Source organism: Prosopis cineraria, unplaced genomic scaffold, assembly GCF_029017545.1.
Source record: "Prosopis cineraria cultivar Desert tree isolate PC_DT_omini unplaced genomic scaffold, ASM2901754v1 PC10, whole genome shotgun sequence".
In the NCBI taxonomy this organism is placed as follows: Eukaryota; Viridiplantae; Streptophyta; class Magnoliopsida; order Fabales; family Fabaceae; genus Prosopis; species Prosopis cineraria.
The window spans coordinates 5,120,408-5,264,184 of NW_026555341.1; the positions used below are offsets into that span (position 1 = coordinate 5,120,408).

The window sequence follows — 143,777 nt, forward strand, 5'->3', positions numbered from 1 at the left end:
AAAAAATATATGATTTTGGATTCATAATTAATTTTAGCATGTATAATGGGTGTTTAGATATTTTTAAAAAAATATGATTTTCAATTATTATTAATTTTAACATATAACATGAATGTTTGAATATTTTTTCATGAAATTATGATTTTATTTTATTTTCAATTCTGCTTTTTAATTTTGATTAAAATCAATCTTATTAATTAATTTTATAAATTAATTATATATCATATAATATAATTAATTATATTCAAAATCAATTATATTAATAAGTTTTTTATAATTAATTATACACCTTTAAGTGTAGCCACAGATGCACGCTGATACTCTTTCCCTTGTTAATATAGCGTTTGTAATATGTAACTGATGGAATGTGATAAAATTATTCAAAATAAAACTTTACAACACAGATATGATGATGTCAAATGACATATATGATCGCTGTTATATTACTTACTCTCAAGACATGATACACATGATAGGCGGTTGAAAGCTATATTTCCTAATCAAGTATCTTTTTTTTAAAATTATAAACAACTTAAAAGTAACAAATATGGTAATATTTAAACTTAATGAGCACTGAATATCTTTAGTTAGTGGGAAATTGCCAAGAATATTAAACATGCAACACATAACATGTGTCCTTAACACCTTATTTATAATGCTTAAAGGACCTTTTTTAAAATAATGTAACAGGCGTCTACATTCCGCTGGTTTGTCTTGCATGGATGGCGGAAGAGATATGCCATTTTCAGAGGGAAAATTAATCTTTTTAAATTAGAGTTCCTACAAAATCATATCAGAAAAGCACATGACCATTAGAGTATAATATTATATGTGTGCCATTTAGGAGAATGTAAATTATTTGCTTAAGAATTGGGTAAAAAAAGTAAATAAATTTCATGTTGTTTTTGGATTAATGGGAATTTAGAGCCCAATCTCATTTAGATGCAAGAAAATTCGTGGAAGTAGAAATTTATCTCTTATTATATTTTTTTTATAATTTTAAATTTCTTTTATATCATAATTATTTGAAATTCAAGCAATCCTAACTCTTGTGTTCTCTTTACGTTTTTATTATAGACAATTTTGTTAGTCTTGTCGCTTTTCTCATTTCACATTTTTGTCTCTTTTCAATTGAAGAAAAGATGTAAACTCCTCACTCCTAATTCATCGTTTTCAGTTCGAATCTTAAATTTCGTTTGGCTACAAAAAATAACGAGAATAGAATGAAGTAAAATAAAAATAAAAATAAAAATAAACTAATTATTCCTTTCTTACGTGATAATCATGATAAAAGTAGTCACTCTTAATATTCTATTTTTACTTTGAATCTTAGTTTGTCTTTAACTTTTCTTTGAATTTTTTACAGCATTTAAACAAATAATTTTAAATACATAAATTTTAAATATAATTTAAAATATAAAATCCAAATCCAAATGTATTTGTAATACTATTGATAAATGAAGTAAATGCATAAAAAACTCAATAAAATATTAGGTTAAGAGACAAAAATATTTTAAAATTTTTTTTAAAGAAGCTATCAGCATGTTTACCTTTAAAAGAAGCAATATTTTTTAAATTGTTTTAAAAAGAGTACAGTTTTATCCTACCATCAGCCTTGACCGTTAATTCTATACTTTGACCAATCACTTTTTCATACGTCGTTCTCTCCTCCCTTGAGCCATTCTTCTCTCAGTCAAGGAGCCTGTCAACCCACAGAAGGAAGAACTCTTTGCCTTCTGGAAGCCATAAAGAGGCAATTGCTGTCGGCCAAGACCCCATCACCATGAGAGAGGCAGAAAACAGTGGACCTAAGCTTATAGGAATGCTCATCCTCAATGGGCCCAAAGCACTGCCGATGATTAAGAATCTGAAGCAAGTTTTCAATTTCATTTTGTGACCCATCAAACAATTTAATTTCCTTTTCTTTACAAAACAAAATTCACATTCCCAAATTTTTCTCTTAGTCTCCTGAATTTTCTTGGGAAAATCAAACCATTGGAAGTTCAAACAAGTTTCGAAATTTTCACCTTGGAGTTGAACAATCTCTTACAGTGAAGAATGACGCTTTAGATCCCATCGTATTGCAGCTGCAATGTATTGTCGCTCCTTCTCGCTGGATATCCAATCATTCTTAGTCTAGCCAACAAAAAAGTAAATAGTCAACGTGAGTTTAGATTAACAGTGGATTAGAATTGCACCTTTTTTTTTATTTTTAAGGTAAAATTGCTCCTTTTAAAATATAAAAATACTCATAGTTCATTTGAAAAAATTTTAGGGACATTTTCATCCCTTATCCCTAAAATATTTAGTTTTTTTTCCCTTTAAAAATATGAGAATGTACAGTCTGTTGATAGGAACACGCTTTGAAGAAGTGACGTCAACAACTGCAATTTCTGGTGAGGAGGCTCCAAGTGGTCGGCCACCATTAGCAATCACCTACCACCTCCTTTCCTATGCCTGCTTTACGCTTGTTCTTGGTTATTATTATTGTTCACTAAGTGGGAAAAAAATAATTTTATAACTCTTATTTTTAGATAAATATTATTAAACAATAAGAATATAATAAATAATATGTGTGTATGTATTTTATATATAATTGAAAGTATCTTTTTAAGAGATACTCCCTTCGTCCCAAATTATAAAGCACTTTTAAAACAGTTTCTCCATCTCAAAATATAAGATACTTTGAATATATTAAGTTTTTATTAAATACACCAATTTTAAATTTACCCTTTTTCTCTTTTTATAATTAATTTTTATCCCTTTTTTTTAATATATTAAATGATGTGCATTTTTGAAAGTTTATATTTTTATTTGAAAAGATAATAATGTTAAGTGTATTTAATTATGTTTATTGGTATATAAAATTTTATCTAAAATTATCTTATAATCTGATATAGAGTATTATTTTTTATCAAAATTGAATGAGAAAATCACTTAATGTGAGAATTTGCCAAGTGGTGGATTTTCCCATGTTTGAATATCATCATTACATTTAGTTCGAAGTAGAGACATTAATAAGAGGCATGATAGTCCCTCCAATTCAAAATATTTTTCATTTTAGGTTATGTATTCACATAAAGATACTCGTTTTTAATAGGCTAGATATAAAGATATTTGACAAAAATATTCTTATTTACTTTATTTTTCTGAGCAAACACTTGAATCAAAACAGAGATATTTGGCTATCAACATACCATTATTTTTAGGATGAACTAATAATGGGGAATATTTACTTATATCGATTATTACCAATTCTCCAATCAAATCTCAACACATGAATTGTTGGTGAAAGATATATATTTCGAAGCAAAATATATAAAGAGAACAGGATGAAAGTAGAGAAAAAATGACACGACGAAAGTTACAAAAGTAAGATGCGTGAGCCCGACATGGTTTTGGGTTGACAAACACCCGCATAAATATTTCCCAACTATATAGAAAAAACAAATTGGAATTTTCTTCCTACAAGTCAGTGGGGCTGAAGAGCCAATTGTATGAATTTATTAATTAGGAATTGACACGAGGAAGACCCATACATATCCTTTTTTAGATAGTGCGTTACAACCAAACGTGGCTGCTAGCCAGGATATTTATCATAGGGGTTGCAATAATAATATCTACTTGCTTATACCTTAAGCAAGCCCTTTGGCTTTGACTTTAACTTCAAATTAAACTCAACTTACACTCCAAACTACAAACACACGTCCCAGCTTCACACGCTAACAACAATTAATGGCTTTGGGCCGAGGAAGATGGTTATTCCTTTCGTTCTTACCTCTTTAACTTGTGGTTTTGACCGACAAACTTCTGATAACGACTAGTGTGTGTGTATTATTCAATAATAATGTTGCATTCAAAAGGTATCATCAAAAGTATTAACATTAATGGGTTGGTTCAAAAGTTATCCATTTCTCCTTTTCAGAATCTGATGATCAGGTAAGGAGAGGACGAGCCTGAGGTCTAATGAATTTTGAACGCATCAGCTCTGCTAATTTGTGATTTAAGATTTGAAATACTTTTTCAGGATTGATTCTTCTTGTTTACACAGTTTCCATTCTACATTGTCTGCGTATCATGGAGTTAATTATAATTATAAAAAACAAAAAAAGGGGGGAATATGATATGACAGATATAAATAAAAAGGTTTGTAATTTCACAGTTATGCTTGTAATGAAAAATAAAATCTTTGACAGGAGAGAGAGAGTAAAGGTTATAATTTCTGCCCAAGTGTACCAGGCTTACAGGTTAATTATTTGACCTTTTATTTCTATATTTTACCTAATTTTCTATCCGCTCATTCATAAATGAGTGTGTAGATATTTGATTGCATTTTGCTTAACTTTCACAGAATAAAGAACCCAACGATTACAATTTAAAGTATGTAAAGGTGATAAACTTTAGGGTATATATGCCTAACGACGCATAACTAATCAAATACTGAGCATATGATCTCTTGATGAGTGTCTTCCACCGTGCATGAACAGGTCCTACACCAATTATGAGAAGCAGAGCGTCTAACAATACCAGTATTTTATTTTCCTTTGATGAAAATATCCCCATCAGGATTTTAGACATCCTTTAAGTCGAGGGTTCATGAATATCCCCAGAAAAATGCCGAAATTGTACGAATGAAATTAGGCGATTTAGCATTATATTATAATCTCTCATCCACATGTAAGAATCAAAGACCAAATCGCGAGTATTAAAAATAGTAGATGGAGTAACTGGGCAACTTTTCTTCTTGTAACAATTAATAAAGCGATCACTTGGAATGTATATTATATATAATGGCCAAGAGAGATCAGCAAATGTTAATATTAGGGTCTATACGAATGGCAGAGAGAGGTCAATATGTTAATTAGCTAGGCCTGTTCAAAACTATATTTATTCTAATGTTAAGCTAGAGACCTAACTGTGCAATTAGAGTGTACATGCATGTACCCATCATTACTCCAATCCAATCCAGAGCCCTGAGTGGAAGGAAAAGTTGAATGCCACCTTAGTGGCCTGTGCACTACATGGCCTCTCTGCTATAAATAACACACCACATCTTTGCTTTCTAACCCATGAACACATTTCTTGTTCTCATTCTCACTTCATATACACCAAAGTTTCCTTCTTGCATTGAATTATTCTCAGTTGCTCTTCTTAGCTTAAGCCTTTGAATTTGGCTTTTAGTGATGGAACTTCATTCTAAATACCAAGTAGGCCTTGTGTGCGTGATTATGCTCTTACCTGCACTATGTACCTCCCAAGACTTCACAAGCTCCAGATCTACCTATTATGGTAGCCCAGATTGCTATGGAACTCCAAGTACGTATAACCCATGCATGGAAATCCTTTTCTTTTATTTCAATCCATGAAAGAGTTAGCCTAGTGGCTAAGATGGCCTTGTTCTGCAGCAAGCTTGCATGATTTTGGTTTGAACCATAAGGTCCATGACCCTTGACCGTGCATGCAGGCTAGGATATATTCCCATGTAAAGGGGAAAAGCTAATAGGAACTTTTAGGCAGGCACATGGCTTTTTGTTATTTTGAGAATTTTACTTTCATTTCCTCTAAAGTTAGGAGAAAATGGAGAAAAGCTAGCTCACTTTACCAATACCACTTCTAAAATAAATGGGTCCACTTTTGTAGCAACACACACACACACACACATCCATACGATTTTAATGACGAAATTAATGGTTATATGTGATTAGGGGGAGCTTGTGGATATGGCGAATATGGAAGGACTGTGAACGATGGGAGTGTTGCAGGTGTGTCTGGGCTTTGGAAGAATGGCTCCGGATGTGGTGCTTGCTACCAAGTATGTGTGTGTGTGTGTGTGTGTGTAGATCTCTCTCAAAGCACCTCCGTATATGTAAAGATATGTGATTATTGAATATTCTAAATTTTATGGAATGATGGGCTACAGGTGAGGTGTAAGAACCAACAATTGTGCGATGAATACGGGACGTACGTAGTGGTAACAGACTACGGTCAAGGAGACAGGACGGACTTCATAATGAGTCCACGTGCGTACTCCAGAATGGGACGGAATCCGGACGCATCAGACGAGCTGTTCAAATACGGCGTCGTTGACGTGGAATTTAGGAGGGCCCCATGTAAGTATGGCGGCTACAACATAGTCTTCAAGGTCCAAGAGCACAGCAGATTCCCCGACTACATCGCCATTCTCGTTCTCTACGTGGCCGGCCAAAACGACATCACCGCTGTTGAGGTGTGGCAGGTAAGTGATCATGACACGACAAATTAAAACTGCCCTACTTTGCTTCACGAGTTTATCATACTCTCTTCTCTGGAAGCCCATGCATTTCTGATATGAACCATATATACTCAGAGGAATTGCAAAGAATGGAGACCCATGAGAAGGTCCTACGGAGTAGTGTTTGATGCAGAGAACCCGCCACGTGGAGAACTGATGTTGAGGTTTCAGGTGAGTGGACGTGCAGGTGTTTACTGGGTTCAGTCCAAGAATGTTATTCCTAGCGATTGGAAGGCTGGAGCTGCATATGATTCTCAAGTTCAGCTTGATTAGATCCATCTACAGCACAAGCATGAAGGAACAGGCTATATAACTACTTATTACTGCTGGAGTTGGGGTTGCTTTGAGAATGTCAAGTTAGTTGTTTGTGAGTGAGTGCTGAGTCTATTGGGGTTCTCGTGTGTACTTTCCAGTTGAGTTGGAGCTACTGTTATTAGTGTTAGTGTTAACATATAATATATGAATAAAGAACTCATCAAATATATATATATATATATATATATATGAATAAAGCAACCCTCTTTGTTCTCATCTATATTTGGCTGCTTCCTTTCCTTGGCTTCCACTCCCGTGCCTTGAAATTGGTTGTTTGTCTGATGGCGACGCCTATGAGTGGCCGAGTATTGTACTTCCTGAGGGTTACTTTTTTTAATTAATGGAATATGCCTTCAATGAGCCAGAAAAAAAGTGTTCATTAGTTCTCACCAAACGACTCTGACATTGCCGAAACAATCATTGCAAATCCATGATCTTAATTAGTTTTTGTCCCATACGTATAAAGGATTGGCCTCTCGGTCATTGTGAAAAGATCATTGAGTTTTCCAGGGGTTGGAACATTACAAAGCCCTGTAAAAATTCGTTCAATCGATTTTCATTAGAGCGTGAATTTGAATCGTGTTGTTAATATAAATATTTTGCTGATGTGTGATTTGTAAACACTCTCTAGAGCATGAACTATGCCTTCCAGTGTTTGAGCTACCCACCAATGATGCTGAGGCTTCCATTCAAATCTCAAGGATTGACAGATTTGAACTCCAAAATATAACCTCCTCCTATATTCACTCAATATAAAAAAGATTAGCATAATTACCACATCACAAATCAGCACAATAATCAAATGTTTTATTTAAAAAACTTTGGTCAAAAACTTGTTTGTAAGACCATCCAAAATCATATCATATTAGAGAATACACAGTAGAAGCAAATCACACATTTATATAATATATAGTGGATATAACTAACTAGTATTCCTATTTCAATTACATGAATTTAAAATCACAAAATTAGGTTGGGAATTGGTTCGTGCGTCACAGCGTGTAGTATATGTGCCATGGCATGTCTGTTTGAATTTCTGCTATCATTTTGATAGCAAAATGATGAACTTTCAATATGCGTTATTTTCACATACGACATCCGATCGAAATGTGCCTATACAAAGCTTAGTTCATAAGCTAACTAATGAGATAGGTTTAGATACGATTTACTAGTTCGATCAAAATTTGAACACCTGGATGCAAAAAGCCATTTATTTTAAAAATTTCACACACTCAAACACTCAAATCGATCTTTTTCTCTCATTAGACCCCATAAGGTCTTAAATCAAGTTTAAAAAGACCTAATATACCTTATTGACCATATTATATCATAATTGTATATATATATTGAAATTTGACCTCGTTAATTTTCACATTTCACAAATTTTCACAAATTGCCATCACTTGGCATAACCTAGCCCACTTGATCTTTTTCTTATTAGAAACATATACATTATATTCATAACACATATTGTAACATTCCAATTTAAATTTTTAATAGTTAATTTGGGTTAATAGAAATTTTGGAGAATATTTAGAAGTAAGTAAATTAGTAGGAGATGATTATTAGATCTAACTGAGAATATAATTCTGAGTTAAAATTTTAAAAATTATTATTATTATTATTATTATTATTATTATTATTATTATTAGGAAAGAAGAAAGAGAAATATAATAAAGAGAGAGAATGAGAAATGGAATATAAATATACATGTGTGTGTGTAGAAATAAAAAGCAAATTAAAAAAATAGAATGGAAGGGGCGGACGTTCCGCGTGCTGTGATTACATACATATATACATTAAAAAAAAGAGAAAGGAAAGCGAAAGGAGTGGGACCCACACTTTTTTTTATAAACTCTCACACACCCTCTTTTCTCATTTTCCTTTCATTTCCTTTCTCTTTCATGTGCGAACAGAGGGTGCATCTGCAAGCACCATTTCGTCGGTGCTGGGGGCTACGTTTTTGAAGGTAAGAGTTTTTAATAAGATATTTAGGGTGTAATTTCAAACGTTTTAAGATTAAGTAAGTGTTAAATTTTTTCTTAACTATCCTTCCTCTTTGGTTTCATATTTTGTGATGGTAAAAAATCTAGAGTTTGGAAGAGAGATGAATTTATGTTGAATAAATATGATTGTTGAGGTTGTTAGTGGTATAATAAATATTCTAGATTATAAATTTATTAATGAATTTGAAATTTGAGGCTTATGGATCAAAGCCTAGGCTAAATTTTTGTTAAATCCGAAAATATATGTTGATTTATTGAGGTTTAGATGATTATTTAGGATGAAAAATGGATTATTATGGCTATAGAATGATGATTCTAGCTTGAGACTCAATTTCTAATTTTTAAGTATTTTAGGTGCGAATTTATGAAATAAAGAGGAGTTAAAAATTTTATTTAATAGTACTAACTCTAGATTTGTATTAAGATTGAGATTAAGAATTATGTTATATTCTCTAATCCTATTATTAGAGTTATTTTATTAGTTTAATAATTAAAACTAATATTTATAAATAATATGTTATTTGTAGATTGTGTTGTTGGTGAAGATTGTGGTGGAAGAAAAATTATAAGGAATAATTTATTAAAAAGTTATAAGATAACTATGCTTTTAATTTGTGCTTAGTGTTGTTTCATGTAAATTGGGTGATTATTGAGAAAATTATGAATTGTTGTTGAGAAATTACCTTGTTATATTTATGAAAAAATTGTAAAATTGTGGATTTGTATTTTGAAGTATTTTTGTCAAGTGGAATGTCATGTTGTAATATTGTTAAAAATAAAAAAATTGTGAAGATTGTAATATTGTATAATTGTACAATATTGTTATGAATTTATTTGATTAGTGTGGGAAGTGTTGGGAGACTTGTTTTTGTTGTTATATTTATATGCCACGTGGTACGCCCCTATTGGAGCCCAATAGGTGGCTTGTAAGGGCTCGGGCTAATATAATTTTGGTCGGATAATTTAGCACCGAGTCAGGATTACGGCTCGAGATTAATGAAAGGAGATAAGAATGGTTGTTTTTTATGCATTGTAATATTTCTTTTATTTTGTTAGAATTATATTACTGTTGTTTCCCCACTTAGCAAGCACACATTTAACTGTTTGTATACATATCATAATTTGACATTAGTTACTGAGACTTTTAAGTCTCATTATGTGGTTAACAATTTTCAGGAGAAGAGCCATGAGTGGTGTGTGGAGGAGTCCCTGATGCTTAATGGCATAAATCCACTGTCCTTTTGAGTATTTGATTTATGATTTTTAATGTGTTATATTGCCAATACTAGGGCTTTTCTTTATTGACAATTTATGAATGTAAAAATGTAATCATGTCTTTCAAACTATTTCTACTTTCGGTACGCTCTGGATGATTGTAACTTTGATTTATTTTGGATGGTTTGAAATGGCATGATTATGAGGCTAAATAATTGGCTTATTTTGGAATTGATTAAGTTGTTAGTTATTAGTTTATGGTTTGCACTTGTTCGGAGTATAAGGATGAAAAATGTGGTTTTAACCTAATGGCATGTGGGAAGTAAACATTTATCTGAGATGTTCTATTGTACAAGCTTAAGCCAATTATAACATGTTTTATATTGAATTTATTGATATAAAATGTCTTCGGTGGCTGTAACCTAACTATAATTGTAAATATATGTTAGTTGTATAAAATTATTTTGTATTATTTAAACAGGGGTTTAATCTTTTCTATTATAGTAGTGTTTTAAATTATAGAATTGTTTTAAAAAAAATATAGGACAAGTTGACTTCTGTTTATCATGTAGACACTTTTCTGCCATGGTTGAGTTAAATTGTTTTTGAAAAAAAAATTTAGGGTGTTACACATATACTATTCAATCTTAGCTTCAAATTACTTATTTCATCATAATTTCTCACTTGAGCTTAAGATTCACTAATATCAACAACAATTTCAACACAAACATGCTCAAATTAAAGCTCTCAATTCATTTCATCACATATACATACAATTTGGGTTAAGATTCCCATGAAATCACTACTCAAGTTATGCATGCAACCCTATAACAACTCATTTACACATATATATACAAGTTTCTTAATTCATTACACAATCTCAGAGTATACAAAGCTTCAACAATTTAAGCTGGTCTAGACTCTCTTTCGTTGCCCTGATCACTACCTTGCCTTGTAAACATGTAATTAGGGGGTGAGATAAAAATTTCAGTAACAGAATAACTCACTTCCATCGATAAAATTAAAATATATTATATCATTTAGTATAACATACAGCATATTCCATTTTCAATTTACAACCACATGTATCCATACATCACTTTTCACCACTTTCTCACTTATAGTAACATATTACATCACATAGCATTTCATAGCATGATCACTATTGACCAAACCTCTAAATCACTCCGATACGAAATCATAGGCTTGCCTTAGACTGTACGCTCTTATTGGCCCTGAGCTCACCTTTAATGGTATAATCACCTGGCTAAAGGTGTTCTATCTCACTCTTAGACTATGGTTTTCCCTAATACATACAATGGGGTATCGTTGACTCCAACACTATATCACACAAACATTAAGGAGTCTCAAATCTCCAACACCGTACCTTAATAGGCAATAAGGAGATTTTCTCCAACACCGCACCTTAAAAGGCACTAAAGAGATATTTCTCCAATGCTGCATCTCATCGGGCACTAAGAAAAATATGCCATAAGATCTTATAACCACCTCTCCACTCAGATAAACTTCCACCTTTATGATTATACTTTTCGAATTATATAAGTTCTCATTTTCACTTTACATGTTTTTCTCATATATAACACACACACACACACACACATACAACATATCATTTAAAACCACTCATTTTAATGTTTTTTTTTCTATCAAAAGCTATTTCATGCAACATTCACACAATACTATAAAAACATATTTAGCTCAAAACACTTTTATATGCTACATAGCATACTAACACACAATTATAATAAATAGTCAAACAAAGAAAGTTATTCAGTTACCTCAATCCTTTTGTCACTAGAAAGGTTACCTGTGAATTTCAACTACCACTATAGCTTATCTCAAGCTTCCTTTCTCTACTCACACGTCCAATATGCCAATCTAAACACATTTAGCATATTTTAATCATTTAATCTATTTTGATTAAAAACTCATATTTATTACTTAGGGCTATATTCATCCATAAACTCTTTTTCATTTTAAGTCTATTGTCACTCAATTACTACTTACATCACCTCAACTGATCTTATTTTACTTAGATCATATTCTCACCCCTTTCTCTCTCTAACCTAGGGCCAAATTGAGGCTACAGGTTTGAAGCTCTATTGTTCAACTCTAAACCAGTCACAAAACTCTAATTTAACTTTTGAGAACTTTTTTATTATTATTGAGCAAGAATCAAACCTCTCAAAATCTGCCAATTCAATTTTTATATGATTTATTCTTAGAGAAATTTGTATAGAATAGAAGGTAAGAGTTATACGTAACTTACCCGCTAAGTTACCAATCAGAAACACTTCCAATGACTTAAAATAGCTTGCCGTAGCTCCTCTACCCTTCTTATTCCCTCTCGTGTCTTTTCAAATTTTTCTTTCTAAAAATCACTCAAATTTCATGACTTAAGAAGTCATTTTTTAATTCATGCGCCGCGGTACAGGTAGCACAAGCCGCAGTGTGTGGCACAATGAGATTTATTCTCACTACACGCACTTGCTTCAACTCGAAATGCACTCCTTTTACCCGTACCTAGTCATATAACATTTCAATTAGCCAAATTATCAAGTAATCATTCAAATCTCTAATCCCACACTAATTATCACTTTACTTTCAATTAATAGCTAACCTTAGGACTAAGAAATTTAAAATATTACACAAGACATGAGGCCGCAAACGCAAGACGGACTCCAAAGAATAAAGTATGAGACAGACTTGGTAACCCTTCAGGGTATTTAGGTCTTTCTAAGTTTTTTTGTTCAGAAAATGTTTGACGTTGACAACCATTGAATCCGAGTTCATAAGTTGCTAAGATGGGCTTAAGATTTGAAATGTTTTTGGGCGGCTTGGGTCAAATAAAATGGGCCAATTGGTTTCGGGGGGATAAAAGGGGGTGTTATTTGGATGGAAATACTAGAAACAGCCAACCGAGTCAACGGTGCTACCAGCCCAACACTACTATAAATATCTACGCCCATATTAAGTTGAGTTTAATGGATTGAACTGTATCATCACTCATTAATTTGATGGGTTTGGTCATGGCTTCGTTTAATTCGAAATATTTTTCTTAAAAACTTATTACTTGACTCTCTTGACTTGGACAAGTAAAATAAACAAGTTATATAGATTAACTCGTTTAACGTGTACCATGATATTGAAAAAATAACCCTGATTTTAAAATCTTTGAAACCTTGCATACTATATACGTTAAATCCATTATTTCACGGTGAAAATAGATATATTAGTGTTGATGATGACACTATTACTACATAACAAGACTTAATATTATTGAAGAGTTTAATTAGAATTCTGTTGCAATCTTTATGTTGTATTCTTAAACTTTGAAGATCACTTAAATAATTCAAGACAATAGAATAGCTATTTTTATACAATACACAACACATTGAATATATATATATATATATATAGAATCATACATTTTTCTTTTTTTTAATTTTATTTTTTATGGATTAAAAAAGTAGCCCGCAAAATTAGGGATAAGAGCAATGACTCTGGTCTTTGTCATATATTGACATTGGCATCTATCTTCTCATCTTCTCCTTCCGGACAGTCTTCTCACGTTTCATGTTGCTATTATCGTACTCATATACGACCTATACGTATGAAATTTGAACCACCTAACCATGCCATCAAGTATTGATATCTAATATATCAAACAATAAACCAAACGAATGGATTAACTAACCACTGAATCAAGTAACCAATATAATAGAGTCGTTTGTAAACTACGTGTGTATTAGAATTAAAGGTAACGTAGAAGAGAAGAATTCGCAGAAAAAGTCTAAATATATTACTAATATTTGGATGCGCACGCGCGCGCATATATATATTCAACAAAGCCAGCTTCGAGTTTTCTTACAGACCCATTCAATTTTTCTGCAATATTACCAACTTCCATCCATCTCTCTTCAATACTAGGATAAGCTTATTGCATGCCACGTTAGTCTATTCTCGACCAATTTAAAAAATCGTATTCTTATTTTTAATAACTCACCTGCTCACGACCGAGTATCGATTTTATATATATACACACACATACACACACACGATGCTTGTCTTTGTTAGTCTACCCTCATTCTTTATTAAAAAAAAAATGGTACAATGTGAGCATTGATGTCCTTTAGAACTCGATGGGGCTACGTTAATTAGTTGAGCATGGCTCAAGATTTCATACACTATTCAGGATTGGTTTTCCATTGTTTTATATGATCTGTCTGCGGAGCATATCATTATCAGGTCGGATTTATATATACAGAATGAAAAAGCGATAAGGCAGATTAGATAAATAATATAAAAAAGAAAAAAAATTAGTTTCGATTAGATTGGATAAGGTAGATTAGATCATTTGATGGGATACAATATTAGATTTTTTTTTTTGGTCAAAGGGGTACAATATTAGATAGAGTACGTGCAAAGGTAGTTGTTAATTAACTAGTTCATTGTATCATCATATATCCCTTTAGCTTCCGGATTCTAAACGTCATGGGAGAGAGTAGTAAAGGAAAAACGGTACTGTAAATAAGGAACAAAACTATTCTAAAACCTTGGTAAATAAATGTATTTAGGTGGTTATTAAAAATTAAAATTGAAATTACTGAGTTAACATTCATACAAAAATTTAAGACTTATTTTGTCTTCACCAAGAATGCTTAAATCTTAAAAAGTTGAATATTGTCTTTGACTAGCTGTGATATTCAGAAGTTAGGTGTTGAATCATTGAAACTCGTAAAATTTTACACGTTAAATTTCAATTAACCCATCTCAAAACAAGAATGTCACTTACCCCATCTTATAACAAGCACACTTTAATAAGTTGCAAACCTAGCTAGAAAGGTCAATTGCAGGCTTTAGCGATTCAAGAGTAATTTAATTTAGTAATTTCTTGTCACTTAAGAATATTAAATTCTTTATCGACATTTTAGAATGTATTGATATGATTTTTATCCGGAACAAATTATCTATTTTAGGCTTTGATGACACGAAATTAATCAATCACTGCAATCTAATATAAAATTTATAAAAAGTTTCATCGGTAAATATCATAATAGTATGGTTCATTTTTAATATGCATTGTCAATTTTAAATAATAAAATATTTTTATAATATTGTTCTTTAAATTATTCATAAAATTCAAATCCATGACATTAATTAATACTTAAAACCTTATTTGATCTAAAATATAAGGCATTTGATAACTTTGATAATTATTCAAAAACTATGAATTAATTACCTATTCTATCCATCCTTATATATAAAGTATTTTTAATCGAATCACGGATATCAATAAAAATTTATTATTTAATTGAATTCACATAAAAATACAATAATTTTTCAGTTTTATCTCAAATAATATTATAATTATAATTAATATCATGGTGGTGATATAAAAAATATACAATTAATGATCTATTTTATTTTTTAAAATAAAGGTAAAACTATTTAATTACTTAAAAATATTATTGTCATCTCTTACATTTAAAAATAAAAAAATTAAAAAATATCTTTAAAGATGAAAGGAGTATGTTATACATTGTGGTTTAGATAGAATATATATACAATCCAATCATTATCTGTAGTAAGTTGTGTTAGTAGTAATACATTTCTGAAATTAATGTACTGGTTGCACACAAACACACTTCCTCGTCCGTTGATCTTCCTGTACAAAACAAAACAAAACAATGGTACCGCACTGACAGGCAATTTGTCATTATATCCATAAACAGGCGTTTTACTATTGCTTGTCATTTCAGAAGCATTTTCAGTAATGTGTAAATAACGTACTAGTTTTTTAAGATAGAGTACAAAGACCGATGTTAGTTCAATACTTATCAATATATATATATATATATATATATATCCCTTTAGCTTCGTGACTCTAAAGATTAAACGTCAGTGGGGTCGGGAGAGGCGAGAGAGCGAATACGACATTAAACGCGCCTTAGGGTGCGCTTAAGAGAAGAAAAGGAAATGACATTTTCAAACCTTGTGATGTGCATTAATTATGATGAAATATCATAAAATCTAGAAATTTCAGAGGAAGGCACGCAAAATATCAAGATGCATTTTTTCTCATTTTTTGACCACCTCAAAGATCAAGACGCTAGGGCCTGCATTCCAATCCAATCCGAATGAAGTTTGAAAAACCCCCCTTTCAATGCATGCACGAGGCCTCCATTATAACCTATAAATACCACCCACGTCTTTGCATCCCAAACCGGTGAAAACCAAGACTTCACATCTTATTATAAAGTACGCAGTTGCTCTTGTTTGAATTGGCATTTAGCAATGGAACTTCACTCTAAATACCAAGTTCCTCTTGTTTTGCTGCTGCTCTTACCTGCACTATGCCTGTCCCAAGGCTACACGTCCTCCAGAGCCACCTATTATAGTACCTCTGATGGCTATGGAACTCCAAGTACGTGAATCTCCTCTCTGATAATCACCCCCTCGTCACCTATACATCACGTTCTTTGCATTCAAAATCAAACCCATTTATAAGCAAGCCATGGCTTAGCCTAGAGACTCTCCGAGCCTTATTCTGCAGCCAGCTTGCAATATTACGAGTTCTGAGTTCATATATATAGCTAGTTTATTTTTATATAGACATGTATGATTATTGACGAAATGATATACATCTGTCTCTAGCCGGAGCTTGTGGATATGGCGATTACGGCAGAACTGTAAACTATGGGATGGTTGCTGGCGTGTCTGGGCTATGGAGAGGAGGCGCCGGCTGCGGTGCTTGCTACGAAGTAAGTGTCTTAACGGACTAATGAATGACTTAACAAACACATTAATTTCTTCCTCGAAAACATATTATAAATGGATAGATTTAATTCGTGTATACAGTTACGTTAAAATATGAAATAATACATAGGTATTAATTTCATGTAACGATGGCGTTCAGGTAAGGTGCAAGGATTCAAAATTATGCAACCAGAACGGGCCTACGATAGTGGCGACAGACTTCGGTGCAGGAGACAGAACAGACTTTATAATGAGTCTGAATGGTTTCTTGAAGCTGGGACGGGACTCGAGTGCATCGCAAGAGCTCAAGAAATATGGCGTCGTTGACGTCGAATACAAAAGAGTACCCTGCACGCATGATGGCTCCAACGTGCTGATCAAAATCCACGAGTCCAGCAAATACCCAGACTACCTCGCTATCATCATTCTCTACGTGCCTGGAATGAAGGACGTCGTCGGCGTTGAGATATATGACGTATGAAACTCTTAACCTAGTGCTTCAATTAATTCCTTGTTCTTTTTGAGGTACTAATCAACTAGTTGAATTGAAATGACAATGACACAGGATTATAGCAAAGAATGGAGGGCCATGAGAAGAGCGTTCGGAGCAGTGTTTGACATAGTCAATGCGCCACGTGGACCATTCAAGCTGAGGCTGCAATTCAGTGGGAGCAAAGACTGGGTAGAGTCATCCAAGAGTGTGATTCCCGGTGACTGGAAGATCGGAGCGTCTTATGACTCTGGAATTCATGCCTAAATTGAATCCCAGCTGCTTCAACGAGGGACTCCAGTAGTTGTACTTAACCTATCTATGTGGCTGACGGTGTGTTGTGTGTGGCTTCTAAGAAAATAAATAATTTATGTCTACGTGACGAATGAAGAATTAATAAACATTATGCTGATGATCGTGTGCTTTCCATTTGTGTTTGAATTAAAACATATATGTTTATGAATAAGAAACCTCTTTGTTTATGCAACCGGTTGATCTCTGATAGCCCCACCCCCACGTAGTGTGCTGGATGCAATGAACCAATAACGAAGGATGATCACTTTTTAATTTTAGAGAATATTAATTAGTCGTCCTTATTATCACCTCACATGAGTAATTTTTAATTAGGTCCCGATGCATAACGATGAGATTAAATATCACAAATACTTGATTAAAAATTAGGTAAAATTACAGGGATTGTAGGATTAATTTTTACTCTTGATTTCCTACTTGGTGGTTTCCATCGGGAGATATATGCCTTGATATTGACCGATACGTGCGATATAGACGCTTGACTAGATCATCAATGTTATTAAAGCAAGATTATTCCTTGAACTCGACACGCGTGGCACTCATGTATAACCAATTGATTCTATAACTCTATCATAGTCGAATTTTGACCCGACCATTTATAATTAAATTATCATATTTTTTAATTTTATGTATTAAACTAAGATATGAAAATAAAGAAATAATATACTTAACTTAGTTTTCAAATAGAAAAAATGTTAATATGCAATTATAGTCACAAGAATAAACATAATACAAAGAAATAGTGCAATAGAATATTCAATATTAAATTTTACAATGTTGATTTTCAAAAAATATTGTATTAATTGTTTCTATTAAAAACTAAATAATAAGTAATTAAAATTAAAAATGTAATAAAATATATTGCGGAGCTTTCGACCTCTTCTAATAAAAATGAAAAAGGAAGAATTTCAACTAAGAACAATGAATGTGACTTAATTATTAGTGAGTCCTAAAAAAATTTAAAATTTCAGTTCAATTCAAGAAGATTAAAGTGAAAACAATTTCAACTATAAAATGACTAAAATAACATTCACTTGTTAATTTTGTCCAACATGTAGAATCATTATTTATTAATTTTTTGCTTTATTTATTAATTTATCAATATAAATTATAAATTATATGATTTGACCTATCATTAATCATATAAGACTTGAATATCAGTTATATAATCACAAACAATAATATCAATTATTAATTTAGTAAATTAATAAATAAAATTCACAAATTAACAATTGATGATTATGTATTTCAGACAAATAATGATTTTACATCTCGAATGAAATTAATCAGTAAAGGATACTTTAATTTTTTTTACTATTGAAATTATTCTACTTCAATCCTTATAAATTGAACTAAAATTTCACTAATAATTAAGTCACAGTCTTCATCCTTAATTAAAATTTTTCCAATAAAAAAGTATATATGTGACTTGACTTGGGAGCAGGTAAAAGCAAATGCTGTGATTCTAGAATTTGTTTAGCACTCAAATAAATAGCATTGAAGATCTCGACTTGTAATGCAACCATTTATAGTTTTTTGACCAGATAACCATTTATAATTAAATTAGCATGTTAAAATATGATATAAAAATTAAATAATAATAAAATAATACATAGTTTATTACGATGAAATAAAATTATTTAAATATTCAATATTAAATTTTATAACATTAATTTTTTTAAAAAAAAAAAACTTTACTTAACACAGCATAAAGTAACATAGCGCCCGCAGATGTATAAAAAAGTAACAAAGGTTCGGCGTTTCTCCGCCCAAAAAAAAAAAATGAAGGTACGGGCGTACGGCGTTTGCCATCTCATTTGTGTCAAGCACAGACGGCGCAGAGAAGTGGTCATGACTCATGACAGTACAGGTGGACGACGGTAACAAAACAAACCAATGAAGGAGGGGCTTACATTACACGCAGGTAGAATGAATTTTTTTTATCTCGGAAAACAAAAATAGAAGTGAAATGACCAGTCTACCTTCTAAGAAAATTCATTTCCCCCTCCCCCACCGGTTGTGATCTTCAGTCTTCACCACCTACAACACAACCTGCTTAGGACAGAATTTATTGTATCCTAGCGTATGTGCTTGGGGAAAAATTGTAAGTCTCTACTGTTAATAAACCCATATTAACACAAACTCATGGTCATTAAGAATGGTCAAAGTGTAACGGACGTGATTTTTATCACAATTTTTTTTTTACAAAAGAAAAACTTCCCCCCTTTTTCTTTTATAGATAAATATTTTTTCAAAAAATATATCTGTCCAAATAAAATAACATTGAAATTAACAACCACCACTGAGCTTAAGATAGATGAAGTTCAATAAACAATTTGCAACAAGTCTAAGATTCAACAACAGTTTATAGTTATAATCAATTTTGCTAAACACAGTTTTTTTTTACTATTAATATGTACAGTTCAAAATAAATGGGCTTGATTCAATAGAAAACTATGGTCTAAATTGATATGTTTAAAAGTTATCCAACTTAAACAAAAAGATTAAGTGGTTCTAGTCAAATAACCTATGACAATTATTCAAAATAAAATTTATAAAGAATTCTTAGGTTATGGCAACTATAATTACAAAATAAACAAAAAATTACATGCCAAGCCGAGAGAAGGGAGCCCAAGCTCACTTCTTCAATGCCCTCCTTATAGCTCTACTTGATTACTTACCTAAAAAATGATAAGAAGTAACATGTAAAATTAAAATCTCAATAACAATTGATTATTCCAATATATATTGACATACTTTTTGAAACCAATTCGCAAACATATCTATGAATATACATATGTATCTCACAATCAATAAACAAAATAGGGGATGGAGTATTCACAATTATAGAATAATTTCTAAATCAATATTAAATTAAAACAACAATGATACATTTTTCAATCTCACTCTTATGACTTCTAACTCTCTTATTATCGCTAGCTGGAACCTAAAATAAGGTTATACCCAATCAAAGATATATTGTCATCAGAATAGGATTCTCCTCTTAAAAAGGAGGTGCCTATCTTTTCAAAATGTCAAAGACATTGAGAACTACAAAAAAAAAAAGGCCAATCACTATGCACATAGTGGAGGCAAACCATTGAGCATAAATATTCAATCATCAATCCCAAACAAACAATTATATTATTAGCCATCCTTAGTACTTCTTTTGTATAGCATAAAACAAATGTTACATTTCACAATAAGATCATACAAGTATTAATATATATTTAAATAAATATACAATAATAAAAACCATTATCTCAATATATGAAAGGATATTTTAATGTTACTTTTTCAAGCTATAATTAATTCAGACGTGCAGGGAACTTTTTAGTCACAATAACAGATTAATCTACATATCAAATGATGTAAATAGCATTATATGTATATATATATATATATATTTATTGTAATTTATCAATTAAATATAAAATTTAACTAAACTTCTCAAATTTACAACCATATCTTTTTAATCTAAATCCCTCCGATAAAAATTCAAAGCTAAGTTAATTAACTTGTCTTAGTCTCAAAAACACAATTTAAACAATATGAATATCCTATACATCATAGATCACAAAATTTATAGCTAAAACTTTAAATTTTGCTCTACTCATCAAAATTTTACTATTACTAGAAAGATCTAAATGAATAAAAAAATATTTATAAAAAGAGTTTTGAGAATAAAAATAGCTTTAAATATAAAATGTTACCTCAAAATCTCCTCAAATTTCTTATCCTCTGCTTCCTCTTCTCTCTATCTCTTGTGTGCATAAAATGAAATAAAGAAGCAAAGCCAACAAGATATGTATATTGGCCTCAACTCTACCGCCTCTTCTTCTTGTTCTTTTTTATTTTTATTCTTAACTTCAATATACTTCCTCATTAAGTCTACATATATATATATATATATATATATATATATTATCACTTATCATTATTATTTTCAATTTTTAAAAGCAAAACTTAACACAAAATTATATCCTAAGTTAAATAAAAAATTTTCTAATTAATTTATTTACCTTTAAACATTCTCCCTAATTTTTATTAACTTTAATTAACTCAAAAAATTTAAATTGGGATATTAAACAAGGTCCGAGAATGAAAGAGTTACACTAAGTTTAAACAAACATTTTTTAAAAATGGGATCCCAATAAAAATAATTTTTAAAACCATTGAACTCAAAAATTCACAATATCAAAGTTATTAGCAAATGAAAATAAGATGTAACCCATCAATTGGGATTACACCATGGTACAATGACAAATTAGCCCTTTCATATAACCTAAAAATTCATGCTACAAGTAATTTTCCAACTCAACAATTCAACCAAGTAATTTATGGGGATTGTATGGCACATTTCAAACCACAATTTAATCATGAACAACATCATCAAAATCACACATAAGTGTTAATCACAATTTTACTAGCCATATCACGAATTCATAATACTTGAATTAACAAAAATAACCAGACATCTAACATTCAACAATATCTCAACAAAATAATTAATCCACAATAATATTACTAACCCAAATACAAACTCTCATGAGTTTGGTTCACAAAAAGGCTAGGCAGATAATAAACACTGGTCACGTATTCAATTATAATCATAGATGCATTATATGTCCTTAAATTAGCATATATATATATATATATACACTCAATTGCACAAAGATAAAGGATATTATAAAAGATGTAATATAGCTCTAAGCCTTCAAATACTTTCTTTTGCCATGACTGAAGTGTTACCTATAAATATTAATCACGAAGTGAGATAAACATCTTGATAATCAAGAAATCATAACTTTTAACTTATACAAGTACAAGTGTGAAGAGCATGTAAAATAGGCAAAATACAATATTAAATTATAATAAAACATTTAAGTATGCGTGAAACATTAATTAATTCCCCCTTATCTCTTCCGTATTCTATTTGATTAAATTCATGTGTTATAATTTATAACAAGACCAACCTGTGTGACTGGACTAGCTCAATTCTCTATTGTTGTTAGAGGGATAACTCAATCAAAGGTTATGCTTCTTAACTTGGATCATGAACTTTTTTTATTAATTGAATTCCAATAAGGTGTTACAATTATTGCTGGTAACACATACTCATTCATAGAGTGAGTATTGTTGACTAAGTCAAAACCACACCAAATTTTATTGGAGTTGGTGTCATAGCTATCCAACATTGTCAACTATCCAAGTGTTATTCATGCCAAGTGGACTTTCAATATGATAATCTCCCAACTAAGGTAAACTCTGACTCATTCCATTTCCTAATTATGCCATCAATGTACTCAATTTACATGCATAATATTACATTATCTCTTGCCAACAAATTCATGCATCTATCATCATATTCATGATCGTAAACATATATGTATATTTCTCATCAAACTTTACATCATGCTCATAATGATCAAGGTACAAAGTTTACACAATTAACTCCAACTTTTCACAATCAAGCTCATACTCACTTTACATATTTTCTAAAATATTCAAAAAACATACATTCTCACGCACGCACACATTTCACAGTTTATAAAATGCCACAAAAAATACTTGAACAAATATATATTCTCGATTACCTCCACTCCTTAAGTTACTCAAAAATGATATCCATGAATTCAAATAAATTCCAAACTCCTAAATGCTCCAAAAGCTCAAAAGAGTTTAGTTTATATTTAGATAACTCAAAAATATCAATACAGCACTAATTTTACCACTTTCCTAATTAAATACTCATTTGTACTCAAAAATTCCAAAATTTAATTCATCAGATAACTCCTCTATTTAATAGTTTTATTAGCTTCATTAGATCCCAATGAGTCTAACTAAACCTGTTAACCACTATATAATCTTTACATTACTCATTTTTAACTTAGAGTTTGCTCAAATTGACAAAAAATTGAATAAAATACTCACTATTCTAGCAACAATAATATACTCCCAACAATCCCATTTCATCCATCTATATCAGTCAAAACTTCTCCCAAGTTAGAACAACTAAAAATTAAAAATTATATAAAATCTCAAAAATTTCACTGTAAAAAGTTTGAAAATAAATAAAAGAAATATATTCAAAAAATATTTAAAAAATTTATCTAACCTTAAAAAGCTTAATATCATATCTAAAGTACAATGACCCTACCTGCAAAAATCTTCCCCTTTCCTCCCTCTGTTTGTGACCATCTCTGCTCTCGCCACGCTCTTGTGCGTGCGCCAGGATGAAAAAAATGAGATGGGGAATGAATGAATTGCACTTACTAGTTACCATTTTTAAATGGAAGAATTTTAGCTAAGCATTAAGGATGTGATTTAATTACTAGTGAATTTAAAAAAAATTCAAAATTTTAATTCAGTTTGAAAGGATTGAAATGAAAATAATTTCAATAATAAAAAAAATCAAAGAACCCTTCACTTATTAATTTCATCATAGGTATAGAATAATTAATTATTAATTTCTTATTTCACTTGTTAATATTCAATATGAGTTATAAATTACATGAATTAACCTGTCAATAATTATACAAGACTTAAATACTAGTTGTTCAATCACAACTAACAATATCAGTTGTTAAATTATTAATTTTATTTATTAATTTATTAATATCAGTTATAAATTACTGACAGTCTTGTAATTTATAACTTATATTAGTAAATTAAAGAGTAAAATTAATAAATTAACAACTGATATTGCTGCTTGTTTGACAAACTGATATAATTTACAATTGATTCTTCATATCGGATAAAATTAACAAGTGAAAGGTATTTTAATTTTTTTACCGTTTAAATTATTGTCATTTCAATCCTCTTAAACTGAATTGAAGTTTTAAGTTTTTTGGAGACTTACTTATAATTAAGTCACATTCTTGGTCTTTAGTTAAAATTTCCCTATTTAAGTTCCCATACCCCTCTTTTTTTTTTTTAAAAAAAAAAATGACCCCCACAGTTTGCAATCCGTGACCCTTATATATATTATTTATTCTGACTTTTATTTTATATTTTATTTATATATACTACCTCCATTAAAAATATAAGGTATTTTTTGAGAAGTTGAATGTTAAAAAATATAAGATATTTTTAGTCTTTCGAGATGTAATCTTTTTTTTAAAAAGTGCCCCTGTTGATAATGACTTTATATTTATTATAGGATATTTAATAGGGGTAAATATTAAAAAATATGATTAGTTTAAAAGTAGGTAACCACTTTATTAGGGGTGAGATTCGGTTAAAAATGCCTTACATTTTTAAACAGAGGGAGTATTTATTAATTTTTATTATTTTCTCCTAAAATTTAAAGGGTTGAATCAAGTTTATATATTTTTGTTCAAATAAAATTTCATAATATTAAAATATTTATAACAAGTTAAATTGAAACAATATTTTAAATAATTAATTTAATTTTATCTGACCTCATTTATTTTTTTCCTTTTTAAAAAATATAAATTAGAATAGATTTTTTAAAGTTCAACCCAGCATTAATTTTAATTTATTTGAATGTTTTAGTGTAAATTTTTGAGATGTAAAAAAATCAAGATAGAACTCATTTTTTTAATGAATTTAGATTCATTGATTTGTGGCTCAGATTTTTTTTTTCCTTTTTATAGTAAAACCAAACACGCTTAACCCTTGGAATAGGGGTCAAGTATTACCTCTTATTTCTTTTTTTTCAGGCCAAAAAAATATGAATTTTTTTCTAAAAATGTTTTATTCTCTGACATCTAAGTTTGTTTTTATATTACTAAACTAAATGCTCATTTTTAAGTTTTTACAAATACTCATAATTGATTTTTGGGATCCTACACAAGCAAAAAGAGAGAATACAGTAATTGAAATATGATTTATTAATTAAATCAAATATAAGCTTTAAAAAAATTCAATTTGAAGCACATTTAATTAAAAAAAATACACAAACCAACAGCTATTATTCTTCACAAAGGGGACTCAATATAAAGGAAAGAGGATTCTTTATTTTTCCCAAGTGGAAAATACACAAACCCCTATTATTATTTATTCCAGCAGACATATTATTATTTATATTTTTAGTAGACAGCGCGAGACCAAACAGCTTGCATTCGGTTGGAGCCACACAGGTTACGTGGCCCCCTCGTTATGGAGGATGTAATTTAGACATGAACTTGAGAGTCGTAAGAAGCTCCAATCTTCCAATCCCCTGGAATCGCGGTGTTGCTCGACTGCACCCAACCCGATCTTCCACTGAATCGCAGCCTCAGCCTCAATGGTCCACGTGGTGCCCCAGCTATATCAAACACCGCCCCATACGCTCTTCTCATTGGCTTCCATTCATGGCGCTCATTCTGTTTCATTCTCATTCCAGGTTGATAAGCACATTAATTAAGCCCCTCAAATAATTAAAAACAAGAAGGAAATAATTAATTAGCACTAACTGAGTTGAAAGTTTCATACGTCGTATATCTCTACGGCAGTGACGTCGTTCATTCCAGGCACGTAGAGAATTACAAGAGCAAGGTAATCTGGGTAATTGCTGGACTCGTGGATCTTGATACGCACGTTGTAGCCAGCGTACGTGCAGGGTACCCTCCTGTATTCGATGTCCACGACTCCGTATTTCTTGAGCTCTGCCGATGCACTTGGGTTTCGTCCCAGTTTTGAGAAACCATTGGGACTCATTATGAAGTCCGTCCTGTCACCTGCACCGTAGTCTGTTGCCACCACCATCGTGCCGTAGTTATCGCATAATCTTGAGTTCTTGCACCTCACCTGAGCACCATCATTCCATTATAACTTCTGTGTACGGAAGACGCGTGTTTGTGTTGGGTCCTTGATTAATTAGTCTGATAAGAAGCTCACCTGGTAGCAAGCACCGCATCCAGCGCCACCTCTCCATAAACCGGCCACGCCTGCAACCCTCCCGTAGTTTACAGTTCTGCCGTAATCGCCATATCCACAAGCTCCGGCTGATAACACACGTATGTTATTGAGTCAATAAGCATACATATATACCGGCCTATATCTTAAAAGTTGCACACGCATCATCAAAAAAAAACGCTGATCAAAGTTTCAAAGATAGAATATGCCATGGGCCAAAATGTTTGCATTGGCTTCCCCATTAACAAGAGCATCCTATATAATCCTAGCCTGTAGAGTACATTCATGTGGATGTTATGGGTACAAACTAGAGTCTTAAAACTGATCATAATGCAAGCTGGTAGCAGAATAAGGCCCGGCGAGCCCCTAGGCTGAGCCAAGAATTTGCTTAGATGAGTTTGAATACAAAGAAGGTGATAGGCGGAGAGGGGTTAATGATGAGAGGAAGTTCACGTACTTGGAGTCCCATAGCCATCAGAGGTAACGTAATAGGTAGCTCTGGAGGGAGTGAAGCCTTGGGAGTAGCATAGTGCAGCGGGCAAGAGCAGCGTCACCCAGAAGAGGCCGACTTGGTATTTAGAATGAAGCTCCATTGCTAAATGCCGAATAATATTCAAACACACAGAAAGAAACTGCGTTAAATGTAAGTATTTATGTATACTCGGGTTTACTGGTTAGGGGACAAGAGGAGGGTATTTATAACAATAGCGGACGGATAGGATCCAACTTTCTTCCCTTTGGAACGCCGATTGGATTAAAATAATTACGTGGACACGTAACCCTTGTATCTAAGTTTCTGTGTGCGGATGTCCTCGAAACTATCCATCCATATAGCATTATAATGCCCGATTTCCTCTCTGTGTTCTACTACTGCAACAATTTTTATATAGGAAGATCCACGAACAGGCGAACTCGATTCAAAGACTATGGCCGGATGGAATAACTAGAAGTAGTGGCGAAGGAAAAGGAACGCGGGACATACACAGGCTGTACAAATTCTAATGGTTGACTAAAACTATTTTTTCTTATCTACGTAATTCTCTCATGCGGCCAGTTTTTTTTTTCTTTTTATTATATATTTAATTGATTAATTGAAAATATTTCAAATCTGAAGCCATGGGAGCAACTTCTGCGCGCTCGCATTTCAATGTACAACACTGTTGACGATTTCGCTCCCCTCTTCTTCTGGTTTTTCCTCCTCATCTTCTAAACTTTCTCTCACAAAAAAAAAAAAAAAAAAACTGGAGGGGGGTGTTGAGGCCGTGAGGCATCGTATATATTTGACCCGTTTGATCGGGCGAGAGTTGACGTGACAATTATGACAATAATACACTTGTTTAATTAATCGATTAATAACGCTAGTTGCAAACCTATCCTCGAGCTCGATAATGTATATAGAGAAGAAATGGGTCTACTATCTAATCCAATGCTTAGAATCTATCCCTCCGATATCAAATATAAGTATTTTTTTTAACTAATCTTAATTTAAAATATAAGCAACTTGATATATGTGAGATTTTTTTTTCCATTTTTCCTCTTGTATTTATTAATTTAGATCTTTGTATAAATGTACCTTTCATTCATGATGAAATGTACTTGTAAGTGAGACTAAAGATAAAAAAAATAATATATATTTTTACGAGAATAAAACTTTATTAATATGTAAATTTTTCATAAAAATTGCTTATATTTTAGAATATAGAGAGTATTAACTACAATTCAGCCCTTGGTGGGCTCTTGACAAGGATTAAGTGATATTGTCTGTGATTCAGACATAACGAATGATTTGCTGTTACTAAATTAACGGGTATTATTATCAAAGAGATTCTCCATTAGAGGGATGAGATTCCAATGCATGACACTAGGACAAATGTAGCATTATACGCTAATGTGCTACCTTTTCCCCCTTTTTTGTGTGGGGGTATGGGGAACGTTACCGCTTGTTGATGGGCAAATGAATAATATATATCTGACATCGTTTTTCTCTTTTAGTTAAACGCTGTATTTGTGGTGACATGAGAAGTGATGTGTTGTAATCCGTGCAACGTGGAAGAAGATGCTTATTGTCATTCGTGTCAAGTCATGGGCAAGAATCAAGGATGTTTTGTTTAGTTGTATTTGTTGAGGTCAATTGTTCACAGAAGTTTTTTTTTTTTTTTCTTGGATCCAATTCACAGAAGCTTTTTCAGTGTATACTTGCTGGAGGAAAAGCACATGGGGAGGGGAGAACTGAGAAGATTATATTGTTCGATCGATTCATTTTGTAGTCTCTCTGCCCTCGTCTTCCTTTGTTTTATTTTTCGTGTTCTTTTTAATCTCCTCGCGTGTGTTTAGTGTTGATTAAAACGGAGTTTAGACAAATGTAATTTACAATCATAATTTTGATTAGAATCAATTTTCTGAAAATTGATATTGGTAAAATGAAATATGTTTGGATAATTTTAATTAAAAGTTCTTTTAATTGTTTAAATTATTAAAAAAATATAAATTTTAGAGAGGGTTAGAAGAAAAAGAAGTCGTGTGTTTGTATAAGTGCTCTTAATCAAGGTGAAAAAAATGATTACAACTTACAAGTAAAGTAAAAACATGAATTTTACACAAGTATTTTACCTTTACAATTTTTCTTTTTTTTTTCCTTTTAAGAAAAATTAGTTCAAAGTGTATAGTTCAGGAGATCCGTTTTTTCCTCAAAAAAGAAAGTCAGCTAAATCAGTCAAATGGCCAATTTTGACTAGTTATTAATCAATTTTACTGGTTTTTTAAACTAATTTTCTTTTTTACTTGTTACCTTATGTTGGCATTGTGCAATCCACATGACATCGTACAATTCATATACATAGCCAGCTTCACCTAATAAGAACGGAAGATAGGATGAAATGAGGACAGATACTGATTTTTCATCAATTGAACTGATCAGCTCAGTTCAATTCTTGAAATAGTGAATAAAACATTATACCTCAAACTTCAATATACACTACAATCTCATCATCAATGCACTAATTAAGGCCTATATATGCAGATCACCATCAAATATACATCAATAAAGTATACGCAGGACAAGCAATGCACCGAACTTGATGCGTTATTTTTTATATATTACAGAAAGTTTAAGGAGAGTTAAATTGTTTGTGACAGGTTATTATAAATATTGCAAGTTGCTGTAATTTTATTTTTTGTGTTGTCACTGATGAATTGATTAATCAAAGAATCAAGTAGCCAATATAATTCAGAGCCATACTAAACTGCATGTTAGAATAAAAACCATCGTAGAAATAGATATACAATTAAAAGCAAAGATCCAAATATGTTATTAATAGTCGCATCTCTTCAATATTCATAGATTCAAGCATATTGAATTTGAATCTGCACACTTACATACCCATTGAACTTGAGTTTGCTTCTGCAATACCGACTCCCCCCTCCTCTTATTTCTGTCGAACTATCTATAGGATAAGCCTGCATGCCAAACTCGATCGACTGTTATATTAATCATTTTTTTTAAAAAAAACTGTATTCTTATTTTAATCGTCACCTATTCTTAGGTTGGGGGCGGTTTTTTTCTTAATTATAAATGAAAGATGTCAATCTACCTTATCTCCCGTATTTATGATGTTTTCTAAACTACCTTTATTGGTACTCTCCCTCAACAATAATAAAAATACAACAATAAGTCCAATATATTGATTATGCATTTTAGAAAAATCAATGCATTTTTTTTTTTACAAATAACTGATTAACTTATACATAGCTTTCTCAATCCTTGTGAGTTAGTTAACTATATTACAATTAAGATGAGAGAGAGTACATAGTTAATTAAAATGATTATATACTATTGTTTTACTAATGTATCATTTGAATGTGTACTAAATGTGCACGTCTTTCATTTCTTTTCCTTCGGCCACCTGTCCATCCGGCTCCCAATCTTTTAATCGCTTGCCTGTTACTTTATCTTTTGAATATAAAGAATGTTGCAATAGCACACAGATAGAGTATTTGGAATTATAACCATAAGTATATGCAAGTATACGTACAGCTTCAGGTATTAGAATATAAAATAAGTTTCAAATTTAAAGAAAAATTCTTAAGCATACTTAATATACATAATAAATCAAACATGGTATCATGAGTTGTTCAATTGGAGGCCAAACAAAAAAAACAAGAAAAAGAAAAATGAAAGAATGGAAAGATGAAAAAACAAGAGATTAAAAAAGGAAGAGACAGAGAGAAGGAGAAGGAGGAGAAGAAGAAATTAAATTAGATTTGAGGCCTCTAAAACTAAAAAAAATACAAACTCGGGCAAGAGAAAAAAAGTAATAAAGAGAATATTAGAATATAAAAAAAGTTCTACATCTAAAAATTAAAAATAAATAATAAATATGTAAGTTTAGGAAGTATCTAACTGAATGATTTAAACTATTTTGATAGAATATATTATTGTTAAACATATTTAATATATATAAAAAATCTAACATTGGGGACACACACAGAGATGTTTAGGGTTCTACGTGTGTGCACTTAATAATTAATTCCGATCCTTTCCCGTGTTTCCAGGGAAGAAAAGTTGGATCCTATCCTATTCCTATGCCCCTTGGAATAATGCACAAGGCATCCACTACAATCTATAAATACGATCCAAATCTTTGTCCTCTAACCAGTAGTATCCCAAAGTACTTACATTATTAACGTATAGTGTCTCTTGTTAATTTGTTTGTGCGTTTGAATATTTGGAATTTGGCAATGGAGCTTCATTCTAAACACCAGATCGGCCTTATCTGTGTGATGCTGTTCTTACCTGCTGCGCTATGCTATTCCCAAGGCTTCACTGCCTCTAGAGCCACCTATTATCAGACCCGGGATGGCTACGGAAATCCAAGTACGTGAAACTCCTCCATTTCCCCCTCTGCGCAAATCACCTTCTATTGTACTTTGATGATGCACGTGCATGCTACTTTAATTTTGAGATCTAGGATATCCTTCTAACTATTTTATAAACATGTAGGGGGAGCTTGTGGATATGGCTATTACGGCAAAACTGTAAACAAAGGGAAGGTTGCAGCCGTGTCTGGGCTGTGGAGAGGAGGCGCTGGATGCGGTGCTTGCTATCAAGTAAGTGTTTTAATTTCTTCCATGTAATAAGTATAACTTTGAAATTGATCAATATCAAATAATACACGATTGTTTCATGAACGATATGGTGTTCCGTACGTATTCAGGTAAGGTGTAAGAATCCAAGACTATGCGATAGCTACGGCACCATGGTAGTGGCAACAGACCACGGTGCAGGAGACAGAACGGACTTCATAATGAGTCCAAATGCTTTCACTGATCTTGCACGAAGCCCCAGAGCATCGCAAGAGCTAAAGAAATACGGCGTCGTGGACATCGAATACAGGAGGGTACCCTGCACACATGCCGGTTTCAATGTGCGTATCAAGATCCATGAGGCCAGCAAATACCCACATTACCTTGCTCTTGTAATTCTCTACGTGCCTGGAATGACCGACGTCACTGCCGTTGAGATATACGACGTACGAAACTTTCAACTTAATTAGTGCTAATTTTTGAGGTACTTTGTTGTGTTTATGATCAACTACTTGAAATGATAATGATACAGAATAATCGCCATGAATGGATTCCAATGAGGAGAGCGTAGGGGCAGTGTTTGATATAGCTGGGGCACCACAGGGACCATTGATGCTGAGGCTGAGATTCAGTGGAAGAAAAGGGTGGGTCCAGTCGACCAAGAGTGCAATTCCTGGTGATTGGAAGATTGGAGCTTCTTATGACTCTCAAGTTCATGTCTAAATCTGATCCATCATGAAGAAGAGGGCTACATGACCTGTGTGGCTCTATAGAATGCAAGCTGTTGGTGTCGTGTCTACTGAAATAAATAAATAATATGTCTACAAGAGGAATAAATAAATAAAAAATATGTCTATTGAAATGAATAATAATAAGGGTTTGTGCATTTTCCATTTATGATGGAATTTATATATGAATAAAGAAGCCTCTTCGTTTATGTATCATGGATCTCTACAATTAATTAGCTGGTTTATATACGCTAGAACAAAATAAGGGGGTTTTTTGGAGGCGATCGTGCAGAAATAATGGCTGCTAAAGATTTGTAGCGACATCTCAGCAAAACATAAAAGTTGACTTTTGGCAATGCTTATCACCGCTAAAAATAAACTTTGAAGATAACTTTGTGCTATTATCAGTGCTAAAAGTCATACTTTTGGCAATGATTAACGTTCTTCGTCACTGAGAAATACCGTCAAAAGTCATTTCTCTTGGTAGATGTATATAGAGTTGGGCTGCTGCATGCCTCGCTAGGTAGTACGATGGAAGAAGGTGATACTTATCTTTGGATTAACCTGAAACAACTTGGATTCATCGGGAATATAAGTTGGAATAAATAAATAAATTTTATATTTACCAAAATAAATAAATAACAGGGGTTCGTGTACTTTTCCATTAGTGATTGAATCAATATACGAGCAGAGAATAACCTCTTTGTTATGTGCATCTGATTTCAAAAATTGGTGCATATAATTGGGGAGGTAGATAAATTACATATATCTTGTATATAAGAGGGAGGGAGAAAAAGAAGACATCTTTCAATGTGCGAATAAATAAATAAAAGTCTGCTATGAAGGGTTAAAGAAACGAAAAATGATCCTGTTTTTATTTCCTATTAGGCTCTAGGCTCCCACGAGAAGATGCCTTGCATTGATCATTTATTAAGATTTGGATATGGAGTTGCCTAAATCTACTCACTCAATGAATGTCTTAATTATAATTATTAAATTTTATCAATATTTAAAAATTATCAATATATATTTCCTTTGTAAAATTCAAAACCATCATTGCTATTAAAACGCCCCTCACAAACGATATCTTTCCAGAAAGTTGAGATTTTGATGCCTTCTGAATATTATATAACAGCATCTCTTGTAATTGTTTAATTAAATCGACAGTTGTCATTATGTTATGTGGAATATTGAGTAAGTAAATTAGTACTAAAATCATGTCTCCAAAGGGATAGGGTAAGGACGATTTGAGTGACAAAACCGAATGGCACGCTAAAAATTGGAATCTTGATTTAATCGGCACTTCACACATTGGACTGCGGTCAATCTATGATTGAAACGATTATACTGTATAAACATTCGTTTACTTTTTTGGGGTAAGCAACATGCTTTTACTTTATATGCACATATAGATATAGATATAGATATAGATATATTTAAATATGACATAAAGACAAAGAAATGATAAAATATGTTTCAGTATAAAAAGAGATAAAATATGTTTCAACTCTGTAAAGTACTTGTGTATATATAATTAATGAAAACTGTCGTAGAAATAAAGAATTAAAAGCAAAAATCGAAATATGTTTTTAATATTTTCATTTCAATATTCATAGATTCAAGCACATTGAATTTGAATTTGCTTGCAGACCGCCCATTGAATTTTAGTTTGTTTCTGCAATACCAATTCCGTCCCATTCTTCTCCATGTATAATCTATATATCGAGCTCTGGGATAAGCTTGCATATATACCAACCTACTCTATTGTTAAATCAAATTTGAAAAAAAAATTATTCTTATTTTAATTAATTTCCACCTACTCTCTTACCAAAAGGAATATAACATGATGGTTATCTCAGATTGTCTATTCTCTCCCTCTCCTTTTAGGACGGGGAAATTTTAGAATTCCGTTGGAGGAATTAGGTAGAGGAGCAAACCGTCAACAATTTGGCATCCATTGAAATGCAATCTGTACATTAATTAGTTGCAACATTTTAAATACTCTATACTCTGCGTACCATATATCAGGTTGATAATTTTACAACATGCGAAAAAAAGAAATCTGACCAGACAAGGTAAATCAGTGTGTGTGTGTGTGTGTGTAGCTTTGCAAAAAAAAAAAAAAATTAATTAAGAAAAATGCATGTTTTGAACAATATTGGACCGTACGTGTTTCTTAAGAAAACTTGTATGTTTGATGAAGGATAAACATGTTTAAAGGAGCGAAAGTGAGAGAGGTGTCGCTATTAAAAGTAAGAATTGATAGAGACAGTTGGCATTAATTATCATTAATATATATAATACATATGAAATGGGTTTCAGACTATTATTTTAATAATGTTTCTTATTCCAGACGCATTTGAACGTGCAGCTGTGTTCGTACTACATGTGCGTGTCTTGTATTTCTCTTCCTTTGGCCGCCTCTATATTTCCATCAGGCTCCTAATCTCTGAATCAAATGACTGTTCTTCTATCTTCCTAATATAAAAATTGTTGCCATAGCAGTTGATAAATAATTGGTAGAGACGGTTGGCTATCTGGGAATGTAATCATAAATAAATAGCTTTGGATACACATAAATGAATATAGAGGCGCACACTGATTCGGGGCATGTTTGGTTCATGTCCTAATTTTTTTGTTTTTAAAGATTGTTTTGTAATACCATTTTTAGGATTGTTTTTCAAAAAAAAATAAAAATATATTTAGTTATGTTAATTTTAAAAAATTCATAATTAAAAAATAAATTGATATTAATAATTGCAGGAAATTAATGGTGGTGGTTTATTATAGAAATTAGTCAAACTAACAATATTTTCTAATAACCAAATGTAGTGTGATTTGAAAAAAAATGAAAACAATTAAATTTAAAACACTTATCTAAATGAGTTTTTTTAATTTTCTTATGTTAAAAAATAAAAAATAATTTTTGAAAGCGGAAACCAAACAAACTCTTATGCTAGGTTCTTTGTTCTTAATTATTAATTGCAATCAGTGTTCAAAGGGAAAGAAAAGTTGGACAGAATCTCCCTCGGAAATCACAAACAGGCCTCCTCTGTATAAATACCCCCAGCATCTTTGTCCCCTAACCAGTAAACCCAAGTTTGGTTACTACATAAATATCCAACGTAGTTTCTCTTCTTAATTTTGTGCGCATCTGAATATTTTACATTTAGCAATGGAACTTCATTCCAAACACCAAGTGGCCATTGTTTGGGTGATGATGTTCTTACCCGCTGCACTATGCTACTCTTACGGCTTCACTCCCTCCAGAGCTACCTATTATAGTGGCCACGGAAATCCAAGTAAGTCAAACTCCTTTGTTATAACCCCTCTCCACATGTCACCCTTGGAGGCTCGCCCAGCCTGCAGGTTATGCATTTTAAGTAGAGTTTGAACCTAACCTCCATGTGTTTATGTCCTAGAATTAGGATACACTTGTTACTGGCCAAGCAATTTTTATACTCTTCAAACTAGCTAGTGTCGTTTTCTAGAAAATGACGCCACATTTTAGCCCTAAATCTCAACTTAAATTTATGAGTTCTTTCACTCTATTATATATTACTTATTAAGCATGATTTTATATGACGTGAGGTTTCTCGTATCAACTCACATCAATTCACACAATTGGAGCTAGAAAATATTACTTTTGACAGTGTATGTGCAACTTTTAAGATATAGAATGTTCTTCTAACTAGCTAGTATATATATATATATATATAGGGGGAGCTTGTGGATATGGCTATTACGGCATAACTGCAAACAATGGGAGGGTTGCAGCCGTGTCCAGTAGTCTATGGAGAGGAGGCGCTGGATGCGGTGCTTGCTACCAAGTAAGTGTCTCAACGGACTAATGACTCAACAAATTACTCATCTCTTCTATATAATTTGATCAATTTTGGTTAAATTTCAATGTCGAATAATACGTTGTTGTTTCATGAAACGATGGTGTTCAGGTAAGGTGTAAGAATCCAAGATTATGCAACAGCTACGGCACGACGGTAGTGGCAGCAGACTACGGTGAAGGAGACAGAACAGACTTGATACTGAGTCCAAGTGCTTGGGCAGATCTGGGACGAAATCCAGGAGCATCGCAAGAGCTCAAGAAATACGGAGTCGTTGACATCGAATACAGGAGGGTGCCCTGCAGATTTGCTGGATATAACGTCCGTATCAAGATCCACGAGTCAAGCAGATACCCAGACTATCTCGCTCTTGTGATTCAATACGTGCCTGGAATGAGCGACGTCACTGCTGTTGAAATATATCAGGTTTCAAGCAATTGCTTTTTTGTATTATCATTTTTGGGGCAATCGCATGCCCTTGCAAATTGAGGGCGTGTATATTTTTGAACTGAAACGATTATAATGATGCACAGAATGATCGTAGAGAATGGAGGCCCATGAGAAGAGCGTATGGGGCAGTGTTTGATATAGTTGGGGCCCCACATGGACCATTGATGCTGAGGCTGCAATTCAGTGGCAGAACAGGTTGGGTGCAGTCGACCAAGAGTGCGATTCCTGGTGATTGGAAGATCGGAGCGTCCTATGATTCTCAGGTTCATGTCTAAGTAAGATCCAGCACGATGAAGAGGGGCCACGTAACCTGTGTGGCTCTGAAGAATGCAAGCTGTTGGTTTCGTGCGTGTCTTCTAATATACATATATACATATATATATATATATATATATATATATATATAATATGTCTACAAGAGGGAATAAGTTAAAAAAAAAAAAAAGGTCTGTTGGAATGAATGAATAATAGGGGTTTGTGTATTTTCCATTTATGATGGAATTTATCAATGATAAAGCAACCTCTTTGTTTATGCATCATGGTTATCTATGATTAGTGCATGCATATGATTTTCAGAGAACTAGTTATTATATATCGTAACAAAAAAAAAAGCCTGACTTTTATTTTAATTGTAACCGACTCCCGACTAGCTAAACAGATATATATGATGCAGAATATAAAAAACATAATATTATATGATGCAAAATGTGAATCTCTGACCTGCGTTAAAATTCAAGCTGTTAATTGATTTGTTAACATGGCTTAGATTTGAAATAATTTTCCGATTTTTTTTTCTTGTTTTATGTGATGGATGGACCTGACCTTAACGTGGGTTGGACCATGGAGCAATTTATGTCAAGGGGCCAGATTGAACGCAGAAGGGTAAGGGTTTTGATCGAATAAAAGTAAGTAACAACAATTATACTGTTTTTATCCCAAAAAAAAATTATATGTTGGATAAAGAAAGAAAAATATTGTTTAACTTGTAAAAAGAAATTTCTTTTTTTTCCAACAAAAAAAAAGTTTACAAAAGCGATCGAAGATGAGAAAGATGAGAAAGAGTCGTCACTTCCATTATAAGCTTAAAGTTAATGCAGTGCTTGGTTCATTGGCGAAAATAGGGATAAGAGAAAATGTGTAGAGAGAAAGTGAAGAGAAGAAAAAAAGTTGAAGATCTAATTTTCGCTCCCTATGTTTAGCTGAGCGAAAGAAAATGGGTGAAAGGAAAAATTATTAATTTCATATTAACAATAAAAATTAACCTTATTATTTATAATAAAATTTAATATTTTAACCTATTATTTATATAATTTTTATTATATATTACTGATTAAATAAAAATATGATTTTAAATTCTTTTATCCAATGCTAATAAAAAAAATATTTTGTCTAACCTAATTTTTAATTTCTTAAATTATTAAATATATAATAATCTAAATTCTAAAGTGAACAGAAAATTATGATGAAAATGGAGAGAGGCAACCGACAAGAAAAGAAAAGATTCGTAGATTAATTTAAAAATTGAGTTTTCTCTCCAAAATATTTACATATTTGACAAAATAAAGTTGAAGGTAAAAATATTTGAATCCCATTTATTATTATCTTCCCAGTTTCTTCATTTCATTTTTCTCTTCTTAGCCAAGCAAAAAAAAAAATGTCATTTTCTTTCTATTTTTCTCTCTCACTTTTTCCTTCTCCCTGCTTGTCTCTCTTACCAAGCATAGCGTAACAGTAAGGGATTCAAATCATCTAAAGTTCATATCTGTGAATTTTAGTGAAGTTAAATCAATATATTAATAATCAATAAATTAATTAAATGAAATTAAATTAAGTATATTATACTCTTCTGCCATTGTCATCAGAAGCATATATTTGAATGCAGGTGCACATGGGATTTTACAAGTTCGTTAAAACAGGGTATAAATATATTATTTTTATTTTTTTGGTAAAGAATCAATGTATTTATTAGTTTATTGCATAATTTCCTTAAGCACCTGATAATTCTAAGATTAAACTTTACAATGGGCTCCGAGTACGGACGACGCAAAACTAATTCACGCCTGCCATCATTAGAGACGCGCGGATGGAGGTCCGTTTCGGACCCAGTCAGTCAAGGAATTCAGGCGATTTGTATTGACATTTTAGTTTAGAGTCATAATTACTCTTGACCGAGTCTTGTTCATCATCACGACTAGAATTTAATTCGGGTTATGTACGCCTGTAGAAAATGATTTTTTTTATTATCTGAGTCCCCTCATTAATTCAAGAAATTACTACAGTATCTGGCATACTATAGTTAAATATATTTTTTATTTTTCTAAAATAAAAATAAAAAATTTTAAAACTATCCTTCATTTAATACTTTATTTATGAAAAAAATCAAAAGAAAGAATATAATGAAAATAAAAATATTAAAAATTAATAATAAAATTTTATTTTTATCAAATTATTTTATATTTTAAAACATCTCATCAAATGTGTCTTATAAATTGAGATTGGAGAAATATAACACTAGATACATACGTTGACTGTATACTGGCGAATTTGGATGTTCACAGCGATCCAAAGCATAGGCTTACATAACCTTTATTGGGATATTCATTATACCAGAAGGCAAGGATAGTCAAGAAGCAATTAGTACTTTTGATCTAGGATCATGTATATAATTGGTGTTTTACCCCATGCAGATGAGCCAATTACATAAACTACATGCATGCTATTAGAACAATGACAACTAATTGTATAAAAAAATAATGACAACTAACGTAGAGATCACAGAGAATTAATAAAACACATCCAAACATGTTTTTGACATATAATTTATATGCATCCAATCCTAGATTCAAGCTTTGAAACGCGCACACATTGAATTTAAGCTTGTTGCCAACGTACTCTCGTTCCTTTCTATATAAAATCCCTCGAACTCTAGGACAAGCTCGCATGCCAGACAACTCGATATTATTAATCAAATTAAGAAAAAAAATTCTTATTTTAATTGTCACCAACTCACAACCAAAACGGTTCGGATCAAACACGATGCTTATCTTTGTCAGCAGCCTACCTTTGTTCCCCCTTTACGACAAAAGAAAGTTTGGAATTCGCGGTAAAGAAAGTAAAGGGGGCAAGGCAAACCGCCAACAGTGGCGTCCATTGTAATGTGAGCCGTACATTAGAGATATATAAAGAAAAATGAGTTTACTTAGTCAAACTTTACATATATAGCTTTGCAAAAACAATACATTTTAAGGAAAATGCAAGTTTTGATCTTGAACGTACTACGGACAATTAGATGTTTGATAGAGAATAAAAATCTCGATACGACCGAAAGCGTGCCCCCAGCTCTTCTCTAAGTACTTGAAACTTTCTTAAAAGCAAGATTTGAGATTGTAGGTGTCATAATCATTATCAATATATTATAAATAATTAAAATAATTTTCTACTATCCTTTTTCTAATGTTTCATAATATTTCAGAAGTTTTTGAATGTGCACTACCTGTGCACGTCCTTTTCCTTTGGCTTTAGCCGCCTCCGGCCCCTAATCTTTGAATCAAATTTGCCAAAATTCCTCTTGTTCATATATATATATATAATGGTGCAACAGTACACAGATAGGCAATTTGGCATCATAATCATAAATGGATATAGCTTCGGATATATATATATATATATATATATATTATATAGAGAGACACTCGTGGAGATTTCGATGCTAGGGATGGTTTTAATTATTCCAACATACAATTCCGTGTTCCATAAGGGGAAGAAAAGTTGGAACCTCTCTCCCTTTGAATGCACAAGGCCTCCCCTGTCATCTATAAATACCCTTCTCATCGTTGCCTCGATCATAACCAGTAAGCCCAACAATATTTACATTTAACGAATTGTTCTTCTTGTGCGTTTGAATTTGGCATTTAGCAATGGAACTTCATTCTAAATACCAAGTCGGCCTTGCTTGCGTGCTGCTACTCTTGCCTGCACTATGTTCATCCCAGGGCTTCACAGACTCCAGAGCCACGTACTACAGTACCTCTGATGGCTATGGAACTCCAAGTACGTGAATCGATCTCCTCAAATCATTATTTGTATTCAAACCCATGCATTTAAGGAAATCCATGGCTTAGCATAGAGTCTCGCCAGACTTTTATTCAGAAGCCCCAGCTTGCTGTTATGAGCTTTTAGGTTTATGGTTGGCAAGACTTCCATGTGAACGCGCATACTAGGATATATTTGGATATACCCTTGTTATGAGGGAAGCAAATCTAAACACATTTTTGGTCCTTGGCAATACCTGTTCTCTTTGAAACTTTTATATTATTTTGAGTAGTTCATTTTGATGATGCCTGTCCAACTTTTAAGATTTAGGGTATATATGTATGATTATTGACTTAATATACCCGTGTTATCAGCCGGAGCTTGTGGATATGGCGATTACGGCAGAACTGTAAACTACGGGAGGGTTGCAGGCGTGGCCGGCTTATGGAGAGGTGGAGCTGGATGCGGTGCTTGCTACCAGGTGAGCTTCTTATCGGACTAATTAATCAATGACCCAACACAAACACGTGTGTTCCGTACACAGAAGTTATAATGGAACGATGGTGCTCAGGTGAGGTGCAAGAACTCAAGATTATGCGATAACTACGGCACGATGGTGGTGGCAACAGACTACGGTGCAGGTGACAGGACGGACTTCATAATGAGTCCCAATGGTTTCTCAAAACTGGGACGAAACCCAAGTGCATCGGCAGAGCTGAAGAAATACGGCACCGTAGACATCGAATACAGGAGGGTACCCTGCACGTACGCTGGCTACAACGTGCGTATCAAGATCCACGAGTCCAGCAATTACCCAGACTACCTTGCTCTTGTTATTCTCTACGTGCCTGGAATGAACGACGTCACTGCCGTTGAGATATACGACGTATGAAACTTTCAACTCAATTAGTGCTAATTAATTATTTCCTTCTTGTTTTTAATTATTTGAAGCGCTTAATTAATGTGCTTATCAACCTGAAATGAGAATGAAACAGAATGAGCGCCATGAATGGAAGCCAATGAGAAGAGCGTATGGGGCGGTGTTTGATATAGCTGGGGCACCACGTGGACCATTGAGGCTGAGGCTGCGATTCAGTGGAAGATCGGGTTGGGTGCAGTCGAGCAACACCGCGATTCCAGGGGATTGGAAGATTGGAGCTTCTTACGACTCTCAAGTTCATGTCTAAATTACATCCTCCATAACGAGGGGGCCACGTATGACGTAACCTGTGTGGCTTCAACTGAATGCAAGCTGTTTGGTCTCGTACTGTCAACTAAACATATAAATAATAATGTGTCTGCTGGAATAAAATGAATAATAGGGGTTTGTGTATTTTTCATTTGGGACGGAATTAATAAATGAATAAGGAAACCTCTTTGTTTATGAATCACGTGTCTCTAAAATTAGTGCATTTGTGCGCGCGCGCGTTTTTTTATATATAGAGTGAGAGAGTCCGCCCCATGCTGCATAAGAAGAACATGATCATCATCATCCTTGCTTTAACCAACTTGGCTTCTTTACATATATGGCTTGGTCTCAACGAATCACATTACTTCGACTTCGAAGGGTTTCCTTAACGGAACTGCTTATTAGAACAACCAAGAACAAGTTTTCATTATTGGTTTCATACATAATGAATTTTTTTTTTTTTTTGTGGACATCGACGACGACACCTGCTGAGCCTTTGAGCGAAACAGAAATAGGACACACACATAATGTTACCTTACAAAAAAAAAATGTTTTTGTCTTCCGTCGTACGACCAAACGTGGTATAATAGATATCATTAGACCCCAGAAAAAGGAAACAACTAAATTGACATACAGAGCTTGAAAAGGAAGAAATAACACTAGAAAAATAGGTAAAAGCGAGATGATCATGTGATGGTTATCGTAAGCGGATCGAATTGACTGAGTGTGAGTGTCATTACTCGAGTTAATCGTTCTGGCAAGACCGCCATCTTACAAACCTGTCCTGGTGGTCACAACAGCTATTGCAATCACACTCAAAATATTCGAAGAAAAGTCACAGCCGAAGCTTACAATTATGTATACACAATGAACTGGCTACGAACAACAGATAATTCTTAACTTGTAAGAGGAAGAAGAGTATTCAAAACTCATATTATCCACAAGCCAATCCACTTACAAAACCATGCTCCTGATCTTAATTTGGACAGGAGGTTGTCTACGGCATCCATTGACGCATTAATTTTGTCCCACACACAAGTGCCAATGTGACTTGTGTAACACCCTATCTAATTTTATATATAATTAATTAATATTTGATTAATATATAGAAATTAAAACTAAAAATTTAATCTCGAAGTGAGAGAGAGGCACAAAACTTTTCTCTCTATTTTATGAATATTACAAAATATAAGAAAAAAAGTCTCATTAAATATTTCATATATTATCACTAAATTTGATAAAAATTTTACAATTACTTTCTTCAATAATTAAACTCTTGATGTAACTATCCTTGTATGGTATACACATGATCCAACAAATCTTGAATGCGAGCATAACTTGTATTACTCCTTGACAAGCTATGTTATTCATAATATACTCAATAACCAATAACTAGACATATTCGATAGAAAAACAAAGTGAGAATTACAAAATTTTTTAGTAAGATATATTAAGTTTGAACTAATGATGGTCCAGTTGCCTTATGTAATATCTCAAAATTTAACCCAAAATTAATTAAGTTAATCAAGGGTAAATAAATAATTTTAAAGAAATACTTAGAGATAAATAGTTTTACTTAAGAGATTATTATTCGGATCTAATTTAGATAAAATCTTAACTTATAAATTTTTTATAAAATAAAATATTAATAATATTAAAAGAAAAGAAGAAAAGAGATATAAATTAATAAAAGAAAAAAGAAATATGAAAAAAAAAGAGGGGCGGATGAAATCTGTTTGGCGTGAGTGTTTGGTGTAAGTTAGAGAGAGAGAGAGAGAAGAAGAAATAGATGTTATGGGGCCCACAATCAATTTAAAACACCACACACCTATTTGCTTTTCATTTCCCACCCCTTTTTCGTTTCGGCGTGCGTGAGCAGAGAGAGCAAAAGTGAGCGAGTTCGCCAGCGATGGGAGCTGAATTAAAAGATGGGGCTTCATGATATAATATCTTGAATGAAATTTTAAGTATTTTAAAATTATTTAAGTATTTTAAATATTTTTTAATTATTTTTATTCTTTAGTTTCTGATGTTGAGATTTTGAAAAATCTAGAGTTTGAAAGAAAAATGAATTTTTTATAGATGATTATGATTATTGAAGTTGTTAGTAGCATAATAAATATTTTAAAATATTATTTTATTGATGAAATTTAAATTTGAGACTTTTGAGTTAAACTCTAAATCTTTATAGGTAGATTTTTGGTTAAATTTGAAAAATATAAATTAATTTGTTAATATTTAGATAATTATTTGAGATAAGAAATAGATTATTATGGTTATCAAATGATGATTTTAGGCTTGAGACTAAGTTTATAATTTTTAGTTATTTTGGTGTGAATTTATGCAATAAAAAAAGAAATTTTGACATTAAAAAATTGTTTGAAGGATGATTTTAACTAAATTTTAATGAAACTATTGTGAAGAAAGTTATTGAACTAAGTGAATGGATTCAAATATATGAAATTAAATTTTAAAATTCAAGAAGCTAAGACTAAGGTTTTAAAAACACACACACACAGATGTTGGAATATAAGTAAAAATTGTGTTAATAATATTATTGATGTATTAGGATATGATTAATAACAATTAATTTTTATTTGACACCATTCAAGTTTTAGAAAGCTTTGAAGGTAACTGAAGAAAATCTATTTTATGCATTTATATGTTAATTAATTATTTATATTTATTTATGAAACAAACAATATACATATACATATACATATATATATATATATATATATATTCAAATCTTGAAATTATTGTTTGTAATGCATATGTGGCCTTGTTGAAATCCTATAATTTGTGACAAAGTTAATTGTGACACATGTAAAGAATTTGAATGTGATGGCTGTATGTGAAGAAAAAGAAATAAATGGGAAAGTTTGCTTGTAATGTGGAATGTTAATATGAATTTATACTTTCATGGGATAATGTAACATGATTTGAGTAATGAGATTAAGGGTTAATGATGTATAAATTCTTGATTATATAAATTGTGAATTATACATAGTGATGAATTATGTATGAACATGTTGAGTTTTCATATAATGCTAATGTGATTTATGTGATAACATAAAAATTGATGTATGAGGCATGATTGAGATATGATGATTCTTGATGCTTCTTGAGCATGAAAATTGAGGAATATGTGAGATAATTGTGAATTACAAATATGAGAGTTATTGAAATGTATTGTCTCATGAGCATGATCATATGGTGGGAGTTTATTTTAGTAAAGGACCTAGTGGTTGTGCAAAATCTATATGGTTATAGTCGTTACTTACTTTGTAAGGTACTATAGCATTGTTCATATTAAGGGACTTAATCTTACTAGCTTACTTGGAGTTTTAGATAGAGTCAGTCTTTGGTATGACATTGTATAGTGTGTGATTTGGGAGAAACAATATTCATAAATGAGTAAGGTAACTTTGACCTGATAATCCCTCACAATATAATTAAGACCTTGGTAGTCTTACCACATGGATGACTCCTTTCAATTGTTGACCCATAGATTTCATGTCAAAGGAAATAAGGGGGGATGTAAGAAAAAAATTAATCATGCATTTCATTATTATTTTTTCATTTTAGTGATTGATAGCTATGTTTAAGACTATGATTATAATTGTGAAAATAAAAATATGTGGTAAATATCTGAAAAATATATATGTAGGCACCTGTGCCCATTTTATACGAACATTCAATACTTGTGGACTATCGTGCCAATTTTGTACTTGATTTTATTGAGATTATTTACATGAGTTAAATGATAATGTGATTAACATAATTTTGATATGATTGTTTACGTGGTTATCTTGATAAAATTATTAGCCACTTGCATTCATGGTTAATTATCATACATTTATATAACTTAAATATACCTTAATTACTGAATGGTTGTACTCACTCCCTTTTTTTAACATATTATAGGAGTAACTCATCTAGGAAGAATAGAGGAAAGAAGCATCAAGCCAAATGATAATAATCACTTTTGTAAACCTTTCTCTTTTTATTTTGATATGTGCATTCAGTTTATAATATTGTCAATTAAGATAATATATTCTTGATCTACTTATTTTATGAGTTTTGTGTTGGGAGGAAGTGTATTTTAAACCTTTGGAAATGTGGTTTGGTACTTATGTTTGTATTAGTAGGATAAAATACTTGTGCAAGTGAAAATAGTTATTATATACATGATTTGAAAATTTAAATATTATTATGATCTCCTTCTTAGGTTTTTTATGTCCAAAGGTGAGTAGTTAATATTATCTATATATGAATGCAAAGGAAAATTCATGCATGTAACAGCTATTAATGATTAGATAATATATAGAGTATGATTACTAGATGATAATCATTATAATAAATGTGATTGAGATTCTGGCTCCCTATTACCAATTATGAAAGGGTTTCAGTAGTGCCTAAATGTTATGTTGGTATCTATATGTAGTACGTGGAGTAGAGCATAGCAATGAAATAAGAGAATTTTTCTTCCATCTTGAAATGTGTTTTTTAATGCTTAATCAATCTCATGCTTATGCACAAGTTTGATTAAATCATGTGAGTTTTTAAAATATTTTAAAAACTTCAAATCCCTTTATTTTAAATAAGTTGTAAAAATACATGTTAAGAGTTTGTTTAGGTTAATCTCTATATGATAACCCTTTTGGTTAACTATGGATTAACTATAGTTAGTGTGATGATTTAAGTTATAATTTAAGGCACCTTTCACACCTCGTGTGTGAAAAATAATTTTCTCACTTTTAATTTTGTCTATTTCAAAATTTACATAAAGATATACAAGTAGTTATAATAGGCATTTAAAAAAATTAATAAAAGATTTTATAATATTTTAGTAAATCAAACCATCTTCCCTTAATAATTATATGTGATTATGCATTTGAAAATTATAACCAAAATATAACACTAAGCATAACCAAGGTGTCTCTCAATGTGGATCCTCATAAATAAATCTCACCCCATCTTCACTTAGATCGGGGTTATCTCAAAAATGCTAACACACAATAATATAATTTTATTTTGTATATTATTCTCATATAATTTGTTAAACCTGAATCTTTTGAATGCAAATATTTATGAAAAAAACTTCAAACATTTGGAAAGATACTTCTCGTCGAAAACATTCTTAAATTATATGTTGAAAGATCATAAATTTAAATAAATAGGATGCGTTTTTCAATAAATAAAAACTTAGATAAAAGTCAATAACTTGTTTATGTGTGAAATCAAGAGATTAAAATGAAATAAAGTTTAAGATTAATAGACAAGACTATAAAATATGAAAGTATTGGACTACTAAAATAAGATAAATTCCAAAAGTAATATCTTTTAAAAAACTTAATGATTTATACAAAAGATAGCATTCAAATATTACGGAACTGAAAAGCCTAATGATAAAATCTTTAAAATAAATTAACTATAAACAACAGGAGAAAACATTTATAATTAAATAAAATTGTAAATATTAGTAAAATAAGGATCTTATCTCATATCAAATTTTATATTTGATGATATTGACCTTCGTTAATATTTATACTACCTTTCTTTCTTCTTCATCATTTTTTCTTTTATTTCTAGCATGTTTTCTGTCAATTTCTATCATCTCTTTTTATCCATTATCATACTTTTTTTTTATATTTTATCTCTTAATATTATCTCTCTTATCATTTTCTTCTTCCTCTCTATCTTCTTCTCCATCATCTAATCTCTCTCTCACATTCTTTCTCTCCACCTCTCTCTCTTGCCTCCCATTCCTTTCTATTCATGTACTTACACTACAAGTGAGGGTACATATAGTGTTGTTGGCTCGAGAAAAGTATTAAAAATTCTCAAGGGGCAAGTCACTCAGGTGGCATTCTTGTCAAAATTCATTTAAGTAATTGGGCTTAGCTTCTCCCAAAATAAACTACAATTAGTGTCACACAAGTGCCACATGGTGGCTTTTTCTTAAAAAAATGCTCATCTTTATGACTATTCATACAAATTTTTTTATAGTTATTTATTATTTTTTATAAAACTTAGTTATTATTATTGATTGCTAAGAACTGCATAAAAATATCATATATATTTTAGTATTGTTAATTTTATTGAAATATTCTAGTATATTCTAATATTCGATTCTCTTTAAATAAATATATCTACTTAAATTTAAACAAGATATAAAAGACACATAATATTATCACACAATTTAAAAGTATAAGAGAGATCTGTAATTGAAAATAATAAATTAATTACTAAAAATTAAAATTTTAAACTTGTAATTTATTTATATAATTATATGTATTATTTCAATTATTTTAAATTTTTTCGAATGTTACATGACTCACCCGAGAGATATGATATGCAAAATGTGAATAGCTGACATCTCCGTTAGAAACTCAAGCTGTATAATTAATTAGTTGTCACACGGCCTAGATTTGAGATGCTTGTCAGGATATTTTTTTTCTTTTTTATATTCTATGGACAGTTGGTTCGAAACTTTATGTTAACGATCACAAAATTGGCTAACAGTTGGGAAAACAGACAGCCAAAGTTATACACTAGCTTAATTAAACGGTTCGAACTTTTAAAGTTTTTGTTAGTAGTAGAAAAAAACTTCGTTTTTCAAGATAAGTTGGTTTTTCTTTCCATATCCGGCATATTTTTGTATATAACTAGAGAGAACGATAATTAGTTTCCAAAATACTGAATCAATGACAATTAAATTGTCAATAATTTTTTTTAAAAAAGTTAGAAATATCAATGTAAATAATTATAAATCTAGGTATTTTAATTATAAATAAGTATTTAAGTATTAAATATAATTATTAAATTATAAGAAATTTTTTTATTTACAACTGTTTGAATTAATATCTACAATTTATTTCTTTTTAAATTTTTTCGGGAATTAATTGAAACTAATTCAATCTATTTTAACCTAATAATCATTCTCTTATATAACTATCAATAGTTACAGATTTTGTTGTACCCAAAAATTTAGGTGATGCCCACGGCCAGCCTAGACCATGAAAAAACTCACGTCTTTTAAGTCTCAAATACACAACATTTCTCTTGCATGGCTGTAGACATATATGATATATCTCTTGTAAAGAAAAGTCGCAGGTCTTCTGTAAAAATTTCACCAAAACCTACTGAGACCTCGCTCCCAATAGTTCGATAATAGCAATTAATAACAATTTAACATAAAGGAGCTCTGCTCGACATATCAATAGGTACACAAGTTAATATTTAAGAAAGGAAAGGATGATCCTACTTATAGTCTACAAAGAGTACTTTGAGCCGGATTTACAAAATACAATACATAAGATCAAATTTTATATAAGATGAGTTTTAATCAAATCAATACTTCAACTTCAATTCAGCAATAAGGCTAGCTCCTTAAGTTAAGGAGGTATACAAGGTCACTTGAAGGACGGCTGCACATCAATTAGATCAGACCGGGTTTATGATCATCCCGAGGCTTGGTTTGATTATGCTTTGGGCTACACTTTTTAGTCCACATACTGGTCTAGTCTGAAAGAACCTGACAAATATGAGATTGGACTGGGTTTGTCTCTAGGCTAAAAACCGGGTTATCAAACCAATTCTTTCTTTTCAAGGTTGATTATTTAAGAATGTGGAAGATGGGGAGGCTTATATGGTTCCAGAAAAAGCAATGCATCATCGTTCAATACTGATTAGCAAAAGAAATTGTAACTACAAACCAATAACAATATCCCCTCTGACAAATCGACCTTACCCACCACTCTACAAATCAATTTTTACATTGATGAAATAAAAGCTAAAAAGCACAACCATTTTTTGAGGCAAATCAACAGCATCTTCAACACAAACTGACGGTGAATCAATGGCAAGGAAGGATGAAGCAGCAAACCTCTACATACTAGATCGACCTTATGGGGAGAAGAAACTTTGATCGACAGCAAGAAGGAAGAAGAATCACATATCAACAAGGAGGAAGAAGCATCACAAATCGCTCGCAATAAGGAATAAACATACCAAATTTGACAATGTGAAGGTAGATCGATGATGGCTTCTTTTGTCATCAACAATGACGACGCTTGAGAAGAAGGATAGGGAGGAGAAAGTTGGAAAGAGGCAGATCGACGATGATGATGCTCTTTTTCTTTGGGTCTATATGATGCCTTCACAATGATAGAGAATATTACATGAGAGGGAGGAAGTGGATTTTGTTAATTATATGAAGCACCGGTTATACCATACCATCTGGTTAAGGGAGTTAGTGTGGTGTTTGGTCTGACCCGCAGATATAACCCAATCTGGTCAACCCAATCTTTCATCGGGTTTAATTTTTTTGCACAGGACTGGACCAAGTTCAGTCGATCGGGTCATACCGGCTTCATGAACACTCCTCTTATAGTACCATTCCATATCAAAACCATTTACAAGTAAATCACGTCCTAATTATATAAATTAATAAAATAACGAAAAAATAAATAAATAGCTTCATGTTTAAGCTTAGAAACAGTTTAACGTGTGGCCTAGCACTTACTTTATAAACCGACCTTCCTTGCAATGCTTTAGTGTACATATCTAAAGGTGGAGATAGGGAGACTACTACTGGACTAATAGGGGCCATGCCCCCCTAACTTTTTACTTTTTTAATAAAATATAGAAGTTATTTATTTTTCAGTTCTCTAAATTGCTACAGTATAAAAGTTTTTTAAGATAATAAATAAAATTTTTATTCCAATTCTATAATAATCTTTTATGCATGTATGGTTCAACTGTTTCAATAACTTAAAGATAGAATTGATAATATTATAGTTGCTGTTAAAACATTAATGTCATTTGATTTTACTTTTATTTTATATTTGATGAAATAAATTATAAAAATTGCTACTAACAAACTTTGTTAAGCATTATAATAAATCCTAAGGTATAGATTATGGTTAATATATGTTCTTCTAGAAAAAAATTACTTTGTTATGTAATAACCAAACCATTAAAATTTATTATATGAATAGTTTTTACTATGATATACTTAAATCCCATTGACATAGAGAATTTGTGACAATTAAACATCATTATTGTGTTGATATATTTATTTACTATAATTATTAATTGAATAGTAATTAATAAATTCAAAAGGCAAGTAATAGAATATTTTAGATTGAACAGAACTTTAAATTTTAAGGATACATTTAAATTATTCAATGCTTATGGAAAAGATGAAATCCTAACCTATTTAATGATAGTTTATATTGAAAGGAAAATTGCTAAAATTTTTATTATAGGTATGATAATTAATTATTTTTATGCCACAAAAAATAGATGAGCAAAACTTAAGAAATGAAAGTATGTATTTATTTTTATTATATGTATGTAAAATTGAATATATATGCATTGATATATATATATATATATATATATATATAATTTTCTTTTAGTTATTATATATGCTTTTTTATTTCCACCTCTAGTAAAATTTTTTGACTCTGCCCTTGTATGTATATGTATATATATAGCTAGTGACATGATAATTATATGTTCAAATGCTAAAAGCTTCAACAATGGCAACCAATGTAACGCCGAGCCGCATTTTGCTAACAAGGCTTCGGATTTGAGATACTTCTCAAGATTGCTTTCCCCCCTTACTCTGTGTTTTGCGTACACCATCAAGTTGGAATTATAAAAGCTGGCCGTATAAGGTAAATTAGATATATAATATAAGAAAAAGAAAAATGAGTTAGTCAACCTACATGTTGCTTTGCAGAAACAATAATTTTTAAGGAAAATGCAAGTTTTGATCTTGAACGTAAGGACAATTAGATTTTTGTTAAAATAAAAATGCTGATACAATTAAGCAAATTAAAGTGGGAAAAAGGAGTCACACACTCACACCCAGCTCTCTCTAAATGATAGTACTCCCTTCGTTTTCATTTATTAGAGAAATTATTACTTTTAGGCTCTTTTTATATATAAACAAAATCACATTTCTTAACGGGTATTTATTGTAAATTTTTTAAATTATGCCTCATAATTTAATGAAGAAACAATTAATGAAAACTTAATTGACACAATTAATAAAGGGTATTGTAGTTCAATTCTTTTATTTTCAAACATAATTAATATAGTTAACTAATTTTCTTAAACTATGTGACATTTTTTTCTCCTATAAATAAAAAAAAAAGAGAGTACTTGCTTAAAAGTCTGAATTGAATTACTCCTTCCGTCCTTATATATAAGATGTTTTTAATCGAATCACATAAATCAATAAAACTTGATTATCTAATTAAAGTACAATGACATTCCAATTTTGCCATTAATTATTATAAATAAAAGATGAATCTATTTTTTTTAAAGTAAGTTAACGAGAATTATTTATCTTTTTTTTTAATTTAATAAGGATATAATGATCCATTTATTAAAAAAATGTCGATAATCTCTTAGATTTAGGAAAAAAAATTTAAAAAATTTTTTTATGCAGAGGGACGAAGGGAGTAAGACGGAAGGTATTGTAACCATCATCAATATATTTTATATTAGTAAAATAATTTTATACGATCCTTTTGCTACCGTTTTCTTATCTGTGAAGCATTTGAATGGGTCCTACATGTGTTCCTTTTCCCTTGGCCGCCTCTTTTTCCTTCCGGCCCCCTAATCTTCGAATCAAATTTGTCTACTGATCTCTATCTTCAATGTATATCAATATTTATTATAAAAAAATTACAATCACACACAGATATAGCTAATTTGGCATCATAAACATAAATATATAGGTAGCTTCGTGATATATATTTATACATAAGGAGACACACAGATTTCGATTCTAGGTCTACATATGTGCGCTTAATTACTCCAATATCCGATCCCGTGTTCCAAGGGGAAGAAAGTTGGACCCTATCTCCCCTGAATAATCTATAAATACCTTCCACACATCTTTGCCTCCTAACCAGTAAACCCAAGAATTTCCATACAACGTAGTTGTTCTTCTTTGCGCGTTTGAATTTGGCATTTAGCAATGGAACTTCATTCTAAATACCAAGTGGTCCTTGTTTGCGTGATGCTGCTCTTACCTGCTCTATGCTTATCCCAAGGCTTCACAGATTCCAGAGCCACCTTTTACAGTACCTCTGATGGCTATGGAACTTCAAGTACGTGAAACTCTTCTATAATATAATGATCACCCCTCTCCCCACACACCCCCCCACCCCCCGATCCATGGCTCAGCCGAGAGGGCTTACCGGGCCTTTTGTTGCAGCCAGCTTACGCTATGAGTTTTAAGGCTCTAGTACCCATGACATCCATGTGAATGTACTCTACAGCTAGGATTATAGGATACTATAGTTACGGGGGAAGCAGATGCAAACATTTTGGCCCATGACATATTCTTTCTTTGAAACTTCAATATTCTTTTGATTAGTTTACTTTTGATGATGCAAATACAACTTTAATTTTTAAGATATAGGGTACCCTTCTAAATATTATATATGTAGGATTATTGACTTAATGACATGACATGCATATGTTATCAGCCGGAGCTTGTGGATATGGCGATTACGGCAGAACTGTAAACCACGGGAGGGTTGCAGGCGTGGCCGGCTTATGGAGAGGTGGCGCTGGATGCGGTGCTTGCTACCAGGTGAGCTTCTTATCGGAAAATTAATCAATGACCCAACACAAACACGTGTCTTCCGTACACAGAAGTTATAATGGAACGATGGTGCTCAGGTGAGGTGCAAGAACTCAAGATTATGCGATAACTACGGCACGATGGTGGTGGCAACAGACTACGGAGCAGGTGATAGGACGGACTTCATAATGAGTCCCAATGGCTTCTCAAAACTGGGACGAAACCCAAGTGCATCGGCAGAGCTCAAGAAATACGGCGTCGTGGACGTCGAATACAGGAGGGTACCCTGCACATATGCTGGCTACAACGTGCGTATCAAGATCCACGAGTCCAGCAGATACCCAGACTACCTTGCTCTTGTAATTCTCTACGTGCCTGGAATGAACGACGTCACTGCCGTTGAGATATACGACGTATGAAACTTTCAACTTAATTAGTGCAAATTAGTTTCCTTTTTTTTTTTTTGAGGTACTTAGTTGTGTTTGATCATGAAACAGAATGATCGCAATGAATGGATGCCAATGAGAAGAGTGTACGGGGCGGTGTTTGACATAGTGGGTGCACCAAGTGGACCACTGAGTCTGAGGCTGCAACTCAGTGGAAGAACAGGTTGGGTGCGGTCGAGCAAGAGTGCCATTCCTGGGGATTGGAAGATTGGAGCTTCTTACGACTCTCTAGTTAAGGTCTAAAACTTGGATCCTGAATAACGAGGGGAACACGTAACTTGTGTGGCTCCAAGAACGCAAGCTGTCTGTTGTCGTGTCCGCTAAAAATTAAATGATATGGCTGCTGGAATAAATGAATAATAGGGGTTTGTGTATTTTCCATTTGTGACGGAATTATTAATACGTGAACAAAGAAACCTCTTTCGTTAATTGAATCCCCTTGTGCAGTATCAAAAGTAATCATTGCGTACGTTATCTTTGTGATAAACAACTTTGGCTTCTGGGAGAAGATGAGCCTTGATTTAATTAAAAAGGGCAGTCCCAAAACAATGAATGGACTTGCTAGGGTGTCCATAATGAAATGCCTTAGAATAACCAAGAACAAGTTTTCATGATTGGTTCCTGCGCAATGATTGCGCCTTCGACTCTTGGTGTTGCCGAAACGCATAGGAGAACAAAAGAAAATGCATAACGTTACTTCCTTTTCTTTATATATAAAAAATCTTTTAAAACATTTTTGTATTCTAAATATAAGATGTTATTAGTATTTTTTTAATAAATAAATTATTATACCCTTATTAAATTAAAAAAAAAGATAAGTACTCTCATTAATTTATTTTAAAAAAAGAGATTCATTTTTTATTTATAATAATTAGGAGCAAAATTAAAATGTTATTATACTTTTAATTAGATAATTAGTTTTTATTGATTTATGTGATTTAATTAAAAATATTTTATATATAGTACGGAATGAGTAGCTTGCAAAATTATTACTACTACCTACTATCTTTCTTTTCCTCATTCAATGAAACGTGCTGTAATCGATATCATGAGGCCCCAAACAAAAGGCGAAAAAGAACAGACTTGAAACGGAAGATAAAAACAAGGTGGATGTATTATGTATAATTACGTACGTGACTAGCAACATTAATCATGTGTGTGTGTGTGTGTGTCAAACAGCTATTTTCTTTTTTTTTTAATATAGACTAGACAGCTAATCTTTTATATATATATTTTGAAAAACCTTACTTTTATTTAAGGGAAAAATATAACTATTGTTTTCATAATTTTTTTTTTGTTACTCTTGGTCTCACTAGTTTATTCTGTTTCTAACATTAATTCTTCTATTTTTCAATATGCCCAGAAAGGTGATGAGATAACAATAACGGTGTTAAACATGCTGAATTGTAACTAACACTGTTAATCTGTGCTAAGACGAAATCATGTTTGGCATATTAATAATGTTGTCCACCCCATTCAATTTCATGTTTCATGTTTCAATAAGTTGAATCAAAATTTCACGTTAGATAAACAGTGTTAGTCATAGGTTAGCATATTTAATATCGTTAGTGTCACATTATTATTCTTTTAAATATATTCAAGAATAGAGGGTCTAACTTGGCAAATGGAGCAAACTAGATAGACATGGAGCGTAAAAAGCTATAGAAACTTATACCAAAATACATTAAAACTACAAGAACTAGTAGTTATATTTTCCCTTTATTTAAGAAATTGTAACCAACTCACGAGTCAACGGAATATGATGGAAAAAGTGAATGTGAATCACTGACGTAGTCCGTTCAAATTCAAGCGGTGCATTATTAATTGTTAATTATTAAAATGTCTTAAGATTTCAAATGCTTAAATTTTCAAAATTGCTTTCCCCCCCCCCTTTTTTTATATATATTCTATCTGCATACCATCATGTTGAAATTATATTAAAAAATTAGTGAAAAGGTAGATTAGATAAAGCAGAATAACATATACTGCACCGAAGTTTTGATCACGAATTTAATTACTATAAGACAATGAGTGTGTGTGTGCAAAAGGAAAACAATATAACTATATAAGAAAAATAAAATTTAATTTTACTTTAGTCAACTAACATATATTGCCCAAACATTTCGAAAGAAAATGAAAGAAAGTTTTCGATCTTGATTATTAGTACATGTTTGACGAAGAATAAAAGTTGGTTCACCTAATCAAAAGAGTAAAGAAGATTAAAAGGTTGACACAAGCGAAAGAGAGTGAGTCACCATTTCCGTCTAAAACATACTGGGCTTAAAAGTAAGAATTTATCAAATCAATGCATTAACCATTAAAAAAATTATATAAAATTAAATTGAGTTTATATAACTCTTTCGCTAATGCTATCTGCAGAGAAGCATATATTTGAATGCAGATGAAGGAATTTTAAATAGATAATAAATCAGATAAAAGAATCAGTTAGAATCTTACTAAATCTGAGCATTCCATAATCTACTCAACTACCAACACAAGTTTAGATTAGTAGAGTCTAAATTAAAATGCATAGTAGATGCACCAAAGAGAGAAAAGAGAAGGGGAGAAAGAACGAATAATGAGAGAGAGAACTGTTCATTTTGGGGTGAGTTCTTCCTTTGGCTATCTTTCTCTATTTACAGTGAAGGAGAGGCCATGATAGAAAAAGAAGATCTAATTAACATTATTTCACCTCATTATAGAGGGAATATTATTGTGGATGAATAATCAGTTACTATTAATTTTACATTCCAGTCCGCTCATTATTACCGAAATAATTCGGATCCACTGATTGCTCCATTGTAATGATTTGAGTCCCATCAAGGGCGAACCCGTAATTGCGACAGCAGGCCTACACGGGATTTTACCAGTTCATTATATGTATGTATGTATATATATATATATATATATTTTCCTTTAGCTTATTCCGATTTCTAAGATTAAACTTTTACAATGGGCTCTGGTGGCGCAGAAGAACTAATTAATGTATGTTTTCATTAGAGACACTGAGAAAGATTTGTTTAGGACCAAGTCAGTAAAAGAATTCAAGCGATTTGACATTTTAGGTTTGAGTCTAACTCTTGACCGAGTCTTGTTCATAACCATGCGCGACTAGTTTTTGGGTACATAGAAAACAATTTTTAATCTCTTGCGTCGTCCCTCATAAATTCAAGAAATTACTATCTGCTGTAATCTTGCAAATAAATATAGTACTAGATATATAGAAATATAGGAGAATGACACATTAAAGGCTCACGGCACTATTATTGGGTATTTTGATAGTACCAAAAAGTCCAATATTTTTGCCCAATGTAGTTCTCTTCAACGTCTGTGTATAGAGGAAAATTAACGGGTTTTAGCCTATGGGGTTATATATATAATTAGGATTTCCCCCCATGCACATGCATGAGACAATCACAATTTCGCAATCAAATAAAATATAATGACTTGAACAAGCTGATTCTTTAACATATAAAAGCTGTTCTGATTTTTTTTTTTTAATATGCATGCTGGTATCAGTTGGTAAGTGTTTAGTCTACCACACCGTCCAACAAATATTTTAGGACAACCTGCTGTCGTGTATCCCTCTTCTATTTCCATCAGGCCTCTAACATTTGAATCAAGTTTTGTCTGTTCGTATATAGAAAATGTTGCAATGATGAACGGAAGACAGTTTGCTGCTTGTAATTAATGAACACAAAACCTTGGATACATAGACACGCGCGCAGAGTCCAAGAAGCTAGGGTCTTCAATTTGCTCTTCTTTGTCCAATAATCCAATCCTGTGTCCGGATCAATGGGAAGGAAAATTCGAGACTCTCTACAATACACAAGGCCTCTAGCCCTCCATTATAATCTATAAACACCACTCCACATATATCTTTGCTTCCAAACCAGTAAATCCAAATTTCCATTTTATAACTTAGTTGATCTTTTTTTTTCTTTTTATGAATTTGATATTTAGAAATGGAACTTTGTTCTAAATACCAAGTGGGCCTTGTTTATGTGATGCTGCTTATGCTTGTCATGCCTCGCAAATATGAGAGTGACCAGCAGAGAATATGCGTATATAAACACATATTCCTTGAGCTTCATTTAAAAAATTTTTTATTTTTAAAAGTACTTTTTATTTAAATGATGTTTTAATATTTTTGTAAAAATTTCGCCAAAATCTCTCCTATAAATAGGATTTTCCAAAATTCTACTATACAAGTTTTCAAACAATATTATAACAACCAGGAACTCCACTCCTTCTAGCTAGCAGACAAAGTATTTAACAAAATAAATACCCTAACCATAGCATATATGAAGCACCTATAACATTATTTATAAAGTACAGTATATAAATTAAAATTTATATCAAAAATAGAAATTAACCAAAATGATGTCTTAACTTTAATCCAGTAACAAAATTTCTTGAATGATCTGACCGAAGCACAGGCTATTTGAGATTAAAAATATTTTTCAATAAATAACATCTCAATCATATTTGCAAAATTAAATGGATAATTTACAACAGTCATGAAAATTAGAGAAAGCAACTCTATAATAAAATTAATAAACTTAACATAAAATTTCTATATAACTTTAATATTATAAGCATTTAAATCTTTAATAACGAAACAACTTTAGCACTTAATCTTAATGAGTCAAATAGATTAAATAATTAATAAAAATAGCATTCACTAAATAAAAACCATTAGAATATGAAGTCATCAATTAATTAAAAATTCATATTAGTTAGAAATTTATCAAAACAATTCACAAACATGGACACACAGTTCATAGAATAATAATTACTAAATGCAGCTTGAGTTATGAAACAAACGTAAGTATGAGACTCATAAATAACATAAAAACAAAGGTCACAAAAACCAAACTAACTAGTCAATGATCATGATGCGCCAAAGGCTAATGAAACTGTCGTTGGCAATTAGTGTTCAGTATAAAATCTTCTCCAAATTCATTTTTAAATATGCAAAAAATTATCACTATAAAAATACAGTTTTTATTTCCAAAGTCAAACTTGCATGGATAGTTTTAAATATTAAAAACTTGCCAAAATAAGGTTTCATGACCAATGTCTATGTTTGGCATTTATTGAGCAACCCAAAAATAATTAGATTTGATAAAAATAATCTCATCTATTTTAAAAGTATCCATCATAAAGAAAAACACATACACATGCTATTATTCAAATATCCATCAACATCTCTTTATAATTTCTCAAGATAAAAATTATTTAATTAACAAAATATTAAATACAAATATAATTGTTAATAAATGATCTATATAAAAAAAATATTTTAAAAAATTAATAATAAATCATTTAGTATACTAGCCACGTACCTCTTACAATATGTTCAAGTACGAATTCATTTTTTAAGACTTCAATCAACTCTTCCTTGTTATTTTAATCGAGGTTTCTTTTCTCCAGATCCCCTGAGCCAGCAATGACCCCAGCAGAGAAGAAGAAAAAGAAGAGGTTTGCGACTCAAATCAATAACGACAGGAGCCGGAAGAGGGAGATGATGCTGTTTGAATCAGGAAGACGAAGATGAACATTACAAGCAACGTGCGAAGCAGAGAAGACGGAGGAGAAGACCGATGATAGCGACCTCGACAGCAGCACACCAACAGAAGAGAAGCAGGGGACGATGAATGGATCTCGTATCAGAAAATAAATGACAGACCAACGGCGAAACATCACCAGATTCTCACCGGCGACGGTCTGAACTACGAAGGAAGATCGGACGAGTGAACAGCGAGGCTACTGATCAATGTGCTCTCTCACTCAATCTCTCCCCCTTGTCTGACTAGACCAAAATGGGGAAGGAAAGCAAAGAAGAGAGGCTGAGGGCAGCGGTGGACAGATAAGGATGAAGGGGAAGGGAGAAGAAATTCTGAACACCTACAACTACACAGCCAGGAGATCCACAGTCAACGCCAACGCTCTCATTCAAAGAAGGAAGAAGCCTGAAGGTGATGCGTATAGAAGATTCAGGGCGACGATTGCAGCACCGACGTAGGCAATGGCGGAGGAGGGCAGAGGCTATAGTTGGGAGCTCTCCCCCACCTCCCCTTACTCTAGAACCTTTGAATTTGAAGAAGGAAGAGGTAAAAGGAAAGACAAATGCGTGTGTTTTTGCTTTCCATTGCTTCTATGTCTATATTTTATTCTATTATTATTATATTACTTTTTTTTTCAATGGCAAAATGGTAATTTTGATCAGACAAGGCCAAAATAAAACTATTCCTTTAGATACTTCTAGGATTTGAACACCAAACCTCATAAGCAAGATTTAAGATGAATTCTACTAATCCAGCAACATCTTTTTTGTTATATTTGTCAAAAAATTAATAAAGACACATGTAAAATGTCTTATCATAAATTTTAATTTCAATTTTGGGTCATTACAATGCTTCTCCCAAGGCTTCACAACTTCTAGAGCTACCTTTTACTCACCTCGGATGGCTATGGAACTCCAAGTACGTGAAACTCCTCTACTTACCTCTCTCCGCCATGTTTACCACTTTCTTTGTATTCAAACCAGTACTTTAGCAAATCCATGATCTAGCGTAGCGGCTAGCCGAGCTTTATTCTGCAGCCGGCCTACGTTGAAGCTTCTAATTTGAACCCATAACCTTTATGTCTGTCTACATTATGCAGGCTATAGCTAGAATTCGATTAGGAATACTCTTGCTGTATATTGGGGAAGAAAATCTAAACATTTTGCACATTGGCATGTTGATACTTTGAAACTTTTATGCATTTAAGATTTATTATATATCTGATTATTGACAAAGCGATTACATATACACGTTGTAAGCTGGAGCTTGTGGATATGGCGATTATGGCAGAACAGTGACGATAGGATAGCTGCTGGCGTGTCTGGGCTATGGAAAGGAGGCGCTGGATGTGGTGCTTGCCACCAAGTAACTTTCTTTTTATCAAACACTTTTTTCCATGTAGAGATATTATAATTGAACCGATTTTAATTACCTGTAACAAAAGATGACTTTGAGTTAGAATTTCAATATCAAATAAGACAGACTGCTTCATGAAACGATGGGGTTCGTTCAGGTGATATGCAAGGATCCAAATTTATGCCATAAGTATACGGCTCATTGGTAGTGGCAACAGACTACGGTGCAGGAGACAGAACAAACTTTGTAATGAGAGTACGTGGTTTCTCAAAAATGGGACGAAATGAAAATGCATCGGAAGAGCTCATTAAATGTGGCGTCGTCGACGTCAACTATAGGAGAGTACCCTGCGCACATGCCGGCTCTAACGTGCTTATCAAAATCCGCTAGTCCAATAGCTACCCCGACTGCCTTGCTATTGTCATCCTGCCAAGGTATATAAAACTGGACCGGTCATTGAACTGGTCATAGCACTGGGTCACGGGTTCATGGTTCAATTAGGGTTGAAACGGTAGTTGAACCGGTGGCAAACTGGTCATGATTAAAATAATATAATTTAAATAAAAAGACATTAATTATAAAAATATTCAACCAAATCCAACTACTCAAAAGTTTAATAGTAATAAAATACAACACTTTAAATATCTATAATTACAATTACAACTTTTCAATTTCAAAAGTCTAGAGAAGAGATCGAGATAGAGCTGAAAAAGAGATGAAGATTGAGCTGAAAAAGAGATGGAGAGTCAAGACTAAGCTGGAGAAGAAATAGATGTAGCAGAGACAAAGATAGAGCTGGAGAAGAGACGGAGATAGAGCTGGAGTCTGGAGAAGAGACGGAGGTTGAGCTAGAGAAGAGACGTTGATTAGGTTAGGGCGAGAGAGGAGAGACACAGATGAAAGGCCGAACTAAATACTGTCTGAAAATCTGGATTGCACTTAGCATGCTCTACCTCTAATTTTTATTTTTTGACTTTAGTTTCACTTTTTTTTATTATTTTATTTCTGAATTCAACACTTTAAAAAATTAAAAATGAAAAAAAAAATCCCCCAAAACAACGTCGTTTAAGAGGTTTTGTCTGAAAAAATAATAACCCGGTTAACCCAGTCAACCCACCGGGTTAACTGAGTTATAACGGATTGAACCCAGGTTGATCGGGTTACACCGGTTCATTCTTTCACCGGTTTAGGAGTAAACCCAGACCGGACAAGAGACTGGGTCACCGGTTTTCAGGTTGACCCAACCGGTCCGGTTCGGGTTTCAATATCATATATTCTGTATGTGCCTGGAAAGCACGATGTCATACTGCTATTGAGATATATGATGTGTGAAAAATGTCTTTTTATTATCACACAATCTTCTGCTATACAGTATTTTTTGCCACTAAAAATGCATTTATTGCCGTTGAGATATATGATGTGTGAATCTTTTAGCTTTGTGCTTTGATTTTTTTTGAGATACTTCAATTAATTTTATGCTTATTAACTCAAGGGCCGGCGTGCATTTAACTTGAAATGATACTGAAACTGCAGAATGATTGCAGCGAGCGGAAGCCAATGAGAAGAGTGTATAAAGCAGTGTTTGACATAGTTGGGGCACCACATCCACATGGACCATTAATGCTAAGGCTTCAATTCAGTGGACGAACAGGTTGGGTTCAATCCTCCAAGATGTTATTCCTGGATACTGGAAGATTGGAGCGTCTTATGACTCTCAAGTTCATCTCTAAATTACAAGAATATAATGCAAGCTGTTGCATACAGTGCAGGAGTAGCAGATTAATAATATGAGTTTAAGGGTCAAAAACATCATTGAAGTATACAAAAAAAGTTATAAATAATTCTAAATTCAACTATGAGTTATTTACATCTCTAAACTTTAAAATTTTTTCATTCTATTACCCTGGAGTTTTGTTCATTTATTTTTCTATGGGACCATGATTAAATTTTTTAATACTTTCCTTCTCTCCTTCCTTTCTCTCTCCTCCCCTACTCTCCCCCTCTCTCACTCTCTGATTTCTCCACCCCTTCCTTCCTTCACTCTCTTCTGCCCAGCTTCATCGTCATGCATGTCCACAATGCGTCATCATCTCTCCTCGCACTCTCATTTCCACCACGATAAGGCTGTGCTTCAAGCTCAAGGTTGTCAATCTGTGTAAAATATGGCCGCCATGCCCACCACATGTTGCACGCGGATGGAAGTTTTTTGCACCCCTAAACTATTTACTATTTATATAAGGAAACTACATGTACGCGAATGGAAGAGAGAGAGGAAATGAAGGAGAGAGAGGGAATGGAGAAACCTGTATCAAGTCCGACAAGGATGAGGGAGATGGCACGCATTTCCTCTCTCCTCCACTCCTCATTGAACCAGTTCTCTCTCTCTCTCTCTCTCGCATTCGCGATCACACTCCCTGTTCATGCACACACACTCTATGCATGGGGTGGCAATGGAGATGCTAGTGGCGAGGTGCATGAGGTTCGAGAAGGCGAATACAGCCACAAGGGAGAGAGAGGGAGAGGAAGGGGGGAGAGACGAAGAGTGTGAGAAACGTAGTGCATGCGTGTATGTTCAACCTGACCAAGGAAGCTAGCGACAGTGCAAGCGAGCGTGCATGGATTCAACCCGACCAAGGAGGCATCCATGCTCATCCTGTCCAGCCCATCCACAGCAGTCGCCAGAGCTGTCATGGCATTGGTGAGGATGAGGACCAGAGAGAGGAGGGAGAGGACGAGAAGAGGGGGAGAGAGAGAGGAGAGAGAGGAAGACGGGGAGTGAGATACGAGAAGGCCAAGAGGGAGGGAATGATGGAATGGATTGCAGAGAGAGGGAGAGGGAGAGAGGAGAGGTAAGGAGAATTTTAAAAAATAATGTGGGACCCACAAATAATATTTTACAATAAAAAAGATGAAAAAATTCATACGTAAACCCCCTAACAGAAAAAATAAACGGATAAAACTAAGGATAACAGAACAAAAAAATTTAAAATTAAAGGATATAAATAATTTATAGTTGAGTTTAAAATTATTTGTAAGCCTTTGAATGTATTTCAAAGATATTTTCGACCCTTAATTCAATAATATGTCTATTGAATAAATACATAAATAAATAATAGGGGTTTGTGCACTTTCCATTTGTGATGGAATTAACATATGAATGAAACCTCTTTGTTTGGATCATTGGTGCATTGATGAGAGTTCTGCTCATGCAGTATCTGAAGGCGGGGACCCGAGTCAGCATAATTAAGGCACTCTGATTCGAAGGTTTTATGCCTTAACGACCAAGAGCAAGTTAATTTTCATTGGTTCAAAACATCACGATTGTGACACAATCGACATTTGTTCAAACGCTGAGGAGAAATGAAATAGGACACATACTTGATGTGAGCTTACAAAAAGAAAATTATCATCGTCTATCTTTTCCCTCGTGCAACCTAACGTGCCATTGTTAGACCCAAACAAAAGGAAACAAGACTTTAATCCGAAGAAATAAAACATGAAGAATAGGTAGATAGATACATATAACACATGGATACGTACGTTACAATCCATTAGATTCTGTGTCATTTCTCAAGTTAATCTGTGCAGACTGCCAATAAAAAAAAAAACAAAAAACCCCCCATGGCGGTCTCATCCCGTACACCAAAAGATAGATAACCCATTAACTCCTCATATATATATATATATATATATAGAGAGAGAGAGAGTATATTTCAATAAAATATTCATCGCATTGAAATTTTATCACAAGTCAATTCGAAGCTAAGGAAGCATAACCATTAACCTCTGAATAATCAATACAGCCTTTTTTTGCCAGAACAATACAACCATATCTATTTTAAAAGTACCAATAAGAATCACTCAAGAATTATCTGATCAAATTCTAGCAATGCATCCACAACAACACGTACGAGATCAATATCACTCACACAAAAACTTCACCAATAGTCTGTGCAGACTCCCGTCAAATATCAAATATTAATTGACGAAGTGTACACACACCAGTTTCGCTAATACAACAAGTCAACAATAAATGGAATCAAGTAACCAATATGACACAGATCAAAGATAGATCTATCATGACCCCAACGGATCAGATATATAATGTTTATATATCTTTGTTAGACTACAATTTCATGAGAGAAAGAAGTAGAGGGGGGACAAAATGTTCACATTCGCTGCTAACCCGACTGAAGAGTTCGATCAAATATTTTTCAGGATTTTTTTTTCCTTGTTTTATATATTATACGTGCGTACCATCAAGCTAAGCTGGAATATAATATTAAAAAAAAAACAAAGGGAGGAAAACTTGGGCTAAGGTAGATTAATTGGATAATATATAACAAAAAGAAAATTTAATCTTATTATTCAACCTAGAGTTTTGATTCTGAATGTGATTAAGAACAATTATATATTTGATAAAGAACAAGAAGGTTGAATAAAAGCGAAAATGAGAAAAATATAGCACCCTTTCTCTAAACAGTAATAGGCTTTAAAAGTAAGAAACTAAGAATTGAGATGGTAGTAATAATTAACTTTATTTTATCAAATCAATATATCAATAATCAATACCTTGTGTAAAAATAAAATAATTTTATACTGTTATATTTTACTAATGTTTCTTATGCAGGAGGGATTTGAATACACTACAGGTGCATTACATGGGATTTTACCACTTTTTTTAAATAGTATAAACTATGACCATATTGAGATTTAAATACCCCAAATCCGCCCCATATTTGGATTCTAAAATATGCCTCATTTGAGCATGCAGGAATCTTGTGTAGAATATTTAAACTCTCAAATCATGTTAGCAGCTATAATGATCAAATATAAAATTGATCTACCATTTTGGATTGACATGTCAAAATGACCTATTAGATTTTTTCTTCATGCAGATGAGCCAATCCCTATTTCATAATCAAATTAAAATAAGTGACTTGAACCGGATTAAATTTTATATGTAAAAACCCTTCTCTTGGTAAAGTGTGTAGATTTTTATCTTAGGATTAACTATATTATGTTCTCTTTGGCTACATATATCAGGCTCCCAATCTTTGAATCAAACTAAGTCTGCCGGTTTGTGGATCTTCGTAGGGGAAAATGCCGCAGAAATACATGTTATGCAATTTGGTATTGTAATTAATGATAAATAGATAACTTTGGATATGTAGATAGATACCTACCCGCAGAGTTCTAAATGCTAGGAGTGTGATGCATTTAACTATTCAAATCCAATCCTGAGATCCAAGGGAAAGAAAAGTTGGAAAAACTATTTCACTTTCTATACCTAAGGCCTGCATTATAATCTATAAATACCTCTGGTCACATCACATCTTTGCTTCCTTCAACTACATCACATGTGCTCTTCCATCTAACTTGGTTTGCTGTTGTTAATTTGAGGCAATGAAACTTAATTGTAAATACCACGTAGGCCTTATTTGTGTGATGCTGCTCGTATCTGCATTATGTACCTCCCAAGGCTTTACATCCTCCAGAGCTACCATTTATGGGATCCCAGGATCAGAATGCCGCTATATAAACCCAAGTACGTGACCCTACGTACCCCTCTCCACATATCACATTGTTTGATTCCTTAAAAAAATTATTTTTTGTGCAAGCACATGGTCGAGGCTTGTTAAAAACACTTCAAAATGTTTGATTAACAAAAAAGAAGAAAAAGTCAATACAGTTTAGAATGAAAAGAGTTGTTGCCTGGTTGTAACATGTTTTATAGTAAGAATTGAGATCATAGTTAATGACTCAAACCAAAAAACCAAATCAGAGGGATTGTAGTTGCCCTGTTTTGACAAATTTGATCAAAAAGAGAATAGAGATATTGCTATATCATTGCTCATGGATTGTAAGATTAAATAAATGTTATGATGAAACAAAACTAATTGCGCAAATATAAAACCATTTCCGAATCCAAGGATGCGTATGTGCTGGCAAGTGAGTGCCAACGTTGATTACTTGTCCTTTTGCTGCACCTATACATTTTCATGATGCCTCTAATCCCTCGGTCAAGTTTGCCGGTTTGTGGATCTTCATTCTTCCTGCAACAACAATGTCCAGTGGCAACAAGTTAGGTAATCTGGCATTGTATTCGTAAATAGATGACTTGACCTCGTCGATATCCATATAAAATTGTACCCCCAACTTGCTAGGGTCTACTAGTGCCCTCCATTATTCCTCTACAGGGCACTTCATTATTCCAATCCAATCCGGAGCTCCAAATGTGGAAGAAAAGTTAGATGCATCTCATCGTCTATAAGGCACGAGGCCTCCTCTGTCATCTATAAAAACCACTCTATCCTCTGCTTTCTAACCAGTGAACCCATTCCAGGGTCCAAGCCTAATTACCTCATCTATAGTTTCTTTCTTGCATTGAACTCTGGTGCGTACGAACTTGAGGCATTTAGAAATGGAACTTCATTCTAAATACCAAGCCGTTCTTGTTTGTGTGATGCTGCTCTTCCCTGTGCTGTGCATCTCTCAAGACTTCACAACCTCCAGAGCTACCTACTATGGTAGTCCTGATAGCTATGGAAATCCAAGTACGTGAAACTCGTTGCATTTTTTGCATTCAAATCAAACCCATAGCTATATATATATACACATATATGATTTCTGACAGAATGATAAATATGTGATTAGGGGGAGCTTGTGGGTATGGCGAATATGGAAGGACTGTGAATGATGGGAGCGTAGCAGGCGTATCTGGACTTTGGAAGAAAGGCTCTGGATGTGGTGCTTGCTACCGAGTATGTCTCTTAACACAAAAACGACGCCCTGTTTTCAAGATATTATAACTCAATCCGATTTTAGTTGCTTACGTGCTAAAAGCCTAAAATAAAGGATAACTATGATTTGGAGGTTCAACATGGTGTGATATAAAATAATAATTGTACGGAATGATTGGGGTTCAGGTAAGGTGTAGGGATGCACAATACTGCGATGAATACGGATCGCTGGTAGTGGCAACAGACTACGGTGAAGGAGACAGAACTGACTTCGTGATGAGTCCACGCGGTTACTCGAGATTAGGACGAAATCCAGAATCATCGGCGGAACTGTTCAAATACGGCGTCGTAGCGGTGGAATACACGAGGGTCACCTGCACATTTGCTGGCGCCAACCCGCTCATCAGAATCCACGAGTCCAGCAAATACCCAGACTACCTTGCTCTCGTCGTTCTCTACATGCCCGGCCAATTCGATATCGTCTCCATGGAGATATATCAGGTTTGAAATTTCAACCGAGTGATCTTGTTTTCCTCTTTGGGGGGTAATTGCTGCAAGTATCAAACGAAATGATGACGACGCAGGTTGACCGAAATGAATGGAGGACGATGAGGAGAGCGTTTGGAGCGGTGTTTGACATAATTGACGCACCACATCAAGCAATTATCGTGAGGCTGCAGCTCGTTGGGACGGCAGGGCGCTACTGGGCAGAGTCCAAGAGGGCTATTCCAAGTGATTGGAAGATTGGAGCTTCTTATGACACCCAACTAAACATAGATTAATTCCTGGAAGGCTCAAGAATGCAAGCTATTAGTGCTTTGTTCGCTGGAATACAATTGCAGGGATTCCTGAGAGAGAAGTAATATTAATATAATGAATAAAGAAACCTGTTGGTCCCAATGTGCTAATGGAAGATGATCACTATCCTTTTCTTTTCTTTTGTTTGTTCCTCGCCTAGCTAATTGGCTGCAGGTGCAAGAGGGACAATAGAAATACTGTAGTACTTTAAAGGGTCCTTGATGGAAAGCCTTGAAACAACCAAGATCAAGTTTCCATTGGCTCGTCCTAACAATTCTGACATCGATACTTAGACAGACAGGAAAAAATACAACTCAACTCATAACGTTAGTTAGCACTAGTTTTGGTAGCAACCAATCGTGTAGTGGCTTCTCCCGGGTTGTCTTATTCACTTAAGAAATTAACTGATAAAAGACAGGGTAACCTAATGATGTCTCTCTGTCATGTAATTTTAAGAACGCTGGCCACAGATGTTTGACAGACAATCCAACCCCTTAAATCTAGGATAACAAATCCAAATACACACAATAGTTAGGTGTAAATGTAACGTCAAATGAAATATATGACAAATGTCTCGTGTCCCAATATAAAAAATCATCAACAAATATTATTATTCAATAATAATAAAATAAAAAAATTACCTCTATCTTTCTCTTCCCTCATGCAGCAAAATGTACCATAGTAGGTATCATAAAGACCCAGATAGAAATAAAAGGAAACAACTAACAGACTTGAAACGGAAGAAATACTGAAATAACAGTTGAAGAATAGTTTGAGGCCAAATAGACAACGACGTGACAATCAACATTATCATATCATGGTCATTGTAAGCGACTAAGTCTCATTTCTCGAGTTGATCTGTCGGCGTGTTACCAGAAATGAAAGAGGCAATGAAGAGCATCCAGAATCTCCAGACTTCATAGTCTGTATGCACAACTTCTCTTATTAAATTTCGAACACTTTCTTGAAGAAATTCACCAAAGCAGCAAGCCAACTTGTAACAAGGATTTAAGTCATTCTGTTTAACCTAAGAAAAGACACAATAAGTGGGTGAACAAGGTCGGTGCAGGCTGCCATCAAATAAACCCAAGGCAGTCTCATCCATCCAGTGCACCAAATGATAGACAACCCTAATAACTCTAATTTTCTATCAAATAACTCTTTAGAATTTAAACAAACTCTTGCAAACAGGTGGCATTATCGAGGGACTGATATAGGTACTCCAAGAATGTTGCCTCCCTCCCCAGAGAGATGTTGCACGGAAATTAGGGGTAGTTTGGGAATTAATCTAAGGAGTAACAGGGAATTAGTATTAAGAGCAGTTAGGCCGTTTTGTCTATGCATCTATTTTAAACAGGTGAGGATGTGCTGTATTTTGGTGTGAATGAATTAAGTATCCTGTGATTCGGTTTATTGTTACCATGCATTAAATGGTATCACAACTTGGTTGAATACCTGGCAAGAGAGGTTCTTGTAAGAGAGATTCTTACAAGAGAGTTAGAGCTTCAGGAGAAGCTTAACAATCCACGCAATGGTGGAAGGAATTCCACACACACTTGACCACAATGTGGGGGGTGGAGGAGGAAATTGGCCTTGGCGAGAATCTAGAGCTCACCCCTACAGATGACAAGATGAAGAGTGAGGACGAGCCAGAACTTACTGAGGAGAAAGATGAGCAAGACAACAACAATAACGAAGCATAAACAGACAAAACAGAAGGTGCATGTCAAGACAACAGAGAACCAAATCACATAATTCATTCACACCTAAATACAGCATATCCTCCCCCATTTTATAATTTAAGTATAGACAAAATACCCAAGCTGTCTGTCCTTAATACTAATTCCATAATTACTCGTAAGATTAATTCCCAAACTACCCCTAGTTCCCATGTAACAGGAGAAAGGAAAAGCATGTCCCTCCCCTAATTCCTTCTCTGTTTATTGTTGTACAAACCTTAAGCAACATTCAACCAAAAAACATGCATGCCCAGAACAAGTCTCCAACAGATTGAGACTAGATGGAAAAGCAATTGTTTCAATACATATGCAGTGCTGTAGCTAATATATGTGGAGTAAATCCTAGTTAAAATTTCAGTACTCTGATGGATGCCACCTACCACCTTTCTAAAGGAGCAAGAGTCATCAATGAAAAGGCAACGACTAAACAAGCCAAACACCATCAGAAAGAAAATAATCATAATCATTGTTCATGACTAAGATTCGATGAGAAAAAAGAAATTACCCTGTGCAAGCCTCAATACATCCTACCAGTACACTCTGCGGAACCACAAAAGCAAGCCTTCCTCTTTATATTGCCATCAGAATCATAAACTTGATCTATCATGTAATTATAATCATAACACAACTCTTGCAGAGGAGGAATATTTTCAGCAGCAAAAAGCATAATATGAGGTATTCTCTTGTCATCATGATCATAAAGAACATTTTGAGCATAAAGATTAGGGGAGCAACTATGGTTGATAAATCTCCCAACATTGCCATACTGGGCAGCATCAATGGTGAAGCCACTATTTTCCACAATTTCACAAGAACTTGACTGTGCCTCAGGTATTAGGCTTGAAAGTCCATCCCAAAGAGTATTGTTGATGAGATTCCCGATATCAAACAGATATTCATCATTACCAGTTCTTTGTTCTGCTTCCTTCTCTTCAAGAAGCTCTCCTATATATTCACAGATAAAACTTCCTGAAGGGATGGAATTTAGCGATCTCACACCCCACCCTCTTGTCTTGGTTTTAAAAATTTCGAGTTGAAATTTTATGCCATGTTGGCTGACTCTGTTATGACATGTTGAAGGACACTTGCAAGAAGCACTACACTCATAAACAAGAGGCTTTGCTTCTACAATGGCCCCATTATGATTGTATGGGATCTCTCCCCCATTTTTGACCGCACAAGAACATTTGTCAGAGTCAGAGCATTCATTTGTACAACTACATCCCTCTGGAGGAATGGGATTGCACCAATTAGGGTATATCATTCTAGTTGTGTATTCAAATGGTGGGGGTTTCTCATCATCTATCGTGTTCACAACACATATTGGAATTGACTCCTTCCCATTAGAAATGTCCTCAACACATAGACCCCCCCTTTTTTTGAATTTTTTGCATTCTTTCACTTCTTTCCAAGCAAGTTCTGGTTGACCTGGGATTCTTCGCATCCGAAACCTATAAACCAACTTACCATGTGGCCCCATATCCTGCCAATATGCCTCAACTTCATATAGCCCATCATAAACATATCTCCTACATTTTCCATCTGTTGATACACAGCCACGTATTACCCTGACAGGATTCTTTTCTGTGACACTGTTCTTCAAAGCAAGATTGCCCCTCTTAAGCTTCTGATCTTCAGGTTCTTTACCATTCTTTGACATACTTCCCCCCTGCCCGGTATAAGTCAAGACATCTGAACTGCCCAACTCATCAGCATAGCCTTTAGATGAAACCACACTAGTTGCAAGGATCTTACCATTATGCACTACAGAATCTATGCCTCCCTGAGACTGGCGATGAAGACCGATCATATTAAGCTCCACCCAGTACTGAAATTCATCACCAACTTCAACCCCAGGGACAGGTCCCAAGATTGGCTTCCCCGTGTTAACATATTTCCCTTTCTCCTTAAGGATCTGAGATGCTATTGTATCAATCCTCCTATGAGCGTTCCCTTTGTTTTTTGAATGTGCTTCATCCTCCTGTAATAGCTTTCTAGTAACTGCTTGGAAAAGGCGCAATGTCTCCCTCACTTTATTTCGAGTCACATTTGAGTCTCTGTCATTACCACTCAGATTTCCATGACCAAAAGGAGGAACATAAACATCAAAACCTTGGGATCTTGGGACAACACTTGTCTCTTCAATATTTTTATCTGAGTCAAGAGTATCTTTATTCTCCCAAACTACTAGTTGACCCATACCTTCAGCAGCACGACTTCCTTTTTTCTTTATTACAGGCTTCTTCCCAAGACAATTTGGTGAGTCTTTAGACTTGGCAGCAACCTTAGACCTATCAAACCGTGCAAAAAAATCAGTTTTCTTTCGCTTTCCTCCAATTTTACCACCCAACATACCAGATTTGGAAGAACCTAGATTATTCCTCCAAGGACATGTCGATTCAGACATCAAGCCTAGGACAACCATCCTGCTAGATGGAGCTTGCAATTCATTGAAATCTCGTTTTGGCTTATGATGGCAAGAAGATGTATCAAGAGGCTCTGCCACAAGGCTTTGGGCTCCTGAATAAACTACTATCTCCTTTCCTAGTGTTTCCTCAAGCTGTATAGCATCTCTACTTTCTTCTTCAACTACAGTTGGGGTACTTGTTAATACTTGATTGTGATTGCTATCATCAGGAAGTGCAACGTGCTTATCTCCTGAATCTTCTGGTAGCAATTTCATGTCAGAAGATGCTCCAAGTTCATCTAACTTATTCACTCTCCACATAAAATTCCCTTCAAAATCACCTTGTACTATATTCACTAGATTGCAAGCATCTCCACATTCAACGTTCTTTTCCTTTTCTTTCACATTAGAGGCGACAACCTTTTTCACTTCCTTGTCATCTACAACCAAGTCCAGTTGACCCTTGATTTTTTTATCTTGAGAAGAGATCTCCTCTAAACACCCATCCTTACCAAGGCGTGGAGCATTTCGTCCACATAAAGGAGGAAAGTCTCTAGTGGCTGAAACTTTTCTTTGGGGAAAATGCCTTCTTGTTACACTCTTACCCAAACAATCAATAGAATCAGCCAAGCTTACATTTGGTGACAAGAATTTACTATTTAATAGAACCACCTCACCTACCAAAGAAGAAGGGCCATTTTTATGCAAGTCTTTTGACGTTTTAGAAGAATCACATTTTACCCCTTCTGCAGTTCCTAATTCCAAGTCTTCCAAACCAACCAACCCCATTTTTACAGTTTCATCATTCGTCAAAGGAGGCTCATCCACAATTTTTGATGAGACCATTGACATTTCCTTCTTCCGACTATAGACATTGGATTGTCGGAGAGTCTGAGTAGGAAACATAGCATGTTGGGACTCATCCTCAAGCTTGGAAGTTCTAGCTAATCCATCCTTTAAATCTTCACCACTCTTATCCTCATCTACTATACCTTCATCAACACCAAAGTTAGTAGTATTTACATTTGGTGTTAAATCAATTCTAGGCACAAACCGTCCACAACCTTCAGGAAAATCCCGAATGGCAGACACTTTTCGACGCTTAAAATTGAGCTGGGTAAGAACAATGCAATGCCCATTTTCCATTGATGGTTTCCCAAATCTTTCATCGTTATTGCTGTTATTGGTTGATGTAACCATGGTTAATGACTTTGAATGCAGCATATTCTCCATAACCCCCATCACCAATTGAAAAGCATAAGAACCGATGCACACTACTGAAGCTTTGACAACCAATATTCTTATCTGTATGAAAATCGAACCATTCAACAGCAAAGTAAAAATTACAGACTTGATATATCATCAAAAATTAGAAGAATTAGGAGCACTTTGATATATGGGTATAAGTCTAGGGTGTTACATTCATACATTGCGAAAAGACAATCGATAGAACCTCATTTGTGAAAAGTACAATCAAAATAAAAATATTACAAGCCCCATGACAAAACATTCATCATTTACGCACAAAAAGGAAAATTATACCCCTAAGGGGGAAAGGAAACATATACACCGATACTTTTGGGCAGCCAAAACACCTTTCACAAAACCAAACTTTGCAGAGAAATGGTGCAACACATAACAAGGTAATATAAAAATCACAAGAATTTAAAACTTAATCAAATAGAAGGGTCACCTAATAACCATGAATTCAACCCCTAAACCTAATGGCCAATATAAATTGGTGAGTTCGGCGAAAAAACAGCTACATTGAAGCATGGTTATTGAGGCCAAGCCACCCTGAATTTTAATCGAGTGAGCTATCAATATCCGGGTTCTCACTTCAAAGACAGAATACAGAGGAAAGATGAGTTACCTAGAAACAAACGCAAGTACTTAAATAACAACAACAAAACACTAGTTTTCACCAAAATAAGAAATATTCTAGGAAAATTACAAATAGGTCCCATATAAGGAACTTATACATAAATAAGCCCCACAAATTTACTAAAATACAAGCAAGTCCTTTGGGACCCAATTGTAATTTAATTTCACTATAAAAAGACCACCCTGCCCTTAAGAATAAAAAGAGAAGTTGGACGCTAAAACCATACACTTTCCTTTCTTCTCCCCATGCCCTAAATGCTAAATCACGTCTTCATGAAGAACAATAGAAGCCATAAACTTGATTGCTAATCTTAGTGCCCTCTCACATCTTTGGTGAAGAACCACAAAAGCTTTGCCTCCACACCCATCAAGGCTGTCATCTCTTGAACCCAAAAAGAACCATCCTTTAGGAACATGACAGAGAATAGTGCACAAGAAGAATGATGAAACCACCTAACCATGATGAAGCATTATTTTGCCACAATCTCCTAGCTTGAGATGAGTTGAATGCTACTTGTTTGGTTGCTGATAAAGTTACCAATTGCTGAATGCTTTCTCATGTTTCTCACCTTTTTGTCTATGAATTCTGTTGACAATTTTCCTCATATCTGATATCGAATTATAAAAGCAATCAATGTTGTTCCTATAATTATGGATTGGCCTGGATTTTGCATGGTGAGTAAGTTATTGCATGAATTGAACCTTTCTTGTTGATAACAACGAATTCCTCGTTGGGTCGGTGATAAGATTTTGTTTTTTGGTGGGTTTTGATGACAAAAAATAACTGAATTGATTGACATCTACTTGTTTGACATTTACTAAATTGAGATGATTAACAAGTGATTATGGGGTATTTACAAGTAATCTGCTAGTGATTTACACTTGGTTTGGCTTAAATGTTTGTCATGTTTGAAGGACACATATTTGCATTGTGAAAATAGCACACCCTCATTAAGTGCAATGTGATTTTGAAGTTAGAAGTTTGTGGTAGTTGTTTCTCTGAACAAGTTATAGGTGCTCTTCTATGATTTTGTACTGAACCTCATGTCATTTATAATTTGTTCATTTGTATTTTAGATTGAAGTCTGATTGTGTTAGCAATATATGTAGTTATAGGTAATACTAATTACAAGTACATCTATAATTTAAAAGTTATCTTCTGTATTTTACATGTTATATTGTTTGATCTGAATACTTGATCAACATAGGCAAAAACAACTTGAATTCTACAAGTAAAACTGATTACAAGTGTTTATCTCTAATTTACAAGTATAAATTTGTGATTTACAAGTCGTCTTCTATTCTTTACTTGTGACACAATTTGATTTAAACGTACAGTACTCTATTGTTTACAATTAAGTCTCACAAATTTACAACTGGAATTTCCTAATTTGAAGTATCTACAAATAATTTGTTGATGACTTACAACTATTTTGGTTTAAATGTCAATTATGCTGACTGTGTGTTTTTGCAAATCAACATAGGGTGCAATGAATCAATTGTGCATTGATATGGCATGGGACTTGGTCTATGACTCGAACAACATATAAAGGGAAGATGTAATGGGCTTTCTTGAAACATGACAAGCCAAAGAGAAAGAGGGATAAGAAAGCGTTTGACACTTGCTCTGGTGGCTTTGTTGTTATTAATGTGTACTGGCCTCAATTTGGGGTTTGTTATGCATTAATTGTGGGAATTTTATTATGCATTAAAAAATGTTTTCTATTTTTTGTCATTTACTACTATAACTTCAGAATTGACAGCTAGATTTCCATTATTCACAACTCTATCTTAGTTATTTCTAATTGGAGTTAAAGTTGAATGTGTTCATGCTCATTGGGCAAAGAACCACTCATGATCTTTTGTGGTTATTAACAAGTGGTCATCTTAGATTTACAAGTTAAAATTCTCAATTTACATATGTAAATTCATTATTTACAACTAGCATGGTGTGTTTAATGGGATGAATGTTCATGACTTTTTTTGGTCATTAACAAATGGTCATCTTGAATTTACAAATGAGAATTCATGATTTACACATGAAAATTTATTATTTACAACTGGTGTGGCAGGTGTAAATGGGGTGAATGTTATGATGTCTTCGACCTTTTTTGGTCATTAAAAACTAGTCATCTAGGTAACTCATGATGGAGAAACACCAGAATCAAAGACCAAGCTTCTAATTTATTCTCAAAGGAACACAAAGTACCTACCAACTTGAAATTACAGCAATTCCAACTTACTGGAAACTACAATATTGAATGACCCAGGTTCTAAAACAATCTTTAATTTCAATATGTATGTAGCCTATTAAAAACCAAGTTTAGGATCATCCTATAATCACCCTGAAAATTTGAGAACAAAGACATAGCCCATTAAAATGCTTTTGGGGAGTTCACTCCAGTAGATATATTTCTTCCTGACAAAAACTAAACATGGTGAAGAAGATAAGCGCTTGATCAAAGATAAAATAAAGAGGAGATGTTAATAAGAATTTTAAGGGGCTCAATAAAGTCAAATTGATTAAATATGGATTAAGGGGCCCAATAAGAATTTTAACCAGTAATGAAACTGTCCATGTATTCTGCAGGGAATACTTCCTCGCCGTTTCCTTCTCCTTCTAATCTTATTTTGTAGCAGAAAAACACTGAAGATGGGGAATCAGATACATAGAATTGTGTTCAAGAAATTAAAGATTCTATGGATGATAGAAAGCTTTATATATATATAAAGAGACAAGAATCTGATTTCAAAATCAATGGAATCATGCAAAGACATTAGAGAGGAGCCTGCAGATGGATGGAAGGGGTGGTTGCGATCGAAAGAATGAAGAAGGCTAACTTACCGTGGATGGAGGCCGAAACGCTGAAGACGACAGAGGAAGATGAGAGCAGTAGAGCCTCCTTTCCCTGGTTCTTCTTTCTCAATCGCTCTAGTTCAGGTTTAGGTGCCGTCGCCCCACTCTCTTCGTCGCCAATAGTTCTTGCTCTAGCAAGGTTCGAGTTCAGGTTCGCGGGTTAACCATATGACAAGGCTAGTGCTCCAGCAACGATGCACCAGAAGGTTAGGGTTGAGTCTGACATCGAGAGAATTGTTTTAGGAATTCCTTTTTGGACAAATTGATGAAAAGGAAATAAGGAATGGTTAAAAGAGAAATTGTGCTCAAAAATGCCCCTCCATTTAAATATATAAAATTAAAAAAAATATAGTTTATTCAAACATACACCCCAAATTAAAAGTATTGTATCTCAAATCAAAAGCCTTACGTTCAAGTCAAAAATCTTGTATCTCAACCAAAAGCCTTACATTCAAGCAAAAATGAATTATCTACTTTAGATGAGCGAATTATCTAATTTTTTTGCTTTTTGGGTATGTATCTTTTTTGTTTACCAAATATATGAGTGATCGAAGCCTTTTGAGCAAAATAATTTATTACATCAAATTCTGGTATGGTAGTATCAATAGAAGTATAGCTCATCCTGACCTGTGAGCGATCTTAGAAAAAGGTCTTTTACACTTCGGTGATGACATAAGGTTTGACGAGCATTCTCAGGTGGTGGAATAATACAAGGCTTGTGGCTTGGGATGCAAGGCTTTTAATTTGGGTATAAAAAATCTTTCACGGGTGAAAGACTTCTGGCCTCGGGTGCAATGCGTGTGGCCTAGCCTAAGGTGCAAAGCTTGTAGCCTAGGATATAAAGCTCATGGTTTGAGGTGCATGTGTTGAACATGCAGTCTTTTTTTTTTTTCAATTTCATTTGTTTAAATTAAGGGACATTTTAGTCATTTGATCATATTTTTTAATAAATAAAATATTTAATTTAGTCCTTAAATTCAACTTGATCTTTAGACACAATTCATCTTTTAAGTAGTTCATTTTCACCAATTTTTCCTTCCATTTTTTTTTTGTCAAAGGTAATTTGAAGATTTTAGGCAACAGATTTATGTTGTTTAAAATAAAAAAATTATTTGTTAATGTTTTTTAGATAACATTTTAGAGAACAAAAAAATTAAATATTATTTTAAAGAATAGAAAGAAAAAAACATCTTTTAAATATTTTAAAATTATTGTTCTAAAGAATAAAGGAAAATAAAAAATATATGTTTTGATCTTTTTATTTTCAAAACAAATTCTATAAAACATCAATTCTCATGATAATAAAATAAAAATAATTTCAAACAAGTCTTTTTGTTAAAGGTGCTTTTGTCTGTACATACCTACTAGATTTTACTATTAGTGCAATATAGATCATTCATTAAAAGTTATTAAAATTGATAATAATTCCATATTCAATGTTGCCATATAACACAATATGCTTTTCAAACTATGCTTCAAACTCTCTCTGGATTTGTCCAAGTTAAATGTATTTATCATACTTTTCAATGAATGACAAATTTCATCATGTAACACCATATCATACAAATTCATTAACTAAATAATCATCCAACATCTTCTACACTGAAATTAAGAGTACAACATGGATTGTCTTTTCTTTTCTTTTCTTATGTTGGACAATATGACATAGATTGTCTTGATTATCAAGTAAATTTCTAAACAACTCTCTATAAACAACATTGATAGCAGTAATAACTTCTTTCCCTTCATTGTGAGGCAACAATATCTTCAATTCATCTACTATCCTCACTCAAGATAAAGCAACATATAATTGGCCATATGTGAAGACTAGTTTCAATAAGTATAGCTCAACATATTTTAATAATTGACCTTGACTTTTGCTTATAGTCATGGCAAAAGAATGATTAGGAACTAAATAATGCATCAATTGACTTGCATAAGGAGTCACAACTTAAGTACTCAACAAATTCACCAAGAAGTAAAGAGCACATATAATCTTTACTTGATTAACACTTCTAATTATTGGCCTTAGAATTGCCCTGCCATTAAAGTACTGAGTGCCAAATATATTATCCAATATATTAGGATAAGTAGACATCACAATTTCTTCAATAAGATCTTTGTATCCGTTTGGGCTAAATATGAAACATTACTCAAATAGGTCACAAGGCTAGTTAGGCTGAGTAATTAAAGCGTTAGACCCAATATAAACGAAAGAAGTCAGCCCCAAAGCTTAATAAGAACCATAATAAGTAAACATGCTGAAATCCTATCAGTTGCAAATGTTAGATCGTTAGCACAAATACATGATCTTAAATAATACCAAACATGGCACAGTCTTTATTTAATGCTCTTCGTTTTGGTAACTAGCCCATTTCATAGAGATACTTGGGCGTAGATTTTGACATTACTTAAGATCATGTCTTCGTGCCAATGGTCTAATATTTGTAACTGATGAGATTTCAACATGTTTACTGTGCCATGAGCTTCACGAGATTCCTGATTCTTCGGCAAAAGTGCTAGGTTTCAAGGAAGAGGCTACCGCTACTCTGACACTATAAATAAAAGAAAAAAATATAAAAGAAACTAGTCAACACTCAATCAAAAACTCACAAATTTTACATTCGTTAACCCTTTTTAGATTTCAATTTTAGGTCTGTAATCTTTTCACATTTCAATAACAATCGAACACTTGTTCTACCAAACTCTATCTTTTTACATTCGAGTAAACTGTGGTAAGGAAGCTCGAGACCTTTTTGTTATTAATTGAGACTCAGCATCTTTGATACGCCTGGTATTTGTTGTTCACATATGAACAATATCCAATTATCAACAAATGCCTTGGAATTTCAATATCAGTTGCTCCATCAGCTGCTTGGCCTAATTTTTTTTATCACCAACATCCAACAATCATTTTGAAAATTTTTCCAACAAATCATTATCTTTGGTTGAAGAAGATGAACATGACCACATATTTTTTTATCAAATTGAATATCGTGAAATGATCCCAAAGGGGCGAAGAGCTTATTAAATTATGAAAAAAATTATTTCTTGTAAAAGTTATTTAAAAGGAAGATTTCAATGACAATGAAACCAAAATTTTCTACATAAAAACCAACAAAAAATTTGTAAGAGGCTTAAGCATAGCAACAACTAAGTGCATGACAAATAATAATATTATTGGTAAATGCAATTAAGACTTCTGAAGTAAATATATTTAGGCTACTTAAGAATAAACTCCCAACCAAAAAAAAACAAAAAGGCTTGGCTAAAAAGTGTCTGTTTGATTAGGTTGTAGAGTTAGAATATTAAATTCTAAAACTATAAATTTAGCATTTATCCATTGAGATTTATGTTAATTCAATGGAAAAAAAATGAATACATCTTGCATGATGATCTATTGTTTGATCCTTATCCTAGGAAGTGACAGATCCATAGGACACAAAAAAAAAGTTATTTTTTACTTGTCAAAAATATTAGAATTAAATTTGGCCCCCTAGCTTTCACATAAGCTTTTGGCTCCCATGAATGTTTTTCTACATAAGTCCCTAATCATGTATAGCTCATCAACTCTAACTTCAATGGGGTCTAGTCTATATAAAGTGGTTGCCATGTCATTGATTATCAGTAAAAAAAAACTGATCATCAGTATTTAATCTATATCAATACATATTTGCTTATAAAAAAATCAAAACCCTATATTTGCTTTTTATATATAAAATTGGTGCCTGCTGCCAATGAGTCTTACGACATCACCAATAGATTGAAATGGATGAATTTGTGAGTAATCAAAATGGGACTTCACGATGAGATGAAAATTTTCTACTTTTTCAAGAGTGATTAAAATTGATGTGCACAATAATAAACTTCACTTGTATGTACTCTTAGAAAGAGTGGGACTTCACTCAAAAAATTTCTATGAAAGTTACTTAACGAGTAGATTGTAAGATCTTTATTTTGACATAAACAATCTAGTCAAGTTTATATTGTCAAAAAGATTAGATACACTTCTGAGCTCGTAAAATCACTTGAGTTTGTTGTGTCTAGGATAAAAATTCTATACCCTCTTCAATTGGGTGCTCCTTTATTTGATGCTAGCCATGCTTTTGGAATAATGGCTGTTTTAAGTCTCATTAATTAAGGTATTGTCATGTCATACTTATATTATGTATATGCTTTGCATATAGAAATTCATTGGTGGTTGGTGATAAAGAAAAGTAATCTTTTATTTGACAAGGCATACAAAGCTATGTCACATCTATCACGTCTAGATAATTTCACTTATGTATGCCTTCAAACAAAGCAAACTGAAACTATATTTCATAAAATTGGTATTGTCATATAAACCAATAAAATAAACATATAAGAAGTCATCTTTCTTACATGAAGCAAAAGATGACAAGTAAATTAGGATAATAGAAATAGTTTTTTAGGATATAAAAAAGCCACTATCAAAAGCTAAAATGATATAACACAAAAATGACAATGGTTGAGAGGAAAGAAAGCACGCATTAATACTTTAGGTAAAACTTGAAACTATAACCAAGTCACATGCATTAGTATAGGGAAAAAAATTATAGGATGCAGATCGCTAATGGTAACTTTGAATAAAACATTCCACATCAAAAATTAGAATAAAATATTTATTTTTAACTACGGAGATACTAAGGTGTGTGCTTACCTTTTCTAACTTAGTACATAAAGATTAAGACATTTATATTCGAGTGTGTTTTAAATCTAACAAAAGGTGAGAAGACTGAGTAAGAGAATTTAGTTTGGGAGGTATCACATCACTATAAACAAAATTCAATGCAAAGCTCCTTCCTATAAAAACCAAAAACCCATTCTCTATCTTTTTTCCAAATAGTTATACCATAGTTTCCCTTTTGTTTTAAATTGATAGATAAATTTAGTCACCAGTTGTCACAGATAGATTATTTTAAAAGGCAAGGTTTTTTTGTAATAAAACAAACCATTTAATTTCATCACAGTGGAAACTAGAGTTTGCCAAAACTCTTACATTAAAAACAAAAAATAATAGAAATTACATAGAAAGAAAAGTTAGTCTTTTCTTTTTTTAATGAACTACTTTTCATGCCAAATTTTTGAATGGAAATTTATTATTTAAATTTCTTTATATCTCCAATCAAACTTGCATGCTCTCCTATTTTGAAATGTCACTTTCTTTGCTTCTGAACCTTTGAGCTAAAGTACATTAAGAAAGAAAGCCAATTAACTTTTAATGAACAAAGTGCAACAATTTAATTTGGAAAACACACTAGTGTATATATAACACAACAAACTTTTAAAAGATTTCATTTCATTTTGGTGCATAAATATTAATACTTTCAAAATTTATCCATATTGTTAATCACAATAGCAATGGAATCAATTTGATATGTGTTCATTGATGCTATAAACTAACTCTCAAAAGAAAACATATTTGACTTATACCTATACCTCAGCGAGCATGAAGAAAAACTAAGCATACTATGTAGTTTAAAACAGGCTAGCTGTTATTATTTTTCTAGTCAACTTTAAGCCAAATTCTGCATTATGATTACTATCAACACTGATTTGATAACTTGTGTGAACTTTCAAGCCCTTGCCCCCTATTTAGTTTAACGTCACAAAAAGAATTAGTTCCACATATAGTCACTTTGACAATATTCGTTAGTTATTATCTACATTGATTCCTTTAGTATAAACATCTAAACATTTATTTTATCAACTTTAAATCATATACATATATAATGAAGAATAAGGATGGACTTATTTACTAGAAAATTGAGGATGGTGGGTTAACCTAGTACTTTAATAATGCCAAGTCATAACCATATGTCGCAGCTTCTTCATCATGATATACCCCTATGAAACCTAAATTTTAAAGCCATTTATTAATTCCCCATCCAATTCTACCACCTTGGAATGAATTCTCATATTAACTTCTCAAATATGAAGGTAAAAATGATAAGATAGTATATTACTTTAAAAATGAAAACTAAAGACAAGCTCATTAAAAACGAAGACCTAAGATATCTTTACTTGATATCTTTCATGGCAATTTAGTGAGACAAACAATTAGACTTTACTAAGCTATAATATCAAGTAAACTGTGATTAATCATTCTCCACTTGCCCTTTAAACCTTTCTTCCCCACACTAATCATAAATTGCTTTCTTCTGGGGTTACCTAAAACCTACACAAGATCAATTTAAAAAGTAAGACCCTACATCAATCTATGTGTTTGATCAAGGATAACATAAAATTTCAAATATGTGAAACTGATAAAGCAGATTGAGTAAAAAAGGAGTCTAAAATAGTGGAGAACTAATGAGCAAAGGTCAAAGCTTTTTAAGCTCACCTCAACACAAGTAAAAAATATATAACACCAATGATTTTTGAAATGCAATTCTAATGTCTTCTTCCATGAACTCTAATGCATTCCATCAAAATGGTGCCCTTTTCTTTCATCTACAATCCCTTCTTATACTCATTCCCTTATCTTACTTCCTTTGTTTTGATTTTTTTGAAACTCAAAGAGAAAGAGAGAGAGAAAATTAAGCTTTCACACTAAAAATTAAGCTTTTGGTAGACAATACCTTAAATAAGAGTTTTAAGTGACTTCTTACTTTTGAGTTGCTTTTGAAAGAGCTAACTAGCTTTAGACGCCATAAATAAATAGGGATGGGATCAAAGAGCTCTGGCAAACTAAAATTTAAAGTAGAGGAGCAAGAATTCTAAGGTTTTGAAGGAATGGGAGAAATCAATAGGAATTAGAAAGCTCTTACTTCAATCAATAGCTCTACACCCAATCGAAGGTCTTTGCTACCAAACATATATCGAATTAGTATGAACCTATTAGCAGCCTTATCATATATATATTTAAAGCCTTCTTGAATCAAGCATTCAATTTCAAAAATCCTCTCTTTGATTTCCCCCCATCTCTAAGTTCTTAACCTCTCCCTGAAATAGGAGATGAAGAAGAAGGAAAGAAGGTTCTCCACTCTAGAAATTATAATAAAAAACAATAAGAATAAAGGCATGATTTTTGGCAACGACACAATGAAGATTAAGACTAAGAAGCTTGGGTTCTAGGAATTTCTCTCTTTTCCCATTGTGAAAATTTTTTCCCGCATTTGAGGTGGTGAATATGGAAACTAAAACATTTAATCTTAAAGATTCAACAACAGTGATAAAGAAGGGAGGGAGAGATGGAACTTTAGATACTAGGAAGAAGAAAGAGGGAAAGGAAAGGGAGGAAATGAAATGCAAAGCAATGCTCGTCAAGTTGAATCATTGAAGAAAACATAATAGGTTAATAGTTATGTAAGCTAGGAAAAGGAAAATGTGTTTAGTTAATGGACCAACATTTTTTAAGCCTGCAATTAACAAGACAAATCGTCCAAAAAAGACAAATGATCAGCATGGTTTATGGAAAGATAAGAATGCTCGTTTCCTTTTTATTGAAAGAAAGCTTGGTTCAAAAAAGGACAAAATTTAATCTTTTCATGAAATAGGCTTCTTGGACTCTTTTTAACCTGCTTCGTAAAGGAAATGTCCATGCCAACACATTTCACTAGAAATTATGCAATTCATTTTAAATTGTTACAAGGATGCAAGACCAAGTAGGAAAAAAAAATCAAATGGGCTTATCGGACTCTCTCTATCTAGTCTATTTGAAATACGTTTGAAAATGTCTAAAGACAATTGTACAAGTGGCATGTTCTATGAGAAAAGGACAAAATAAGGAAAAGACATGAGTTGCTATTGCTAAGGATCCTTAGGGGAGAGATATATTGATATTGATGATCACAGATTGCAATTAGATGCCAAAGGATTCATTATGATTTCTAGAATTTATAAACGTCACTTTTCTTTTAATTGTTGGAAAGAAATAGAATGAAATGATTTAAAAATAAGATAATCAAAATATGGGATAGATGAACCATATTCATAAAAGAAAAGGACATTTTTAGAAGTCCTAATTCACGAGATTTTTTAAGAGTTTGATGATTCATACATTTTTTATATTTAAAATTGAGTTTATCATATTTATCATGAAAAAAATAATGATTTAATTCATTTTTATTTCACATTTTTTCAATCAAATGGGATCTCATTTGTAGATAAATTCCTTATATGGAATCTATTCGTGATTTTTCCAATATTCTATTATTATGGCACTTAATATAAATTCACTTTTTTTGCCTTCATTTTTCTGTATGAAAAAAGTGAGGTCTCTCATCCAAAATCACATCTCAACAAAAGATGCAATTAGTTCGTCCCAATCACAATATTTGCCTTTGTTTAATTTTGATGAACAACTCCCTAACCAAAAACAAAAAACAGTAAGGTTGTCCTTTTTTTAATTGAAGATCAACAACAATCAAATATTGCAAATATCCTAGCTAAAAAACTAAAGAGAGATTATTGCAAACAAGATTAACCCCATTATTTATTGGGCCCAGGTAGCATTTTGGAAGAGGAGAGAACATAGCTAAGCCATTCAACAGTTCTAAGAAGACACATATAAGTGAGTATGACATAACTTCTTAATGCTTAAGGCATTTAATTGATGAGTCTTTTTCACTTATATACCTCTTATCTGACATAATTCTAACTAATGCCTCTTCTCTAATTCAACTTTATTCATCTAGGACTTTTTTTCCGATACCATGTCAAGCCAACTCACACTTCACATCTTGACAATAAAATACAAATAGAAGCAACTTGGATTGAATCTCAATAGGTCATGGCAAAAAGGCCACCTTGTCACTTACAATACCCAATTGTGTGTTTAATTGTATGTAAAGGATTTTACTCATTACTTGATGGAAATTTCTTTAAGGTGTCTCTTACAATTCATCTACAATAAAGGTATCGTCGATGACATATGCTTCTCGAGGACAAGAAGGGAGCACTGCCCTACCTTCAATTCTCAATTCATAGTATAAATAAAATAATGTTAAAAGTAGTGATGTTTCATTTTTGTGATTTTCAACACCCACTTATCTTATATCTTTCAAGTCATTTCACAAAGTTAGACTAAAGTGAAGCTCAACAAGATCTTCTTTCCTATTGATTCTATCAAACCCGTGGGCCCTGTTTGGTACAAAAATATGAATTTTAAGGGATTAGGATTAAGGTCAAGGTTAGGATTGGGACTTTAAAAATATGTTTGGTATGAAATAATATTTGGAGGGAATACTTACATTAATTTTTTTAATTCATCATAAATGAGAAAAATACCATAATGCCCCTTATTATTAATAAAAAAAATATAGTCATGAAGATAAACAGCATATAGTTCGAGGGAAGATACGGCAGATCTAGAGCTCTACACTTTAGATCTGGAGCTTCTCAAAGGTGGATGTAGGGGAGCTAGAGGAGAAGGCAGCAAGTGAGAAGGGAGGAAGAAGATGACTCGAACACAAGTCTAACACCAAATCAGATCTGAAAATGTATATATCTACACAGTTAAGCTAGGAAGAAGACGATCCCATCATAACCCTTTATCGTTATTGCTTCTGTTCTTGCTCGCCTATTATCAGATCTAAAAATGTATTGATCTCACACATCACCCAATCTAAAACAAGAACATGGATCTTGCTCGCCTATCATCATTGCTTTTGTTATCTGCTTTACAATGCTGACAAAGGAAGATGTCATCTACGACAAGAGGAAGTTGTCAACGGCAAGAGGAAGTCATCATCAGAATCATCCCAAAAATTCCATGAAGAACGAGAAAGGTTAAATCTGGGCATCTCTGAAGAGGGCATGTTGGTCATGATAATTCCAATCCTAGGATTAATTTTGCAATACCAGAAGGGTGGTAGGTTTGAATGTTCTCACCTAAGTGGGACTGAACAATCCCAAGGATTAGTGAGTGATTCATACAAAACATGTTAAATGTGGGATTACTCAAACCTAATCCTTATCCCGACCCTCCAATGCTGCATACCAAATAAGGCCATATTCTCTTAATTGTGGTTTCGTTTGATACTAAACAGGGATAGTGAGAATCTCATTAATCCATTCATGCACGTCCTAACATTATTGGCATTAAAAGAAATTCACTCCCCCTCAAGGACCCAATTTCTTGGAGGGACTTCTAACTAGTTCCATCTAAATAGTAGACAAAGATTCTTGATATCATGCCAAATGACCTTGAAGAAATGCGGCTTGCTTGCTCCGTCCAAGATGAATCATGATAACAATGAATCTATCTTTAATAACAAATCAAAATATCCTAACTTTTAAAATAAAAATAATTATCAAGTTTAATAAAATTGCAGGCTTTCATTTTCATTTAATGGCAATTTTAGACCAAGTAAGAAAATTTTACGACACTTTAGAACCCAAAATCGTAAAATATCAATCAGAAATTTGGTAATATATTGACATTTAAAGCATTCAATTGATACAAAATACTCTTCTCCATGCACAAGTTACAAATATTGGAGGCCTTAATTAGGAATCTTGTAAGCATTAGTTGGTATCGTTTTTAGTTAAATATTTCTTTCAAATTCATTCTTCAATTTTTAAAATTCCAAAAGTTAAATAAAAATAGTGTGATAAGTTGAAAATACTTAAAAAAATGAATATTAAGATCTTTCTTGATTGAAAATGATTCTAACCGAGGCTTCCATGATTTTGACTGGAAGTATTTAAGGAAAATTATATGTAGGTTTCATAGAGTAAATTTATTTATAAATAAATCTCGTAAAATTTAAAAATTACAACTAAGTCTCTTAGGACGTGAATGTAATTTGAAATTAGAGTTCAGAGAAAAAAATGCCCATATTAAAAATATATTGTATTAATTAAATAATTTACAACTACTTCATTAATAATTTATAATTATAATTTCAACTGTTTGCATCAAATATTCAAACATTTTTAATTATTGGATGTGTGAAGTTACAATCATAAAATATTGAAGTGATAATTATAAATTAGTAATGAAGTAATTATAAACAATTGGTGTTAAAATTTAGTAGTAATATATAATCAGTTTAATTATTAGATATGTAAAGTTACAATTATAAAAAGTTAAAGTGATAGTTATAAATTAATGGGAAAGCAGTTGTAAACAATTAGTGTTAAATTTTTTTTTAATAATGAATAATCAATTTAATTATTAAATATGTGAAGTTATTGTTGTAAAAAGTTAAAGTGATAGTTATAAATTACTCATAAAATAATTGTAAATTATTTGATTAATATAATATATTTTTACAAGGGGCATTGTTATCTTTTGACTCCAATTTCAAATTATATTCAGGTTCTAATGGATTAAACTGTAACTTCTGAATTTTGTGAAATTTATTTATTAATAAGTTTGCTCCACGAAATCTATGCCTAAGGTTTCCAAGTATTTTTGTCAACTAATTTTTTTAAATGTCAATAAAGGACCAAGGCTAAGTGGCATTTTGAAATTATGGGATTCAAAAATATTGTTCTTTCTCTCGTCTAGTCTCAAAGCCCCATTTCTCCATTTATTTTCCTAAAAATCATCAATAGGAGAAAAGCCTTATCATGGTTTCTTAAGTGTCTCAAGTTTAACTTTAGTTTTTTAATAAGCAAAGTTTTCTTAACTCCCAAGTCAATAAATAAACTTCCATTATGTGATTCGTAACTTGAGAAGAAATTTCCTACTCATTGTCTCCAAATCATCACACCCTTGAATACAAGGGGGCTAGTTTCCGTCATATAACTAGGTATAGTTACAATGACATGGTAACATATAGCTTCATACAAGGGATAAGGTATCAACTCTCTATCTCTCATGTGTAACTGAACACCAAAGATATTTCAAGGTTGGAGGTTAGCATTAAACACAACTCTTTGCTTAGATCATCTTGATAAATGACTGCTTATTTCGAATGGATGCAACTTGAGCAACCAACCGTTGCAAATAATATAAAAAGAGAAAAAATGCAAATAAGTCTCGTATAAGAGACTAATCAACAAATAGATCATGTGTAATTAGAAAAATACAACCAAATTCCTTGAAACCTAAGTTTAACTGGAATTTTAAGTGAAAAATCATATTTACCCTCAAATTTCATTGGAGTAATCTCCCATCTTCGAAATTGGAGTTTATGGGATTTCGAAATTGGAGGTAAATGCTTAAGGGTTTTTGATGGAATAATTTTGAGCGGATATCTTAGTCTACTATTTCTAGGGTTACCAGCCATGGCCTCCATATTATGTTTGGAGGAACAGGCAAAAGAACCCTAAAGCAAAGCTCGAAACTTTAAATTAACGAGTATTATAGAGTAAGTGCGTGTATTGAAGCAAGAACCAAAGCTATAGAAAGCTAGAACATTTGAATCGTGCAAAGAATCTAAGAAACAAAATTAATGAAATCCTGGAAGAGAAGAATTACTTTGGAAAAGACAAGGAGCTTTTCTTTCAAATTTTCTCAAAACTGAATGCATATGGTGAAAGGGAGGACTGAGAACGCAGAGAGCAAGAGATTCAACTGTATCATATATTCATAAATCATATATAATTCTACTCGCTGTCCCTTCAGATTCAAAACCATCAACAAGATCAATTAAGTCGAACTCCATAGAGCAAAACACGGGAAGAAAAAAGCGAATTGAGGGATGGGGTAAAAACAAGGAACCAATCAAAACCTAACATCAATAATGGAAATATTTGGCTGGTGTCGGGGGATGAGAGAGAGAAGCTAAGAATCAATGAGATAAGAGATGCTGATAGCCACCTCAATCCATCAATTAAGATGGGATTGGAATGCAACATCAAAAGGAAAGGTGGAGGAAGAGGGTAGGGGACAACCACAACAAAGGAGGTAGTGGGTGTTGATAGAGGAGAACATGGTTCTACTGATATGGAAGGTGTTGGTGGAGGAGAGGATGAAGGTGGTTTAATAGATCAAAGAAGATGGGAGGGCAAATATGACTTTTCACTTCAAATTTTAATTACATTAAAATCCCAAGAAATCTGACTATATTTTTCAAATTTTGCAAAACCTATTTGTCCGTAAGTCTTATACAGGATTTATTTTTCTATATAACTAAGCCACTGGCAGGAACCCAAATGGGCAGTCATGTACCAGGATCACCGATCACCCCACTTCCTCATACATAGGCATAAGGAATAAGGATCAAGTCCCATAAGAGGTATCGAGATTATTCACAAAAGCATAAACTACAATTTCATACAAAACTCTGCGAATGGTGACTCCGCATTTCATGCTATATGTTACAATCTGTAGTTACCAACCTATACAAAAAGGCCCTCCCATATTTTATCCCTTCTTTGCCATTCCAAGCACAAAATGGCAACAAATGGCAACCACCATATCTCTTGTCCAAAACATGCAGACCCTAATCATTACAGAAGACTCGGGCCATAGCCATAACTTGGTAATATTTCTCAAGGATGGACAATATGAGGGTATACTGAGCTGCTACTGGCGCAAGCTTGAGCACCAAAGCTCAAAGTTGGATGCAGGAGTTCTGCCTCTGGGAAAGAACCGTTGGATGGCACCTCTAGCAGCAAATCCTGATCAGCACTCTCCTCAACAAAATTGAAAGAATCCAGCATGGGGGCTTCGCCATCAGAAGGCAAAGCAAATAGGCTCTTTGGACTGAAACAAGAACCATATTCTTCAGCTTCCTTGCCCTCACAGCCAACCTTCATCACCCTTTTAGGACTCCTCATTGTTATCTTCAATTCTAAAATTTGCAAGATCAAAGTTTAAAAGTTAAATATTTATATAAAGTCAGACCATTAATTACTGAGGGCATTTATTAATGCTTTGTTATTCCTCGTATGAGTCCTTTTAAGTATTTGCAAGGTCTTAGTATAGAACTTACTCCCTCCAATCTATAGGACACTTTCAACTATTTCATGCATTTTAAGAAAGTTAATTTTTTTCTTGATAAAAAAAAAATGATATGAACTTTTATTTTTACTCTTGTCTTTAAATTATAATACAACTACATTAAATACCTTCAAGAAAGGATAAAATTGAAAAATGTTGTTTAATTATTACAAGCTATCCTACATTTTGAATTAAAAATTATTTCTAGAAAGTATCCTACAAATAGGATTGGAGGGAGTATTTCTTAGATTTGAAAGCAGACGGACAACAATTGAAGCTAACCTGATAAAGTTTTTCTTTGGCTGTCATGATATCTCTTGACATTTGCAACATTACAAGATGCAGTGCCAGAAGAAACCAAAGCAACAGATTTTCCAGCTCTGTTCTTATGTTTCTGCATCATAGAAGGATCTGATGGCCGATAAGCATCTATAATAACAATCCATTAACAAAATGAATGGTTCCAAATAGAATAAAATAAAAAACTTGTAAGAACCTTCAGTAAGTTATAATGTTCCACCCATTTTGATTTTGACAGATTGAATAAAGCAAGCCTTTTCAAAGTCTTGCAGTCTTCAGGCTTTGTCCCTGATAAAGAGATGTCAAAGACACCTTCTGCAAGAAGCTGCTGAAAATAAATCAAGTTCTCCTTGAACTGAGAGCTACTAAACATGCTTTTCAGGCTGCACAAACAAAAATACAGATATCAATTTGGATTCAGTCTCAACTTTATATATTCCCAAAGAAGTCATATCTGACACATTGTAAAAAGCGTGTAAAGATAAACAAATTTGAAATATGGAATCTTTACATGACATGATATCTAATTTAAACATGGATCTTATCGTAAATTCTGATGCACTGATGTATTGAATGAAATGGCATAATTCTCTGAGAAGCCAGGAGAGCATTTATAGCGATGTTGCATTCTGACTAGCTATTTACGCCAAAGGTTTGAAGCGTTTGTGAAAGGAGTTTGACTTACAAACAACGTTAAAACAATTTGATCAAAACATATAAAATTTATATCAAATATAGATGAAAAAGATTCTAACCTATCAGGAAGTCTAGTAGTATCAACTGCATTGAGACACTGGAGTAACTGTTGCTGCTCTTCATTGTTCAAGGTTCTCATAAATTCATCATAGTTAATGACATCCTGTATCAAACGTAAATAGCAATTGCATTACAATTGGATGGATATGATCATCTATGAACAATATATATAATTGGACAATTTAAAGCCTATCGGTGTATAGAAGAAGACAAGAGTGAAGATTTGCCAACATGACTAGATGAGTGAATTATACATGAAAAATGGAACAGTGGCTATTCTCCAATGGAATTTGGCATCACAAATGCAAGTTCTGTCCTGAAAGTTGCTGCAGTAAATGTATAAATGAAGAAACTAATAAAAGTGCATAAAATGCTTACACATCAAGCGTGTGTGCGTGTCAAAACATTACAGCAAACTTTCACAGATCAAGAAATTTAGTTGAATTGAAATGATTGATTGTATAAACATATTCTGTCTAAATACATGCCTAACGGCAAAATTTATCTCAATCAGGCTTTTCATAGGGCAATGAAGAGATAGAAAGGAATGGGACTTACATTTAAATCTATAGAACACAGTGGTGACTTAATTCCAAGGATTTGAGCCTTATCATGTTTTGTCTTGTCCCTGAAATTCCATAATACACAAATAATAAGATAAAACACATAATATTCTTTGTCGCTGGAATAAATTACCACAGTACTAGGCCATTTGGTTTTTTTTTTTTTTTTTGGGGGGGGGGAGAATTATTGCTAACAAAATGAATCGACTGTTTAGCGGAGGAACGGATAAATTAAATTTTCTCTCAAGGTAAATAATTATACTCGTGTATGACTGACTATAAATTATGGAAGGACGTAAACTAGCGTCCAAAGAACTTACCTCTTAAGTTGCTCTTGCAGCATTCCTTGGCCAGCAGAGCTCCTGATCTTTTGAACTCCCTGAGATGGAAAATTGAAACCGCCATAACCATTACGCACATGAGCGGTACCAGAACATGAATATGCCTCACTGGTTGGGCACTGTTTGTTATCAACTGAAAGAGAGCTGGCCTCAGACTCTTCTTCACGTGCTATAGAGCTTGGGTGCCTAATAAGAACGCTTCCATGCCCTATCTCAACAGAGACCATTGGTGTTTCACTTTCAAAAAGAAGATCCTCTTGAGAAGATGCAGAAAAATAAGACTGTTGTTCATGAAGAATAGTGAACAGATCTTTTGTAAGCTTCTCAACAGAAGATTGCTTTGGACGACCCACACACGTCCTCTTCTTTGAAGGCACCATGGCATCCCAGACCATTGACTGAGCAGGACCTAAAATAACACCATAAATGCCATGCATATCAGAATTACATCTTCTAATTCAAGGAAAAATGTAATTATATGGAAGCCACTGACACTGATGTGAACTTAAATTAATATTGTACCATTTTTAAATTTGTACAGGATGAGCCTCTCATTAACCCCAGTGTTGGAAAAAAGCTTAAATCTTGAATATCATGCTCACAAAATTTAGATTAATCTAATATTGTTTTCCACTCCATCAATGTCTTATAACCATCATGAATTATACTATTTAAACATACTTGAGTACATATTTATCATCATCATAATTTTCTAAAATTCAGTCTAAAAGTTCAATACTATGAATTCTTATGACCAACATCTGGACTAACAAAAATTACACCCTATAACAAAATATTGAAAAGAGTAAGTGCATCTAGTATTACACTAGTGTCAAATAATTCTACCTCCAGAATATACAGATAATAGACAATCCATATCAAAGTGAATATGAACTATATCGAGAAAATTAGAGTTTGATAATAGAAATATACTGAATCACCTCTCGGAACCTTTTTATCAATGGAAAAAATACTTATAAATTTGAAGCAGATTCGACACATCTTCTTACATGTTAACCATGGCATCTTAAGTACAGAAAATCTGGCAATTCCCCCCCCCCACAAACCTCCTCTTTTCTTTGTCATTATCCACTTCTTGATGATGCCCATAAATATCTGGACTGGCAATTTTATTATTTATACTCTCTTCAATTGAATGCCTAGTGCTACTACAATCAATGGCAAAGAAATAATCTTCCGATAAAATAAGTGCATAGTAAAAATCCAACCTGTCAAATCACTAGCATCAGTGCCACCAAATTGAGCGCAGCTCTCTGAGTTAGAGATAGCTGATCCTGAACTTGATCTATTGCTTGTATCTTCATCTGTAGCCTTTCGGAACCCTTGGTTGTAATCAAGGCCAGCCACTCCAGTTAATAAATTATCTTCGTTCTGCTTTCGTTTAGACAACTTCACTTCTTTGTTCCTATTTAGTGATATGCTCTTTACCCTTGGAAACTTTTGATCCTCAAAATCATCAGTTTCTGTCCGAGCATGTAATGGAGTATAATTTGCAAGTGTTCCCTTTGTCCTCCATCGAGAACCACATGCATTGCATAATACTGGTTTCTCTGGTGGGCCATTGCGCCAAAGTGGCGTGCCTGTTATAATTCCAAATTGTAAGAAATATATACAGATTGACAACTTTATACAAACAATATTAGACATGCATCTTGGATTGCTTGGGTAATTTACAAAGAGCCATAGATTCACTTATGCCTGATGATCCCGTTGTGATGCATAGAATAAAATATAGAGGGAGTTTTCCCATAGGCAAGCCAAAGCTTAAACCTTTTAGAGTAGAACAGTTCAGATTTGCTGGCCAGCGACAAATAAAATAATGGTTAAGTGGAAACTTGTTAAATTAAAACTTTTATCTTTTATTGGTCCAAACTTTGATACTGCAGCAATAACAGAAACAAGCTACTTAACAATTCAAGCCTGACAATGTTGATCCCTACATGACTCTCAGAACATGGTATCCAATTATTGTAGAATTAACAGGCTATCATAAGAAAACTGAGACAAAGCAGAATTTAAAAGCGCTCCATATCATTTTCTCTTCTTCTATTTCTTTTAGTTTTTACTTCTTTCATGCTTCTCAGGATCAATTGTTTTTCCAGAATCAAATTTCTTTCAGCAGCCCACTTAAGTAAGCTAACGATGAGGTATTGACAGTAGACTAATCCACTTTATGACGACATTATCAGAAGAAAAGAAAGTTATATCATAGATCCTTCATACAAGTTCCTAAAACAAACAAGGAGTAATCAGAGAAATGACGCTACTCCAAACAAACAAGGAGTAATCATCTTTGATATACAAGGAAGCTGAACTCAACAAACAACTTTAAGGTTGAGCTAACATCATCTTTCAGCATTCATTAGATTAGGAACTAGCAATGCCTGTTTGAAGTGTTCAATATGCTATAGCTATTGAGTGATGTGCTCAAATGATTAAGATAACCAAAGGCAGCATCCTTTTTGTCAGGAAAACAAGGCAAACGGTCCATAGACCTCAAGCTGATACAGAATGCTTGCAATTTAACTGAAATGAATGGCAATTAAATATTGAGACTATGTCGAGGAATAAAAGCTAAGGGAATCAAAATGAAACGATAACTCAGCCTTTTAGGGGATTGCAGAACCATACTCGATGTGATTACAACGGCACTACAGTTTTTGACAATACACATTAGCAATTACTTCAGCAGTTGAAAATGTTTCAAAATTCTAGAAGATAAATATTCCTACTAGGAAAAACAATTCCCAGGATTATTTTTATTGTGAGCAAAAACAATAGTTTCAGGATGAGAAAGGTTTGATGATATAATAATGGAGAGGCATCAATGATGGTTTTCTCTTCAATCAATTAAGAAGAGAACTTTGACAAGCATGGAGGATATAAACAATGCTTGGACAGAGACCCTCTGATACAATGAGAAATGAGAAAGTGCTCACACAGGAAGCATCGAGAACTTTGTGAATGTGAATGCCTTTCAAAATACAGAACAGGATTTAACAATGGTTATTTTTTAGAGAATAAGTGTCTTTCTCTTCTTTTTTTTCTTCATTTTCAATTTCACATGATCCAGACGAGAACAAGAGAACAATGGCTGGACTAATTTTGATAAACACCTTAACAGCAATGTTTTGTCTATCAAGTAGTCAGTCCCATTTGACAGGATCAGAGCTCAAATTTGCTTTAGTTACGTTTGCTCATACTTCAAACAGAGTTCAGGAAAAATTAAAACCGGAAAAAGAAGTAAGTTCACATAGCGGAAAGCCATAAAAGGAGGAAATGAATAATAATTACCAGAAATTTCAAGTCCAAGAATTCTAAGCAACAAGAAGACTTGAATCCCAGAAAGATTACATCCAGAATACAACGAAGAGTACGCTTTTTTTATATTATTATTCAATTATATTGGCCAGCATAAAATTCCTTTTGAGACACAAGTCTCTTTTATCAAAATTACTGAGTGAGGAAATAGTTGCAGAATAGTCCATGTTTGAATAGAGGGAAAACAATAAGGTCAAAGCTCGAAAAGAAAATTAGGGGGAAAAATATGTGTGTGCATACTGGAGAAACAAGAACTCACTTGTAACTCCACAGTGGTAGCAAGGACCTTGCTTGCCCATGTCTCAATGTTTTCCTCAAGTGAAGAAAAAGAAATAGGAAGAAAATTTACAGAAAGGGGCAAATAATTTATTTTAAAAAAAAAAAAGAACGGAAAATTTTCTGAAAATATCCGTAGTTGTTCTCTTCAAGCCTTTTGCGGCGAATAGTATTGGGTATTGAAGGCTTTTTCTGCAGCAAACCCAGAATGATAGTTTGCAGAAGAAAGCAGAAGCCTAGAGACCCAGAAGAGTTTTGTTCTATGGTGTTTAAAAGAATTCACATAAATAGCCACAAATCAACTGGAATTGAAGATATTGATGAGCGTATTTTAGCCAGGAATCTGTACAATCCAATGGAAGAGAAAAGGCCATTGGAGGAATCTCATAAATGGCTGTGAAAAGAGGAAAGGAAGGTGGAATGGAATGGAGAGAGAGAGAGAGAGGGAGAGAAGGTCTGTGTATGTGACCTCTTGTTGTGCTGTATGTGAAGTAAATGTCCAGCTTTTTCCTTTTTCTTTGTGGTTTTTCCCTCTCCTCCCCTCCCTGTTGTAATTATAGATGTTAATCCGAAAATTTCAATTTTGCTCTGTCAAAATTAAAATTTTAAAACCCTTCCTCCGAAAAAGAAGAATTAAGAAGTTTCATTGTGTTTACCCAATGAGGGTAACGAGGGGCAGGGGAATATTATTGCACATATCCTGTTGACTATGGACTTTTCTGCCACGCTCACAAATAAAAATCCAAAAGCATTCATCCTCACCGTCCATTTTGGGTCCAAATCCAAGCCATTTTCGCTTTTAATATAATTTATAAAATCACCAAGTCAATTATAGTGAAAAATTTTAGTCGAGGAAGGAAAACGGAAATCCACATTTCAGGCACAAGGGGGGGAAAAGAAGGGAGATAGGAAAAAAAGTAAATATACGTCTCATGAATCAAATTTATTTATAAATAAATTTTATAAATTTTATAAATTATAAAAACTTAAATGTAATTTAAAATTAAAGTGCACCGACATAATGTTTCTATTAAAAATACATTACATCAATAATTTATAACTATATCAATAATTTATAACTATCCCTTTAACTTTTTACAATTACAACTTTACATGTTTAATAATTAAATTGATCATATTTTACAACTTACAAGTATATTATCGGTAATTTATAATTATGACTTTAACATTTTATAACTATAACTTTACGTATTTAATAATTAAATTGATCATGTATTATTAACAAAACTTAATACTTATTATTTATAACTAACTCATCAATAATTTATAACTATCACTTTAAAATTTTATAACTATAACTCTATATATTTAATAATTAAACTAAATATACATTATTGACAAAGTTTAATATTAATTGTCTACAATAACTTTACGAGTAATTTACAACTATCATTTAAATTTTTTATAATTATAACTTCATATATTTAGTGGTTGTAAATTATTTTATTTTTAATAGGAGTATTAATATATTTACATTTTGATTTTAAGTTATACTTAAAACTTAAGAAATTTGGATGTAATTTGTAAATTTTACAAAATTAATCGGTAAATAAATTTGCTCCAATGACCTATACATGATTCCAATAAACAATGCAAGTCCTTTGGACTTTCCCATATCTTGTGATTTCTCTTGTTATCATTTTCTTATGCTTTATGCTAAGGATGCCAAATTTCGCAATACTATATTCTCATGTGTCTGCCTGTGCCGATATGAATAATGAATATTTTAGGGCTGCAATGGCGTCACAGACTCGGTAATCACCGTTGGATTAGGTCGTGGGGTTGATGGTGGTGGACCCACCAATACTGATTGGCTTCTTTGCATCGTTTTACTTGCACCTTAATTCAATTTTCAATGGCGACCAAAGGAGGTTGTGACTCGGCCACATGAATCTCGCAGGTAATCACTCAAAGCAAGCCCCTGGCATGCCTGCCCGGTTTCCTTTTCAAAGAAAAAAAAATATTGTAATAAAAAACATTTATATTTATAATTATGAGGGAAAAGTATTTATTCTACAGATGAAGAATAAATTAAATATGAGTGATAAGAGTGCAGAGTGGGAAAACAAGGGGAGAACAGTGTGGCTATGATGCGCAGTGAGTATCTGGTGAATTTGACTAATTTGGTGCCTAGCGATTTTGGCCTGCTCTCTAATTTCTCTTTGTTTTTTCGATTTTTTTTTTTTGGCGGCCAACCAAAAAGAAAATAAATAATTAATCGGCGTTGCTTTTAGCGGGAAAAAAAAAATCTGTAACTATTTAAAAGATGAAATTTTAAGTTTAGATTCATGAAAATGCAGAGAGCACTTTGAAAATAACTACTTCTAATTAAAGCTGATAATATTTGAATTTAATTCAATCAAATAATTATATTAAAAAAAAAGAACGAAAGAAGTGGCTGAGGAGGAGGCTAGTGTGGAGAGTGAAGAGTGTTACTTTGCGCAAAGAAAGATAGAAAATGGTCCAACTCAGCCCACGCACAGACCATCATGTAATGTAACGATGCGGAAGGAGAAGCACAGCGTAACATAAGGTCAGCATCAACGTGTGGCATTGGGTCGTTGATTTGGAGCCGTTGGATTAGTCTCCACCTGCTTTCATCCACAGAGGCCGACCTCCCTCCTTCGCAATCATCGTTCCTAAAAGTTGTTCCAAGGAACATGTCCTGAATTATTATTATCATTTTGTTTATTTTGTTTGTTTGAGATATATTATTAAATTGCATTCTGGAGGCGTAACTATGGCTTTTAGGATTAGAAATTAATTAATTAATAATAATCACCAACCAATCAGATCTAGCGTCGCCACCATTCCTTTCCCCTGCTCCAATATAAGTGCCAACCCACATCTCTCTTTGTTTTCCTCTTCAAACCGTCATTTCATCTCCCACGTTCTATTGCTTTTTTATTGCTTACTGTAATATATTAATGTTGCTCCTAACTATCATTCATCCAAATTTAACCGGGGTTATTTCTAACATCTAATAAATGCAGAGAGAATTGTTTTCTTTTTAATCCCCGTGGCACGCCTAATTAAATAACACTAATCACGCCTTTCTTGAAAGCAAAAAAGAAAACTCAAGTCTTAGGAGCTGCTTACTTTTTCCTCAATTACAATCAATGGTTTTGTTAATTCTACATGCTACATTGATCCGTCGCAAATTATTATAATATTATTTTCTTTTGAGGGGTTAAGACTTGAGCCATAGGAATCGGTCTCTACGTTGAGTCATTGTCAAAAACTGATAATGTCTTCCAGCAGGTTGTTTTTTTTTAAAAAAATAATAATAATAATAATAATAATAACAATATAAAAATGGGAAATTAAGACACATAGTCAGGTTCATACGTGGGCCCTATTAAAACTCATAAATCATAACTGCTTGTTCTAGATCTCCCTCCACTTATTGGCCTGTCTCTTCCCTTTGTAAGGCAATGATCGCAGGTGACTGATCCCACCGTAAGGCCTTTATTCACCATTCCAATTAATTTTTATCAAAGCTGGATATTATTAAAGGTTAATATATAATTTAAATATTAAATTATAGATTTATGGGTAATTTAAATTTTAAACTTTTTAAAGATATATTTTAAATTTTAAATAATTAAAATTGGGGTAATTTCGCTCGCAACGTTAGATTTAAATTATCGTTCATTAAAATGAGGTATAATGTGTGATTTTTACCAAATGTGGGTGGGAAAGAGAGGGTGAGTGAAATTTGGTGAAAATCATGAATTAGGCCCCAATTTTTGAAAAAAAAACCAATTGACGTTTGTTGAAATTTAAAAGTAGAGGCAAAATTGCTTCAATTTTAATTATTTAAAATTTAAAATATATCTTTTAAAAGTTTAAGATTCTTAGTTAAAAAAAAAGTTTAAGATTTAAATTATCCTTAAACTTATAATTTAATGTTCAAATTATATATCAACTCCATTATTAATTACATCAACTCCATTATTAATTACATTAGAGTAGATTTTTAATGCGAAAGGAAATCACGTTAAAATAAAATTGTATCATCTAGAACTGGCACATATATTTTGATCTAAATTTTAATTTTTTAATTATATAATTTATATGATTAAAAGTACTTCTGAAGTTAAACTCATTTATAAAAAATAAAATATGATATGGATAAATAATATTCTAATGGTTGGATGCACCTAAGCGTATTATAAGAAGGGCTGAGGTGCGTATGGAAATATTCCATTTTCTCAAACCACTCTGTGAAGACGTAGAAAGTTCTGCGTCGTTTTATTCAATGGCATTGAAGAGGGCGGCAACATATAGTGGGAGAATTATTATTATATTTTCACTCATCGCATGATTGTTATTATTTTTAATTAAAAAAATGAATAAATTATTTAAGATATACCCTAACATGCTAGTTCTAGTAGATTGTAAAACTTGCACATTTTATGTCATTCTATTATTTTATACATCACGAAATACTGCACTAAATGGGTTTGTATGATTATGCTTTGCGTGGAATATGTGAACCTGACTCTTTGTCTATTAGGTGCTGGAGTTGCTTCTTTCAAACTTGGGAGGGGTTTGAGGTAAGGGGATCCACTCTCTCCTTATTTGTTCATTTTGATTTTTGAGGTATTATCTAGTACGATTGAGAAGGTTCATGTTTCGGGGCAAACTGAAAGGGGTTAAAATGAGTACTCAATGTCCTATTGTTACTCATACTTTCTTTGCAAATAATGTCTTATTCTTCATGAACATAGACAAGTCTGATTGCAAAAGTCTGACAAGGATTCTAGAGATTTACTGTGATGCTTTTAAACAAGTGGCAAATTTTGACAAGTCTTCTACATACTTCTCTAAGAATACTCCCATTTTTGTTAGGAATTTTGTTTGGACAATTATAGGAATTAATACAGTTGATGACCCTAGGAGGTACCTTGGCATTCCAAGTATATGGGACAAAATGAAGTACCAAGCATTTTCTTATGTCAAGGCAGAGTCAATACAAAAGTGAATGGGTAGAGTAGGAAATACTTATCATATACTGATTGTGAAATGTTAATTAAGGTGATGGTCAATGCTATTCCAACCTTTCTTATGTTGTGTTTCAAGTTCCTTGTGAAAGCTTGTAAAGAAATTGATAGCTTGATTTCTAATTTCTAGTGGGATGGAAATTCAATTGGAAGTAAAATTCATTGGATAACTTGGCACAAAATGACTAAGCCCAAGAATGAGGGAGGTAAAAGACTTTGTCAATTATAATCTTGCATTATTAGCCAAAAATGCATAGCAATTGCTTCAGAACCTTAATGATTTATGGGTTAGAATTTTAAAAGGGTTTTATTTTCCTGATAAGCACTTCCTTGATGTTAAAAAAGGTTCGCATGCCTCTTGGTGTTGGTCAAGTTTGCTAGATGGTAGATATTTTCTAAAATCACATTTGTGTTGGCAAATTGGCGATGGACTAACAGCTCAAATTTGGAAGGATAATTAGATACCATCCCTATCTAATCATCATCTAGTTATAGAAGATACAGAGCTAGCCAAGTTTAATACTGTAGTGGCCACAGTTATAGAAAATCTCCAATTGAAACTGGCAGGTTTGTCTTACTTACTTGATGATAAAACCTTATGTGCCATTCAGCAAATTCCTCTTTCTACTTGTGCATCAAATGATAAGCTATTTTAAAGCCCTGCAGACTCTGGCATTTATTATGTGAAACAGGGCTATGTTAAGGCAATGGAAGATAAAAGTAAAGTGCAATATATAGCGAGCACATCGACTACTATCACTAAAGACATTTGGAAAAAGTTATGGAAGATTAAAGTTACACCCCTTGTTGCCTACTTTTTGTGGCAAGGTTTGTCTAATGCACTTGTTACAAACGAAGCTTTAATTTTTCAACATAGAGGTTTCGCTTATCTTTGCCCTATTTGCATGCATGGGATTGAAACAATTGAACACTTATTCTTTCAATGCCCTAGGACTCGTTGTATTTGGTTTGGGTGTGGGCTTTCTTTAAAATTTGATCCAAATTGTATTGTGAAATTTAGTAGTTGGTAGGCAAATATTATCTCTAGTGAAGCATGTTTCACCGATTATGATATTGCCCTCATTAGTTGGGTTTTATGGTTTATTTGGAAGGCTCACGATGACAAACTTTTTCATTAGATGGAGTCCAACCCATATTGGTTATTGAATCTGCTCAAAGGGCTGTTAATGAATATTGGAAGAGCTATGTTTTGGTTTGGAATGACGTTCTTGAGACACTGAGAATCAAATTGCCCTGCCATTAGAGTTTACCATCTAAGGGCTTTATTAAAGTTAACTGTGATGGATCTTTTGTGGAAGACCGAAGTGAAGCATCCATTAGTATAATTTGTAAGGGTGAATTTGGTAAATTTATATGGAGATTTGCTAACAAAATCAAGTCAATCTTGCATTCATGCCTAAAGCTCTTGCTTTAAAAACAACACTCTTGTTGGTTCTTGATTTAAACTGTGATAATGTTATATTCAAATTTGACTATCTTGGCCTTATACCATGTATTTAGAAACACCAACCTATTATAGGTGATTGAAGATGTAGAGGGATATTAGAAGATATTGCGAACCTTATAGCAATCAAAGCTGGGTTTTCTCTTGCCTTTGTTCCGCAAGAAGGCAATGTTGTAGCTTATTTCATAGCAGCTCTTGCTCTTAAGGAGGTGATTCCAATTGGATGGGTGTTCTCACCATCACCTTCTTTATCTCTTTTACTAGCTAAGGATGTGATGGCCAATTCATATCTTTTAATAATGTCTCATCTCCTAATGTGAGGAATGGTGTTGGCTGATTTTGTTTTGTTTAGCTGTTGTTTGTTTTTGTTAGCTATGGTGTTTCATGTTTTTTATTTATTATTTGTCCCCTTCAATCGTATTATACTTTGTTATTGAGTAATATGTTAGCTTTTGGCCCAAAAAAAGCATTGCAAAATATTTTATATGTCATTCTATTTGTATACCATACTGAAAATTGGGTGATAATCCCTTTCTTTATTTCAATTTCCCTCTACTTACTCCATCTCAACTATTCATATTATTTTGTTAAATAATTTTCTAAAATTATAAAATTAATGAATAGTTAAGATGAAGAAAGTGAAGGGAAATGGAGATAAAGAATTGGAGAGATCATTCCCTCGACCCTAGATAGTATTAGGCTATTCAAGTTCACCGTTACAAAAATAGATTTATATAACATTTATTTTTGTTAATATTAAATAATTATGAACCACTAAATAGTGTGGTGCTGAATATTTCTGAAACCTCTATTCAACAGTATTAATTGTTTAATATTCTTAATTTATTAAATAGTTTTTATCTAAAGTATATAAGCAAACAATTTTTTAGGCCTAAGGCGGTATAATATTTTTTGTTGAACATTAATGTTAATTACAAATTTTCAATAGGAATTTATTGCTTGCTTATACTTTATACCCTATATAGAATATCATTGACTGTTTTGTTCACAAAAAAAATATAGAATATTATTGACAATATCAATAATAGTTGCCACTGCTAAAAGAAATTTTTTGAAATTAAAAATGAGTAAATATTATTTAAGATCAATATTATCTACTCAAAGTAAAATATTAGAATTACTTGATTATAAAATTTTAATATCTAATTTTCTAGCTCAAAAGCTAGAAGAATGACAATGCATCATGCCTCTTAAATAATTTTATCTTAAATTCCAAAACTGTTTCACACGGTACTGGGTATACTAGAGGAAGTAATAGAATATGAGACTCGAGCGTATGATTTAATATACTGTAAAATTCATGTCATATTGTTCACAAGTTATTAAAACGCGACATGTCGTTGGGACATTATGTAACATGTAAAAAATATAGGGCCTGTTTGAATATCCATTTAGAATCAATTTTGGGTTCAAAATCATGGTTTTGAAAATTTTTATCCAAACACCCCAATTTTTCCAAACTCCATTTGGTTTCCAAAACTCCATTTGGAATAAGCTAAAATTTGTTCCATTTTGAAAAATCAATATCATAATCAATTTTTAAAAATTTATCCAAACACCATCACATTCTAATAATCAATTTTTTTCTTAATCAATTTTTTTCAATTAAAATCCAAACACACCCATACTGCAATGGTGTGGCACCTTTAAGAATCTATTGCGGTGTTACAATAATATATTGCCTTGGCTCTTTTATTGAAATCCCTTCCCTTGGTCACCTATACATCCGCGTTAATTAACGGCGTTCGCCATTTGTTTGTATTGTTGATAACAGACCTAACATTATTGGCATAAAAAACCAGAAGGACTGAAGGAGACCACATATATTAATTTTTGTTTAGTCCGTTCTACATAATTGGATTAGTAGGGACGAGCATGCGTGAGGATGAATGGTGAGCGAGACAGATTATAGTATAATAGAAGATAGGGATTCAATTAAAGGAAGGAATCTGATAGGGCTTTGGTTGAGATTTCTTTAGCACAAGCGAATGCTTTGTGGTTAATTAAGAAGCATTGGTTAAAGCTTCAAATCACGTCAGTGCTATGAAATTGAGAAGTGGGAACATTAGAAGGAAAGAAACAACCAAATCATTATTCTTATTTGTATGTGTTGACTCTACGGAGATTTGAAATTAAATTAAATTCTTGGTTCATAAATCAGCTTCAAGGGTTTTGATTAGACGCATACCTTTATTATTTAAGAGATATATATACATATAGCCAACTGTAGTCATTAATTTAGTTGATGAGACTTGGCATCAAGTATATAAATGGGGTTGATTTTTTTCAATGTGTGTGCGTGTAATGAAGGTTCAGGTTACATCTCTATGTGTACCATATGTCATGTTTGGGTTGGGAATAATATTAATTAGATAGAGACAATGCCTCAAGGATGAGATTGCAATGTTCCAAACATGTTTAGTGCGCACGTGAATGATGAAATTATGTTTCTTGATTATGTAACAACACATTAAATTACGAGTCACAAGAATCTTTACCACGGTAAATCTTTATTTAATTTGTTGTAAGGATAATTTTGATGAAAAATGACAGATTTAAATTAAGAAATAAAACCTACGATACCATACAATTTCATGAAGACACCTACTCCATTAAGGAGTTGGATGTTTAAAAATATAATGTATTTTTAATCTTTCGAAGTGTAATTATTATTTTTTTTAAAGGTGCTCCTATTATTGAATGATTTTATATTTGTTGTAGGGTGTTTAATAGGGATGAATATAAAAAAATAAGGTTAGTTTGTAAATATGTAAATACTTTATTGGGGTAAAATTTGATTAAAAATGCCTTACATTTTTTAACAAAAATAATATGTCTTTTTGCAAAGAATGCAAAAGCTGCAGTGTCTTATTAAGTTCAGCTATGAACTTAATATAAGATAATTTATATAGACAAAGGCTTATAATAGTATTAAAACTAATTTAAAAATCAAATTGTTCTTGTAGAAAAATAAAAGTGTTCTAAAGACACCCCATTTAAAGTAGGAGTTTCCCAATTCTTCTTAAGGAATGTCCCTAAAAGTAAATCACTGATCCATTTCAAAAATTTTTTATTTATATAGATCTTTGAAATCCTGACTTTATGAATTGGTTTTCGAAAGCCAATCTTGTTGATGTCCATCCAAAAATGAATATTCATCCATTGTCTGAATTTAATGTTGTAGCCAATCTTGTGAACATGATCTACCTTATACAAGATTATTGGTAAATTTAGCTACTCTTGATGTTACTTGGTTGATGACATCTTGAGGGGTAAAAGATTTACTTGCAAAACACATCTAACGTTGAAAAAAAAAACAAATAGTGTCTAATATATAAAAAAGGTAAAATATGAGACACATATGGGTTCTTTTTATAAGTAAGAAAATTATGTAACTAGACTTTCAACCATTTGAGTAAATCTCAAGAGGGTTGAGAATCAATTCTAAAATTTAAAAGACTACCAAACCAACAAGCTTTAGAAAAACTACAACGTACAAAAAGTGATCCAAACTTTCATCATTTTGATTACAAAAAACACAAACTTTATCAACTGAAATGTGATGAGAATTTAAAAAAGATGAAGTTGTAAGACATTTTCAAGCAGTTTTTCAAATAAAAATCTTGATTCTCGATTGAGTTTTCAAAGACCAAATAAGAGATTAGTCTGCTAAAAGGGGTAGATTAGACATAACAGATTGATGACAAATCTTATAACCATATTTAACAGAGTAATCATCTAATTTTTTTGTCTATTTAATACCATCAATGAGATTATTAAAAGAAATTAAAATCTTTAAAATGGATAAAACAGTAGTAGAAGAGTGAAAGAAAAAAGTGTAATTTTGAAGTTAATGTATTAACTGACTATACAAGTTCTTTGGTTTTTTTTTTATGTCTATTAACATCATAGAAATTTAAATCCCCACACAAGAAATGGTGCTAACTCTTTCAAACTTTGAAGGCATGTGCTCTTTCAATTCTCTTTATAAGCTATTTCTACCAATTTTATCAATATCAATGTAAAAAAAGTATAAGAAAAAAATTATGTAGAATTTTAAACATGCTCCTATATAACAAATTTAAAAATTAGTATTATGTTATTTTTTCTCTCTTATAAAGGTATTTTTAAAAATATTTTTCAAAGGAGAATGGCAATTAGATTCCAAAAGAATAAATTAATGATAGCTAAGTTCTCAATAAAATTTTCTACAAAATGAGTTATAAATATTAATTCAAACAGTTATAAATAAAAATTTGTATTATAATTTAAAAATTATATTTAATATTTAAATACTTATTTATAATTGAAACTCTTGAATTTGTAATATTTGGATCGATATTTTTAACTTATTTTTTTAAAAAAATTAAAAATTTAACTGATATTAATTTAATATTTTGGGACCTAATTACTATTCTTTCTTTGAATATTATTTAAAAAGCTATATCATGATTTATAAATAAGACTAAATAAATTTTTTAAAATGTGACTTATAAATAAAATTGAAGGGAGTGTAAGGCATCAAAAGGTCACAAGTTGTAATTTCTTTTCACAATAAAGTTATAAATAGATTGGTGCTTCACGTTTTGGTTCAAATTGAATTTATTTTAGGGCTAAGATAAATCATAATTTTGTCCTATGAGTAATAGGTTTACAAATATTTTAAATTATAAATTTATGTTTAGTACATTAATGTTTTCTTTTAACATTTAAAAACCGTACAATATTATCATTATTATTAATAAATATTAACTTTGATAATCAATTGACTAAAAATTATAGATAAGGATCTCAAATACTATAGAAAAGTATATAAAAGTAAAAAAAAATATGATTTTTATATGAGATTTATTTTATAATTTTATGATTAATCAACAATCAAAGTTAATTTTTATTAACAGTATAAAAATAACATTGTACTGTTTTTAAATATTAAAAAGGAACGTTATACAAAAAATAAATTTAAGATCCAAAACACCAGCCTATAGTTTAAAAGTAAAATTATTTTAGAATCATTTATTTTATATAAAGGAAAAAACTTTTATACTTAAATTTTTGTATTTTCAATTAAATAAAAAAACGTGAACTTTTTATAAATAATTTATTTTATAACAAATTCTTGGTATTAATATTATTAACATATTAATAAAATCCAATTATTTTTATTTAATTAAATAAAAATATATTAAATATATAATATTAAGTGTATAAATCATGCCTTTACACGCGCGCGCGAGCACAAAGCAGCCTAAACACCATACAGGTCTCACTTTTATCGTGCTTATTGAATTATTGGTGAACGGTGCTATTTTAAAGTGGATTCCCATGTGCATGTTGTATCTTTCTGTTTAAATTAATCTCATAAGAGGAGGAGCTTCAATATATTTCTACCCCAAACATTACCCAAACAGAAAAAGATATTAAAAATAATACTAAGATGAATTATTAAGTAAATATATTATCTGGAAACAAATTAATTATATAATAACCATATAAGTTTGTGTAAGAAAAATATTTAATTTTTACGATTATAGAAGAAATGAGCTCGTGGTTCAGGTTTTTGAAAAGTGAAAAAATACTTTTAAGAAACCAGCTTTCGTAAAATGTTGTTTGGGTAATTTTATTCTCATTTCAGAAAATCTATTCACATTGTTTCTGAAAATCCATTTGTCAAGCAAATGTATGAATGATATAGGCGATCACTGTCCAAAAATTATTTTTAGCTTTTGAATAATTTTTAATTACTTTTCAATTATCTAATAGTTGGTTTGGATTACTCTTCAAACAATTTCCAGTACGTCAAACTGATTTTTTAAAAATATATTCAAATAACTAAATTTTTTTTTTATCAAATTTTAACTAGTGAGTTTTTAATAAATAAACATATGATTAACCGAAAATCAAACATGTGCACCCACCCAGATGAGCACTGGCTCAGCTTGCAGGTCAGAAGTCCAAAGAGGTTCATGAACAATAAATGATCCAACAGGGAGGTGACACGTGGTAGAAATGCATTGGCTGGGAGGCCGAAGGATCAACCCAAGTCGGCCCAATTACAAGACTTGTCAGCCACAAATCACCACACCATCCATCTTCACCACTAATTTACTGCAAGTCCAATGCTAACACCATAACACCTCCCAAGCGAATCTTGATCTGATAATCAGTTAATCAAAGATGCGAAGCCAATTGTGGAAAATTTAATTCAATATAATAATGACGACTAGATCCAAGAATTTTTAAATAACTCACCCACCTTCCCATCACATTAGCCAGAACAAATGGGATGAATTTCAAATGGATTGAAAATCTATTGAGTTAGAAAAATCTAATCTAAATCTAAATCTTTAACTATTCCATCGAAGTTTTTAAGTTTATATACAACAATATAATTTTGTTTATTGGATTGCCCGTCAAATTTCCATCATGCACATATATTAATTTTATGATCACGGACAATCCTGGAAAAAGAAACTAACGCTACAATCATATGATTATATTTACACCACCAGTTAATTTAGATTCGAGTAATGTCAAGCTCAAAATTCGAATAGGATAATTCATGTGATTAGAAAAAAGATAGTTCCAATAGCATGAAATTGTATCCTTTTAAGAAACGAATGCTATTCCTGTTTGTTCGTGTTGTAATTAATTTTTGGTAGTTTTGAAAATCATGCTTGTTCAAATTTGTAATCCATGAATTTGAAGATTTAGGAGTAATCAATTATTAATATAGTGAAATGAAATGGTAATTAATCACAATTGAGAGGCAGATTAAAGTTGAAAGGGAATCACGGAAGCAGTGTTGAAAAATGAGAAGAGGTGCTTCTCAATTCTCACCCATCAATTAAATTGCAACTTGCAAAGAGGAAGAGAACGAGAAAGCACTCTCCAAAAAAGTCTCAGTCATTTGGAATTTGTGAGTGGTTGGATGTGATTTTCATCTTTTGTTTTTTTAACCCTCTCCTTTGCTTCTGCTTTTAATATACTTTGCTTAACAATCTCCTTTTCATGTGAGCACATCCAACAAGTTATTTTAATTTAATATTACATCTTTTTTATTTCACTCGTATTTACACCGACTCCACTTAAAGAATAAAATGTTGAATTTTTTTTAATGTCAAAAATTGTTTCTAAATATTAATAGGACTGCACATAGGTAAGTTAGACTAAGCATCATCTTTGCCCGATGCTTGACCCGATGTGCATTTTAGGTTGAGTTTGACTTGATTGTCTCAAAAAAATTTATAAATATTCTTTTTTGAAGAATGGAAACATTTTCCTTGAAAAAAAATTATTATTATTATTTAAAATATATTATTTATAAAACTAATATTAGAATGAAAAGTAAATTTTTAAGATCATATATGATCAACAACCATCAATTATTTTCACATAATATTATGTTTAAAATAAATTTTAAAATTTTAAATATATTAAAAAATTGTAATGATGAGAAATGTTCAAAAAGATTATAAAAATAATGTAATTCATAATAATTCTTAACAAAACATAATACCATAACATTAATATTATTCACAAAGCAGTTTTAAAAACAAAAAACAAAAATGACATATGTCGAGTCAGGCCAGGTTTAACCCTACTTGAGCTTGGCTTAAAGGTCAAAGCTTAATCTAATGTGCTCGAATGACTCAAGCAAGTCAGGCTAGTTAGGATTTTGGTCAATATGGACAGCCCTGATCAATTTTAATCAACGGTTCCAAAATTGTTGTTGTTGTTGTCACACCAATAACAAATCAAAAAATGAGTTGCTTCGGGTAAGAGAGAGGTAAGTTATATATTTTAATATTGAATACATGAAAAGACATCAGATGCTCCCAAATTAACATTGTAGAGATAAGTTTGCAAATTAGAATATTTATGGTGTAAATAGAAAATTCTCTAACCTAGTTGATTTCATTAGCAACGCGGCTTTTCATTGTCATGTGATCGCATGGCCACAAAAATGATGTGAAAATAAAATACAATATCATCAACAGAATGAGTGAAAAATATAGAGTTAAAGTAATCATCAATCAACTTATCTTAATTAATACTGTCAAACACCAACTTAACATGTAAGTTTTGTTGGGTTGTAAGAAATTGCTCCTTTTCATCGTTCTTCTTATATTATATCCTATTTACTTGTAATGATTGTACGAGTAATAAATGCATTTTAAGCATTTAAAATAAAAGAACTTTAGTTTGGCACGTAGGTGGATTTGCACTGTGTCATACAATTAATAGAGGTCACTTCGCCAAATTAAAAAGAAAGGGTATTAGGTTTGGGTGAAGCTAGGAACTGTGATATATATCCAATAAGGTAAAGCCATTTTGATTTGTGAAAACAATATCTTCTAATTGCAAAGGACAAAAGGAAGTGCAACCACTCCTTTTAACTCCATGGCACTTTGATTTGGTCACAAATGGAAATGGCTTTTCCTACCCAAAATTATGCCTCAAGAGCGTCTTTTTTTGGTGCTTTGATTACTTGATTTAAAAATAATATTAATATTGATATTGATTAGGAATAATTTTCATTTGAGTGTGTAAAGATAATAAAAAATATTTTTTAAAAAATAATTTGATATCTCATTTTATAATTATTACCTTTTATGTGGGTTATCAAATATTATACAAGTTTGTGGGGATTATGGAATCATATAAAGATGTAGCTGGGGATCTAAATTTGCAAGTGATGAAAAACACGTCCCTTAAAAATGGAGCCGTGAGAATATATGTTAGGACCAATATGATTTAACTTCCTATTTTCAAGATAATGGAATATTCCAATTATGTCCTTTTTGCATTGCTTTGGGGCAAAACATAGATAAATAAAAAATCACCGAAAGTTATATTATCAGAAAATGAGAGCCTATTTATTTTCTGCTTTTAATTTTACTTTTAAAAATAGAAAAATTTAAAAACTTGTTTGGATAAGTATTTTTCATTTAATTTCTATCAAAAAATTTTTATTTTTAAAAACTAAAAAATAGAAACAACTGCAAATTGTTTTTTTTTATTTTCTTATTTTTAAAATATATTACATTTTATTATTGAAAATTACAGTTTAATTCTAATTTTTTTAATTGATATAATCAAATGAATTTTTATTTTATTTTATTTTATTTTGAAAAAAATTTCAAAAACTGTATTACAAAACAATTTAAAAAAATAAAAAATGATGACAAAAATCAAACATGCTCTTAATATTGTGAATTGTTTTTTTTTTTAAATACCATCACCCCAACTACAAACTACACCTTCCTCTTTTAGTTGTCCATTTTACCTTGTTAGTTTTCTCTACCATAATTATTACCGTACAACATTCTTTACTTTTTTTTTTTTTGAGAAAAAACTTTGTTTACTAATTTCGCCAATTTTCAAGGCAATGTTTAGTTACTCTTCTAGAAACAATTATGGAGTTCAAAAATCATGATTTTGGAAAAAGTCATCCAAATACTCTCAATTTTCTTAAACTCTATTTGATCCCTGAAACTTCATTTTGCAAAAGTTAATTTTTCTTTCAAATCATTTTTTAAAAAAATATTATCTAAACATCATCACATTTTGTTAATCAATATTTTTATAATTAATTTTTTTTAATTGAAATTCAAATGTGCCCTTAAGCTTAGGGCTTTATTACACTTACTATCATGACCGTAATAGAAAATGTATAATCTACATTGACGGTACAAAAAAACTGAAACTTTCTTTTAATAAAATACTTACTTGTTGGCAATTTGACCACGATGCTAAGAAAAAAATTTATTTACTAATATATTACACTTTTAAAAATATTTTTTTAAATATTATAAATTTAAAACTCAGTTTGGATCAAACCATGTTTTAAATTTTTTAAACATAAAAGTACAGAATTCAGTCTTAATCCAATTGAGTTTAATATTTATCCTTTTTAAAAAACAAAAACTTGATGTGACAAGCATGACAAGCTATGCCCATTTCTACCACTGGCTCACCCTAATAGATGATTGCATTCTATAATCTTTAAAGTTGAAAAATGAGTGAGTCTAGCTTATATGACTCGACCTTAAAAGACTTAAACTCATAAGTTCAATTATCTTAAAATCTATCATTTTTTGAAATCTAACTATTAATCAAAGGGCTTATAGTTGGGGCCCTGTAAGTCACGTTTTTAATTTTTTAATTTTTAAAATTAAAATTTTTTATTTTAATATTTCATATTTTTTTAAATATAAGTTGTAATGTTTATCAAAATAAAATGGGCTTAAAAAAGTTGTCCTAATCCTATTGCATTTTTTAGGGCTTATAAGGCCTAGATTTCAAAACTTAGTTTTCCTAAAAAAATACAATTTTTCAAGTCTAAACCTTTATAAAAATGGATTTAAATGGTGGGTTACCAAACTCGACTTTTATTCTAGACTATAATAGCTTTCTTTCCCTTCATTTTGAAGGGTACTCATTCAGCGCAAGAAGAGGGGGAGGACCAACTCACAGTGAAGAAAAGGAAAACTATTAGAGTCAGGAATAAGGGTTTAGTTTGAACGGGCCGCTATTTAAATCAATTTTTATAAGGATTTAAACTTGAAAAATTACATTTAAAGCAACTGGGTTTTGAAGCCTAGGCCTGAAAAGTTCTAAAAAAGAGCTAGGGCTAGGGTGGCCTTTTTAGGCCTCATTTTATTTTGGTGAATATTATAACTTGTATTTTTAAAAACTATGAAATATTATAATTAAAAATCTTAATTTTTAAAAATTAAAAATGATAAAAGCAGGCTTGTGAACTTGGCTTTGAGCCCTTTGAATAAGGATTGAATTTTAGAAAATGATAAATTTTGGGGTAACTGAGCTTATGGGCTTGAGCCTTTTAGGGTAGGATAGTGGTATGCTATATGAGCCAAACTTACCCATTTCTCATATTTAAAAATTATGGAATACAATCATCTGTTAGGGTAGGATAGTGGTATGCTATATGCCCAGCTTATTATGCTTGTCACATTAATTTTTTTAAGTACAAGTATTGAACTTGGTCTAGCAGAGATTGGGTTCTGTACTTTTATGTTTAAAAAAATTTGAAACTCGATATGCTTCAAATTGAGTTTTAAATTTATAGTATTTAAGAAAATATTTTTAAAAGTGTAACATATTGATAAATAATTTTTTTTTTGTGGTACCGTGGTCAAGTTGCCTTACTTGGTTATTAATAAATAAAATTAGCTCCAATGGCATTTTTATAGATGAATTCGTTTACTAAAAGATGCTTTAAAAGGTACGTGCAAAAAGAGGTTAAAAGAGGAAAAATCTCAAACTGGACAAATCTGGGAACTGGTCTTTCATTTTAACCTAGCCCAATGCCAAGGGCCTTGGTGTAATTAGAGTCAAGATACCTTCAAGATAAAGCGGTGGAATGCCAATAACAAAAATGACAAGAAATATTAAAGCCGAGTTCTCTCTCTCAAACCCTCTTCTTTTGATATTAGAGTGCTGATTTGAGACTTTTGATGCTTCCTCTTTAGTTTCAGATGCTTTGATGTCTTGGGATTAAAACGGGAGAAAACTGGGGGGATCACACCCTAGGAGGAGGCTAGACCTATAACTTGCACCTAAACTTCTACCGAGTGATGAAGTGACCCAGCAATGAGGGAATTGGAGTTATGCCCTTTCTTCAGAAAGGAGGGAACCCAGAAGGAAATCATCTGAAAACAACGCCCTCAACTTTTATTGATAATTGTTTGATAAAAGCCTTTTAACGATGAATTTGTCCTATGAGTTATAGGTAGAAACGTGGGCTGTCTTAAAAACAATAACAAAGTATGACTATTGCTTTCAATTGAAATGGAAAATTAATTGTATTGAGGGAGGCTTTAATTCTCTGCTGCAGCGGCATGATTATGTATTTCTCTTCTTTACAGCTGATGCACCTCCTGTGTCTATCCCTCTTCTTAAAGTACAGTGACAATAACAAAGAAATATATAACCACAGAGAGAGCATTCTAGTGATAATGTTGCGTTCAACATAACGTGGAACTTTACAGTGAAGAGGGTAAGCTGTGCGGGCAAACATCCCAACAAAATCAGCCTGCAGAAGCCTAGGACAAGGAAAGTTTCAAAAGCAAGCCAAGCAAAGTTCCAATAAGACCCACGAAAATGGCAAAGCCGAAGGAAAAGCCCTGATCACTTCCACGAATTTTTCGCCTTTTCATCATGTCCTGCACATCAACAAAACAGATGGATTGGTTAAATTTGCACCGGCCAACTACACAGTATATTATGCATCTTGGGTTTCAAACTACAGGCGTAAACTAAACATGGACAACAACAAATTATAGTAAAGAAAAAATATCCAGCACCCCAACTAGAACTGAACATTTCTCATTCAATCAGTTTCTCTTTAAAGTTTAAACCATAAACCTGATCAATAAGCCCCTCTATCTGCACCGTTTCCTAGCAAACTTTCCTGTCATGCCTTTATATCTCCCTAAATGTCAATACATTTTCATTCTACCAGCATACAGGAAACGAGGACATGTTTTTACGATGAGAAATTAAACTGTCTACAATGGTCAAAAGCAACCTGGGTCCTCTGTGCCGTTGTTGTAATAAAAGATCCGGATCTTCCAGCATTCGATTCGAAGGGTCCAAATATTCTAGAGCCGAGTATTATGAAGGATTGATGAAGTAAGAAATGAGGGAATAGGAAGGAATTCCTTGTTAATTTATGAAACCAATATCTGACTTCATAAATCAACTAAGTCATGGGGAATCTCTGAAGGAAGTTTCTAAATAATTCATCACACTTCATAACATATTGCACTTACTTATGCTTCCATTTCAACCAGGATAATCTGCACACAAGCTACTAACTACCTTCTAGGTATTAGACACCTATTCTAAAATAAATAAATACTTGAGACTTGGATAATAAATCAACAATTACTTGACATCTAGACAGATTTCATAACTATCTAATCCATAACTACTATTTGAAAACTATTTCCAAAGACCGATTCTTCACATATCCCCTTCTCCTGGTACGTTTGTGCCTCCTAGGGTATGAATGAATGATAGGAGGAACTCTTTCAGTATTCCTCTGTTCTTCTTTTCCTTTTTCTTGCATTTTTCTCAAGGGAGGAGAGCACAAATGATACTTGAAGTTGTAAATTATATTCATAACTAGATGTTCAGTCATGTCAGACAAATATTGGAACTTCGAAGTATATTTCTAAATCTAAGCTAAACCAAAACCCCCTTGACAAAGGAGTAACGTGAGATAACAAGTTCATAATTACCAGTTCCTGTCGCAGTTGCATCGTTTGTCTATTAGCAGCATCTCTTTCTTCTTTCAGGCGCTGTAAAGCCTGACTCTTCATTCAAAGAAAATTGAATCGTAAAAAATAGCTTAAGAAAATAATTGGCTAACGTACAACAATGATAAGCCTGCCTTGAATTTGATCATGGAGGCATTATATACCATAATGCAGGCAAGAGTTTACTATAATTCCCACCATTTTATGACAAGTGACTACAAACTTAAATAGCATAATTTGGTAGTGATTCGTTGTGATTAAAAACTGGAACACAAAAAAAAAAAACAAAGAAAGAAAGAAAGATCGAAAGTAAATAAAAGATAGAGGAACCACTGGTAGCCTGATTCTAGTTCTACCCTGATAGGGGAAGAAATACAACAGAGGCAGATGTAGTTTTGCTGTGAAAAATTTCGCAGTGGGAAATTCCTCACAGATTTTACTGCCCCCACACTATGGCTTTTCTTTTCCCTTTCTATTCAACATGCGTAGTCAAATCCTATAATGCAACTTCTGCATTAGTGGTCTATGCATTCATATGATGGAACAAAAGTCCTCACAAAACTCAAGAATTGAATGTGACGTCCAAACTGATTTAATTATTTGCTGCTCTTTGGTCAAGTCATCAATAGAAATCTGCATATTCTCATTTCCCTGGCTTAAGTCATTGGAAATTTGAATTTGTTTTGCCTTTCTAAAGGGCGACCAGCCTAAGTGCATTCCGGTTTGATAAATGAGATTGAGATGCAACATCCGGGTAAATGCAAGGAATGACCAAATAAATGAAGCATAAAACGGCAATGAAGGTTTCAGAAAGGAGGGAAGAAAAAATATAAGACTCACAGAATCAGAATCAAGATCTTGTATGGACCTCTTCAATGCTTCATCTTCCAAATTTCCTTGAGCTGAGTTAGGGCAGAGAAATACAACTCTTAGTCTGCATTCCTCTATTGTTGACTTTCCACTATCCTTATTAAACTGCATGCCAAACTAAAGCGTTGGTGATAGAGTTCTCCTTTAGGAAACTGATCTTTTGAGACAAAGACAGTGTTGGCTTTCTTACAATATCTGACGAAAGCTCATCAACCTTAGTATTAGGATTCACTACTGTACTCTGTAAGAGAAACTTGTCTTTCCGTTGCACCTCGGTAGGATATTCATGCTGGACATGGAGTGTGACTGTAAAACCCCAACAAAAAATAAAAAATAAAAAATGATAGATGCTAATACCGCAGCATGATAAGAATTCAAAAGCAAATTGTATACAAGATATTTTTTAAGCCAAACTGAAACAAAAGGAGAGAATTGTAAGAAAATAATACACCGAAGGCCAACTCGGGGGGAATATCAAAGGTTTGTTCTTTGAAGCCTACAAGTAATGAGCCAAAAAACAGGTCTTTTGGGACCCTCAAGACCACAAATAGAGTATTACATTCTCCAAAATAAGCTTCTATTTACAGATTCCTCTCAGCGATGTGGAAGATAAACGTTCACTTTCCATGCCTTATATGGAACAGATTATGTCTAAATGCATGTCAAACCAAACAGCACTTTGTTTAGATGTATATCTGGATTCACCTCTGATGATACATGAGTCCTCCGGTTGCACAATGCCAGTGTTTGGCCGTACGAAGTACTTCTTAGGTGAAGTGGTTTTGACCTAGAATTTGATCAGAATGCACTGAGAATCAGCTAAAGAGAAGTGTATCAAGCAACGAGAAGTATGCTCACGCTTATTCAGTTAACGAGTACCTTAAAAGCAACGTGGTGTCCTGTGTTGTTCGAAACTTTAATTTCACAAAATGATGGCTTCTCCAGCTCAACTGATTACATGAATTTCGTAGGAATAACTGAATCAGAACTCAGACATCTAAATTAAGGAAACAATAGAGGGAAAAGATTCAGATTTCAAGGTAACCCTAATAGCTTTTCACATGCAAAACCTTCTATGCATTCCAATCATAGCTCAAGACATCTCTACCAAATCAAAATATTCTGCTTTCCGGATTCCTATAACCTAACTAGCATGCAATCTTGAAAACAGAAATAGTAATGCTTGAATTTCTAACTGATAAATGCCAAATAGAACAGCCAACCAGATTGGTCCACATAGTCATGGGATCAAATCCCATTCGATGTGAGTACCTTTGAAAGCGTTTTAAGTCTGAAGATATATGCCTTGGCTTTGGTGAGTCACCAGACTCAACTCATCTAAACTTTCTTTCACAAAAAAATGCCAAATAGAACCGTGACAATATCCGACTGATTTTCAATATGTTAATATGGCAGGGGAAAGGCAGAATAAACCCAGCAGGTTTGTCATTTGAAAGTCATGCGCACTTCAATCACTTCAAAGTCCTTGTTTTGGTTCCCAAGAAGCGAAGGAAACGAATTACATGTCAATTTCATGTGTGATTTAACAACGGCCGGTGACATTTCATTTCAAGCAAAATATACAACCTCCACATATTCCGTTCTTTCACCCAAAGGTTTCTCGGGTATGACGTTAAAAAATTCTGGTTCAGATTTTGATTGTCAGTCTCTTAAATTTCTCATTATCATCAACGTTACTTCCCAAAAAAAAAAAAGGACAAGAAACTTATTGTCATCACGATCCCAGAAGAATGACGCGCAGGCACGGATAAAAACGCGATGGATGCAGAAATATCCATCGCGAAGCCATCGATTAATAAACGAAAATAAGAAATAAAGTAATGGATAGAAAGGAGGAGGGGGTGAGGGGAGGAATGTGAAGGGTACAGTACATACACTGAAATCTGAGCTCATCGGGAGTAACAGAAATGAGTGAATTTCCAACAGCAGCAGCAGAACTCATGACGAAGCCTAGACACAAAATGAGAGTTTCCAGAATCGCCAACTGATTAAAGCAACAGAGGGAAGCATCGGAGGGAAGGGGGAGGGGGGGACAAATTTCCGAAAGAAGCGGGAGAGAGTGGGATGAAATAAGAAGAGATGGTAGAGAAAAGGAATGACGGTTACGATATGGAGGTGGAACGAGGAGCATGGGCCACCGATTGGGAGCACGACTCAGGAGTTAGCCCACCCTCCGATGTGTGCGGCAAAACTAACTGTCAACGCTTCCTGGCAGGGAAGGGCACAATCGTCACTCTATGTTGCGTCCAATGGAGCCAACGCCCTCCTCGACACTGTGGAGGGAAAGGGAGGAAAAAAAAGGGAGAGACCCTGGTCCTTTACTATTCAACAGCGCTAACATTGGATGCCACGTCTCTGTTTCTTCAACTAATTATCGCCCTTCTTTTCCTGAATAAATTTATTCACAAGCTAAGAACGTGCTTTTACTTTTTACTGTTTGTCATGCTACATGTGTACATGCACGCCCACTAATTTATGCTTTTACTTTTATTATTATTATTATCATCATCATCATCATTATCAGAAGCTGTAAATGGAGCCGTGAAAACAGGCCGAACTCATTTGGCCTACCCATTTAAATAGAAGGCTGATCTTGAGTGTTGGGTGCTTCAATGAATAGTCAAGCCAGTCTGAATGGGTTTTAAAAAAAACGAGTTGCCCCTTTCAGGTCATGAGACAGCCCGTTTAAATTCATGCATGTATGTGTGTGTAATTGTTAATATTTAATAAAATGTGGAGAGAGAACCCAAATATTAAAAAGAGTAAACATATTTAAAAAAACCCTTAACAAAATCTTGATATTTTTGTCATGCCAGCATCAGGACGATATTGTTTTATTGATATTTTAAAGAACACTATTTGATTTATTAAGCTTTTGTTTGGTTTGGTTTTAAGAATTTGAGCAATTCGACATTTTAATTGGCTAATTTTATTTATAATTTAATTTTTTTTATTTTCATATATTTATTTTCAAAAAAATTGAAAAAATAAACATTAGAAGAACCAAAAAAACCTTAAGGCTAGCCCAGCCCTGACCCAGCGAAATTTGGGTCAAATTTTACAAATAATAAAGTTTTTTAAACCCAACACCATCAAAGGCAGGCCCATTTTCCCACCCCTACCTGTAAAACATAAACTATAGATCCGATCATTTAGCTCGGGTTCAAACCACTGACGGAATCGGGTCAAAGATGTAGCATTACGATGCCAACATTTTCTTCGTCTTTTCAATAACTGATGAGATTCATTAACCTGATGATGGGGTTTGCGTAAATAAGTGCATTAGAACTAAAACAAGGGAACAAAATGATTACATCGTACCTCGTTATGACTACTCGGATAATTAATTATGGAAAAGAAATACGACAGAAATGTCCGTTCCAAAAAAGAAATAAAAATATGACAGAAATTTTCTTACCAAAGAAAAAATGGCATAATTTACTTTACAGCCAACCAATCGAACTAATCGAAATGCTTATTCCAATTCAGCACACCCCATTTTGAAGACGAAACAAGAGGGGAAGTGAAAAGCCACACGGGATCACTTGAAAGTGGATAGTCTGGGAAGCTTGTCTCTCAGATAATACAATCTGGCCCTCCTCACCTTTCGGTGGCTTACTACTTTGATTTCTTTGATATTTGGCGAGTACCTGTGACAAGAAACATGAACAACGATATCAGACAGAATATCACAATGACAATCTGGAATGACCTTCGGAATAAATGCTACGGAGATGAAAAGTTACATTGAACATGAGCATCATTTGGCAACCTCAATTTGAACATTTAGCTACGTTGTTTGGATAACTTATTTGAGATTGTAAAGTGGGGATTTAACAAAGCTCACCCAGACTCATTTTTCATTAGTTATGAGGAGTGCTCTGTATAAACAAGCCAAAAGAAAATGCCACGGCCAGAGCATACAAATTAAACATAAATTACAGCATGTTTTAATCAATTAATAGTAAACATGAATCTAGCAGTTAAAAGCCCAATTCCTTTTTTTTTTTTTTTTTCGGGATAAAATGTTCAACCATAGATATGAATGCCCCATCTCCCGTCATTCTTCCTACAGGGAAGAGATGGGACGGCGCTTTTGGGCTGACTTCTATTACAAGCAACATTTTTGAAGGAAGTCATAATTGACTTTTTATAGTTTTCTAGGTTTCTTATATTTATGTGTGTATGCATGTAGATAGAGAAAGAAAGAAAGATCTAGATAGATACATAGATATACAAGTTGGGAAATAACACAGAACAAGATGCCTTAATAAGAGTTTACAACCCTCCCAATGCATAAAGATGGGATGAACTAGGCCTCTCCAACGCTAAAATCAATTCCACAACAACGTCAACCAGTTCCATATCAATTGTCTAACAGCCCTCATTTTAACAACCTACATAATTACCTAGGAGACCAGTGTGGATGATGCATGTGTCACTTTAATGCAATATACGTTCTCAGCAATTTCAATTTAATATTTTAGTCATTCAATGCATTTCAGAAGAATTTCCCCTTTCAGCAGGAAGATTTTATATCCTCGTCAAAACAACAATTAACACAAGGTGTTCTGGCACAATGAGCAACAAGATTATCCACCAATGCAAATGATGATAATAGTCCATTAATGTAAGGGAAGACACTTACACTGGGAAAACTATCTCAACCCCCACTCCGGCAATAATTCTTCGGATTCGAATTGTTGTGTGAATGCCAGCATTTTGTTTTGATATAACAATACCTTTATAAACAGACAACCTACGCCTGTTTTCAGGAACCTCCTGAAAATAGGATAAAGAAGACCGCAATAAATTTCCTTTCAACTCAGGAATCTTAAACAAATAAAAGATAGAAACAAATTACCAATTTAATTTCCACAATATCACCAGTCCTTAGGTCCGGAGTTGGCCTCTCCTTATCAGAAGCCTCAATTGCTCTCTGATTCAATATCTACAAGAACAACAGAAACGCATCTCTTGACTTTGTTTCACAGTTTACTATGTCCTTAGGGGTTCAAATCACACACAAAGAACCAAATGCCAAATGAAAGGTGATGGCATCCAAAAATTTAAAATTGAAAGGTATCTTGTTAGAGATCATACTTCCAAATAAATTACATTATGCATTTCAACAACACAACGGACAAGATTTTTGCATTGAAGGATTATTTAAAAATACGGATATCTTTATCTCACAAATGCTTTTTGCTGGGCTTTAAAATGCTTCAGCAAAAGATGTACGCGGCAGCAAGCTCAAAATCAAGTAGCAAGCCGTTATGGAGGAAGAACTATACCCGTCAAAATCCTCGTCTATCACGCCTGTAAACATTTCAAGTTTGGAGAGCAATACTACCTGCTCAGTTTGACCATATTAAACAACTCTACGTGTCCTTACAAATAGCAACGGACACAACAACCATACATTACATTAAGATCCACCTAATCTCCTTACCTATTTCCACAAATTTCTGATAACTAAAGTGCTCCTCTAAAAATTAAACAAATCATGAAGACGGGTTAAATTACAAAAGGGAATTGCTAGATTACCCCCATAATATCTCCGAGCCTAACTCGAGGCTTTCTGGGAGGCTTGGGTTCATCTACTTTAGGATCAGAGTCCAACTCTTCCGCTTCAGCTTCCTGAACTTCTTCAACAATGGCCGACTCAATCTCTTCAACATTATCAGTACCTTCACCGCCGCTTTCGGAATTCGACTCAGCTCTCACAGCAAACGTAGACTTAATTGGTTGGGCAACGAGAGGACTGCAACTCCATGAAATTGAGTTCGAAGTAACTCTAGAAAACAACGGAAGGCTACAAGAACCAAGCGCGGAGGGGCAGCAAAACACCATAGTAGGTATACCCAACTTTGGGGGGAAACATTGATTGGGGTTTTGTGGCATGGCACACAGCGCCTGTAAACTCCAAACCATTAGCAAAACGGGAAGCATGCATCAAAATGCTGGCATAAAGGTACAGAAAGGAACGAAAGTGATAACCTGATTAAGAATTTGGGGCGCCATGTTCAAAAGAAAAACTAGGGTTTTGACAGAAATGGAGAAAACGGTCACTGCGTGAAGGGCATGAGAGCCCCAACTGCTCTTGAACTGTGAGCGAGAGGTCAGCAGGAAGGAATAAGAAGGCCTTATCTAATTTTATCTCTCCCTCAGTCCTCCCCGGTTAACGGATTGCGCTCCCTTCCCTCATGCGAAATAAATAAAATTAAACTACGCGAGGTGGTCTTGTCCATACAAAATGTAATGGAAAACTCGCTCCTTCTTTCAATTAGAACGGAGGCACCTGCCATAATATGAGGGTTTTGCGAACTCTTTAACAAAGATCTTTGATTTTTTATGATATAGATTTCTTAATTTCTTATTTTACTTTTGTTTGATTTGTTATTAATATATTTAGATTTTCTCATTTAGACTTAATTTAAAGCCATATATTTTTATAAATTTTTTTTTGGCTTTTTAATATATTTGATCCTTTTATCAAGAAAAATTAGAGGGGAGGCACTAAAAGGTGAAAGTTGACATTACGAGCACTAACCATTCATAAACTTTAACTTACATCGGAGCAGTATGTTACTAGGCTATAAGATTATTGGATCGAAACAAACCCACTCTAGGAAACCTCTTATAAGCCTATTTTATATGGGCTCATGCAATCCTGGTTTCTATACGTTTGATCATTTTCTGAATTCAAAATGCATTAGGTTAGGCCTAGTAACCCTTTTTTTTTAAAAAAAAAATCAACATCAGAACATCACAAATTAATTAAATTATTCTGAAAAAACAAAACAAACAAAACAAATCTTGATCCTCAATTATATCATGATCATAAGTAAATCTTGTATTTGCTAATTACTCAAGGTATACATGCATAAATTGTATATAGATAAGATAAGAGAAGATGACCAGTTTCAATTTTCAAATTATCAAGACAGTCCTTTATATAAAAAATCATCATCATTTTGCAAAAGATATTAATGTTAGAAAAGTTTCAAAAATTTTAAAAAGAAATATCACATTTCGTGAGATTTCATTGTCATTTGTATATTTCAGAAGAATTATTTTTTCATTATTTTTCCTAGAATGAGGCTCTAAAATTACATATAAATCACTTGTAATCTCAATTTTTTGCTATCAATATATAGATAAATTATTTAAAAAATTAAGTAAATATGCTTGAAATTATTTGTTATGTTAGTAGAGAATTTAAGAGAATCAATTGTGAATTATATAACGTCTTAATTTTAAAGTTGAAATTTAATTATATAAATTATATGTTAATTGAGGATTTAAATTAAGATTGTGATTATTTTAAGGTTTAATTGAGAATATATGTGCTTTGGGAATTCAATTTTGATTTTACTGTGAATTTGAGGTTTTAATTAGGAATTATATGTGGTTAAAGTTTATGGATAGTAATTAATGATTTAGACACTTAATCATAGACTAAATTAGGCCAAGAATCATATAAGAGTGTCAATTGGGATCCAAAATAGGTTTTAGGCTGCGTTGGATCTAAAATGGTGGACTTTGCCCGTTCTACCATTGTCCACTCACAGACAAGCATTCACTAGCTTGATCGCACATGGACATTAACAAAGGTGAAAGGCATATTGAAAATGGATTCTCCAAGCACAAACATAAATAGCCTAGTCACAACTGCGCGAGCGAGCTATTTTATATCATCATTTGTTTCATCAAACATATCAGTTTTCGCAAGAGGGAGGAAGGAAAAAGAGAGAGAGGGTGTGATGGAACTCTGCAAGGGCAAGGATATTTTAGGCTTTAGAAGTGTTTTTGAGCTTGGAGGGCATTTAGGGTAAGTTCATAACTTCCTTTTCTCCCTTTTTACTCTAATTTATTGGAAGTGGTTGATTTAAGAATAAATGTTATTGTTGAAGTTATTGGTGGTTAAATAAATGCTTTATTACTAGTACTATTTTGTTAATGAAATGTGAATTTGAGGCTTATAAGTTAAATCTTAGACTTCTATAAATAGATTTTTATTTAATCTGAAAGAATAAGAGGATTTTTGTGATGTTTGAATTTTTATTTGGAATTAAAAACATGTTTTTTAAGGTTTTAGAATAATGATTCTAAACTTGAGACTCACTTTGTAATTTTTACATATTTTTGATGCATATTTATGGGATTGAAAAGAGAAAAATTATGGTGTTAAAAATGTTTTACAAGAGTGATTGTGGCCTATTAAGGGGGGTGATTACGTTAGTAGGGTAGTTAGAACTTGGATTGGTCATGCTAACCTTAGAATTAGTATAAATAATGAAATGCAAGGTGTGAGCCATGTCCTCTAACTATATGATTATAGTTGTCTTATTATAAATATTATATCATGTGTAAATTATATTGTTGACGAAGATTGTGGTGAAAGATAAGTTATAAGAGGTAAATTATTGTTAGAACTATAAGGTATCATGCTTTAATTTGTTATTAATGTTGTCTATTGTTATTTGTGTGATTACTGAGAAGACATATTGAAATAGTTATTAATAGATTATATTGCTATGTGTATTGAGAAATTGTTAGAATTGTGAATATGTAGTTTGAATTATTGTTCTCATGTAGGATGTTAAGTTGTATTGTTGTAGATGAGAAAACTACAAAGACTGTGATGTTGTATAATTATCCATTGTTAACGTTAATTGCTTGACTGTTGTGGGAAATGTTAGGAGACTTGTTATTATTGTTGTTGTTGTATTTTGTGCCATGTGTTACACCTTTATTGGAAGCCTAATAAGTGGCTTGTAAAAACTCAAGCTAGTCTATATTTGGATGGATGACCAAGCATTGAGTAAGAGTTACGGCTTGAGATTAATGGAGGAAGATAAAAGTGGTTATTTGTCATGTAATATAATATCACTTGTATGTGTTTTAAATTTATTATTGTTAATTATTTTCTCACTTAGCAAGCTCACATATAACTGTTTGCATGCATTATTATAAACTGGCATTGGTTACTAGGACTTTTAAATTTTATTATTGTGGTTAACAATTTTGAGGAGAAAAGTCTATTGTGGCGTACGGAGGAGTTCCTGAGGCTTAGTAGTGTGATTCCGATACCTTTTTAGGTATTTTGGTTTTATGATTTTTAGTAATTTTGTTATTGATAATTATATAAATTTGTTGTATGATCATGCTTTTCAAATTGTTACTAATTGTGGCATTTTGCTGGATAGTTGTAAAATGTGAATATTGATTTATTTTAAATGATTTAAAATGGCATGATTGTAGGGGTATATATTTGGCTTATTTTGAAAGTAATTGCATTGCTTATTTTGGATCGTTGGGTTATGGTTTGCACTTATCGGGAACATAAGGTTGAAAAAAATATAATTTTAACCTAATGGCATGTGATAGGTTAAAATTTATATGGAATGTTGCATTGTACAAACCCAAACCAAATATTAGATGCCTTTATATTAGTCTCCTTGATATAATTTGCGTTGAATGACTATAATCTAACTATGGCTTATTTTGTGTTGGAATGACAAAACTAATGAATACGCATACTGTTTAAAGTGTTGCAAAGTGTTTACAAGTTTTTGACATGCATACTAGTTTCTAAATCTCTAATTTATCTTTATTTGCCATGTGTTTAACTCTTGTGAAATCATTTGGGCATTTTACACTTATTTTTGTTTATAAATATTCGGGATCTCAAAATTTAAAAATAGTTGTTTTAATAAGCTAAATTTTATCTACCATGTAGTCCTTTTTAAAAAGTAAATTATTTTTATAAATTATATTTTATTATTTTCTACCATGATAGTTCCTTTTCACTATGACAGTATGTTTTAAAAGATATTAGTTATCCTTTATTTATCATGATAAACTCCTTTCTATCATGGCTAAACTAAATAATTTGAAAAAAATTTTAGAGCGTTACAAATCGAAAGCCAAATACTTAATGCTTTTTTGTCAATATATAGATAAATCACTTGAAAAATTTATTAAATGTGCATAGAATTTTTTGTAACGTTAATTAAGAATTTACGAGAGTCAATTGTGAATTACAAGCTAAACACTTGTAATTTTTTACTATCACTTAAAAATCAATAAAAAGATAATTAATAATCTTTGTAGCATAAATTGAGAATTTATTATAATTTATCGTAAATATCAAGTCGATAAAAAATAATTTATTACAAATAAAAACCATAATGTTGTTAAAATTTTAATAATTTAGGATGTGTTATTCTCATTAATATTCTTATAAAATCCTGAATTATCATTTTTTTCATTTATATTAATAGCTTAGTGCCATTTTTTTCTATCAATGTATTTTATTATTAATAATTTAATTGAAATAAAATACACACAATTTATCAAGGGGGCATAGAGTTTAGGGTGCAACTGGTTGAGTCGTTAAATTAACTTATCATGCATCTCACAATCAATTAATTTATTGAAGTATAATTTAATTAATAGTGTTTGTATTTTTCTAGTGGAGGGAGTAACCTCTAAAAGATTAAATTAATTAAATTTCAATTCAAAAATAAAGATTGCATGCTACTAATTAGGGCTGCACAAAGAACAGGATGGCACTGAATTTTACCCTAACCCAAAATTTGGTCTCTTTTATGGAAAGGACTGGGTTAGACAACCCGTAGTTCAGTCTTATCCAGTGATAACCCGAAGATTAACAGGATTGGACTTGATCCATAGGACTAGGAGATCGGTCCTATCAGTCCAGTACTCGCTTATTGTTTTTTTCTTCTATGACAGGCAATAATCTATTTCAACCTAATAAACTCAATTAAGATAGTAAAAATACCTATAATAATAATAATACTAATTTTTAACAATAAAAAAAATATTTCTGGTATAGTCCATATAATTTAAATTTATAACTTTAACAAAAGCAGTACTTAACAAAATTTAACAACACTACATTACAACAATAATTTATAAATAAACTTAACAAATCTTTATACAATCATCTCCTTCACATCAATTACACTTGAAGTATTTGTTAAAAATAAATTAATTATAATTATAATAAAAAAATTAATAAGACTGAACTAGACTAAGTGGTTTGAATGTCTAGTCCCTTATTTAATCCAACTTAAAAAAATAATTTAATTTTCTTTATTTTTTTAATTTATAAATATCAGTATTTATATAAGGGATCATCTTGAGTTGGATTGACCCAAATAAGACCGAAGGCAAAGTCCTACTACTGATAACTAGTCACGCCCGATCCGCAAGAAAAATGCCAGGTGTAGCTGCCGAAAGACTATGCGGACCTCAACCGTCGCGAAAAGCCCACTCCGTCACTCACTACATTCCCGCCCTCACACGTGTCGCCAACCACGTCATCCATGCGGTTCAACACTTCATAGTGACTGCCACGTGCCCCACCTCCTCCAGTCCTCCCCCTCACTCTAGTCTTCACCACGCCTGCCTTACTGCGCCCGACTAATAGAAACTGGCGAGTTTGGAGATGAATTGAAAAGTACGAAAAGATGGGTGCATTGTGAGGATGATTTTGTGATGAAAAGGATCCTCTAAAGTTCAGGCATGTTACCATCCCCTTTACGTATCGCTCACGCTTCGTGAAAATTCAACCTTCGCAAATTATATTACACCGCAGTGCGCAGATGATTCCTTGCTTCATCTCAATGATGTGTCAGCGTTCTGGAACAACCGGGGGAACCCCACCCTGGATTCTTCTCATGAGAAGCGTCAGAGGCAAGGATTGGCGCCTCAAAACCTACAGATATATAGTTCTGATGATCACATTCATAGCATATGCTTGCTACCACGGCATCGTCAAGAGCGTATTGCATCCTCACGCTTATCCTAAGCTCACCCACGATCCTAAGTTTATGGGTAAAGGGTAGGCCCCCTTTGAAGGACCCGATGGCACTTCGAAATTGGGAGAGATTGATGTTTGCGTTCCTAGCTTGTTACTCTCTGGGAATGTATGTTGCCGGCCATTTGGGGGATACTCTAGACCTTCGATTGTTCTTAACCACGGGGATGGTTGGGAGTGGAATTTTTGTTGGGCTCTTTGGGATGGGGTACTTCTCGAATGTTCACTCTTTCTGGTTCTATCTTGTAATGCAAATGATGGCAGCGTTATTTCAGGCAACGGGTTGGCCTTGCGTTGTTGCTGTGGTTAGAAACTGGTTTGGGAAGGGGAAGAGGGGATTGAATGATTGATAATGGGTATCTGTAATGCTCACATTTCTTTTGGTAACATAAGTGGCTCACTTCTCGCTGCTAGTGTTTTCGACTTTGGGTGGGGTTGGTCTTTCATTGCTCCAGCATCATTAATGGTACTTGGAGGAGGATTGATTGTTTACTTGTTCTTGCCGGCTTATCCAGAGGAGGTGCATTATGGTGAAGAGGCTCAGCCTCAGATTATTACATCAGAAGGGGAGGCAGATTTGGCTTCTGTAGAAGGCTCTGTGAGTAGAAAGAGTGTTGGGATTATTGAAGCATGTAGGATCCCGGGAGTAATAACCTTTGCGCTCTGCCTTTTCTTCGCCAAGCTTGTTGCCTACACGTTTCTGTAGTGGGGGCCGTATTACTTAAGTCGGACAGGTGAACATGAATCTACTTTCGTTTTAGTCGTAACATTTTTTTCAGTTGGTTATTTATTGGCTGAGTTAGATTTTAGAGATGTTGATAGTTGGAGGACAAAAGAGCAATTAGTGATCACCTGTGGAGACACGTGGGTCCGCTGAAGAGAATGTACTTGATCACATTTAGGAGACTTTTTCAGTTCTTCACTAATGATTGCTTCTACAAATGTTCACTGCTAGAAATTCATCAATTTCGTTGTGAACTTGTGATGTCATGTCAATGTGTGTATTGAAAACTGACCAAATTCTCCTGCTTACAATTTTTTAACCTGGCAAATCAATTTCGGGATTTGATAACTCTGATAAAGGAAAACCATTCCAACTGACAGTGAGTAACCCCATGCAATTGGAGGTCTCTTAAAAGTCTAGTTTTTGGTTCAGACTACTCAGAATTATAAACTACACAAAATTTGCATATGATGATGCAGCCAACTTTATCCATACTACCCAATCAATATGCATCTGACAGTACACAACCCCATGCAAGTGGAGGTCCCTAATAATTTGCTCTGTTTTCTTTTTTTCTTTTTTCTTGTAACAACAACAACAACAAGCCTTTATCCCACTAGGTGGGGTCGGCTACATGAATTGCAAGACGTCATTGTGTTCTATCATTTATTAAGCTTTTAGAAATATTATTAATTAAGAGATCACGTTCAACAACTTCCAAGAGTGTTCTCTTAGGCCTTCCTCTACCTCTCTTAATCGGACTCAAGGTTATATGTTCCACTCTTCTCACTGGTGCCTCCCTTGGTCTTCTTTGTACATGCCCAAACCATCTCAACCGATTTTCTACCATTTTTTCCTCAATAGGTGCCACCCTCACTTTTTCACGTATGTGCTCATTTCGAATTTTATCTTTACGTGTATGTCCGCACATCCATCGTAACATTCTCATCTCTGCTACTCCAACTTTATGCTCTTGCTGTCCCGTTAGAGCCCAGCATTCACTACTATATAACATTGCCGGTCTGATAGCAGTACGATAAAACTTTCCTTTAAGTTTATTAGGCACCTTACGGTCACAAATAACTCCTTTAGCTTTTCTCCAATTAAACCACCCAACTTGAATTCTATGTGAAATATCTCCACTGATTTCGCCATCATTTTGAATAATGGCTCCCAAATATCTAAACTTTTCCACTTGAGATATAATTTGATCTCCCAATTTCACTTCCAAATTATTTTCGAATAGTCCTTTACCAAATTTACAATATAAATATTCCGTCTTACTTCTACTCAGACGAAAACCTTTCGACTCCAATGTCCTCCTCCATAACTCAAGTTTGCAATTAACCTCTTCTCTTGTCTCTGCTATAAGAACTATATCATCCGCGAAGAGCATACATTTCGGGATTTCCTCTTGAATATGTTCCGTCAAAACATTTAAAATCAAGTTGAATAAATAAGGACTCAGAGATGATCCCTGATGTAGTCCAATCTTTATAGGAAAATCCTTTGTTTGACCACTAGGCGTTCTTATACTAGTTTTTACCCCCTATACATATCTTGTATGGCTTTAATATAAGCAATCCGTACTCCCTTTTTTTCCAACGCTTTCCAAAGCACTTCTCTTGGTATACGGTCATAAGCTTTTTCCAAATCAATAAAAACCATGTGTAGATCTTTATCTTTACAACGATACTTTTCCATTAATTCCCTTAGTAGATAAATTGCCTCTGTAGTTGATCTACCTGGCATAAAACCAAATTGATTTTCAGAAATACTTGTCTCCAATCTCAACCTGTGCTCAATTACTTTCTCCCACAATTTCATTGTGTGGCTCATGAGTTTAATCCCTCTATAGTTAGTACAATTCTGAATATCTCCTTTATTTTTATAAATAGGAATTAATGTACTTCTCTCCACTCATCAGGCATTTTCTTGGACCGTAAAATCACATTAAATAACTTAGTTAACCATCTCACCCCTTCTTCACCTAAACATTTTCACGCTTCGATAGATATACAATCAGGTCCGTTAGTTCTACCATTTGCCATTTTCTTTTTTCTTGTAACGTAACACTGAAATTAGCATCTACTGCAACAGTTAATCATCCTATTCTTTTTTATGATGTTACAGAAATTGGTGGGGAGTATATCTCCGTGAAATCTGCCGGCAATCTTTCTGCTTTATTGGATGTAGGGGGGATTTTTGGAGGCATTCTTGCTGGCTATATATCTGACAGACTGCGTGCCCGTGCTATTACAGCAGCTAGCTTCATGTATGCTGTATTCTTTCTATGCTTCTGTACCGATCATATGGGAATCTTTCTATGAACCTCAACATTGCACTTATGGTGGTGACTGGACTATTTGTAAATGGTCCGTATGCGCTCATCACCACTGCGGTTTCTGCAGACCTGGGTACGCACAGGTGATTCTCGTGCTCTAGCTACTGTGACTGCCATAATGGATGGCACGGGATCGGTTGGGGCGGCTATTGGCCCTCTTATTACTGGCTTCATTTCAAGAAAAGGTTGGGATGAAGTTTTTATTATGCTCATGTTGAGTGCTTTTGTTTCTGGGCTCCTTTTATCGCGTTTGGTGATAGCTGAAATTGCTGAGAAAACTGGCAAATCAATACCTCTCTCTCGTGCAAGCCATAGCCCTCGAGGTAATATGTCCCAACTTTAAATCTTCTCATTGAATGGATTTGTGGTTTGCGGAAATTGTGGTACAGACTCAGTTCTGGGCACATGATGTTAAGGTCGTCTAGCAACGTCTGTGTAAGTGAATGTTACCAAATTGAAAATATAGTTTCGCTTGAATTGAGTAGTCATTGAACTGATTTCAGTGTTTAATTGAAGGAAAATTTTTTAAGGAGTTATGACATGATTCCTGATTCACTGACTTTTTTCCTGCTTCTTTCTTTGCATTTTTCAATATAGTACAGTGCTTATCGTGCAACATCTATCCCATGGATAAGTTAGTTCTGGTGTGAGACTACAAAAGCATTGTCAACCAACATGTACTTTGTTGAAATTCTGAATAAAGGAACCAAATTATCCTTGGTTAGATGTAACCCTTCTCCATTGAAGTTGCATGGTATTATGTGAGGTTTTTTTCCAGATTTATACCCTTGTTTATACAGCCACACCCTTCTGTGAAACAATTAACAACCAAAGAAGTAGCACTCCCAATTTCTCACTGATCACACAGTTGTTTCTGCATATGTCAAACTCAATATTTGATTATTTGTCCATATGTTCATCGTTATAATGTTTCTGATGTGCTTGGACTTACTGGTGATCTTTTTGCAGCCGCTGCATCTCGGCCCCTTCTTGATGAGGAAAACTGATGCACAGGTTTGACCTCAAACTTTCAAGATCTAATTAACACTCCATTTTAATAAGAAAAACAAATCGCAAGACATGGTTAGTGGTTCTGACAGTAGCTTATAATATGGATCCTCACTTTTTGTGATATAACGTTATGATATACAAGTGGTAAAAGATGAGACATTGATATTGCTCATCTGACAAGTGAAATATATGTTGTACAGATACAAAAGGGGAGGAGCTATGGCGGTGATTGTGTAAGTCAGAAGGCAGGAGGCGGAATGAAAGTTAAATTTTGTGTGGGGTGTCCCTGCTGGAGGTGCCAAAAGTAAGGGCCATCCAAGAATCCCAGGTTTTGAGTGAAGACAAGAAGAAATAAGACATGGCTTGGCAAGTTAGATGAAGAGAGCAGTAAATTATAGTAGTAGGCTCTTTTTTCTTTTTTTAACAAGGGGAAGTGCTAATGAAGCAGTAGTCCTACAAGTCCAGTATAATACAGAGAATGTGGAGTTTCTGCGAGAAACTTGCAAAAAGACAAGGGGAAAGAAGTTGATGGGCACAACACAGGCTGTGACAGGCTGGTATGATGATTTATGCTGACGATGAAGGGGATATATGGAATGAGTAATGACGCCGTACTGGGTTCTACGAAAGACCGGGCTGTTTACTACAAGTGTTGTGAGAAACATGTAGAGATGGACCTGTCTATTTGGAAAGCACCGTTTCATCAATGCGCAGACTCTCACCACCATCTAATAATTGAGGGATTATTTGGCCATTGGCGAAAAAAGAAGAGACTTGGGGTGTGAGGTATGAAATTTCTTGGGCTGATCCGATGCTAATATGGTTAGGAGGGGCAGGAGCTGCGTTGGTCTCAAGAAATTTCTCCAACGCCACCCCAGCTCACATATTGAGACTCGGATCAACCGACCATTCAACTCAATTAATTGCATCTTGTTTGTTTCCACTCAAGTCTCGTTGACCCCCAATGTTAGTTTTGCCATCTGGCACATGAAAACGGACAAAGCTGAAAAATCAACACAGTTGACTGACCCATCACCCCATGAAAAAAGCCACTTGACTGACTTTTGGTTGTGGTCCATGCCACGTTTAACAATCAACAAACCCAACATCAAACAGTTACCAGACCCCGAATACAAGTAATGAATTTAGCACAACTAAGGAGGAGGAAGAAAAAGAAATGTCCGTCGCCTTACCTTGAGCATTAATTTCGAAATAGTCTGTTTGGAATTCCTAACCCATTCCTATGCCTATTCTGCTCATCTTGTCCCTTCTCAAGTCAGGCCATCCCTTATCATCAACATCACTTTTTTTTTGAAAAGAAAGAAAAAAGAGAGAGAGAGACGTGAGAGTGAGGTCAGATAATTGGAGTGTAGTCTAAGAATAGAGAGAAGGTTTGGGGATGGGATTGCGAGTAGGCTGCAATACTATTTAGTATTTACTTCACAGTGTGATCAATCGTGGTGGGTGACAACCTGGCCTGCCCATCACTCTCTTTTGTTCCCAGTCCCACACAATCCTCTTCGATGCTGTTGGAGAATGAATGAATCTCTCCTTTTTCTGTGGATTTGGGTTTGAGGCTGCTATGTCCTCCCCATCACTTTACCTCTTCGTATCAATCATTCATCATCATATCACTGCTTCATTTCCTGTTCTCATTACTAATTCCACGTTAAAATGAAAAATAAATGAGTAAATGACGATAATATATATTATAAATGAAGACAATTACCATTACATCCTTCCTTGGTGGCTGCTTCTTTTGTCTATAGTCATTGGCTTTTGTTAAAGTGCCCTTTTCCCCCTTTGCGGACGCCCGGATCCTTCCTGCTTTTTCCCCCTTTATAATCAACTCAGGAAATAATAACCTCACCTTTTCTTTACCAAAATAAATAAACAAATACATAATAGACCCCTTTTTCTATTGCTTCTTAATCTTATGCTCTTCATTTTTTCTTTTCAATATCAGTCAAACTTGTATTAAGATAAAAAGATTAGTGTATAAAAATTTAAGATATCTAAAGTCTCCATAAAAAAAAAAACAGCAGATAAATCAAAATACAGATATAAACCAACATCAATATTCGACCAACACCATCTTATGCTCTTTATCTTTATTCGTTTGTCTTACAAATCAAATTTTGATTTTTTTATAACTCTAAAATCATGTATTTAAAGTGAATGAAGATTATAAAAGTAACATGTATAACTTCTTGTTAAGTATCTAGTGACCAATGCTATGATATCATGTTACATATTTACATATGATTCAATTATCATTGATGTGTAGATCATTTAACGTACTGTTTTTTTTATTTTATTTTTGTTATATTATATACTTCCTACGTTAAAAAATGTAAGATATTTTTTGAGAAATTAGATGTTTAAAAATGTAAGACATTTTTAATTTTTTAAAGTATAATCATTATTATTTTTTTAAATATTCCTATTAATAAATGACTTTATATTTATTGTAGGGTATTTAATATGAATAAATATAAAAAAATAAAATTAATTTAAAAATAAGTAATTATTTTATTAAAAATAAAATTTAATTAAAAATATTTTATATTTTTTAAGAGTTGAAATAAATGATAGTAAAAATGGTAATTTACCATGTTAGATTGATGTTAGGGATTTGGACAAGATGCCCCTCCTGGTCAAGTTCTTCTCTTTTTGCACGTGTCAACTTGGATTGATAGCATGGACTATTGGTGCATCTTGGTGTGACACAAGTGGAGATTGATCTCTTGCTATATATCAATCTCAGGACGCCGTTGCTTTGTTCTTCACAGAGAGCCAATTCCTCAGCCTCTTTCTTCCCCTTGCTTCCTCTGCGACTCCCAAGTTCTCTCTTTTCCCCCGGCCATGGCGCTTACACATGCCATGTTTGCGATAGCCGTGTCCTTGGCTCTCCTCTCATTGTCCATTGCTCAGGCTCCCTCCCCTGCACCCAGAGGATCTGCCAAGCCACCAACAACCGCTGCAACACCTTCTCCGAGCATGTCAACCCCTCCCACCGCCCCATCTCGGCCTCCGACCTCTTCTACCTCGCCTTCTCCAACGTCTTCTTCCCCAGCTCCGTCACTCTCACCAAGTGCCGGAGGCCCTGGCCCATCAGCAAGCTCACCACCTTCACCTCCTCCTCCTCCGCCCCAGCCGTCGCCGTCGCCGTCAACCTCACCACAACCTAGTCCACCGCCTTCCCCAACGAGCACATCTGGACCTTCGCCGCCACTGTCAGCGCCGCCACCGGGAACACCGAATTCCAACAACACCGCTGCTGTTCATGGAAGCAGTCTGGCCTTGGCAGCCTTGTGTGGAGGAGCTGCTCTGCTTCTTGCTTAAATTCACAGCGTCTTTGCTTGAATTACATGTAGATTGACATATGTATCTGGGTAGTTATTCCACACCCCCCCCGGGGGTTCTGTTCTGTTCACTTAGATTTCGTGGATGATTCTTGAGGTGATCCTCTAGTGATTTGTTTGGGAGGTTGTGACTATCTTAGAGAGAGGTATATTACATCATTTGTCACATTGTACCGTTGTGTAGCTAAAATAAGAGAGATTTGCTGATTTCTTTTCTGGTTCCATTCCTGGTGTGACAGAGCACCTACTTGCTTCACAACTTTTTTCTGGAAATGCAAAGTCCAATTGTTGGCTCTGTTTCTAACTCCGCTAGTAACTTCAAGTTTTGACAAGAATTTTAAGGTTAGCTTAACCTATGCGAAATCAAGTAAACAAGGCCTGATTCTGAAACCCGTGAATGATGGAGGCACGGGTCCCTGATACTTAAATAGGGTTATTGGGAAAGCTCTGGTGAGCCTGAGGAAAGAAAGAAAGTGAGATTGCTTAATGGGTAATGGGATGATGAGCAACTACAAGTGTGGTGGTGGTGGAAAGATGAAAAAGGAAAGGCGGTGATTTGTTTAGACATTGGAGTGGAAAAATGTGGGAGCCAGTGTTCAAGAAGCCGTGTTTCCTCGCCACCTTGGAATTTTGTTGATGAACAAGAACAAACCCAAGGGGCACAAACAAAAGCAAAACACCACAACTCGGTTGGCCCAGCAACATCAAGTTTATTTTTAGTGGGAGTCTGCGAGTTTGATCCTGTAACTTTAATTTCAGTGTCTTCTCCTTCAACTAAAAATAAAAATAAAAAAAGAGAGTACCATGTCCATGTTATTGTATTTTCTGACCTCAATCAATGCCTCTTCGTTTTATAATCGTAACACATCTTACAAGCTGTTAATTATCCCTTTTCCCTGGCTCATCAAGGAAAGAGAGAAAATTATCCTTTTATGATAGATGAATAAATGTTCTATGATAAAAAAAAAGTTCTTTTAAGTTTTAACGAATCAGAGAATTAGAGTAGTTTTCTTTCTCGTAAAAAAAAAAAAAAAGAGAATCATGTGATCCTTTTATAATATTAGTTTTCAACATCTGGTTCGAAGACTTGGAGTCAACTTCCAAGTAAGTGTGACGGCAAAAGAAGAGAGAGAAATTGCAAGTCAGTATATGTGTGGCTGTGGTTTATTGTATTGAAATGGGAGTAGTGGGGAGGAGAAGAGTCTAGAAAGGGTGAGCACTTGAGCATAAAATCGGAACAAAAGCGTTTCTTTTCCAAAGATCCTTCAATTTATTCCAGCAGGTATTGATTCATTCTGTGATTATAATCATTTATAGAATTTACAACAACATTGAAAACGATTAAAAAGGCATTAGATTCCACTTCAAAGAGTGTTATGACGTGAAACTTGTCATGCACTAACTTCCAATTTCAACCCCAACATTACTCGCCCCTCACTGTGTGGTCCGTGACCTGTACTGGACTCGTGAATTACCAACCCATTAAATATTGTAAGCATAATTAACTGTACTAATAGAAATAGAAACTCCACGTTGTATTGCATCACCAAACTTTTCTCAATGCGAAGTTTCAATCACAGGTTAGCCACGTGGATTAAGCGACCTCATTTTTTGTCTTCCATACGCTGGAGTTCAAATAGAAGCACCCACATGTTTAATAAGTTTTGCAGAGATTTTTCCCCCATTAAATTTGAGTTTTATTCTTTTTACTCTCGGCATCGAATTGCGTTTTCCTTCCTTATTTATTCAGCTTTTATTTTTGTCGTTCCCAATTTTTTTTATTTTACAAGTTTCTAAATCTCAAGTTAAAAATAATCATTACATACTTTGGAAAACATTCTAGTTTGAATTATTCATGTAAATATGCTAGAATTTTTTTTAATTATTAACTTCAGCAATTACTAAATATGCAAATTGTAAAAAAGAAGTTGTAATTGTGTACTTCATTCTGATTATCATACAACAACAACAACAATAACTAGCCTTTATCCCACTAGGTGGAGTCGACTATATGGATTGCAAGACGCCATTGTGCTCTATCATTTATCAAGCTTTTAGAAATATTATTAATTAAGAGATTGCGTTCAATAACTTCCAAGAGTGTTCTCTTAAGCCTTCCTCTACCTCTCTTAATTGGACTCAAAGTTATATGTTCCACTCTTCTCACTGGTGCCTCCCTTGATCTTCTTTGTACATACTCAAACCATCTCAACCGATATTCTGGTTATCATAACAAAAAAAAAAAGAAATAATCATTGCTTAAAATAAAGTATTCACTGATATTTATTTTTAAATTAAAATACATTTTTATACTTATATTTTCCTTTAAAGAGCTCTTGGAATGAAGGGAGATTTTTACTCCTCTAAAATATTATTTAGTAGGAAAAATGCCCCATCTATTAATATATGGTATTTAATGCTTATCACAGGAAAGTATGGAAACAAAAATGCATTTTCATCCAAAATTATAAAAGTAGGCCAGTAATATCTTAAGCATGAAGAAAAGAAACTAATAGAGAGAGAAAGTATTCTCTTTTAAAACCATAGAGGGATCAACAGAAAATGCCAGACTCAGACGGAATAACTTGAACGCAGGCAGGCACACAAATATGAGACACGGTAACTTGAACAAATAGCGTGCCTTGTGCAAGAATATAGTCAAAACCACAATTCGACGGATCATTGATAAGTTGTTGATCTTTAACAAAGAAATTGGCCTCTCCTGCCGCCTTTGTTGGTAAAGTCTGTCACACATATAAAAGTTCTCTCGTTGCCTCCTTGAGTTTTTGCGTGCTGTGTGCAGACCTAATGATCACTTCCCACAATGTACTTGGTTGGACCACAGAAAATTATTTGTTCAATGGCCAAAAAAAAAAATTCTATTTTTGTTCTCGTGAAGAATGGCCGGCAATGGTAGCTTGTACTGATACAGTATCATGTAAGTTGTAACGAATAAACAATGAACAATGATGAGAAACCCTTACATGGGCGTTGGGGACTACAAAGCACACACTACAGAGCAAGGCAAAAACATGAAAGGCTGTCACGAGGAATGGTTGGTAAGGTAAGCACTTTTAATGAGCTCATCGTTTCTTCTTATACTTTAACCTACGTTTTTCTTTGCTTTCTTCGGCACTCAATACAATCAATACAGGGCAACTTATCTCTAACTGAAGAACTTGCATGGAGCTTGTTAGATGGTATTTTCAGGTCTTCCAACAGTATCTGGCGAAGCTTCTCGTTTTCCTCCACCAGTTCTTCAATAATTTTCTGGTGCTTCAAGACCTGAATCGCCCACCAACTTCAATAAATTTAATCTTTCAAAGCTTTAACAACAAAGCAAATAGCACAATGAACATGGTAAGAATGAAAAATTACCATCTTAAGTATGTCATTCTCCGATTGCAATCGCCTGGCCTGCAATATACCCTTGGATTAGGACACATAATATTGGATCAACCCAGGGGAACGACTAAAAAGAAGGAAGTAAAAAGAACATTCCATCAGACAAATTCACTAATCAAAAGTTAACTGATACCAACTTTATCTGCTTCAGATTTCGCGTTTGACAAAATGAATTCAGATATTAATGCAAGACTCACATGAGAACCACAAAAAACCATCAAACCTATATTCAAAAGCGTAAACTTTCAAAAACTTCATCACCTCATCCTCATTTGTTGCTCCAAAATTTTTTAGACTATCATGTAATTCCACAGGCCCCCATTTTAATAGGGAAATAAACTGATGGGGCATACATGCACAAGGGCATAAAAACTAAAATAGAGTAGCATTAATCAATAGAGATTGATATTCATCACTCCCAATTGGCAACCAATTATTTCCGGCCTCAACAACAATTCTGACCAGGAAGTTGCTATTAGCCTATTCCTTAAGTCCAATCAATCACCAGAACAGTTCTGATCAAGAGAAAAATTCCATCATCAATGCCACTATTCTGTAAGTATCCTCTTGAAAGAGTTGTTTAAACATCAAGAAAGCAATCTCTTCCATTTTATTAATCCTGAAAAAAAACTGAAAAATGTTTACCCAAAAAGAAAGCAAGGAAAGTTGGTGCACTTTAGTAGATGGAAGAAAAGGCATACATCTAATTATAATATTTGGTGGATTACTCCTATAGTTTTCCTTTGTTCTATCATCAAGAAAGATAGCAAACATGTAAACACCGAGCATTGATTGCATTGTGCATACCCCTTCATCATTTGCATCTCCCTCACCCTTCAGCAATGGATTTTGCATAAAGTCATTGAGAACCTTCTCAGTTCGACTGCCAAAAGCAGAGTCAACTGCTATGCCTTTTAATGGTGCATTTTCAGAAACTGAACCAATTTGCATAGGTTGAGACCCTGTTTGGCCTTGAGATGTTTGGTCTAGTGCTTTTGTTGCCAGCTGCATCATGTTTCCCATAGATGTTTGGTTTGATGCTGCATTGATCATGCCAATGCTACTTTGCAAGGATGATGGCAAGGCACCCCGACCAAAGGGCAGTTTGGGGGCAATTCCAAGCTTTATCATCATCTTCATCATTGCTATCTGACAAATTGAATATTAAAATTTGTCATACATAAAAAATACCAGATAATAAAAGAAACTCTTGAGATTAGAGAAAATTTAACATACTATAAGATTAGTTTGAATTTGATGCAACACGCCGGGTTTCACAGCAAGGCCTATCATAGAAGGAAAAAACTTGCTATTAACAAAATTTTTTTATAAAACATTAAATACCGCCTTCAAGTAAAGTGGCCAGATGAATATTACCCAAGTCTTGGAGCAAAGAGACATAAAACGACAACAATAAACCTTATCCTGCTAGGTGGAGTTGGCTACAAGAAGTAAAGAGAAATAAACCAGGAAAATATGATTTATTCCCTGACAAGCTCAAGGTTTCAGTTTAATGTGTACTCTAGAGGTCTAGAAAAATAGTGTCAAATCAGACCATTCACATTTTTATGCCTCAATGTACGGTGCACACAGAAACATAAAGTTTATGGTTTAGCTTCTAAATTACCTTCCATCTCCTGCACTTACTGTGATAAATTACAGTTCATGGTTAACTAATGTATATTTATTTATATGATAAAACACAGTTATATAAACCATGGAATACTTGAAAGCTGCCCTCCTAGGAGCATTTTCAAGAACCATTCATATCACACTAAAACTGAAATGCTTCTATGGATACGGAGCCTACAGCAATTGTAACATCAAAACATTAACTTATGGAAATAGTGATATGAATATCCAGTTTATAGGATGAATTCACATCATGCGTTGCAAGATCAACCAAGAAAAGAAATATATGGTTTTAATATTTCAATACAAAAAATTGTAAAAGAAACGTTAGTCTATTTTCTAGAGAACAGAGAAAAGGATACTCCCAAAATTAGTGCATAAGAATCTTCAAAACTTCAAAGAGATATTAGAAAGTGAATGCTCTTGACATACCAACTCCAAAGCCATGACCAAAACCAACTCCACATCCAATGCCCACTTCAACTTTCTTAGCTCCTAACTTCCTCAACTGAATAAAATATGAGAAACAAAAATTGATTAAAATCTTATTTATTAAGAAATTATAGAAGTAAAAAAGGAATCGAAGTTATACAGGAACCCCAGCTTTAAATATAGAAGACGAATTTTTACTCACAGAACTGTTTACATGTCTGCTAACACCAGAAAATGCATCAGTTGCTCCCCTGGTGGCACTCATTACTTGATTCAGCATGGGTATAGCACCTACATGGAATTAATTTGTCCTAGACTTAGACTGGTCAAATTTTAATTAAAAAAAAAAGGTACGCCTAAAACCATACTAAAGAAGGAAAATAATGAAAAAGCAAATCAATAATAATTCAACGGATATTTAGTTAAAAATTAAAACAAATAAAATATACAATGCCGAGAGACAAACATAAGAAATACAAAATGCATGATAATCATCTAAAGTAATTCCCCTTTGGGCTGCAGCTGCTACTTAAAAGAAATTCCCTCGCTTCGCATTCCACATTAGCTCCTTTTCTAGTATTGATTAAACAAGGTTAACGTCCAAATTTCAAACGACTAGCATATGAAACAAAATAGATACATGATTTGTTAGAAGAAGTTTGTGAATCAGTGTCCCCTTTTTTTGGTTTGAAAAAGCCACCCAAATCCATCACTGCCTGCAACAATTCAAAGAAACAAAGTGGGTGAAAAAATGAAAGGGTTGAAGAAAGTACCTAAATTTATAGGGCGGCCAACACCGATTCCTGCACCACAGCCGATGCCAAAACCTGTAAATACTTGTCCCACTTTGAAAGTAAATGGATTCCCTATTCGCATTGCCTGAAAAGCCTTTCCCTCATTGCTATCTATGCTATTAATACCACTAACACTACTCCCACTCTCCATTCCTCCACAAGCCTCCTAGACTTTCTCCCCAGCTCTATATTCCAACTAAAGTAGGAAGACTCTATCTCTTAATTGCTGAGATTTTACCCTTCGAATTCCAAAACCAAAAGCCCTTTCTTTCTTCCTCAAGATTTCCCGCATAACTTCCCTCTATCTTACCTCTTAACTGAAACATAAAATTACAGAGGCAATGGCCAAGTCAGGCACCAGCGCGTTGTTGAAAGCAAGAAGGAAAGGTCAAGCTTGGGTATTAACAAACTAAGACAAACATATCTTGAGCTTGCTTCTGTAAACGTGCCAACATGGTTCTCGCGAAATTTCACCACCGAGCCAAGAGAACAAAATTACTTCCGAATTCTTATATCTCCCCAGGGAGGGACAAAATTATGTTGCTAGTGATCCAGTTGCTTTGAGCCGAGAAGCTGCACCTAAGTTCTGATCGGCTATCTGATCGTCAAACTTGGGGTGTTCCCGTACATAAATCCGTGTTTGTTTTTTGGGGGGTAAACACATCATTTTTTATGCTTATATTATTAAGCCCGAAAAGAATTTATAGGATGGGCTTTGTACTTAAGGCCCATATAAGAATAAGGGTAAAGCCTATCCCACATGATTGGCCCAAAGGATGAGACTCTTCTCGACCGGAGAAGGATTGTTGAGCGTCAAAAGATCAACGGACTTAGTTGTTATAGAACATAATAACAGATTACAAATAATTCTTTAGGCCATGTAAACTGCAGTCTGTAGTCTAAAACATACAATTATATATAGAGTAATATCATCTATTGCAACTCCTTCATTTGGTCAAGTGTAGATTATATGGATTTTAGACATTAATTTTAACTAATTCTTAATGTTTAAAATCTATAATTCAAAATTAATAAAGTTTTATATTATATAATTTTAATTATTTAAATTGAAATTATGAAGGTAGGCATGGTCTCTCAA

The 143,777-nt window shown here is 33.2% G+C and overlaps 14 protein-coding genes, 1 long non-coding RNA gene and 2 pseudogenes across 31 annotated transcripts; 10 read left to right on the forward strand and 7 right to left on the reverse strand.

The window, feature by feature from the left end:
* Positions 1-5,062: 5,062 nt before the first annotated feature.
* LOC129322766 (expansin-like B1) lies at positions 5,063-6,806 on the forward strand. Its single transcript, XM_054969138.1, has 4 exons — positions 5,063-5,316; positions 5,706-5,812; positions 5,921-6,235; positions 6,347-6,806. Exons 1-4 carry the CDS (start codon positions 5,184-5,186, stop codon positions 6,542-6,544), a joined length of 753 nt encoding a protein of 250 aa, XP_054825113.1. The 5' UTR covers positions 5,063-5,183; the 3' UTR covers positions 6,545-6,806.
* A 9,232-nt stretch (positions 6,807-16,038) lies between these two features.
* LOC129323105 (expansin-like B1) lies at positions 16,039-17,490 on the forward strand. The gene is made up of 4 exons (XM_054969673.1): positions 16,039-16,255; positions 16,486-16,592; positions 16,748-17,062; positions 17,153-17,490. Exons 1-4 carry the CDS (start codon positions 16,126-16,128, stop codon positions 17,342-17,344), a joined length of 744 nt encoding a protein of 247 aa, XP_054825648.1. The 5' UTR covers positions 16,039-16,125; the 3' UTR covers positions 17,345-17,490.
* A 7,861-nt stretch (positions 17,491-25,351) lies between these two features.
* Positions 25,352-26,929, reverse strand: LOC129284525 (expansin-like B1). Its single transcript, XM_054920038.1, has 4 exons — positions 26,709-26,929; positions 26,234-26,340; positions 25,829-26,143; positions 25,352-25,719 (listed from the first exon to the last, which is right to left on the reverse strand). Exons 1-4 carry the CDS (start codon positions 26,842-26,844, stop codon positions 25,528-25,530), a joined length of 750 nt encoding a protein of 249 aa, XP_054776013.1. The 5' UTR covers positions 26,845-26,929; the 3' UTR covers positions 25,352-25,527.
* Positions 26,930-30,910: 3,981 nt separating this feature from the next.
* On the forward strand, positions 30,911-32,274 carry LOC129284527 (expansin-like B1; annotated as a pseudogene).
* A 2,892-nt stretch (positions 32,275-35,166) lies between these two features.
* LOC129321176 (expansin-like B1) lies at positions 35,167-36,890 on the forward strand. The gene is made up of 4 exons (XM_054966854.1): positions 35,167-35,363; positions 35,782-35,891; positions 36,015-36,329; positions 36,437-36,890. Exons 1-4 carry the CDS (start codon positions 35,237-35,239, stop codon positions 36,626-36,628), a joined length of 744 nt encoding a protein of 247 aa, XP_054822829.1. The 5' UTR covers positions 35,167-35,236; the 3' UTR covers positions 36,629-36,890.
* A 3,302-nt stretch (positions 36,891-40,192) lies between these two features.
* Positions 40,193-41,773, forward strand: LOC129284432 (expansin-like B1). Its single transcript, XM_054919920.1, has 4 exons — positions 40,193-40,403; positions 40,760-40,866; positions 40,957-41,271; positions 41,381-41,773. The coding sequence occupies exons 1-4, from the start codon at positions 40,271-40,273 to the stop codon at positions 41,570-41,572; spliced, it is 747 nt and encodes a 248-aa protein (XP_054775895.1). The 5' UTR covers positions 40,193-40,270; the 3' UTR covers positions 41,573-41,773.
* A 10,640-nt stretch (positions 41,774-52,413) lies between these two features.
* LOC129323159 (expansin-like B1) lies at positions 52,414-54,063 on the forward strand. The gene is made up of 4 exons (XM_054969741.1): positions 52,414-52,709; positions 53,091-53,197; positions 53,287-53,601; positions 53,686-54,063. The coding sequence occupies exons 1-4, from the start codon at positions 52,577-52,579 to the stop codon at positions 53,875-53,877; spliced, it is 747 nt and encodes a 248-aa protein (XP_054825716.1). The 5' UTR covers positions 52,414-52,576; the 3' UTR covers positions 53,878-54,063.
* A 5,602-nt stretch (positions 54,064-59,665) lies between these two features.
* LOC129322008 (expansin-like B1) lies at positions 59,666-60,950 on the forward strand (annotated as a pseudogene).
* A 5,432-nt stretch (positions 60,951-66,382) lies between these two features.
* Positions 66,383-77,226, reverse strand: LOC129284405 (histone-lysine N-methyltransferase, H3 lysine-9 specific SUVH6-like). Of its 7 annotated transcripts, none has more exons than XR_008586862.1 (4): positions 76,977-77,226; positions 70,346-73,552; positions 69,557-69,718; positions 66,383-66,616 (listed from the first exon to the last, which is right to left on the reverse strand). XR_008586862.1 is itself a non-coding variant. In XM_054919879.1 (3 exons), exon 2 carries the CDS (start codon positions 73,487-73,489, stop codon positions 70,358-70,360), a length of 3,132 nt encoding a protein of 1,043 aa, XP_054775854.1. In that variant the 5' UTR covers positions 73,490-73,552; positions 76,977-77,226; the 3' UTR covers positions 66,383-66,616; positions 70,346-70,357. The 7 variants fall into 7 exon arrangements, 4 of the variants coding, with proteins under 4 accessions (XP_054775854.1, XP_054775853.1, XP_054775851.1 ...); XR_008586861.1 differs by lacking the exon at positions 66,383-66,616 and adding an exon at positions 68,663-69,119; XR_008586860.1 differs by lacking the exon at positions 66,383-66,616 and adding an exon at positions 68,663-69,128.
* Positions 66,983-68,240, forward strand: LOC129284406 (expansin-like B1). The gene is made up of 4 exons (XM_054919880.1): positions 66,983-67,117; positions 67,218-67,324; positions 67,490-67,804; positions 67,888-68,240. The coding sequence occupies exons 1-4, from the start codon at positions 66,985-66,987 to the stop codon at positions 68,083-68,085; spliced, it is 753 nt and encodes a 250-aa protein (XP_054775855.1). The 5' UTR covers positions 66,983-66,984; the 3' UTR covers positions 68,086-68,240.
* A 12,742-nt stretch (positions 77,227-89,968) lies between the features above and the next one.
* LOC129284349 (GATA transcription factor 26) lies at positions 89,969-96,918 on the reverse strand. Its single transcript, XM_054919798.1, has 8 exons — positions 96,411-96,918; positions 94,039-94,410; positions 92,789-93,218; positions 92,464-92,533; positions 91,905-92,008; positions 91,346-91,532; positions 91,132-91,243; positions 89,969-90,700 (listed from the first exon to the last, which is right to left on the reverse strand). The coding sequence occupies exons 1-8, from the start codon at positions 96,448-96,450 to the stop codon at positions 90,399-90,401; spliced, it is 1,617 nt and encodes a 538-aa protein (XP_054775773.1). The 5' UTR covers positions 96,451-96,918; the 3' UTR covers positions 89,969-90,398.
* Positions 96,919-114,752: 17,834 nt separating this feature from the next.
* Positions 114,753-119,400, reverse strand: LOC129321309 (vesicle-associated protein 2-1-like). Of its 6 annotated transcripts, XM_054967035.1 has the most exons (8): positions 119,227-119,400; positions 118,996-119,070; positions 117,979-118,049; positions 117,805-117,886; positions 117,290-117,405; positions 117,070-117,216; positions 116,212-116,286; positions 114,753-115,131 (listed from the first exon to the last, which is right to left on the reverse strand). In XM_054967035.1, exons 1-8 carry the CDS (start codon positions 119,249-119,251, stop codon positions 115,012-115,014), a joined length of 711 nt encoding a protein of 236 aa, XP_054823010.1. In that variant the 5' UTR covers positions 119,252-119,400; the 3' UTR covers positions 114,753-115,011. The 6 variants fall into 6 exon arrangements, with proteins under 6 accessions (XP_054823010.1, XP_054823006.1, XP_054823005.1 ...); XM_054967031.1 differs by having other exon boundaries at positions 116,212-116,280; positions 118,996-119,400; XM_054967030.1 differs by having other exon boundaries at positions 118,996-119,400.
* A 1,030-nt stretch (positions 119,401-120,430) lies between these two features.
* Positions 120,431-123,355, reverse strand: LOC129321704 (50S ribosomal protein L19-1, chloroplastic). Its single transcript, XM_054967583.1, has 5 exons — positions 123,121-123,355; positions 122,668-123,036; positions 121,985-122,071; positions 121,769-121,902; positions 120,431-120,770 (listed from the first exon to the last, which is right to left on the reverse strand). The coding sequence occupies exons 1-5, from the start codon at positions 123,142-123,144 to the stop codon at positions 120,662-120,664; spliced, it is 723 nt and encodes a 240-aa protein (XP_054823558.1). The 5' UTR covers positions 123,145-123,355; the 3' UTR covers positions 120,431-120,661.
* A 5,471-nt stretch (positions 123,356-128,826) lies between these two features.
* LOC129321511 (putative glycerol-3-phosphate transporter 4) lies at positions 128,827-134,079 on the forward strand. Its single transcript, XM_054967290.1, is given in 8 exon segments — positions 128,827-129,050; positions 129,052-129,309; positions 129,312-129,705; positions 131,829-131,969; positions 131,972-132,119; positions 132,121-132,362; positions 133,009-133,053; positions 133,251-134,079. Coding segments are annotated over 7 exon segments (1,440 nt in total). The 5' UTR covers positions 128,827-128,831; the 3' UTR covers positions 133,047-133,053; positions 133,251-134,079.
* On the reverse strand, positions 132,731-133,253 carry LOC129321513 (uncharacterized). Its single transcript, XR_008596020.1, has 2 exons — positions 132,992-133,253; positions 132,731-132,913 (listed from the first exon to the last, which is right to left on the reverse strand). It is a non-coding gene; the product is annotated as an uncharacterized LOC129321513 (long non-coding RNA).
* A 1,836-nt stretch (positions 134,080-135,915) lies between the features above and the next one.
* LOC129322009 (vegetative cell wall protein gp1-like) lies at positions 135,916-136,395 on the forward strand. Its single transcript, XM_054968038.1, has one exon. The coding sequence runs from the start codon at positions 135,916-135,918 to the stop codon at positions 136,393-136,395; it is 480 nt and encodes a 159-aa protein (XP_054824013.1).
* Positions 136,396-138,853: 2,458 nt separating this feature from the next.
* Positions 138,854-143,315, reverse strand: LOC129321512 (uncharacterized). 6 transcript variants are annotated; one of them, XR_008596019.1, is made up of 8 exons: positions 142,658-143,315; positions 142,087-142,175; positions 141,885-141,960; positions 141,057-141,106; positions 140,628-140,969; positions 140,326-140,439; positions 139,794-139,832; positions 139,602-139,700 (listed from the first exon to the last, which is right to left on the reverse strand). XR_008596019.1 is itself a non-coding variant. In XM_054967291.1 (7 exons), the coding sequence occupies exons 1-7, from the start codon at positions 142,827-142,829 to the stop codon at positions 139,524-139,526; spliced, it is 945 nt and encodes a 314-aa protein (XP_054823266.1). In that variant the 5' UTR covers positions 142,830-143,315; the 3' UTR covers positions 138,854-139,523. The 6 variants fall into 6 exon arrangements, 4 of the variants coding, with proteins under 4 accessions (XP_054823266.1, XP_054823267.1, XP_054823269.1 ...); XR_008596018.1 differs by having other exon boundaries at positions 140,522-140,969; XM_054967291.1 differs by lacking the exon at positions 140,326-140,439 and having other exon boundaries at positions 138,854-139,700.
* Positions 143,316-143,777: the final 462 nt, after the last annotated feature.

Bases quoted from the DNA above. Each gene is read 5' to 3' on its own strand.
- LOC129322766 (XM_054969138.1), top strand. From the start codon at position 5,184: ATGGAACTTCATTCTAAATACCAAGTAGGCCTTGTGTGCGTGATTATG. The intron at 5,813-5,920 runs GTATGTGTGTGT...GATGGGCTACAG, and splicing joins GATGTGGTGCTTGCTACCAA to GTGAGGTGTAAGAACCAACA. The intron at 6,236-6,346 runs GTAAGTGATCAT...ATATATACTCAG, and splicing joins CCGCTGTTGAGGTGTGGCAG to AGGAATTGCAAAGAATGGAG.
- LOC129323159 (XM_054969741.1), top strand. From the start codon at position 52,577: ATGGAACTTCATTCTAAATACCAAGTGGTCCTTGTTTGCGTGATGCTG. The intron at 52,710-53,090 runs GTACGTGAAACT...ATATGTTATCAG, and splicing joins TGATGGCTATGGAACTTCAA to CCGGAGCTTGTGGATATGGC. The intron at 53,602-53,685 runs GTATGAAACTTT...ATCATGAAACAG, and splicing joins CTGCCGTTGAGATATACGAC to AATGATCGCAATGAATGGAT.
- LOC129284525 (XM_054920038.1), bottom strand. From the start codon at position 26,844: ATGGAGCTTCATTCTAAATACCAAGTCGGCCTCTTCTGGGTGACGCTG. The intron at 26,341-26,708 runs GTACGTGAACTT...GTGTGTTATCAG, and splicing joins TGATGGCTATGGGACTCCAA to CCGGAGCTTGTGGATATGGC. The intron at 25,720-25,828 runs GTATGAAACTTT...AGAATGAAACAG, and splicing joins CTGCCGTAGAGATATACGAC to AATGAGCGCCATGAATGGAA.
- LOC129322009 (XM_054968038.1), top strand. From the start codon at position 135,916: ATGGCGCTTACACATGCCATGTTTGCGATAGCCGTGTCCTTGGCTCTC.
- LOC129284349 (XM_054919798.1), bottom strand. From the start codon at position 96,450: ATGGGCAAGCAAGGTCCTTGCTACCACTGTGGAGTTACAA. The intron at 94,411-96,410 runs GTGAGTTCTTGT...GAATTATAACAG, and splicing joins CTACCACTGTGGAGTTACAA to GCACGCCACTTTGGCGCAAT. The intron at 93,219-94,038 runs GTTGGATTTTTA...GTGTTATTTTAG, and splicing joins TGATGCTAGTGATTTGACAG to GTCCTGCTCAGTCAATGGTC.
- LOC129321176 (XM_054966854.1), top strand. From the start codon at position 35,237: ATGGAACTTCATTCCAAACACCAAGTGGCCATTGTTTGGGTGATGATG. The intron at 35,364-35,781 runs GTAAGTCAAACT...ATATATATATAG, and splicing joins TAGTGGCCACGGAAATCCAA to GGGGAGCTTGTGGATATGGC. The intron at 36,330-36,436 runs GTTTCAAGCAAT...AATGATGCACAG, and splicing joins CTGCTGTTGAAATATATCAG to AATGATCGTAGAGAATGGAG.
- LOC129284405 (XM_054919879.1), bottom strand. From the start codon at position 73,489: ATGGGGGTTATGGAGAATATGCTGCATTCAAAGTCATTAACCATGGTT.
- LOC129321309 (XM_054967030.1), bottom strand. From the start codon at position 119,251: ATGCTCCTCGTTCCACCTCCATATCGTAACCGTCATTCCTTTTCTCTA. The intron at 116,287-117,069 runs GTGAGTCTTATA...CTTTGAATGAAG, and splicing joins AAGATCTTGATTCTGATTCT to AGTCAGGCTTTACAGCGCCT. The intron at 115,132-116,211 runs GTAATTATGAAC...GTTGATGTGCAG, and splicing joins TGCAACTGCGACAGGAACTG to GACATGATGAAAAGGCGAAA.
- LOC129323105 (XM_054969673.1), top strand. From the start codon at position 16,126: ATGGAACTTCACTCTAAATACCAAGTTCCTCTTGTTTTGCTGCTGCTC. The intron at 16,256-16,485 runs GTACGTGAATCT...ATCTGTCTCTAG, and splicing joins TGATGGCTATGGAACTCCAA to CCGGAGCTTGTGGATATGGC. The intron at 17,063-17,152 runs GTATGAAACTCT...ACAATGACACAG, and splicing joins TCGGCGTTGAGATATATGAC to GATTATAGCAAAGAATGGAG.
- LOC129321512 (XM_054967291.1), bottom strand. From the start codon at position 142,829: ATGGAGAGTGGGAGTAGTGTTAGTGGTATTAATAGCATAGATAGCAAT. The intron at 141,107-141,884 runs GTATGTCAAGAG...CTTCTATGATAG, and splicing joins TGGTCATGGCTTTGGAGTTG to GCCTTGCTGTGAAACCCGGC. The intron at 139,701-139,793 runs GTAATTTTTCAT...TGGGCGATTCAG, and splicing joins AGAATGACATACTTAAGATG to GTCTTGAAGCACCAGAAAAT.
- LOC129284406 (XM_054919880.1), top strand. From the start codon at position 66,985: ATGGAACTTCATTCTAAATACCAAGCCGTTCTTGTTTGTGTGATGCTG. The intron at 67,325-67,489 runs GTATGTCTCTTA...ATTGGGGTTCAG, and splicing joins GATGTGGTGCTTGCTACCGA to GTAAGGTGTAGGGATGCACA. The intron at 67,805-67,887 runs GTTTGAAATTTC...ATGACGACGCAG, and splicing joins TCTCCATGGAGATATATCAG to GTTGACCGAAATGAATGGAG.
- LOC129284432 (XM_054919920.1), top strand. From the start codon at position 40,271: ATGGAACTTCATTCTAAATACCAAGTCGGCCTTGCTTGCGTGCTGCTA. The intron at 40,404-40,759 runs GTACGTGAATCG...CCGTGTTATCAG, and splicing joins TGATGGCTATGGAACTCCAA to CCGGAGCTTGTGGATATGGC. The intron at 40,867-40,956 runs GTGAGCTTCTTA...GATGGTGCTCAG, and splicing joins GATGCGGTGCTTGCTACCAG to GTGAGGTGCAAGAACTCAAG.
- LOC129321704 (XM_054967583.1), bottom strand. From the start codon at position 123,144: ATGGCGCCCCAAATTCTTAATCAG. The intron at 121,903-121,984 runs GTAATTTGTTTC...TCCTATTTTCAG, and splicing joins ATATTGTGGAAATTAAATTG to GAGGTTCCTGAAAACAGGCG. The intron at 120,771-121,768 runs GTAAGTGTCTTC...TTCTTGTCACAG, and splicing joins GTTGAGATAGTTTTCCCAGT to GTACTCGCCAAATATCAAAG.